At 28.9% G+C, this 144179-nt stretch overlaps 14 protein-coding genes, 1 non-coding gene and 1 pseudogene across 15 annotated transcripts; 2 read left to right on the plus strand and 14 right to left on the minus strand.

The window, feature by feature from the left end:
* Window positions 1–826: 826 nt before the first annotated feature.
* On the minus strand, window positions 827–6702 carry LOC137835766 (dehydrogenase FPY6). Its single transcript, XM_068644421.1, has 13 exons — window positions 6539–6702; window positions 6315–6442; window positions 6081–6221; window positions 5482–5530; window positions 5227–5244; window positions 3117–3232; window positions 2938–3051; window positions 2372–2422; window positions 1907–1995; window positions 1761–1821; window positions 1590–1664; window positions 1398–1508; window positions 827–1182 (listed from the first exon to the last, which is right to left on the minus strand). Exons 1-13 carry the CDS (start codon window positions 6606–6608, stop codon window positions 1054–1056), a joined length of 1152 nt encoding a protein of 383 aa, XP_068500522.1. The 5' UTR covers window positions 6609–6702; the 3' UTR covers window positions 827–1053.
* A 974-nt stretch (window positions 6703–7676) lies between these two features.
* Window positions 7677–14307, minus strand: LOC137835767 (DNA topoisomerase 6 subunit B). Its single transcript, XM_068644422.1, has 19 exons — window positions 13803–14307; window positions 13646–13698; window positions 13444–13541; window positions 13218–13323; window positions 12841–12978; window positions 12589–12640; window positions 12406–12470; window positions 12164–12270; window positions 11987–12089; window positions 11740–11825; window positions 11465–11661; window positions 10769–10884; window positions 10558–10643; window positions 10215–10287; window positions 9568–9659; window positions 9016–9154; window positions 8840–8934; window positions 8563–8737; window positions 7677–8024 (listed from the first exon to the last, which is right to left on the minus strand). The coding sequence occupies exons 1-19, from the start codon at window positions 13891–13893 to the stop codon at window positions 7878–7880; spliced, it is 2019 nt and encodes a 672-aa protein (XP_068500523.1). The 5' UTR covers window positions 13894–14307; the 3' UTR covers window positions 7677–7877.
* A 2648-nt stretch (window positions 14308–16955) lies between these two features.
* LOC137835768 (beta-glucosidase 13-like) lies at window positions 16956–24053 on the minus strand. Its single transcript, XM_068644424.1, has 13 exons — window positions 23856–24053; window positions 22820–22889; window positions 21137–21195; window positions 20945–21020; window positions 20783–20860; window positions 20536–20623; window positions 19221–19476; window positions 18931–19046; window positions 17992–18209; window positions 17868–17899; window positions 17671–17773; window positions 17230–17338; window positions 16956–17127 (listed from the first exon to the last, which is right to left on the minus strand). Exons 1-13 carry the CDS (start codon window positions 24021–24023, stop codon window positions 16956–16958), a joined length of 1545 nt encoding a protein of 514 aa, XP_068500525.1. The 5' UTR covers window positions 24024–24053.
* A 912-nt stretch (window positions 24054–24965) lies between these two features.
* TRNAM-CAU (transfer RNA methionine (anticodon CAU)) lies at window positions 24966–25037 on the plus strand. The gene has a single exon. It is a non-coding gene; the product is annotated as a tRNA-Met (tRNA).
* Window positions 25038–31411: 6374 nt separating this feature from the next.
* Window positions 31412–33881, minus strand: LOC137835769 (endo-1,3;1,4-beta-D-glucanase-like). The gene is made up of 7 exons (XM_068644425.1): window positions 33665–33881; window positions 33252–33273; window positions 32912–33038; window positions 32612–32702; window positions 32400–32489; window positions 32008–32108; window positions 31412–31800 (listed from the first exon to the last, which is right to left on the minus strand). Exons 1-7 carry the CDS (start codon window positions 33810–33812, stop codon window positions 31657–31659), a joined length of 723 nt encoding a protein of 240 aa, XP_068500526.1. The 5' UTR covers window positions 33813–33881; the 3' UTR covers window positions 31412–31656.
* Window positions 33882–41889: 8008 nt separating this feature from the next.
* On the plus strand, window positions 41890–43110 carry LOC137834418 (uncharacterized). Its single transcript, XM_068642474.1, has 4 exons — window positions 41890–42057; window positions 42147–42384; window positions 42487–42645; window positions 42773–43110. Exons 1-4 carry the CDS (start codon window positions 41890–41892, stop codon window positions 43108–43110), a joined length of 903 nt encoding a protein of 300 aa, XP_068498575.1.
* Window positions 43111–45789: 2679 nt separating this feature from the next.
* LOC137835774 (endo-1,3;1,4-beta-D-glucanase-like) lies at window positions 45790–48696 on the minus strand. The gene is made up of 7 exons (XM_068644429.1): window positions 48540–48696; window positions 48307–48328; window positions 47949–48075; window positions 47714–47804; window positions 47513–47602; window positions 47161–47261; window positions 45790–46092 (listed from the first exon to the last, which is right to left on the minus strand). Exons 1-7 carry the CDS (start codon window positions 48685–48687, stop codon window positions 45949–45951), a joined length of 723 nt encoding a protein of 240 aa, XP_068500530.1. The 5' UTR covers window positions 48688–48696; the 3' UTR covers window positions 45790–45948.
* Window positions 48697–51763: 3067 nt separating this feature from the next.
* On the minus strand, window positions 51764–55360 carry LOC137835775 (endo-1,3;1,4-beta-D-glucanase-like). Its single transcript, XM_068644430.1, has 7 exons — window positions 55106–55360; window positions 54666–54687; window positions 54230–54356; window positions 53894–53984; window positions 53696–53785; window positions 53303–53403; window positions 51764–52080 (listed from the first exon to the last, which is right to left on the minus strand). Exons 1-7 carry the CDS (start codon window positions 55248–55250, stop codon window positions 51937–51939), a joined length of 720 nt encoding a protein of 239 aa, XP_068500531.1. The 5' UTR covers window positions 55251–55360; the 3' UTR covers window positions 51764–51936.
* A 3322-nt stretch (window positions 55361–58682) lies between these two features.
* On the minus strand, window positions 58683–61833 carry LOC137835773 (endo-1,3;1,4-beta-D-glucanase-like). The gene is made up of 7 exons (XM_068644428.1): window positions 61621–61833; window positions 60431–60452; window positions 60073–60199; window positions 59871–59961; window positions 59664–59753; window positions 59187–59287; window positions 58683–58952 (listed from the first exon to the last, which is right to left on the minus strand). The coding sequence occupies exons 1-7, from the start codon at window positions 61766–61768 to the stop codon at window positions 58791–58793; spliced, it is 741 nt and encodes a 246-aa protein (XP_068500529.1). The 5' UTR covers window positions 61769–61833; the 3' UTR covers window positions 58683–58790.
* Window positions 61834–63284: 1451 nt separating this feature from the next.
* Window positions 63285–66267, minus strand: LOC137835772 (isoflavonoid 7-O-beta-apiosyl-glucoside beta-glycosidase-like; annotated as a pseudogene).
* Window positions 66268–74012: 7745 nt separating this feature from the next.
* Window positions 74013–83703, minus strand: LOC137835770 (beta-glucosidase 24-like). Its single transcript, XM_068644426.1, has 14 exons — window positions 83507–83703; window positions 76821–77040; window positions 76670–76739; window positions 76501–76559; window positions 76322–76397; window positions 76136–76213; window positions 75950–76037; window positions 75529–75784; window positions 75289–75404; window positions 74943–75154; window positions 74816–74847; window positions 74627–74729; window positions 74396–74507; window positions 74013–74316 (listed from the first exon to the last, which is right to left on the minus strand). The coding sequence occupies exons 2-14, from the start codon at window positions 76989–76991 to the stop codon at window positions 74145–74147; spliced, it is 1545 nt and encodes a 514-aa protein (XP_068500527.1). The 5' UTR covers window positions 76992–77040; window positions 83507–83703; the 3' UTR covers window positions 74013–74144.
* A 7708-nt stretch (window positions 83704–91411) lies between these two features.
* Window positions 91412–94303, minus strand: LOC137835771 (beta-glucosidase 12-like). Its single transcript, XM_068644427.1, has 13 exons — window positions 94139–94303; window positions 93988–94057; window positions 93820–93878; window positions 93641–93716; window positions 93475–93552; window positions 93285–93372; window positions 92832–93087; window positions 92600–92715; window positions 92255–92466; window positions 92128–92159; window positions 91933–92035; window positions 91662–91773; window positions 91412–91583 (listed from the first exon to the last, which is right to left on the minus strand). The coding sequence occupies exons 1-13, from the start codon at window positions 94301–94303 to the stop codon at window positions 91412–91414; spliced, it is 1539 nt and encodes a 512-aa protein (XP_068500528.1).
* A 4139-nt stretch (window positions 94304–98442) lies between these two features.
* Window positions 98443–103737, minus strand: LOC137835777 (cyanogenic beta-glucosidase-like). The gene is made up of 13 exons (XM_068644432.1): window positions 103531–103737; window positions 103379–103448; window positions 103211–103269; window positions 102291–102366; window positions 102115–102192; window positions 101927–102014; window positions 99991–100246; window positions 99749–99864; window positions 99402–99613; window positions 99276–99307; window positions 99082–99184; window positions 98816–98924; window positions 98443–98739 (listed from the first exon to the last, which is right to left on the minus strand). Exons 1-13 carry the CDS (start codon window positions 103693–103695, stop codon window positions 98568–98570), a joined length of 1536 nt encoding a protein of 511 aa, XP_068500533.1. The 5' UTR covers window positions 103696–103737; the 3' UTR covers window positions 98443–98567.
* Window positions 103738–107071: 3334 nt separating this feature from the next.
* Window positions 107072–110524, minus strand: LOC137835778 (beta-glucosidase 12-like). The gene is made up of 13 exons (XM_068644433.1): window positions 110334–110524; window positions 110183–110252; window positions 110019–110077; window positions 109840–109915; window positions 109661–109738; window positions 109461–109548; window positions 108610–108865; window positions 108369–108484; window positions 108022–108233; window positions 107892–107923; window positions 107701–107803; window positions 107445–107553; window positions 107072–107367 (listed from the first exon to the last, which is right to left on the minus strand). Exons 1-13 carry the CDS (start codon window positions 110496–110498, stop codon window positions 107196–107198), a joined length of 1536 nt encoding a protein of 511 aa, XP_068500534.1. The 5' UTR covers window positions 110499–110524; the 3' UTR covers window positions 107072–107195.
* Window positions 110525–119699: 9175 nt separating this feature from the next.
* Window positions 119700–123880, minus strand: LOC137835776 (cyanogenic beta-glucosidase-like). The gene is made up of 14 exons (XM_068644431.1): window positions 123528–123880; window positions 123166–123296; window positions 122485–122554; window positions 122154–122212; window positions 121980–122055; window positions 121794–121880; window positions 121597–121684; window positions 121226–121481; window positions 121028–121143; window positions 120607–120839; window positions 120485–120516; window positions 120277–120379; window positions 120083–120194; window positions 119700–120010 (listed from the first exon to the last, which is right to left on the minus strand). The coding sequence occupies exons 1-14, from the start codon at window positions 123790–123792 to the stop codon at window positions 119824–119826; spliced, it is 1815 nt and encodes a 604-aa protein (XP_068500532.1). The 5' UTR covers window positions 123793–123880; the 3' UTR covers window positions 119700–119823.
* A 5626-nt stretch (window positions 123881–129506) lies between these two features.
* On the minus strand, window positions 129507–134266 carry LOC137835779 (cyanogenic beta-glucosidase-like). Its single transcript, XM_068644434.1, has 14 exons — window positions 133845–134266; window positions 133482–133612; window positions 132296–132365; window positions 132004–132062; window positions 131810–131885; window positions 131622–131708; window positions 131425–131512; window positions 131045–131300; window positions 130798–130913; window positions 130458–130690; window positions 130336–130367; window positions 130138–130240; window positions 129917–130028; window positions 129507–129819 (listed from the first exon to the last, which is right to left on the minus strand). The coding sequence occupies exons 1-14, from the start codon at window positions 134107–134109 to the stop codon at window positions 129633–129635; spliced, it is 1815 nt and encodes a 604-aa protein (XP_068500535.1). The 5' UTR covers window positions 134110–134266; the 3' UTR covers window positions 129507–129632.
* Window positions 134267–144179: the final 9913 nt, after the last annotated feature.

The raw sequence follows: 144179 nt of genomic DNA on the forward strand, positions 1-144179 counted from the left end.
AATCTTTTTATTTTACTTAATTTAGTCTTTTTAATTTTAAGATGAAGATTTTTTCTCTGAAAAAGAAGTTGTTTGAAAAGACAATGATAAGAGACGTTAATCATTATTCCACTACACGTTTGCAAAGTCTTCGGCAATTGCATTCAGTTTTTTTCAGAACCCATCATTATGTTTGGACCTTCATAACAAGCTTTTTTTCATTTTAGAAAATAAGATCAAATTACTCTTTTTCCTCCTTGTAACTTTTTTAAATTAATCATTACAAAAATTTCATAAACTTATTACACACAGTTCTATTAAAAAATTAAATATACTTCATTCTTAAACTTTCACACAAAATTATTTTTCTAATTCAAATTTTTTATTAAATTAGTTTTCTAATTCAAATTTTTTATTAAATTAGTTTTCTAATTCAAATTTTTTATTAAATTAGTTTTCTAATTCAAATTTTAAATTTTGTAATACTTGTAATAAGAAATTAAAACGTATCATGTCTGTTTTTCTATTTTTTAAACATGCAAAACAATTTTTCAATATAAATTAAAATATTAAAATATTTCATCATAAATGTTATAATATAGTTTATGCTTGTAAAAAATTATTTTAATATTTTTTTTACTACAAATATCCAAAAGATCTAAAATTTAAACTAAAAACAAAAATCAATTTCACATTATTAAAAAAAACATTTAATCATAAAAAAACACCTATGTCAATTGTTATAAAACTTGAGCACCAATAAAGTGAAAATATAAGGATTTCAATTTTTATACATTACCGAAGTATATATGAATTAGTTTGGACATACTTGAATAACATTAAATAATTCAAGGTCAATATCAAAAAGTTTATAAATATGATCATTTTACAACACATTATTTAAGCAAATACTAAAACTTCATCCAATGACATTAATCAGGGTGATTATTTAAACACAAGTTTATTCATCTATACTTAACTGCCTTGCCCAGTTCAATGTTCTATAATATTACAGAGTAAAATATCCGGAAACATTGAACTGGGTGGTCGGTGAAAAAGAGTACCCTCATTACCTCAAAACTTTTTCACTTGAACAAGTTCACCTTGCTTGGCTCCAGATTCAAGCATTGCCTCTAACACAGCAACATCTCTTGCACCCTCCACAAAAGAAAGGCGGGGTTCAGGCACAAACTGACTCCCCTTCTGCTAGAAGGAAATAAATTAGAATAGAAAACAGCACCCTGTTCAAGATTGTTCTTTGTATTTTTATCATAATGTGCATTAAGTTGTCAGGATCTTTAGTTCCAGGAATGTTTGGACAAGCAATTGATAAAAAAAAAGTAACATGAACAATCATGGAGAGAATTTGTTTAGGAATTCAAACATAAGAGGGAGGAACCATTTTGTACTCAATTTACCTTGAGGGTGTTTTCAGATACATCATTGATGAAAGCTTTTAATTCCTCAGTTACTCCACCGAATGGAAAGAAGGAGCTTTGGTTTTGTCCATCGGCACCATACAAAGAAACCTACATAGCATCACAAGACATAAAAAACTGATGCCATTTTATTTATGAAAACCAGTAACAGGAACTAAAGTATATATATACCAGGTAACCATGTTCTCCTTGGAAACCGCGCTCCACTTGCAGGGTTCCATTCAAGCCAACAACTCGCCACAAGGTCTACAATATATTAAAAATTATGAGTGAGCATATCTACAGCCTAGCAGCTGTGACACATGTGTGTTTTTGTAAGAAGAATGATCTTTGACCACATGCCTTGGGTGTTCTGGAGGAGACAACCATTACAAACACTCCTGAACATCCATTCTCCAAATGACTAAGGCAAAAAACATTCCAAAATTAATCTTGGATTTCCAGTCATGTATTATTGTAAAAGCTAACTCCGTGAAATAGAGACTTACAAGACAGATGATATATTATCTGGGGGAGGTAAGGTCAAATCTACATGAGATGTCATTGCTGAAACTGAAACCACCTCACACCCAACAAGCTGCCAAAAAAGAAAAGTTTAATAACAATATAGAGAACTCAGGCCTATAAGCCCCTTCTCTAGGATTCCTAACAGAGAAGTTGAAAGGAAACTTCACCAACTTTTAGAATAACAAGCAAGTTTACTATAAGCAGATCAAAATACAGTCTTTCTTAAAAAGGTTAAATCATACCACCAATATCTTTTTCATTGCCCAAGTGTATTTTGGTAGCAGAGCATTAAACACTAATAACAAACTTTTGGTAAGATACCAAAGAGTATCAGTTTGATAAGACTAATAATAAGAGTTTATTGCCACCATAAATTGCATCGGAAACACCAGAAAGACATGAGATAATAAATAAAACAATCAAAATGCGCGTAAGTTAAAGATTACCATTCTTAACCCTGCAATATAATGCACCCCCATATCAACAATGAAACCTCCCTGCCAGAAAAAAAAAAGGAGCAACTTCACATAAGGAACCAAAAATCGACAATTAGTACAATAAAACAGGCACAAACAAACTGTTATGCTAATAACATGAGATGTTATTGAAGATTTTGGATTTGCAATGTTTTAGCTATCAAGTATAGCCACAGAAGGAAATACAGAAAAGGATAATTCTTATTAAAAATGGATTAGATTGTTTAAGTAATTCATAGATTAAGCCATATAAAGAATCCAAACTTGGTTATCCAGTCATGTATTGTAAAGGCAACTCCATGGATTAGAGTTAGGAGAGGAATAAAATTATACCTCATTTTTATTGACTACCAACATAAAGTTCATGATATTAAGATTTCATACATTATTCAATAATTGTATAAGATAGTAGAGTTCTTTTAGTTTATAGGTCGGAATGCTAGTTCATTGAAGTCATCCAAAACATAGGTTGTATGACAAATGCTCTTTTAAATTTAAATATTCAAGAGTGCACAACTTAATTACAAAGCACATACAGTGAATTTGCGCCTCCAATTGCTTGAAAAGTAGGGGTTTGAACTGTTCATTGATCCTTCAATAATAACTTGAACACTCATCATTTTCCCAATGCCACCAATTAGTTTCTTGCACTGCCAAAAAACTTATGTGACTGCACAGTTGGATTAATAGTTCAAGATCTCAAACAAATAAATACCTCTAATAAGCCAGACTCAAATCGGTAATTTTCAGCCACAGACCATATTAATTGACTAGGAGCATCAGCAGAAATAGATCGGTAGCTAGACAATGCAGTTTCCAATTCACTTGTACCTGCATTATTATATCAATGTATAAATGCTATTGCCCTGTTTGATTTTGAAGAGAAATATAGGGTTTCGGAAAGAGAAAAAGAGGGAATGAAAATGGAGAAATAAGTTGAGAAAAGATAAATAGGTAAGTAATAAAATTAAATGTTCTGTTGTTTGATAGAGTAGAAATAGATGAGAAATAGAGAGAAAGCTTTTTTGAAATTGTGTAATTTGATATATTTGACTGGATATAAATGATTTGAATAGTGTAATACTCATTATAATTTATACCCCTCACCACATACAATACAACACGAATCAAACATTTAGGAGTAAAATAGTATTAGTAGTTTTTACTCTCTGTTTTTCATTTTTTGCCCATCCTCTACATTTCTTTCTCATTCTCAACACCAAACTACTAAATTTAGTTCCCCTTCTCTCCATCTTCATCCCAGACAAACACGGCCTAAGAGTTTAAAAAGGAAAGCATCTTAGAATGTTAATTCTACAATACATGACGACAATACGACCAACAAATTGTATAAGACCAACATGATGAGGTAACTGACCATTAGAAAGAGATAGAATATACCATTATACAATGAACACCTCATAAAAGTTATCAATGTGATAGAAGAAAGGGTATTTTTCCAAGTCACTATCAAAGGTATCAGTGGGTCCTAATGGATTTTCAATATACGAGTGAGATGGGAATCATGGCATGGTCTAACTTGTGTACAGCTCGGTATTTCACTCGTGATTGTTACAAATAGATGTTGATTATCTCATCAAGTAAGCAGCCGTATTACTTTCCTGCTTTCTAGTTCTTTTCTACTTTTTCTTTCTTAACTTACTCTTTACTATGAACCTAACCCAACTGCAGGAAGACTTGAACATACTGGATGAAACAATTCTTCTCATTCTTAGTCAATACTTCCTCGTCAGTAAATGATTCAAATATGTTGACTTACGATTTTAATAACAAAAAGAAAATCAAAAGGTAAATGGAACAATTGACATTAGAAATTGTGGATGTCCTCAGGATTTCCTAAATACAGAAGAGTTTCAGTTTGATTTCAATATTACTGCCCGGAAGATTTTAACTTTCAACATGTTTTACCTCCAAAATCTTCTTTGTTACTTTAATACGGTCTCAGAATACAAGGAGGAGGAGCATCCGAAACAATATGTGATGATGTGAAGATGAATAAATTGAGGGCTATTTTTCCTAGAACATGTGGGACAAAGCATTTATGACTTCGTCCACTATTTTTTTTCTCATAGGGAATAAATAAAATTGATTTGCATACACTATAAAGAAAAGAAATAATAATAATAATAACAATATTCTCATAGGGAATAAACAAAATTGATTTGCATTCACTATAAAGAAAAGAAATAATAATAACAATAAAAGAAGATAATGAAAATACCACCTCAAATGTTCATGTACATGGAGATAGAGAAGTGGGTAAAATTAGAATTGAACTTTCAAGAACTACACTGAATTAATATTTTAAAAAACTAAACTGCTTTTGGTAAAAACTAAACTAAACTATGTTGGTAGTTTAGTTTAAAAAACTGAATTGCAAAAAGAGGATTTCAGTGTTGAACTGAACTGTTGGCAGTTTAAGATAAAAAAATAACTGCACGGTTACCAATCTCATTAAAAATAGTAAGATGTCAACCAGATTGTCTTCTATGATTTTGGAAATCTCATTACCCTCTTCATTTTCACTCTCCTTGCTTATATCCACGAAAAGTACTTCTCTCTCTCACAGTTTCTTTCATTTTTACACTTAATTCAATGCCCATAGAATTTAAGTAAGAGTTTAAAGAAAATATCGAGATCATATATAAGAAACAGTTCAGTTAGATTACAAATACAGTTTAGTTTATCAAAATTGTTTTTCAGTTCAGTTAAGCTGATATAAACTATTTTTCCAGTTCAATTCAATTATTATACAATTTAGTGTAGATAGAAGTATACAATTACCATAACAAAACAGTACTTACATGATGCTGCAGGTTTCTCTTTATATCCACCAAATTAGGCATCCAACGGGTACAATATATCCAAACAAACATAAAATTTAGTCAATGGCACAAAAGATATATGTAAAAACAAATTTGTATCAAAGTAAATTTACTAGCATGACGTGAAGTAGCCAGGCAAGATCCTCACCGACGCAATTGATCTGACCCAAATAAGAAAGATAATATCTGGCAAACAAACTTGTACACACACATACATTTTAAAAAAATCATTACCTTGAAGAACATGTTTACCAGCCTTTAGCACCCTCAGTGAAATGTCAACCTGCAACAATTGATTGTCTGTTAAGAAAATGCAAAGAAATTGTAAATTCTGTAGAATTCAAGTACAAAAGTCCTTCCAATTCCAATTAAAGTTGACAGATAAACAATCTGGTTCTTATTAGATTTTATTTTATTTTATTTTATTTTAATACACAACTTCACATCAGCACTATTCGGCTCATTGTGTGGATAATACAATAGATACCTCAAAAACTGATCTAGAATAAGCTTTCAACCACCATATTGAAAAGTAAAGGATGCCCAACTTTTACAAGCTCTAATTGTGTTATCTCTGGACAAAGTCAAACATCAGTTTTTTCCTACATTGGGTTAATTGAGATTGGAAGGCACTTTCTTGGATAACCAAATCCACTTTTTGAAAGCAGGTAGTACATACAATAAATGCAGCAGGTAGACGACAATATGATTGTTATTATTTATAATTTGATTTGATTAGAAGTTAAATGAGAAATCATTACCTGAATTGCTAAGCATAAGTGATTGAGAGTGAGAAAAGATAAATATGATAATAGAGAAGAGAAATAAGAAACCTGATTTTGTACAGCCAAAACGACAGCAACTGCATCTATGGATCCATCTTGGATGATATCTTCAAGACCGCAATCTCCCCACTTACACTCTACTCCCGGAAAGTGCTTACGGGCTACCTCTACGGCCGCCGTAGCAGATTCCTGAACAGAAAAATGAATTGAAAGTAAGAGATGAGATGAATGGAAGAAGAGGGAAAATAAAGTTATGCAATAGTAATGGACGAACGGTGTTACCTGACTGCGGCTCCAAATGGCTTTGAGATGGAAGAGATGAGAGATCTCCGACAGTCTGGGAATGTACTGACTCTTCACAAAGATACCAGCTCCCAGAATAGCGATCTGAGGAACCTTCGTCGCCATAACTACAATACAATACAGTAAAAATACCATACAAATTTCTCATGTATATTGAATGCATTGTAAGGTTTCTACCCATTCTGTTTCTATTCAAATCTCACCTTGCTTCTTCTTTTTCTTCTGCTTTTTCTTCTTCTTTTTCTTTTTCTTTTCACTATTTCTTCTTAGCATCAAGTTTTGAAGCGCATGTTTTCTACTTGTTTGGTTTTTGTAATGAGGTGGTGACTATGTTTCCTTACCAAAAAAACACCACAAAATATTTATTTCCACTCAATCAATTGTTTGATGTTAAGTTTATTTATATATTTTATACTGTAGGTTTTTTTCCAATTAATCTAAAATGTTTTTTTATTAATTATATTTTTTTAAACATTGTCAATTAAACCATTTTTCTTAGTTCAACTTTAGGAGTTGAAGAGCTATTTTTAAGTGATTAAAAATGTTTCATTAATGTCAGAAATATTTTGAAAAAAATAAATTTAATTTACACATTTAATTTTATCAATTAAATTAACTAGTTTTTCTGATAAATTAGTTAATTAATCTTATAAAAGAACATAAGAGTAAAATTTGATATTAAGTTTTATGCATTTTCATTATCATTGTAATGTTTTTTGAGTAACAACCATAACATAATTACTTAAAATAAAGACTTGTGAAATTATAACTTTTTAAGAATAAATAGTTAATAAGTTGACAGTATACGTCTAAATAGAAATTGGCATGTAGTAAATATATTGACTTCCTAAAGTGACATCTTAAAAAGTGATTGAATTTTTTTATGGGTTATAATATAAAACATTTTTTTACTTTAATGCATTAAAAACGTTTACAAATGGGTTTTGCTTCTTTAATGCATTATTAACGTTTACAGATTTGGTTTTTGAAACTTCAAGGCGTCAAGGTTTGTTTAGATTACAATAAAATAACTAAATATTGAAAAGAAATAATGCTAAAATATATAATTATTTTTCTATACTAAAATAAAATTTTGCACCAAAAAAGAGTTATTTGATTGGAATTTTTATACATCTTTAAATAAGTAAGCAGATGTTACTACTTTTATTTATTCAAAACATTAACACATCGAACCAAAGAAAACCAATTTCAGTGACCTTACATTCATTCTAAATGAAGATCAAAGTATGATCCAATAGTTACTGTTGCGGTTCCCGTCAAATAGTGATTTTTCCCACAACTCTATAATCACAATAAACCTTGTTCTTAGTGGGATTTGAGTTGAGTCATCATTCAAATTCTTGCACTATCTCACTATTTCATAACTCACTGCAATATCTTATCAATCTTATTGACATTGACATTTGTTACAATTGAAAATAATAGATACAATAATTGTTATTTCTTGTACCACTATAAATTTAATTTGGAAAAATTATCTTCCCTTTCATATCTTTTCATTATCAAATCAATTTTCTAAACCTACTGAAAGACTCTGAAAACAAAAAATGGAGTCTGTAAGTCGATTATCTTATTTTCAGCATCCAATGATTGTATGTATATTGTTTCTCTGGGTTCCTCGCTCACCCCACTCTGCGTGGCATACTCCAATGCCATTTCATAGTCCACCTACATACAGAAATTATAGACAAAATTTGATCAATAAATCAAAATTCAAGCACCCCTAGCCCGTTCTTTATCTTCTGTTCATTGTATGAACTATGAACTCAGTTCATACAGTCTATTTAGGAGACAGTCCTAGAGGATATTGCCTAAAAGCTTCATTTGATGTGTAAGCTAAAGGTATAGTTGTTTCTCTGAAAGACGAACTCAAAGTAAAGCTAATAAGCAGTTACGAACATAATACAGAATGAAAAGAAAAGTTTCGTGATCGAGAGAAACGATTTCTGTTGGTGCAGAAAAAAGACTAAGGTTTTATGACGCTAATTTCGAAGTTCTTCAAGCTACCCCTTATTTTATCTACAACTAAAACTAAATCTATATTTTAACTTTAAGGTGAACATACTCATATGACAAGAGTTGTACCACTAGATTAATTTACTGCCACTCTGACACTTACATCTATTCAGATTGAGGTATCCCTTTTGTTTATATATAGTTAGAAAACTAAGAAATATTCACACTCACACGCGGCCAGATTGCATACCTGTTCAACATGTTTAGCAAGCTTTTCACACAATGTTTCTTTAGTAATCAAGTTTTCTGAGACTTTTCTCAGTAGTTCGACATCATCATCCCCATAACGAATCTTCTTTGCCGCAGGTAACTGTGTCATTTGTTTCAAAACATTGTATACTGCACCAGAAGCATCGGGGATATACCTGCCAAATGGTAGGAATTATATTTTATTTCAAACTTAAAAAATGCATCATCGGTCAGCTGATTGCGGGAATTAGAGTTGGACAAATAAAACTTTGGCATACCTGCTGAGATTTCGTTTTCTCTCCTGCTGCTCACGGGCCTGTATCTTTTTCACAATCTTGGATTTTAATTGGACACAACACTGCTGAATAGCATACTAGAGATACGAGAAAAATAAAAGCTGTTAGCTTATTTTACATAGCAAAAATTGAACAATTGCAAAATAAAAACTTCAAACCTTGACAGCAGAAGCAATCTCAGTTATGTCATCTCCAATGTATTCTTTCCCAGTTCCTTTGAATGGAATTTTTGTGCTCACAATGCTTACAAAGACACCAATCTTATCTTGTATCTGATTGATTTTGTAACTACTCCAGCTGAAAAAGTATTTAACAGGATTTCATAGGCTATGATTGCCTTGTGACGCCAGAGAATTTAGAAAGCAATTATTGACCCTTATTCTATCACCTCATCATAAAATACTATTTTGAATAAATGATTTTGGCAAGAAAGAAATTATAGCAGGACTGACCTTAAAAAATTATTCACTCCTAATTCCTAACATCATCTATACCCTCGCCTCTTGATAACAAGATTAACCTCTTGATAACAAGATTATATTTTCTTTCCTCTCACTACATTCTTTTTTTTTCTCTTCGTACAAATAACATCATTATACCTTTATTTTCTCTTTCTTTTCTTTCTTTTAATTCTCATGTTGTTCCCTCATCCAAACAAAACAATAATTAGAAAGGCAAAATAAACCATATGTTTTTAAGTGTATACTTACTTTATTCTTTTATGTGCGGTCCTGGTAACAACATCGGCACCTTGCTCAAAAAGTAGAGGAATTCTATTGGCAAATCGAAATATATTCAGACCCTGGAAACAAGTATTATATATTGTCACTGAAACCATTGCCATTTTCTAAGAACATGAAACATTTCTTCATAACTAGCTCCTAACATTGTCGAGTTGATCAAATGGTCGATCAAGAATGACCCAACATCACCTAATTTAAGACCATGGTGGTGGCAATCAGACTATAACACAATAAAGTACAGCAAGAGGTGGGAGTGTGAGGGAAGGCAATAGTGTCACAATCCATCAGAAAGCATAAACAAAAGTTAAATTGGTTTTTTTTTTCTTTATAGAAAAACAATTTATTACAATATAAAGACAAATAAAACAACACAGGATGATCAAGGAGCATTCTAAAACACAAAAACTAGGAAAAAGAACATGAAACAGTATCTCTGAGTCCAATTGTTTTGCATATCTAACAAAAGGTTTATTTTTTATTTGTATATTTTCCATGTTTATTACTGCATTTATAGCATTTTACTCAATCTCCAACTATTGTTTTAAGATAAGACAGTAAATTTACCACATGTATTTCAAACTACTATCAAACATAACTATTGTTGGAAACTTAACTTGCTTGACATTTTTTCCGCCTACACTGACTCCAGCTTCCACAATGAATGGATGACCTTCAAAAACTTGAGCACTGTGCGTCAATTGCAGAAGAAATTAGTAATAAATCACAATGAATAACCAGAAAATTCAACCACAACCAAAACGAAAAGATCCCTCATGAGCCTCTAGCATAATGTCTCGATTTACCCTTTAGAACTTCCAACAAATAGAGTAAAAGGTAAGCTAAAGACTCAAGATGATCCATATCAAGGATAGAAAAATTAGGAGATCACGAAGTTCCAAGAAGTAATAATTTGAGATAAGAGAAACATGTAGTAAAACTTTGATACTGAACAACAACCTGCCTGAATAAGTTGCAACCATGTCCGGGTGCAGCTCTTTTATAATTCCTAATCGAAGATTGTATTCACCAGCAGGGCTAAGACACTGAAAATAGGTAATATGGACACATAAAATGACAAAAATAAGGAATATAATATAATAAATAGTAATGGAAAAATGAATGATGAAATATAAATAAAAGGGGGTCATAATACAGCCTACATACTTACATGACCACTAGGATCATCAAACTTGGCTTGACGAAGCAACTGATGAATGCGTACTAATTGCTGTGAAGTTAGAGACTTCACAGGCGTTTTTGCACTGAAGTCTGGACCCATTTCTCCTGAAAAAGTGAGTAAAGAGTGAAATAGAAAACATGTTGAGCTTCTATAACATATGCACATTGAACCATGTCAAGATAAACTTCCTTAAATCACAGACAAAATAAATTGTCACTAATTTACTATGATGTCAACAACAACCCAGAGAATCTCTTTCTGCACTTCAGTAACAAAAATATACACATAGAATAGAGCCGCAGCAGGCAACTTAACCCCTCACTAATTTAGGAAGGAAAAGGGAATACAAGTAAGGAAAACGACCCTTTAGCATTCCCTTATTTCAATATCAACAAAGAGCCAGACATATCTTCTTTCTACACTTATTGCAGAATAACATTGCTTTTACATCAGGGATAAATGACTATTGTTGTTAAAGTGGAGAACCTTAGCTTACTATAATCTTTCCCTTTGCCTAACTAAATACCAGTTTCACTAATTCTGTTAGATTGATGAATCCAAGTAGTTAACTGGAGTACATAACTACCATAAAAGACGCTCCTTCAAAAGACCTGTGTTAATATCTGCTCAATAAGGATAAAAAAAATACAACAAATTATTAACAAATTTACTGTTTTTCCTCACCTATTAATCTTTCAGCATAAGATTTATTGATATTTACAAATTCATGCTGAAGAAACTGTAAAAGATTCTGCTTTGATGTTTCAGCAATAAGCCGTTTAATTAGCAGTAAATCAACAGAAGATGGATGATGCTTTGTCTCCATAGGAATGGGTGGCATTACATCTGTTCTGCGAGCAAATCTTACAGAGACATTCTTGCTGCCAAAGAGAACAGCTTGTATAAGAAGATTGTGCATAGTTGATTTGGGGAAAGAATCTGAAAAGATATATACATACTCAGGGGCATCTGACACAAATTTAAATAGAAATTGTGCATAAGGGGTGATGACAGCCATTTGTCTCATGTAATGCAATATTTTTGACTGCAAATACAAACAAAGGGGCTCACATTAATGAAACATGACCACAATTATTCTTTCAGTAAAATCACTAAGCATGATAACAGTTTATTGATGGAACTGCTCAATTATATCTAGAGTTTGAAGTGAAATTATTCAAATTTCATCAAACAGGCATTACATACACGGTAAGTTGTCCAGTTCCCCTCTATGACAACTTGAATTTCAGCTCCCCGCCAGTGTTCCTTATTCTCCCGTTTTTCATGTAAATGAACATGGGGTATATTCCTGAAAATTGAAGCATTTGTTTATTTGGAAGGAGTTTAAGTTTTAATTCATAAAAGTACTTAATAAAGTCATACCTATGAATGTCAATATCCAGCCTGCAAAATGAAATATAATTTTGGTTCCTCATTGAAGAAGAGATCTCAATAGGAAGCCCTGTACTCATTTTAGACCATATTAATGCCTGTATCCATTAAAAGCACAGATTAATATGGCCAACCGAAACAAGTATATGATACAACTTCTACTGAAAAGTTGCCAGTTGTAACAAAAACAGATGGAAAGAACATATAAACTAGTGCATGTTGTCAATCAATACCATCTTTGCCCCAAGACCAAACTTTCCCCGTGTTTGTTTCAAGCCATATTTTGTCCCAGATAGAACTGCATGAATGGACAAGCATAAGCAAGTGAGGTTTCTAGTTCCTACAAACAAAATTACTACTGCAATTTTGAAATATCTTGATTCACAGAAAACTAATGCAGCAAGAAATTGACTGACCTCGGCCAAACATATTTGGGATGTCATCATGTGGCATTCCCTTTCCATTATCCTGCAATTAGTAACAATAATGAGACTGAATACAGTTCTCTAACAGGAATGAGATTGATAATGACAGAAAATGAGAAAATTTTCAAACTGGATTTCAAAATCTGACCAAACGGTCCAGCTGACCGGATCAAAATTAACAAATAAAGACAATGCATATCAACACGGTATCACAGTAAGGCCTGAGGCAGAAACCACACGCACCTTGCATGTAACTTTGTAAAATGAAGCCTCACCTCGACCTTTGCCAACCTTTGGGGCGTGAGTTTCTTTCACTTTCTTTCCAAGGGCAGCATTCTTTGCTTGCATTTCTTGAGCACGAGCCTCTTTTGCTAATCGTTTCTGCATGGGAAAGTATTATGTTAAACAGAACCCTATCTAGAGAGCATTTCTCCTATACTCTACTCAATTGCAACTACTTGTTTATATGAATGAAACAAGATGATAATTTCTAATTTGTTACTATGGCAAATTAACAATTTACACTACCCAAGACCCGATCATAGAGTTTAATCCAGGTTACTATATATCAGTACAACAAGACTATAACCAATGTAACAAGATAAAAAAATTAAACTCACCTCACGAGCCTTCTCAGTTTCATAATCGTCATACAATGCCGCATCAACACGTTCACGGTCAACAAGACCAATCATGGAATTAAATTTGCTTTTTCCTATCTCCTCACTGTAACAACCAAGCCACCATGAAAGAAATCAATTACAGATACACTTCAAGAAAAATCGCGTGTTCGCATTAGCTCATTTACTAGTTCATCATGCAACGCAATTGTCCTTGCACCCTTACATAGTAATTTCGACCACCGGAAGCTCCGACATGGATTCCGCCGAGTCAAGTGAGTTCTCCACAAGTTCTCTAACAGTAGTATAAAGAGATTTTCCAGGCTGTAGTTAAATCCACATAATGTCAGAGAAAACACACATACAAAAAGAATATCACAAAATTGCTTGCGTATAACAAATCAAAACCATAATTGCACTACGCATACGTTGTCAAATCCTGCAATGTTCTTGTTTTCTGCGAAGAACTCGGCAGGAGATTCTACAAATTAAACAAAAAAATTATAATCAGTTGAATGATTAAGGCTGTAAAATTAAGCAGAAATTGCAACATGGAGAGAGCGAGTGAGAGAGAGAGAGAGAGACTCTGCTTCAGAAGAGATTCTTTCGGTTTTCGAGGGGTCTTTGACTTGGTTTTCTTAGCTTCAATTGGGCTTTCATCGCTAATTCCATCCATGGAAATTTCACCCTAGAATCTTGAATTGCCGCGGATTTCGATTTCCACGGAGCCGTTGAGTTCAGATTTAGAAGCAGAAGCTGAGAGTGAGAGAGTGAGTGAATTCGTGAACGCAATGAACTTCGATTCAGCTGGCTCCACCCAGTGCTAGGGTTCTAAGCTGAAAAAAACAGAGAATAATTGAATTTGTAGTGCGTGCGATCTGGTGCTGTCGTCCGCATTGCCGATCACGCTGCCATGGCCAGTCGCCAAACACAGTGTCGTGATCAACGGTCAGTATATTTCAATCGCAGAGTCTTTATACTTGGACGGCCAGGATCCATGATAGTGTGTGCAATGTGCATCGTGAATGTAGTTTTGTAAAATTCATCGCTATTTCCCGCCAACCAAAGTCACGCTCTGTTCCCATACATTAAAATTCATTGACTGAAGTTTAATTTTTAAACTAATTATTAGAAAGGGTCATAAACTTACGAACACGACAATTTATTATTACATGGTAGTATAATAATATTTTTGTTCATTATCAATGCATTGTAATTAAATATAAATGTTATTAATATCTGGTTTTAAACGATAAAGAGATTTATTGAATTTGTAGAATAAATATTATGAATGGTACGATGGAGAGGAAGAAGTTTTAATTTAATACATTTCTCTAAAGAAATCATGGTTGTTGATATTTACTTAAAATGCAGAACAATTCTATTATAGTAATTTGGGTTAAATACATTTTTGTAAAGTTAAATTTTGTTTTTAGTTTAAATTTTATATTTTTTCATATTTTGAATGAATTCTTATCAATGTTTTTTTAATTTAAGAAATGAATTTTAAGTGTGAATTAAGATGTTAAAGTATTTAACGTTTACTCCACGTCAACAATCAATCCGTATAAATATTTTAATATCTTAATTTATGATAAAAATTTGTTTCACATATAAGAATAATAAAAATTTATTCAAATAATTTTTAAAGATTTAAAAAAGACGAAAATTAAGTACATAGAAAAAAAAAACATATTTAATCCTAACAATTTATTATTATGAATAATTATTATAAAAATTCCTTTAATGTGTTGAAGGAGAGTAATAAACCATATGTTGTTAACTTAAAAGAGAGTTAAACCAAGCATGCATTTTTCAACACTTCATAAAAGACAATTTGATGGTAATTATGGAGCTTATTATTAAAATGACAATGAAGTGTTGAAAACTAAAGTTTTTAAATTAAAAAAAAAAAGTAGGAACCAAATAAAAACAAAAGAATTAAATATCATCATGGTGTATACTTTTTGAAAAACAAAATAGTTATTTTTCTAATTAATAAAAGGCTAAATTTTTTTTATAAAAGTGAGCATAATTTTTTTTATTAAGGATATTGTTAATTAACTACACAAAATTAGATGTGTATGTGTAAATTATCTCATTCTTTAGTCTAATTGTAACAATACAATTTTTCTACCTTACTTTTAAACTTAAAATCACTATATAAAATTCAAATCTTAAGTTTATTGATATTCTATATTCTTTACAATATAGAGAGGAAACTATATTATTTTTATTGCTTGTTTTTTATATCTTTATATTATAGTTTTCTTAATCAATCAACACTTTAGTTGAATATCTACCCTTTCACTTTACTACTTTGTGACTGAAAATGTAGGACAATTTACTTTCCCAATACTAAAATACACTCCTCTAAAGTGAATGGGACCCGTCCATGGGATAAAGCTGAGTTTGTTTAAATTTAAAATGATGTATTTTTTAGAAAAGTGATTATTAATAAAAAAAATCCTTATATTTAGTTTCAATTATAAAAAAATATTTATTCATTGAATATGTGTTTTTTTTAAAAATAATTTCTTAACTAAATTTTTTCACGTTGGACATCATGCAACTTGACATCTGAGATAGGTTGACACTTCAAGTAACAACAATCATATGTCATCACATGAAAAAAATTATTATTAAAAAAAACACACACACACACAAATATGGAGGACTATGTCAAAACTCATATATTAACAAAAACGATACATAGGTAGACTATACATATTCATAAAGAATTATAAGAACACATTATATGAAAGTCTATTATACCAATGAAATGATTCTCTATGAATAGATCATAAATTAGCCAATTTATCAGCCCACACATTTCCTTTGTGAAAAATATGAATAACTCTAAACTCGATTTTCCCATAATAATTAATACAAGTACTCTATCGATTTCGAAGCATCCAAACTAACATTTGTTATAATTTCTTAACTAACTTGCCTTTTATTTCTTTATTTTTTTTTAAAAAAAATATCTAAAAGGTACAATAAGTTTTGTTGGCTAAAAAAAGTGATTGAAAAAGTAAACAAAACCCATAGAAATATTGATGATTGATTTTAGAATAATATTGTATTTTTTCTATTTTTTTATTGGAATAAATTAGTTGAATTATTAAAATGAATATTTAAATAATATTTTAACCCGTATAAAAAAATAGATTAGAAGTCTCAAAATAAAACATAAAAATAAATAGATCTAACAAAAACCACGACAACAACAAAAAGTTTAACTAGTAAAAATTATTAGACTTCCAAAACTTCGTATAAGTAGATTTTCTATAACACATAAACCTATCGGTTTTTTCAAAACATTGTAATTTTCTATATACATATATATTTTAATTGTAATTTTAAGTCTCTTTTGTAATTGGTAATTAATTATAACTTGCATTCTAATTTTAAAATAATCATTGATCCGAAGGTACTAAATTTGATTCATTAAATAAGATTTCAAATTTAAGTATTATTAATTAAAAAAATATGATTAAAATAAAATATTATATAAAATGTATTATGTTAAAATAGACAAAGTCTATGGATGTTTTATATAAATAATATGGCTAAAAAAATACTACCCACTTTAAAAGAGACAAGTATGTCATGAAACAAAATAATAAAAAGGTTTAAGTTTTTCTTTTAAAAGAAAGTAGAAAGATATATAATTCGTACTTAATTTGTTTAATCTGCTTCATAATACAATTTGAAGGATAAGAAAATATATAATATCTAATATTTTTTTAGAAAATTCCTAAACCATTTTGCAGAGAGCTTTTGATGTCGTTTGAAGTCATTGTTGTAATCCACAAAGTTGATTCCAAATCGTACTGTGTAACCGTTGTTCCATTCAAAGTTGTCCAGCAATGACCATGCAAAATATCCTTTTATATTCACACCATCCCTGGTTATGTCAACAAAATAAAACAAAATAAAACAAAATTAGATTTATAAGTAAAATACTTTTCAAATATTAAAAAGAGAAGAAAGAAGAAGAAACAATTACCTAATTGCTGAATGAAGATAAAAAAGATGTCGATAATGATAATCAATCCTAAACGTATCTAGAAGAGACTCTTCTAGTGATAGTGTTGGATCATTGAACTCATCAATACCTACATATAAAAAGTAGTATAAATAACATGTAATTAAAAGAAAAAAAAATAATCATGATATATTAACAATTTTTTTATACTCACTCTACAACTCTTAATAATATTATTTTAATTATTTAATTATAAATTTATTTTTTATTATATTATTTTTTTAAACTATCACATCAAAATTGTATACCACTTTCTAGGTTCTCAAAGTATAATTTTTCAATAAAAAATGCATGTAGACTTACAAGTTAATGATTAGTCACTATTCTTGATATATATTATGTATAAGCTTATTTTACAACAAGATAATAAATTAAATATATAATATTTGATGTAGTTATTACCATTTTCAGTTATGTAAATTAATGGATTGTTGTACTTTTCTTTGGTGTACAACAATAATTCTCTAATGCCTCGGGGATATACATATAACCAGCTTGAAGCAGCCTACAAATACAATAAATAAAAGTTAATTACATATATAATAAAATAAAATAAATAACATGTATCTATATAATTTGGCATGGTCATGTATACATACCTGTGGACCTATTGGAATCCCATTGCGTTCAGCTACTCCAAAAAAATATATTTTATCAGAATTAATATATATATATATATGAATAAATGTGAATGTAGAAAAATAATAGATAAAAAAATCTTACTTGTAAGGTTGGCACTGGGATCTGTAGCATAATTAGGTTTGACATTGACAAGCTTAGGTGCATTGGCAACATAATTTGAGGTGTAATAGTTTAATCCAATAAAATCAAATGAACCATTGACAAGTTTGATTTCATGTTTGGAGAACTTTGGCAATCGTTTACCAACAAGAGATTGCATGCTTTGTGGATATTTTCCTGATGTTAATGGTCCCATAAACCTATAATAATTGTACAAATGAAAATATTATTCAATTTGAGATTTTTGTTGTTTTTTTTAAACTTACATGTTTCTTCCTTTGTTAATGATTTATGTTTGTAGTACTATTACAAGTATACACTACAGTGCAAAAATAAAAAAATATAAAAAAATATATTCAAATAAAAAATATACTAATTAAGGAGTTATTTTTGTTGCTTAGTGGTATGTTTTTTGGAATTTATATTAAAGGAGTACAATTTTTGCTTTTTTTACTAAAATGAGATTGTTCTTGACAAAATTACGAATATGAGAAAAATATGCCAACGTGACATGCCTTCACGACTTCATTATGAAAAAAATGTGAAATCGTGTCAAGGTAAGGTAACACAACTTTAGTGTACCAGTTTGAACTGAAGTTGTGTCATCTTGACACGACTTCACCTTTACATGTCAAATATTGTGTCACATTGACCTAACTCCTTCACAATGAAGTAGTGCGTCTGACTTCTTCATAGTGAAGTAGTGTCACGTTGTCACGACTTCTCCATATCCATAATTTTCTAAAAAACAACCTCACTTCGATAAAAAAAAGGAAGTAATTGTCTGACTTTCTTAAATGAACTTTGTTTTTCATTAATCATATTATATACTAAATAAGTGATACTATTGTATTATCTACTTTTTACTAATCTACCTTTACTAAGGAATGATGATATTTTTATATAAAGTTATGTACTCACCATCCCAACATGAAATCAAGTGATCGCTCAGAAGCACTTTTATCTGACTTGTTTTCTGACAATGGCTCAAACCAATTGGACACAAGGGTTATGCCTATCACTCCTTTTTGAGATACCTGTGTAAAGGATTTTCTTGGTGTTAATAGAGATAAGTAAAGTGCTTAGATCCTAATGACAATGCTGAAGTAAAATATGAAAATTTAGTGAGATGCTTGTTTTTTTAGTTAGAATTGGAACCTTTCAAATCTTAAAAATGAACCTAATAAGTTATTGTGAGAGTTGTGATGAACCTGATACTTTTTTCTGTAGACTTGAACAGTGACTGCATGAGCAAGAAGAAGGTGATGTGAAACTAAGTAAGGTTCTTTCCCAGAATCACCATGAACACATTTGGGATCTAACCATTTAGAACATCGATTTGGTGGCATTAACCCACTTGCATATCCAAATGTACTATAACTCCATGGCTCATTTAAAGTAATCCAATACTTAACTCTATCTCCAAACTCTTTAAAGCAAAGTTCTGCATAATCTTGAAAGTCATTTCTGACAAATAATCACACGTTATATTGCATGATATACCATATAACATGTTTGTATTGAGAAATAGTGTAAAAATAGTGAAAAAAAATATATTCTATAATATTATATTAGTTAATTGCATAAGAACATTTTGTATCAATTTTGATGTTATTTTCTAAAGTTTACACAAGTATAGGATAGGATAGATGATACGTTACCCAAGATTTAAACTCATAAATTTATTATGTTAATTTTGATTAATTTATAATAGAATATATCATATTTATTCTGAATTTATTTATATCGATTCGGATTATTGAGATTACATTATTAGACAGTTTGTATTTGTAATACTAAATACAAAATTTTATTAATTAAAGAAAACACTTTTACCTTAAGAATGATTTAAATCACATAAACTGAGACATGAAAAATAAATAAAAAAATATATTATTGCACTTTAGTTACATTGTTTTTAATAATAAATTTAACTTATCTTATAAAATCAAGGTTTGTATATAGATAAAAAAAATTAAAATAAGTCAAATATTAATATCTAATGAAACATGTTTATTACAAGTTTTCGAAAAGCTATACTATCTTGCATCCATTAATTGAGGTTCATTGTAAACTAATATTCCTTTAAAATGAATCAGATAGAGTTTATTTAATTAGTTTAATATACTTGGATCAAAACTAATTTGGATATCTTTATAAATGATCTATGATGGTTTATCCTTCTTTTATTTGTTTTATAATTTTATACTATAATTGTATTTAGTATATCAACCCATCACATTTCACATTGTAGACAAATCTAGTTGATTTTAATTATATATATATATATATATATATAAAATCTATTATAGGATATGAGGTATTACAAAATAGAAATTAAACCTTTAAAATACAGAGACCCATGTGATAAATTGATATTTATTCACAAACAAATAGAGGTAAGGAAATTAAAAAAATATTATAATGACTTAGGCAATTAATATATTTTCAAAATAGCACTATCTTAAAAAAAATAGTAAAAACAATAAAAATAATTTGATTAAAAATTAAATTTTGTTGACTTACATAATATAAGGACTGAGGAAACCACCATACTCGTCTTCTAAAGCCTGTGGAAGATCCCAATGAAAGAGGGTGACAAATGGTTTTATACCTGTAATATTAATGTTTAATTAGTTACACATATTAATATATTAATCAATTACATATTATATTCTTCTCATTAATTACTTGAAGAAAAATTAAAATACAAACTTTGATTAAAATAATATTAAGAACACTATATATATATATATATATATGAATTTCTAACCATGAGCCAGTAGTTGGTTGATGAGGTTGTTGTAATATTTAACTCCTTCTTGGTTTATACCTCCACTAAGCTTTCCTTCTATATCATCAAAATTTATGAGAAAATTATGGTTAACACTAAAAATAATTAAGAGATAATAATAATCATCAATGTTTAACTTACTTGGGAGGATTCTTGGCCAAGAAATGGAGAATCTGTATGCATCCAAATTCATATATTTCATGATTTCAACGTCTTCCTAAAAGTTTTAAAAATAGAAAAAGTAATTAAATATAAAAATGTAGCATGAAAACTATATTATAATTTTTCATTCCATTTTATAGTTTTATTATAATATTATATATTGGATTTTACCTTGTAGTGGTGATATTGATCAACTGCAACATCTCCATTACTCCTATCTTGTATCAGATCTGCAGTGATTGCAATTTATAATATATTAATATTATTTATATGATAAAAAATAATAAAATTATTAAATAAATAATATTAGTTTAAATTTATCGGGTTAATTTTTTTTAACTCCTTTCCTAATTTAATTCTAATTAGGATACTAAATAAAATCTAGGTTTAATTACCTTTTTCGTCCTTATATTTATAGTTAATAGTCAATTTGGTACAGTGGTTTTTAAAAAATTCAATTTGGTTCCTAAGTTTTTTAAAATGTATTCAAAATGGTTCTTTCTGTTAAATATCACCAAACGACGTTAAGTGATGCTTATGTGGCAGACACGTGTAAGTTACGTGGATGGTGCTTACATACATTACTTTAGTGAATACTGAATTAGGGTTTAGGTTATTCAAATTGGGGATTTCGAATTTCTGATTTAGGGTTTCTGATACGAGGATTGCTCCCCTGGTTGGATTCTGTGGTGCGCTTCCCTGCTTCGATTCCATTCGGAGGTGTGCACCACAGAATCGAATGAGGGGAGCACACCTCCGAATGGAATCGAAGCAGGGAAGCGCACCACAGAATCCAACCAGGGGAGCAATCCTCGTATCAGAAACCCTAAATCAGAAATTCGAAATCCCTAATTTGAATAACCTAAACCCTAATTCAGTATTCACCAAAGTAATGTAAGCACAATCCACGTAACTTACACGTGTCTGCCACATAAGCACCACTTAACGTCGTTTGGTGATATTTAACAGAAAGGACCATTTTGAATACATTTTAAAAAATTTAGGGCCAAATTGAATTTTTTAAAAACCACTGTACCAAATTGACTATTAACTATAAATATAGGAACGAAAAAGGTAATTAAACCTAAAATCTAATACTAAACCTAATTGAAAAATATAATTGGTTTAGGTTTATAACTTTATTTATTTTATAAATATGTTTACATTTACAATTAAAAATGATTTCTCCATTATTTTAAATTATCTTTATATGATTGATGTGGATTACATTATTTAATTATTCCATGATGAAGATGGAATGAGCCAAATCATAATCCGATACACACAATATTCTAAATTCTTTTATTTTCATCATATGCTAAGTTTTTAATAGTTTTGTTCAAAAGAAAATACCAGTAATTAAAAATAATTTTTAAGATAATTTAATAGGCTGCATATTAGAATATAAAGTTTATATTTAAAATATTTATTTTATACAATTTAATTATTATATAATTTATATATCATAAAGAATATGTGAGTAGAATTAGCACATATTTTTTTCAAAAGTTATTTTTGACTAAAGAAAAAATGAATCAATATGATAATGGTGTTATTTTATTTCAATCTACGATTTATAATTTTTTTTCAACGTTTTTTATTTGATAATAAAAATTAAAAAAAACAAATAATCTCAGAAAATAATCTTATATATGTGGATTTTCATCTATTTTTAATTTAATTAATTATGTGAGATTTTAAAAAACAAAAAATATAAAAAATACACATATTATACTTACCTCACTTAATCCATCAACAAAAATTTATCATTTAAATGATACTATTAAAAATAAAGGAATCGCAATTAAATTAAAATCTTTATAGGAACCAAAAAATAAAAAATAAAAAAAATACCTGGATGTTTATGGGTGAAAGTATCCCATACACTTGTTCCTTTGCCACCTTCCTCTGCCGCACCTTCATACTATATTCATTCATGCATACCAAAACAACTAAATTATTAATAAATTGCTTTCACTGCACGTTTATAGTTTGATTAAAATACTAAATACTTAATAAAAATAATTGAAATATTTCCGTAATTATAGGGAAATTAAATAGAAAAAATCTTTGGCTACTTTTTTTTCATAATTTTTCTCCATTCATGAGTGGTCCAGGGGAATTAATTAACTGTGACGTTCTTTTAATTTAGATATGAGAGATTAACACAATCACAAAAACTATTCTTGTTTCTTCCCTCTTCAAATAATCTCTTTTAAGTTAGAAAAAATGGAAAGTATAAGATAGTTCTAACTTTACTTTTAAAATAGTTTCAAACAAAAAATTTCTCCACTGCAGATTCAAGCGTGAAAGTTATAAAACTATTATATTTGTTGCACACCAATTACAAGTACAATAATTTTTTAAATAGAGATTATAAAAGGAACATAATGATTAAGCTCACTCACTAAACATGGTGTCTAGTAAGCTCAACCCAATTGGTCATGGTTTCATACCTAAGAATCTTCCTCTTGAAACCAGAGAACAATGTTCACCTACGCTTCAACTATGTAAGAACAATGTTCACCTACGTTTCAACTATGTATAATTATTAAGCTCACTCACTAAACATGGTATCTAGTCAGTCCAATCCAATTGGTCTTGACTTCATACCCAACATTATTATTATCAGGTTCATTGTAAGATTTGCATAAGTGAACTCTTACTTGTACATTTGAAAGACTTCAACGTGAAAAAGAAGCTACAAATTAAACCAACAAGATCCGAATACACAGTAGTAATGCAGGGTTCTGCGTTAAAACATGAATTTTGTAACCTAATCCAAAATGTTGTGAGAAAAGGGATTGTTCTAAGCTAGGATCCAAAGATACTTACATTAATTTGATCAAACCTTAAACTATGAGTAGTTTTTTAACCAACGACCGTGTACCTGGTAAGACGCAGAAGCTGTCCCAAAAACGAATCCTGGTGGAAAACTGGTACGATTGAGTGAAGAAACATCGAGAATAGGTGCAACAGGAACAGGTTCAGCAACAGCAAGTGATGCTAATGTCGTCACAATAGCAACAAGCATGAGAAAAAACGCATTGTGTTCCATGTGATGAGAAGAAGATGAATGAAGTGATGATTGTGATTACTGCAGAAATAGGAATTGGTCATAAATAAGTATATAGAATGTGTTCTGCAGGCATGGCCGGGTTTTCAAACATGGTTCTGTTTCTCTTGTCCTTTTCCCCGTCTCCTGGGAAAAACACAAGCAAGAAAAACACCACACTTTCTATTTTTTTTATTACTCTTACACCATGTGTCTGCTTTGCCGTTGAATTAGTATTATACTTTGTAATTTATTTGGATAAATTTTTCTTCCACATATATTTTAATTTTTAAAAAAATATTCTGAGTACTGTAGATAGTATAATGCATTTATTTTTAAAAAAGAGTTTCTATTTTTCCAGATAAGAAGTTTGGGACGAAACATATATAAGTGATTATTAGGAAAAAGAAAGAGGTCAATAACCATTTTTACTTAGTAATTCACAATAATCACATAGACCAAAATAATGTTTTCTTTTTTTTTAAATTATGATTTTGAGTAATTTTTTTTTACAAAAATGGATAAATAATATCCTATTTTCGTAAAAAAAAATTAACCTAAAATTATTTGCAAAAATCCATCAACTGCTTAGAGTAGTCACAATTACTGAAATTTACTTATTATTATTCAGAGTTCTTATACATGATAATTTAATGAAAAAAGAGAGTTTTTTATTAGTATACATTTGGTATTTGCAAAAATAGGTTACTGGAAAATGTAAAAAATAATTAATCAGTGTTTAAAATGATTAAAGAATGAATAATATTTTATATTGAAGGAATATAAGTTTAAATTTTATATATCAAGATAAAAAAAATAAAAAAGATGTGGTAGTTTATTTTTTTCATTTTATTCTTATAACTAAATTGATAGTAGTACAAAAAAAGTTGAAATTTAATAAGTAAACTAGATTATTATAAATGTTTTGCAGTAGATATTCAACGAATCAGAGTGGCGCAGCGGAAGCGTGGTGGGCCCATAACCCACAGGTCCCAGGATCGAAACCTGGCTCTGATAGAAAAGAGAAGGCTTTCCGCTTAAACTTTTTTAATACAATCTGGCTGGGCTGATTTTGGACTCTGATACTATTTGGGTCAAATGTGGGCCTTCATGAAATTATGTATGGCCAGGGGACAGTTTAGGCCCAAAAAATTATTTCCTGTACCATCTTAAACTTACTAACAAAATTTGACTGTTGACTAATTTGAAAACATCTATATAAAGTGGTAGAGTTAATAAAATAATTAGACACGTCAATGGTGGGATAAAATGTTTTACATTATCAAATATATTTAAATTTAATCCAAACAATTTTACAATGAATATTTAGTAAGGTTTAAACATATTATTACATGTAGTCACTAATATTGCAAGATTTACTCGTGAGATGGAGAATCTGAAAAAAAAATATTTGGACTATGTTTAAGTTAAAACTCGGAATGAGGTATGTGAGAGTAATAATTATTGTTCAATATCCGCATTATGTGTACATTTTACTTTAATTGTTGTGAACATTTATAAGATCTTGATGAACATCTAATATAGGATCTAGCTTATGGCATGCTATCGAGTTAACCTCGAAGCTAAGATAGTAGTCCGCAGATAAGTTCTCCATGCACTTCCATACCCTCCCTTTCATCTCTATACTTCTTTTTAATTTCAACAATACTTGAGTATGGTGTGGAGAGTATGGTGTATTCTTTATTTTTAAGTGGTGGTGGTTAGTGATGAACATTAGTGATTAGTGATAAACGTTAGTGATTGAGATAAATTTTGTGATGTTTTTTACTATTGATGATTGTGTTTTTCTTATTTTTTTGTGTATACTTCCATAACAATCGCTTAATTACAAATTTATTCCAAATTATATAATCCGAAAAAAAAATGAAAATAAAAATAAAAATTAAAGAAATGTTATTATAATGATAGTGTTTCCATACATATTAATAACTTATATTTTTCATTTAATAATGTCTTTTAAAAAGAATTGATTTAGAAGTTTCTTTAGTTTGTTTATTTCTCCCTTAAAAGATTAGTTACTCGTATAAAAAAAACTTTCCTTAAATAAAAGAAGTTGGATCTAATATTTTCAATTAGTAAAATACTTACAAAATCTAATAAGTAGGATATATGAAGAAAAACAATAGATATTTTTTTATTTTAATAAAATATTTACAAGATCTTATCTTCATTGATTTTCACATCATAGTGAATTAGAAATGAAGTAAAGAATGAAAAATAATAATTAATATTATTTTGACCGTTGAAGATAATCTTAACAACAAAAATCTTTGCAAAATGTGATAGTACTATTTATTTCCTTAATTTGTGTTCCATTTATTTATTGTGACTGCAGGGTTCTTGCGGGCATTTAATATGTATGCCTAATATATGAACAGTGTATAATAATATATGTATGCTGCAATATTTTTTATTTGAAAAGGTGCTTTGACTGGAACAAATCTACACTGTTATAAGAATTAACGAGAGAGAGAAATTTTGTTTAATTGTTTATACAATTTCTTGCAATTAATTTCTTAAATACCAAATTTAAAATTCAGGTGGACCAGGTCGTAATGAGTTAATTTGTGAAATTGGAGAATTCTGGTGGGACCCACAAAAATATATTTGAGAAATTTGATTACAGTGATTTTGGATGGAACGATGATGTACTTTCACAGGGAATACGAATCTTTAAAAGAGAAAAGGAAATCTAAAAACGGAAAATATATAAAATATTTAAAAAATATAAAATATGAAATATGAAATGAAAAGGTGGTCAATACCTATAAATAAGTGAATAAGAATTCCCTCCCATCCGCTCTCTTCAAAATTTGAAATTGCTCACTTTCAAAAGAAGAAGAAGAAAAAGATAATGCAAGAAACATCGAAAGTAGGAGATTTCATGGAAAAGATTAATATTTCTCCTTCTCAAGTTGCATTCATAGTAGATCAATACCTCTGCGCCAACAACTTATCTCAAACACGAGCCATCTTTCGCATGGAGGCATCCTCCCTCTTTGCCGGTTCGCCAATCAGTCAGGTTTCACTTTTCCTCCATTAACAACTCACAAATCTTCTTCTCATTCTCATTATGAACATTTCTTTAATTCTTTCATTTTTGTTTTCTAGCTATCCAAGACTTCCTTTAATTTGGACAAAATACTCGCTGATTATATATCTTTGAGAAAACAAAAGACAATCTTGGATAAAGAAAGGTGTTTGATCATTCAAGAAAAATATAGAGTTCAGAAATTGATGGAAGACATGCACAATGCCGTCAATACTTACAATGCCTTTCAGAGGCCAATTCCGATAGATGTCCCTGTTAAGGATGTATCCTCTGCAACTTTTCATCAAAACCCTTCTGGTAAAAACTTATTTTCATGTTTATTCGTCATTGAAAAATCAAGAATGATGTTTTTTTGTGTTTAACTCTTATTTGCGAGTAATTTTGGTTTTCTTTTGTTAGGTGTGTGTCCTGCTACCACTCCCTATATACAAAACACAAACCCATGCAATGTACTATCGCAACAGTCTAACAAGAGAAAAAATTGTGAAGCAATAAATGAACCTACAATTGTAAAAAGACCTCGTGGAAGACCACCGGGAAAGAAAAATCAAAATCAATTTCAAGGTATGATTGTTTAGGGTTTATGGTATAATTGTTTCTCTCTATATAGATTGTTATTGTCATGTTATGAATTTAATTTTTTACACTCTTACTTTATCTTTACTCTTAGGTCTAAACACGCTCCCGTTGTCAAGGACTCAATCACAAATTCTCACCAACTCATCAATTTTAGAAACACACCCGAATCAATTCTTTCGCCCTGCTATTACAACATGTAATGAGAAGGTTGTTTCTCATTGTCAAAACAACAGAGTTATGGAAAATTCAACACCAAATGGGGGTGAAAGTTTGGAAAATTGAATACCAAATGAGGTTTCCACCCTTCACAAGGAAACTCAGCATGACGAGTCGCACATAAATCTATCAAGCATTGATCTTGATATGGAGTACTGGTCAAACTTCTTGTTAGAAGACATGAAATGATGTTTCTTTGTGATCATCCACCAACTTCAACTCATTCTTTAGATAATGCATAAAGGTGTTCTTTTTTATGCTGATAAAATCTGACACCAAAGGAGCTGTTGTGGAGAAGACTTGTCATTAGAAATACGTTGTATTATAGCTTCTAATGAATAAAATTTTAGTGTTTTCAATTCCAAATTAAACTCAATGTTTATATTTTTGCTACGTGAATCACTCTCCATGCTCATTCAAGGGACCTACTCTTCGCCTTTCTCTTTTTTTTTTTTACTTTCTTAATCCTAAATTTTAAATTCTAAACTTTTATGTAAAAAGATTAAAAAGCAATAAACACACATATTTCGACAAATAAAGCTTAACCAATAAGGAGTGAATGAATGCTTAGATAACTGAAAACGAAAGTCTTGTCCCTCAATAGCATCAATGAATGCTTCGTCAAGAGTTTATGACTTTTTTAAACATATTACTTCACCACTCTAACAATGCTAAAATAATATATAAAACATGGATATATTATTTGAACACTTAGCATGCATGGAAGAGACATAATAGTTCTCTTATTTTTTTAATTACTTGAAATTAAATAACTTAGATAGATGTTTTAAATTATTTTTATAAATTTATTCTTAAAATAGTTTAATATTTATTAAAAAATATAACAACTAAACTAGTTTCAAATAGAATTAAATTTAAATTTATCATATATAACAATCTTCATTACAATTTTGTGTAAATCAAATGAATGAAAATACAAAATTAAACTAAATTTAAATCAATTGATTCAATTAAATGGATTTGAATTTTAAATTCAATTTTTTAATTAGATATAGAATGAATACGAACAGTAACCACCCTTAATAAATTTGTAAATAAACTTTAAATAGAGCATTTGGAAATTGGCTTCTGTAAAATATTTGTATGGTGAATCTGTGACACCCTTAATTAACAATGGTCCTCATAGAATTTATTTGTTTCATAAATGGAATAAATAGCTCCTCCAACGGGATACAATGATAGAATAAAACATCACATGACAAGATTTTTTACTTCTTAAGATGTTTATCAAAACCAATTTATCATGACATGATGAGCCTTATCTGCATCCTCCACAGCTTTTGGATCATTAGGATCGTAACTCACAGGCCAGAGAAAATGGAAAACAAATTTATTTAGGCTTTATATTAATATATTAATGAGTAAATTTAATTATAAGTTATCAATTATTATTATTTGATATTTTAATTTTTCTAACTCTTTTCATGGATGATATAGGGATCATTAAGAGTTACTTGTCTTATCAACTATTAACAAGACTCATGTGCGGGTTCTGTTCCCTATGCAAGAAATCATTCATAACTACAAGAAAATCATCAAATAGAAACCAATTTTAAATACAAAAAATAATTAGTTGATATAATGATTAAATTAGATATCATTTTAGAGACTAAACAAGTTTTTGGTTTCTAAATTAATTTATATTATTGTTAAATAGTTTCTAAATTGGTATCTAATTAGCTACCAAGATTTTAACTACAAATTATTTAGATTCTAAATTTGGTAACAAAAAACTTGGTAACTAATTAGATACAAATTTAGAAACCATTTTACAATAATAGAAACTAATTTAGACAACCAAAAGTTTTTTTAGTTTCTAAAATGGTCTATAATTTAGTCAGTATAACAACTAATTATTTTTTGTTTCTAAAATTGATTTTTATTTCATGATTTTCTTGTAGTGCACACATATAAAGAATATGATTGATAGGTAAGTAGACTATAAACTTAACTTTGTATGTTACTAATTAAGCATCTACTAACACGGTTTTTTTGTATTAATAAGTTCATGGTCTATATATAACATCCTAAAAGGTCAATCTAATTCAAATTAAATGTTTGTAAATTTTGTCTTTCTCTTTTCATTTTTTATCAATATTAACTTTTATTTTTTTATTGAATTATAGTGTAATAGACAACCAGGAAGTTATGAGTGTGACTATTACATTATGCAATGGACGGTTGTCATGGTAAGACTGTGCCTTAAAAGTGATTGAGATCAGGTAACATGATGGTAAATTATTTTTATAATTCTTTAACATATATGTATTTTAACACTAATTTATGTGAACCTTATTTTATAATGCAGTTCTTCACGGATGAGCAACTAATGTCTTCGACCGCGATAACATATGCAAGACATTCTTGGTCCACATATTTCCTAAATTTTATAACTCTAGGATAGCTAATCAATAGTGTAAGAATTTGATAGATAGATAAGAATATAGGTAAAGATATTATTAGTGTTTGTAATACATTTTTATTAATATATATAATTTGATTTTCTAAATTTATGTATTTGTCTGATGGTAATAGCATTAAACAGAAGCTATGGTAAATAGCCGCCTTCTTAAATTAGATTTATAAGGGCGGCTAAATAAGATTACATGTACATGAAAGAAGACTAAAAAGCCTCCGTTTTACACTGAAAATAGCCGCCCTCTTTAAACTTTTATGCACCAGTGAAATAATTTTGTTGTTGAAATATATAGAACAATTTTTTAAAATTATATTGACCCAATATTCTAGTTGTAAACTAATATTTTCAATATATCATAATTATAAATTAATATATAACTAATATTTTTAATATATCATAATTGTAAATTAATATTTTCAATATATCATAATTGTAAATTTATTTTTCAATATATCATAAGTGTAAACTGATCATTTTAATATACCATAATTGATGACAAATGTAAATTACACTATCGACAAATTTGTGTAGACAAGGTACTATTCATCCAAGAGAAAACCATCACATTACACTTCTCCCACCCTTCAAACAAGGGATCATGGTGCTCAAGCATGTTAATATTGCCATCAACAAATTTTAATTTGTTCTTCGACAAGAGCGATCTTCTCATATTTCTACTCAAAGACAAGTAATTATGCTCATTGAATTGAGGATTAACAAGGACAGCCCGAGGGTTCTCACCGGGATGAAGGTAATAAACAATTGAAGGATTTTCAAAAACATCATTCAAAACGTTAATCTAAAAAACCTTAGACTCGGAAACATTGGTCTCAACAATTGAAGAATCCATGGAAAATCAAGAACGAGAAAGAAAAAAAAAACAGAAACAAGAAAATTAACAGAAAAATAACACAACGAAAGCATAACAGTTTTTTCAATCTGCTATGATACCACAAAGAAAATGATATTCCCTTCCAAGATTATACGAGAAGCAATTTATATTCATAATGAATCAGTAATGAAACTCAGATGAATTAAAAAGTAGATATTACGCTGGGTGTAGTGAAAGATGAAATCTTCATGTGGTAGATGATGACAAACATTCATATCTCATAGCTTTTATTTCAATAATTGTATTTTACAAACAGCACATTTCAATCAATTGTATTTTACATACAGCAGAGGAAAACTTAAATACAAACAAAGGGATCAGAAACTAACCATGGTAACCAAAATAAACCAAGATTAGGTAACCGATAACCGTTAATGAAGAAAAATAATAGAATTACAATACAATGATACAGTCAAACATCACATGACAAGATTTGTCACTTCTTAAGATGTCTATCAAACCAATTTATCATGATTTTATGAGCCTTCCTTGCATCCTTCACAGCTTTTGGATCATTAGGATCGTACCTCACAGTCCAACCATGGGAAACGTTAGCAAATATTTTCACATAGCTATCAATCTGCGCAAATTGGTACACAACAGATATGATCAAACATATTTCACTAAAGTAGTGATCCATACGAACTTACTGTGTATGTGCTTATGGCAATTACCAAAATGATGCCATAAACACAAACCTAATCACAGTATTTAATTACCAAATCATCAACCTAATATAAAATGACAGTACATTACTACAAAAGGGAAAATAAGTTTCATCCTATACCTCAGGTTTAGCATCTAAGACTTGTTTAAATTTCTTTATAAGCTTTGGAGGAGAGAATGAGTCATGCTCAGCTGCAAGTATAGCAATGGGAACTTCAACACCTGAAAAATTAACAAATTAACTGTTTGACTACTAACATCCAATAACTACTTTCTAAGTCTGTATCTTCCTTCAACCATTGAAAAATAGCAAATGAAAGACAGCATCAAAAGAGATTTACCACAAAATACAATGTTGTCATTGTTACAGGTTTTGCTCATCTTTCAAAATCATTAATAATCTTCAAACTTTTTAATCATTGTTGAAGTTTTTGTTTTCCTTAGAAAATACTTTGTGAAGTTGGGAAACCTGAAGATTAAGAAACAATCTAAAATCTTATTGAGAATTCATACCACGGATTTCATCCACAGTGACTGATGATGGATGTAATATCACAGAAGCTTCAACAAGTTTTGTTATCCCAAGCTTAGTAGCGGTCCTTGCTGAGAGAAAGAGAAAACCACATTACATTATTCTGTAGTTTATACTTAAGGTGGTGACCTGAAGTTGCAAAATACACAAACAAGAGGAAATAAAGAACACCAATTTAGTGGAAACCACTTACCACCCCAACAGAAACCAGCAACTCCCACAGCAGATGCACCTTTTCGTTTTAAGGCTTCAATAATAGGTTTTGCAGTTTCAATACCTTTTGTCTGCACATTCAATAGGTAATGTGAGAATACAATTTACAAAATAAAGTCACATTTTTTATTCATCTGACATAATATTTGATTTACAATCAGAAACCCTTTAGGTTACAGAAGCCAAACATCTAAATATTCAAATATTAGTTAGGACCAAACATTGAGTTTTGAAGAACAGAAACAAAAATTTCTTGGTACAATAATAAGTAAGAACTAACCGAGTTATGATCTTTCAACCAAGAATTGAGAGGCCTGCTTGCATTCTCAGCATTGTAGGGTTCCCCATGGAAGAAGTCAGGAACCACCACAAAATACCCATGATTTGCAACCTTGTCTGCAATTTTCCTGTGCAACATAACAAATATTTCAGATTGCTCCTGAATAAAACTTTAAACGAATATATTTTAAAATTCATCAATAACAGTTGAAAGAATTCAAATAGTTTGACCACTTCAAAAATAATTTACCTAAAAAATATTTTTTAATAAGGGAAGACATTACATATAACCTAGCAGAGAATAAGGTAAAGTCAGTAACTTAGGCATTGAAAGTGCATACCTTAAAAGTGGTGGTTCAAATCCTGCAAGACAAATAGTGAAGTTAATTGAAGATATTGGCTAAAGGTGATAACAATGTCAGTGAAACTGATAAGTGGCTCCAAAAACAACAGAAAAGAAACCACAGATATAGACTAAACTACAAAGATTAAAACATAATTACTCGTATTTCTATATTTGTAAACCATTCTAGGAATGAATCACAAGAATAACTATGTGACAGGTTTCAGTACTCTAGAACAAAGAAACAAGAAACAAGACTCAGTTATGTAAATGGTTTCTGTTTGTAACATTTCTCTTTCAATTTGTTGATCACTTAAAATCAGAAGTGAACAAAAAGTTAAAGGTTTGGAACTTGAATAACATTGTATAAGCAAAGAATAAAAATGTTGTAAAAGAAAGAAGAAGGAATACCAAAAATATCAGAAATAAGAACAATGGTTAGGATGGCGAGAGGAGAACCAGAGACATAGGAATTAACACCAGCGATGTTGGTAAGATAGCCAACACCAGTTGAAGCATTGAGAATGGGAGGGTTTGCTAAGCATTCACTTCCCACCATTTTTCTCTCTCTCTTTGCTTCCACTTGACCTTATATGCATGACTGATGCAGGGTTTGAAGAGTCATTAGAAACAGTACATTTGAAAGGACGTGCCACTTGCTTCATCACTGTTCTATAGATAACTGGTGTTGACCACACTAAAACAAAAATTGTTTTTGCCACATGCAATACCATTGAAGTTTAAGCTCCCATTAAATAATATTTTTAATAAGAAATGTTAATTTGCTCAATTTGTGTTCCATTAATATATTAGGGTTCTTGCGGGCATTTCAATTCCACGCTTTGCACCATTGGAATATAATAAACCCAATGTTGACGCCGTGTAAACACTAATATAATAATTCTTTTTTTTTTCTGATCTTTCAGCATTTTTTAAAAATTTAGTAAAATGTGTTTAATTTTAACAATATAAGATGCAATTTGTAAGCATTATACAAATTGTACAGATGCAGCTAATAATGCCTTTAAAAATATTTTTAAAGATAATAAAAAAGTCAACAATGTTTAAATCTTTTTAATTGTGAAGAATTTATGATGGAGTTTTATAAAATAATACATATAATTAATACAAAGTATATAGTATACGAAAACAATGTAAGTTTAGAATAATTAATATGTATGCCTAATATATGAACAATGTATATATCAACACATTTTAGGAATTTTTTAGAGAATGCGTGTTGTTTAATGGATGGCAAATTTATAGTTTTTTTTTAGAATAGATAGGGACTCCTCAACTGCTTATTTATTAGTCATGGTCCAACCATTATTAGCTCAATCTTATTACAATATGATTCAAATAATCATATTTCTAATTGTCAAATAATAATAATAATAATATGTTAATTATTAACTAAGAGTAACCCATAATTAATTTAACATTCTTCCACTTAAATAATATTAGTCAATAATCAAAATATGGCAATTAAAACTAAATTAAATGTTAAACAAAAATATGAAATTTTTTGAATTACCAAATAGTATACGACAAGGATACGTAATTGTCTAAACTAATCTATTTCTTAAAATAGAAATATATAAAAAGTAGCATAATTTAATAGTTGAAAATTTTAATACTACAAATGTCAAAGCATTTGAAAATGCTAATTAAGCAATCTCACAAAATTGATGTTATCTAGAACATGTCTTAAAAAAACATAAAACCTGACTTTCACTAACTCAACGTATCAGAATTCCTAGCCAAACTCATATAAGTTACATGTATCAGAAAATTTTCAACAATTAAGGTCATAATTAGTGGATATGGTAACATCTCCTCAGTGTCAATATGCTCTATCCTAGTGTGAAAAATTTTGAAATTATTTTCTAATAAACTTATATTTAATATCAATGTTTTGAAAGTATCTTGAAAAATGTGATAAACATTAATTATTCATTGTCTTTTTTTTTTATTTATAAGAATTTGTATGTTAGGCATCACTATGCAAATTGACATTTCAGTTAGGTTGATACTTTAAGTAAATACAATCATCTGCCATCGCATGAAAAAAATATTATTAAAAAAATACAAAATATGGGGGACTAAACTAAAATCCATATGTTAACAAAAACGATACATAAGTAAAATATACTTATTCATAAAAAATTCTAAGAATAGACTACATGAAAGCATATTATACTAATGAAATGATTCTCTATGAATAAATCATAAATTAGTCAACTTATCAGCACATGCATTCCCTTCACGAAAAATATGAGTAATCCTAAACCTGATTTTCTCACAATAATTAAGACAAATATTCCATTGATTACGAAGCATCCACGAAACATTAGTCCTAGCAATAAATGTAACACAAACCTGACTCTGATAGGAAAGAGAAGGTTGTCTGCTTAATATTTTTCATTTTCTTTTTTTCCCTGGATAAATCTGGCTAAGCTGATTTTCGACTCTGATACTATTTGGGTCAAATGTGGGCCTTCATGAAATTATGTCAGGCCATGGGACAGTTTAGGCCCAAAAAATTATTTCCTGTACCATCTTAAACTTACTATCAGGCTTCTCTCCAAATGGGGTCATTCCCAATATGTTTTCGTTTCAAGAATTTGATTTGTAACATTAACTTTAGTTTTTATACATTATTAAAGTAAACCAAATTAGACTGTTGATCAATTTGAAAACATTTATATAAAGTGGTAGAGTCAATAAAATAATTAGACACGTCAATGGTTGGACAAAATATTTTACATTGTATATTTAAATTTAATCCAAACAATTTTACAATAAATATTTAGTAAGGTTTAAATATATTATTACATGTAGTCACTAATGTTGCAAGATTTACTCGTGGAGAATTTGCAAAAGATATTTCGATGCTTAAGTTAAATTTCGGTATGGGATATATGAGAATAATAATTATTGTTCAATATCCACATTATGTGTACATTTACTTTAATTGTTGTGAACATTTATAGGATCGTGATGAACATCTAATACTGGACCTAGATTATGACATGTTATCGGGTTAACCTCGGAGTTAATATAATATTCCGTAGACAAGTTCTTCATGCACCTCTGGCCTCTCTTGCGTCTCTACTTCTTTTTAATTTGAACAATACTTGAGTATGGTGGAGAGTGTGGTGTCTTCTTTTTCATTTTTAAGTGTTGGTAATGAACATTAGTGATTAAGATAAGTTTTGTGATATTTTTACTAGTGGTGTTTGTGTTTTCGTTGTTTTTTTTTTTTGTATACCTATGTAACACCCGCTTAATTACAAATTTATTTTAAATTACATAATAAAAAAAAACCAAAATGAAAAATAAAATAAAAACTAAAGAAATATTATTATCATGATAGTGTTTCAAGACATATTAATAACTTATATTTTTCATTTATTCATGTCTTTTAAAAAGAATTGATTTAGAAGTTTATTTAGTTTGTTTATTTCTACTAGTTACTCGTATAAAAAAAACTTTCCTTAAATAAAAGAAGTTGGATCTAATATTTTCAATTAGTAAAATATTTATAAAAATGTTATATTGTCTACGTTGTTTACATATCATAAATGTATATTTGTAAGAATTTAAAAATTAAATGAAAATTAACGGTTTAAATGAAAAAAATAATCAATGTAAAATTAAACTTTGAAACTAATATTAAATAAAACTAAAAGTGTTTCAAGAATTGATAATTAAAAAAATATCTGTGTCAGATAATTTAGTTTACAATATACTTTTTCTCAGTTATTTTTTTAAAGAAGGTTGTTTTGGATGTATGAAGAAAAACAATAGATATTTTATTTATTTATTTTAATAAGTATTTACAAGATCTTATCTTCATTGATTTTCACTTCATAGTGAATTAGAAATGAAGTAAAGAATGAAAAATAATAATTAATATTATTTTGAACTTTGAAGATAATCTTAACAACAAAAATCTTTGAAAAATCTGATAGTACTATTAATTTCCTTAATTTGTGTTCCATTAATATATTGTAACTGAAGGGTTCTTGCGGGCATTTAATATGTATGAACAGTGTATAAGAATTAGCATGGTACAGTATTTTTTATTTGGAAAGGAACAAATCTACACTGTTATAAGAATTAACGAGAGAGATAAATTTTGTTTAATTGTTTATACAGTTTCTAGCAATTAATTTCTTATTTAGCAAATTTAAAATTCATGTGGACCAGCTCGTGTGAAATTGGAGAATTCTGGTGGGGCACACAAAAATATATTTGAGAAATTTGTTTACAGTGGTTTTGGATGGAACGATGATGTACTTTCACAAGGAATAAGAATCTTTAAAAGAGAAAAATAAATCTAAAAAGGGAATAAATAGAAAATATTTAAAAATAAAAATAAATGAAGAGGAATTTTTTCTCTTCCACTTTCTTCAAAGTTTGAAATTGCTCACTTTTAAAAGAAGAAAAAAAGATAATGCAAGAAAAAACGAAAGTAGGAGATTTTATGGAAAAGATTAATATTTCTCCATCTCAAGTTGCATTTATAGTAGATCGCTATCTCTGTGCCAACAACTTTTTCTCAAACACGAGCCATCTTCTGCATGGAGGCATCTTCCCTCTTTGTCTTTGTCGGTTCGCCACTTAGTCAGGTTTCACTTTTTCCCCCATTAACAACTCACAACGCTTCTCATTCTCATTATGAACATTTCTTTCATTCTTTCACTTTGTTTTCTAGCTATCCAAAACTTCCTTTAATTTGGACAAAATACTCGCTGATTATATATCTTTGAGAAGACAAAAGACAATCTTGGATAAAGAAAGGTGTTCGATCATTCAAGAAAACTATAGAGTTCAGAAATTGATGGAGGACATACACAATGCCGTCAATACTTACAATGCCTTTCAGAGGCCAATTCCGATAGATATCCTTATTAGGGATGTATCCTCTGCAACTTTTCATCAAAACCCTTTTGGTAAAAACTTATTTTCTTGTTTAATCGTCATTCAAAAATCAAGAATGATGTTTTTTGTGTTTAACTTTTCTTTACGAGTAATTTTGGTTTTCTTTTGTTAGGTGTGTGTACTGCTACCACCACTGCCTATATACAAAACACAAACCCATGCAATGTACTATCACAACAGTCTAACAAGAGAAAAAAGTGTGAAGCAATAAATGAGCCTACAATTGTAAAAAGACCTCGTGGAAGACCATCGGGAAAGAAAAATCAAAATCAATTCCAATGTATGATTGTTTAAGGTTTATGGTATAATTGTTTCTCTCTATATAAATTGTTATTGTCATGTTATGAATTTAATTTTTACACTCTTACTTTATCCTTACTCAATCACAAATTCGTCCCAACTCATTGAGCCTGTTGTTACAACATGTAATGAGAAGGTTGTTTCTCATTGTCAAAACAACAGAGTTATGGTTGATCCGGAAAAAGAAATTACTTCTAAAGCCAACTTTCACAATTCTCCTATCAATTCAAATACTAACAAACACTATAATGCCTTTCCTATACCTTAAAGTTTTAAAAATTTAACACCAAGTGGGAGTGAAAGTTTGGAAAACTAAATACCAAATGAGGTTTCCGCCCTTCACAAGGAAACTCAGCACGACGAGTTGTACATGAATCTATCAAGCATTGATCTTGATATGGAGTACTGGTCAAACTTCTTATTAGAAGACATGGAAACCTTGAATGATGTTTCTTTGTGATCATCCACCACCTTCAACTCATTCGTAAGATAATGCATAGAGGTGTTTTCTGATGTGTAATAAAATCTGACACCAAGGGACCTCTTGTGTGCAACACTTTTACGTTGTATTGTAGCTTCTAATGAATAAAATTTTAATTTCTCTCCACCAATGTTTAAAATTTAATTATGCAACGCAAACATTTATATGGACGACTATGGTAAATAGCCGCCTTCTTAAATTAGATTTATAACGATAATTATGCTAAATAGAGAGGTTTGAAAGGGCGATTTATAAATGATTATTAGGGAAAAGGAAAAGGTCAATAACCATCTTTACCTAGTAATTCACAAGAATCACAGACATGGCAACATCAACTGTGTTTTTTCATCAAGATAGTGTTTTCTTTTTTTAAATTACGATTTTGAGTAATTTTTGTTACAAAAATGGATAAATAATATTCTATTTTTGTAAAAAAAAATTAAATAAACTGATTTGCAAAACCCCTGCTTAGAGTAATCACAATTACTGAAATTTACTTATTATTCTGACTTCTTATACATGATAATTTAATGAAAAATAGAGAGTTTTTATTAGTATACATTAGGTATTTGCAAAAATATGTTACTTGAAAAATTTAAAAATAATTAATCAGTGTTTAAAATGATAAAGAATGAATAATATTTTAATTTGAAGGAATATAAGTTTAAATTTTATATATGAAATTAAAAAAAAAAGATGTGGTAGTTTATTTTTTTTCATTTTATTCTTATAACTAAATTGATAGTAGTACAAAAAAAGTTGAAATTTAATAAAACAAATAGATTATTATAAATGTTTTGCAGTAGATATTCAACGAATCAGAGTGGCGCAGCGGAAGCGTGGTGGGCCCATAACCCACAGGTCTCAGGATCGAAACCTGGCTCTGATAGAAAAGAGAAGGCTTTCCGTTTATTATTTTTCATTCTCTTTTTTTCCCTCTAATAAATCTTGCTGGGCTGATTTTCGACTCTGATACTGTTTTGGTCAAATGTGGGCCTTCATGAAATTATGTCAGGCCATGGGACAGTTTAGGCCCAAAAAATTGTTAAGACCAATTTGAAAACATCTATATAAAGTGGTAGAGTTAATAAAATAATTAGACACGTCCATGGTTGGATAAAATATTCTACATTGTCAAATATATTTAAATTTATTCCAAACAATTTTACAATAAATATTTAGTAAGGTTTAAACATATTATTACATATAGTCACTAATGTTGCAAGATTTATTCGTGAGGATGGAAAATTTGAAAAAAAATATTCCGATGGTTAAATTAAAACTTGATATGAGATATGTGAGAGTAATAATTATTATTTAATATCCATATTATGTGTACATTTTACTTGAATTGTTGTGAACATTTATAGGATCGTGATGAACATCTATTGAACCTAAATTATGACATGTTATCGGGTTAATCTCGGATACTTCTTTTTAATTTCAACATACTTGAGTATGGTGAAAAGTATGGTGTGGAGAGTGTAGTGTCTTTTTCTTCATTTTTAAGTGGTTGTGGTTGGAGATGAACATTAGTGGTTGATAATGAACGTTAGTGATTGAGATAAATTTTGTGATGTTTTTACTAGTGGTGATTGTGTTTTCGTTATTTTCTTTTTGTGTATACTTCCTTAACACTCACTTAATTACAAATTTATTCGAGATTATATAATCCTAAAAAAAACCAAGATGAAAAATGAAGTAAAAACTAAAGAAATGTTACTATAATGATGGTAATAATGATGGTAATGTTATTATAATGATAGTGTTTCAAGAAATATTAATAACTTATATTTTTCATTTAACCATGTCTTTTAAAACAAATTGATTTAGAAGTTTATTTAGTTTGTTTATTTCTACCTTAAAAGATTAGTTACTCGTATAAAAGAACTTTCCTTAAATAAAAGAAGTTGGATATAATATTTTCAATCAGTAAAATATTTTCTACGTTGTTTACATATCATAATAAATTTATATTTGTGAGAATTTAAAAATTAAATGAAAATTAACGGTTTAAATGAAAAAAAAATAATTAATGCCAAATTAAACTTTGAAACAAATATTTAAATAAAACTTAAAATCTTTCAAGAATTCGATAATTAAAAAAATATCTATTTCAGATAATTTAGTTCACAATATACTTTTTCTCAGTTATTTTTTTAAAGATTTTGGATGTGTGAAGGAAAACAATAGATATTTTTTATTTTAATAAAGTATTTACAAGATCTTATCTCCATTGATTTTCACATCATAGTGAATATTAGAAATGAAGTAAAGAATGAAAAATAAGAATAAATATTATTTTGACCTTTGAAGATAATCTTAACAACAAAAATCTTTGAAAAATCTGATAGTACTATTAATTTCCTTAATTTGTGTTCCATTAATTTATTGTAACTGCAGGGTTCTTGCGGGCATTTAATATAAATGAACAGTGTATAAGAATTAGCATGGTGCAATATTTTTTATTTGAAAAGATGCTTTGACTGGAACAAATCTACACTGTTATAAGAATTAACGAGAGAGAGAAATTTTGTTTAATTGTTTATACAATTTCTTTCAATTAATTTCTTAAATAACAAATTTAAAATTCAGGTGGACCAGGTCGTAATGAGTTAATTTGTGAAATTGGAGAATTCTGGTGGGACCCACAAAAATATATTTGAGAAATTTGTTTACAGTGGTTTTGGATGGAACGATTATGTACTTTCACAAGGAATACGAATCTTTAAAAGAGAAAAGGAAATCTAAAAACGGAAAATATATAAAATATTTAAAAAATATAAAATATGAAATATGAAATGAAAAGGGTGGTCAATACCTATAAATAAGAGAATAAGAATTCCCTCCCATCCACTCTTCAAAATTTGAAATTGCTCACTTTCAAAAGAAGAAGAAGAAAAAGATAATGCAAGAAACATCGAAAGTAGGAGATTTCACGGAAAAGATTAATATTTCTCCATCTCAAGCTGCATTCATAGTAGATCACTATCTCTGTGCTAACAACTTATCTCAAACACGAGCCATTTTTCGCATGGAGGCATCCTCCCTCTTTGCCGGTTCGCCACTCAGTCAGGTTTCACTTTTCATCCATTAACAACTCACAACTCTTCTTCTCATTCTCTTTACGAACATTTCTTTAATTATTTCATCTTTGTTTTATAGCTATCCAATACTTCATTTAATTTGGACAAAATACTCGCTGATTATATATCTTTGAGAAGACAAAAGACAATCTTGGACAAAGAAAGGTGTTCGATCATTCAAGAAAAATATAGAGTTCAGAAATTGATGGAGGACATGCACAATGCCGTCAATACCTACAATGCCTTTCAGAGGCCAATTCCGATAGATGTCCCTGTTACGGATGTATCCTCTGCAACTTTTCATCAAAACCCTTATGGTAAAAACTTATTTTACTGTTTAATCGTCAATTCAAAAATCAAGATTGGTTCTTTTTGTGTTTAACTCTTATTTGCGAGTAATTTTGATTTTCTTTTGTTAGGTGAGTGTACTGCTACCACCGTCTATGTACAAAACACAAATCCACGCAATGTACTATCGCAACAGTCTAACAAGAGAAAAAATTGTGAAACAATAAATGAGCCTACAATTGTAAAAAGATCTCGTGGAAGACCACCGGGGAAGAAAAATCAATTTCGAGGTATGATTTTGTAGGGGTTTAAGGTTTAGGGTTTATGGTATAATTGTTTCTATCTATGTTAAGGATAAAATGTTATTGTCACATTATGTATTTAATTTTTACACTCTTACTTTATCCTTACTCTCAGGTTTAAACACGCTCCCGTTGTCAAGGACTCAATCACAAATTCTCACCAACTCATCAATTTTAAAAACACACCCGAATCAATCTGCTGTTACAACATGTAATGAGAAGGTTGTTTCTCACTGTCAAAACAACAAAGTTATGGTTGATCACGAAAAAGAAATTACTTCTAAAGACAACTCTCCCAATTCTCCTATCAATTCAAATACTAACAAATACTACAATGTCTCTCCTATACCTCAAAGTTTGGAAAATTCAATACCAAATGAGATTTCCACCCTCCCCAAAGAAACTCAGAATGACGAGTCGTACATGAATCTATTGCACAGTAATTTGATTTAGATATGGAAGATTGGTCAAACTTCTTATTAGACGATGCTTTTTCTGATGATGCACCACCTTCAACTCATTTATAAGGTAATGCATACAAGTGATTTTTTTTATGCTGTAATAAAATCTGATACCAAGTACCTGTAATGTGTAACACTTCTCATACGTTGTATTTTACCTTCTAATGAATAAAATTTCAAAACTCTCTTTCTCCACCAATGTTTTCAATTCCAAATTAAACTCAATGCTTATATTTTTTGTACGTGAATCACTCTCCATGCTCATTCATGTAACCAAGAAGCAATAAAGGCACATATTAATTTCGACAAAGATGGAAATAAAATTGAAAAACAATAACAAGATTCATGCAACCACTTATCCACGCCATGTATATTAAAAACAGTATAATATAAGATTATATTATACTTTTCCTTCAAATCTATTTTTCATTTGCGGATAAAGTTTATTGCGAATAATGATTTTTTATTTTCAAAATTTTAAAGTTTTATGGCTCCTTTTTGTAACTTTATCTAAAACACTTTTAAGCTATGTTTCTTGCTTCAAAGCAAACTGTTTCTGAATGTTGGGAATTTTTTTATATAATTCGTAAATAAATAACTATTTTTGTCAAATTTTGAAATGAACTTTAAACGTCGAAAACGTTGGAAAAAAAATGTTTTAACGAAATGTACTCATAACCATGGTCAGTACTTTTAAATAAATGAATTGTTTTAATATAAAACTAATATTAAAAATATGAATTAAAATTAGAATAAAATATTGTTCTAAAATTTTAATAAATACAAAATTATATTTCAAAATAAAAATATCATAAAATAAACTAATATATAAAATATCAAATTTTAAATTAATTAAATTTATTTGATTTAATATTTTAGCACTTCTATTTTAATTATTTATTTCATTGTAATAAAATTGTAAATATTATTATATTAAAAAATAATATTGAAATATAATTGATTAAGTTATACAACTTTATCTAGAACAATATCTAGATGTTGGGCATCTCCCTCCTTAATTTAGTGGGAGACGAGGACCAATGAATATTGGTCATTGATCCATTGAATATATTTAATGATGATCATTCCAAAAGTCTTGAAATTATAACTCTCTCTTGAAAATGGGATGAAACAATTGTGATCAAAACAAACCATTCTTAAATTAAAAACAATATAAAGAATGTGTTTTTTGTTTTTAACTCTTATTTGCGAGTAATTTTGGTTTTCTTTTGTTAGGTGTGTACGACTACCACCGCCTATGTACAGAACACAAACCCATTCATTGTGCGATCACAACCGTCTAATAAGAGAAAAAAATTGTGAAACAATAAATGAGCCTACAATTGTAAAAAGACCTCGCGAAAGACCACAAAGGAAGAAAAATCAATTTTGAGGGATGATTGTTTAGGGTTTAGGGTATAATTGTTTCTGTCTATGTTAAGTATACAATGTTATTGTCATGTTATGAATTTAATTTTTACACTCTTACTTTATCTTTACTCTCAGATTTAAACACGCTCCCGTTGTCAAGGACTCAATCACAAATTCTCACAAACTCATCAATTTAGAAACATACCCCAATCAATTTTTTCAGCCTGCTGTTACAATGTAATGAGAAGGTTGTTTTTCACGGTCAAAATAACAAAGTTATGGTTGTTCTTGGAAAAGAAATTACTTCTAAAGCCAACTTTCACAATTCTCCTATCAATTCAAATACTAACAAACACTACAATGTCTCTCCTATACCTCAAAGTTTGGAAAATTCAATACCAAATGAGGGTGAAAGTTTGGAAAATTCAATACCAAATGAAATTTCTACTCTTCACAAGGAAACTCAGCACAACGAATCACACATGAATCTATCAAACATTGATTTTGATATGGAGTATTGGTCAAACTTCTTATTAGAAGATACAGAAATCTTGAATGATGTTTAAGGTAATGTATAGAGGTGTTTTTTTGATGCTATAAGGAACCTGTTGGGGAGAACACTTCTCATTAGAAATATTGTATCTTCTAATGAATAAAATTTTAAATCTCTCTCTCCGCCAATGTTTTCAATTCCAAATTAAACTCAATGATTATATTTTTGCTACGTGAATCACTCTACATGCTCATTCAAGAACCACTTTTCGTCTTTTTTTTTTTTCTCTTAATTCTAAACCTTAAACTTTAAACTTTTATGTAACAACACAAAAAAAAAATAAAATTAAAGAAGCTTAACCATAAGGAGTGAAAGGAGCGTAGCAGTGATCAGATAACTGAAAACGAAAGTCTTGTCCCTCAATAGCATCAATGAATGCTTAGTCAAGAGTTTATGATTTTCTGAAACATATTACTTCACCACTGTAACAATGCTAAAATAATATATAAAACATGGATATATTATTTGAACACTTAGCATGCATGGAAGAGACATAATAGTTCTCTTATTTTTTTTATCAAGAAAAAGACATAATGATTCTCTTACGACAGTTTAAGTGATAGTCATAAAACATTTATTTTTTTAATTACTTGAAATTAAATAGCTTAGATAGATGTTTTAATCTTAAAATATTTTAATATTTAGTAAATAGATTTGAATTTTAAATTTAATTTTTTAATTATATTAAAAATGAATATGAACCGTAACCACCCTTAGTGAATTTGGAAATAAGCTTTAAACAGGGCATTTGTAAAATTGGGTTCTGTGAAATATTTGTATGGTGAATCTGTGACACCCTTAACAATGGTCGTGATACAATTTATTTGTTTCATAAATACAACATCGAACAAATTGCTCCTCCAACAGGGAACAATGATAGAATGAAACATTACATGACAAGATTTGTCAGTTCTTAAGATGTTTATCAAACCAATTTATGACGAGTTCATGAGCCTTGTCTGCAGCCTCCACAGCTTTTGGATCATTAGGATCGTACCTCACAGTCCACCCGTGTGAAACGTTAGCAAATATTTCAACATAACTATCAATCTGCAGAGATATTTCATAGAATATGTCCATTAATGTCCATAAGAAAATAAACTAATTTCACAAATAAAATAAGTGTTTTGATATGTTGAAAATTCTGCATCAGATAATTTAAGAGAGATATTTTTTTCTCAAATAGAATAGTTTTGACCAAATATCTCAATTGTAAATTGATATTTTCAATATATCATAATGGTAAACTCATAACTGATAGTTGATGTTTTCAATATAAAGTATTAAATTAAAAAAGTAATATATTTATTACACTACAAGAAAATCATGAAATAGAAACCAATTTTTAGAGACAAAAAATAATTAGTTGTTATAGTGACTAAATTAGAGATCATTCTAGATACTAACAAAATTTTGTTTTTAAATTAATTTATATTATTGATAAATGTTTTTAAATTGGTGTTTAATTAACAACCAAAGTTTTTGTTACCAAATTTAGAATCTAAATAATTGGTAGCAAAACTCTTAGTTGTTAATTGGACACCAATTTAGAAATCATTTAATAATAATAGAAACTAAAAACCAAATTTTTTTTAATCTCTAATTTAGTCACTATAGCAACTAATTAATTTTGGTTTCTAAAAATTGATTTCTATTTCATGATTTTCTTGTAGTGATAGCATCTCATTCTATTTAAATTTTTAATTTTTACATAAAATAAAATATTTTTTTTAAATGATTACATATTGGATGTATATTAGATTGTCACTATATATATCATTTTCAATTAAATTAACATTTTCCTAACTAAAAAAAGTTAATTATTTGTCAATACTGATTTGTCCCCATCACTTGTCCTTTATTATGAGGAGCTTTTATACCTGTTTTTCTACAGCTCCAACTAATATATATCACATGTGACATCTTTGGTAGGAATTGCAGACAAGTAGTGAACCATAAAATTTTACAAATTTACTCTGTATATGTTCTTATGTTATGGCAATTACCACAAAATGATGCCATAAAAACAAACCTAATCACAGTATATATTAGCAAATCATCAGGCTAATATAAAATGACAGTACATTACTACAAAAGGGAAAATAAGTTTCATCCTACCTCAGGTTTAGCCTTTAAAACTTCTTTAAACTCATTTAAAAGCTTTGGAGGAGCGATTGAGTCTTTCTCAGCTCCAAGTATAGCAATGGGAACTTCAACACCTGAAAAAAATATCAAATTAAGTGTTTCACTACTAACATAACATCCAATAACTGCTTCTTAAATTTCTATCTCTATTCAACCATTGAAAAATGGTCAATGAAAGACAGCATCATAAATACAATGTTGACATTGTTACAGGTTTTGCTCATCTTTCAAAATCATTAATAATCTTCAAACTTTTTAAACATTGTTGAAGTTTTTCTTTTCCTTGGAAATAGAAACAATCTAAAATCTTAATGAGAATTCATACCTCGGATGTCATCCACATCGATAAATGATGGATGCAATAGCACAGAAGCTTCAACAAGTTTGTCTTTCCCAAGCATAGTAACAGTCTTTGCTGAGAAAAAGAGAAAAACACATTACATTATTCTGCAGTTTATACTTAAGGTGTTGCAAAATTCACATACAAGAGGAAATAAAGAACACCAATTTAGTGGAAGCCACTTACCACCCCAACAGAAACCAGCAAATCCCACAGCAGATGCACCTTTTTGTTTCAAGGCTTCAATAATAGGTTTTGCAGTTTCAATACCTTTTGCCTGCACATTCAATAGGTAATGTGAGAATCAGACAAAATGTACTACCATTTACAAACAAAAATGAGTTTTGAAGAACAGAAAAAAAAAATCTTGCTAAATCAATGATGATGATAAACAAGCAATTGTCACTAAGTAAGAACTAACTGGCTGATGATCTTTAAACCAAGAATCGAAAGGCCTGCTCTTGTTCAAATCATTGTAGGGTTCCCCATGGAAGAAGTCAGGAACCACCGCAAAATACCCATGATTTGCAACCTTGTCTGCAACTTTCCTGTGCAACATAACAAATATTCAGATTGCTCTTCAATAAAACTTTAAACTGCACTCAGTATAAGTTAAGAAAGGATCACAGAAAATATATTTTAAAATTCATCAATAACAGTTGAAACAATTCAAATAGTTTGACCACTTCAAAAATAATTTTCTAGTAAGGGAAGACATTACATATAGCCTAACAGAGAATAAGGTAAAGTCAGTAACTTAGGCATTGAAAGTAACATACCTTAAAAGTGGTGGTTCAAATCCTGCAAGTCAAATATTGAAGTTAATTGAAGATATTGGCTAAAGGTGAAAACAATGTCAGTGAAACTCCAAAAACAACAGAAAAGAAAGCACAGATATAGACTAAACTGAATTAATTGAAGACTAAGTGAACAAAAAGTTCAACTATTGGAACTTGAATAAGATTTTATAAGCAAAGAATAAAAATGCTGTAAAAGAAAGAAGAAGGAATACCATAAATATCAGAAACAAGAACAATGGCAAGCAGGGCGAGAGGAGAACCAGAGACATAGGAATTAACACCAGCTATATTGGTGACATAGCCAACAGTAGCAGCTGAAGCATTGAAAATGGGAGGGTTTAATAAGCAGTCAATTCCCATTTTTCTCTCTTTCTCTTCTTGATGTTGTGCTAAGAGTCCTACTCCATTTGACCTTTATATGCATGACTGATGCAGGGTTTGACTCATGCCACTTGTTTCATCACTATTCTGTAACTGGTGTTGACCATACAAAAAACAAAAAATGTGTTTGCCTGATGTAATATTAATTAATATATTACGTTATGTTATATTATAATATAAATTAATATATTATGTTATGTTATATTACATTATAATATAATATAAATTAATATATTACTTTTTTATATTATAATATAAATTAATATAAAATTTATATATAATAACTTGAATTTGTATATATGTGTTATGTTTATAATATTTTAATATGTAATGCTTTTAATATGGTTTTTTTAGTGTTGAAAATTAAAATTAAAAATAATATAAATTAATTATTTTAAAATATTGATTAAAGTAAATTTAATCCGTAATAAAAAATTAATTTGATAAAATCCTAAATTTGAAATACTAAAAATAAATCAAAATTTTTAATAAAAAATTTAGAATAAAGAATGTTAACCACAAACTTCAATGGTCATAGAAAACAGAAAACATAAAAATTGTATAAAAGTCTACATTATACTATTTTCGAGATTGAAAATTTGTTCTATTGTAACATTTATTTCATTAAGAATATTTATTTGACTTGTTTGGAAGTGGTTCATCCATTTCATTATCTATCTGATTAGTTATTAATCTTTCTGATTCCTTATCGCGCATGTAGGAATCCAGAATAAAATTCGGTCTCACTTAAGCAATCGCGCATGTAGGGATCCAAAATAAAATTCGATCTCACGTAGACCAATAATCTTAATTTCAAATTGAGATAAATTCAACTTTCGTAAGTCTTCAAAATATAGTGGATACTATAGATAGAGTCTTATATATAAATTAAACTTATTTTATTTTCTCTTATTTTTATTTTAAATATAAAAAAACATATATTGGAAGTATTATATATTAAAATATTATAAACATATTATATATATATATACAAATTTAAGTTATTATACATATATGTTTTAATTTTATATATTAATTTATATTATAATATAAAAAATGTAATATATTAATTTATATTATAGTATAATATAAATTAATATATTAATTAATATGTATAAGAAAACAAGAAAAGAGAAACCACAATTACTAATGAAATCGTCTTTCACAAATACGATTTTAGTTTTTTTTTCTAACTTTATATATTAAAATATATTATACTATTAAAAACGTATATACAGAAATTTTTAATATACCATAATTGATAACTTATATTTTTAATATATCATAATTATGAACTGATATTTTTAATACAATAATTATAAATTAATATTTTAAATACATTATAATTCTAATTTAATATTTTTAATATATAATAATTGTAAACTGATGATGTAAACTGATGATTTTTGTAATTGGTAATTTTAATATAATATGGCTGAAAAAATAATTTTCACTTTAAAAGAGACAAATATAACATAAATAATCAAAAGATTGAAGTTTAGAAAGATATTTAATTTGTAATTAATTTGTTTAATGTGTTTCATAATACTATTGAGGGACAAGAAGCCATATAAAATCTAATATTATTTTAGAAAATTTCTAAATCATTTTGCAAAGAGGTTTTGATATCGTTGGAAGTCATTGTTCTAATCTACAAAGTTGATTCCAAAATCACATAGTGTAACCATTGTTCCATTCAAATTTGACAAATAATGTAAAATATTCTTTTATATTCACACCATCCCTTGTAATGTCAATAAAATAAAATAAAATTAGGTTTATAAGTAAAATATTTTTCAAATATTAAAAAGAAAAGAAAGAAGAAGCAATTACTTAATTGCTGCATGAAGATAAAATATATGTCGATAATGATAATCTATTCTAAACTTATCTAGAAGAGACTATTTTAGTCACTACAAGGAAAAACATGAAATAGAAACCAATTTCTTCCTCTCGAAATTTGTTTTTTGTTTTGCTTCAAAAAGCAACTTGAATTTTTGCATATTTAGCCCATTCACAAAAGTATATGCTTCATTTAGATAATTTAAGGGTGATTCTCCCTGCACCCAATCAAACCTGACCTACACCCAATTGCGTTTGTGAAAGTACCCTTAATGAAAATGAAATTAGGTTAATTGTTTTGTGCACCCAATCACACACCCTTCCTCTCTGCCATTCTCGCTCCCAATCACACACCCAACACCGTGATTCGCATTCTCGCACCCAACACCGTGGTTCGCATTCTCGCACCTTCGTTTGCATTTCTCCGACAGCGGAGGCTTGAACAAAGATGAACCCAGGAGCTTGAAGGTCGTCCACTGTTATGCGAAGGTTTGAGCATCATCTGCGACAGTGAACGAAGGCACCAGAGAAGGCATCGGAGAAGACAAAGTGTGCGTGTGCGTTGCGTTGCGGACATTTTTAGGCAGAAATCATTTTGTGACTTCTGGATATTATTGTGCGGAATCAAGTTGTGTGTTGCGGATATGTTGATCCAGAAGTGTTTAAATCACTTCCGGATGTTTGTAGGCGGAAGGTAGTAGTCGTGGACTGCGATGGTTTCATTCGGAAGGGTGTGAATGGATTCTGGATATTTGTGTGCGGAATATAGTTGTGCGCATTTTCATATCTGGAGTAAAATATCTACTTCCGGACGCCTGCATTTGGAATGCGAAAACCAGGCTTTCAGATGATGATATCTGAGCACAACCCCAGTAAAACCTCCTCTTCTGCATCTCAAAGCATCATTCAAAGAAAATCAAGTTCCTTCTGCAGCTCACCATACACTATTTTTCAAAGTGAAGAAGAGAAGGGCACAATGAAATTTCTAAAAATTTGTCAGGTGCCAATCATAATTGATCGGGTACAGAAAGTAATTACCATGATTTAATCTAAAAATACAAAATTAGTAATAATAATAATTAACACCTAAATAAACCTAATTATATAAATATTAATTAAAACAATAAATTTATTTATTTATTTATTGTTATAACTCAATAATTTACCATTAAAACTATTAAATATGAATAAATATATACTTACAAAATCACAATCAAGCCAAAATATCTCAGCTGAATCATCATAAAACATTTCTTTTTTAAAAATTGACTTCTGTCACACCCTAAACAGTTGTCCTCATACAATTTATTTGTTTCATGAATAGAACATAAGTAGCTCTTCCAACCGACACAATAATACAAATCAAACATCAGATGACAAGATTTGTCATTTCTTAAGATGTTTATCAAACCAATTTATCATGATTTTATGAGCCTTCCCTGCAGCCTTCACAGCTTTTGGATCATTAGGATCGTATCTCACAGTCCAACCATGTGAAACGTTAGCAAATATTTTCACATAGCTATCAATCTGCACAAATTGATACACAACTCATAAGTGCACAGATATTTCACAAAATATCTCCATAAGAAAATAAACTAATATGTTACTCAAATATTTCTTATTTATTTATTATTTTTTTTATAAAAAATATCTATACAAAAATAAACTAATTTTGATTGGTTGATAATTACAATAAATTTTTTTTTTTCCTCAATGTTTTCGGTATATCACATCTATAAACTGATATCAGAGTTATGTTATATGTTTTTAATACTGATGTTTTCAACACACAATATTAACACTACAAGAAAATCATCAAATATCAAAATTGAATAGTTAATATTTTCAATATATTATGTTTTCAATATATCAGAGTTGAATAGTTACGTTTTCAAATACTGATGTTTTCAACACTCAGTACTAAATTAACATCTTCCTAACCCAAAATTGTTAATTAATTGTCAATACTGATTTGTCCCCACCATTTGTCCTTTGGAATTAATATTAATGCATCAATTTCAACTTGTATCCACTTATTATGAGGAGCTTTTATATTAAGGGCTTGTTTGTTTTTATGGATGTACTTTTTACAAAAGAGGAAATAGTGATTAAGTATGAGGAAGTATATTCACATGAGCATTGAAACTTATTTACAAACTTAATATTTATTAATTAAAAAAATTATTTATAAAAAATTTCATTTTCAAAGAATGATAAGAAACTCATGTTTAAAAATAAAATAAAATTATTCATCTGTATTGAAAATAGTTTAGAAAATTTTAATTAACTCAAATTTACATAAAAAATTTTCATATTTCATTATTCAAATATTTTGAAAGACAAGGATAAATTTGCAACCTTACATTTTACACTTTTAAAAAGAAATCAAAATTTTCTCACAACCATTCCATCACTGATAAACTTCTATAAACTTTCTTTAGACATCCACTCTAACATACCCCAATCCAAACAACCTTACTTTATTCACATTTTCTTCTCACATCCTCACACATCTAGTCCCGTAAATCCTCACACATTCACTTTCCAATCCAAAGACAGCTAAGGCACATGTGACATATTTGGTAGGAATTATAAGTAGTGATGCACACAAATTTACTGTGTATTATGGCAATTACCAAAGTGATGCCATAAACAGAAACCTTATCACAGTATTTAATTAGCAAATCATCAAGCTAATATACAATGACAGTACATAACTACAAAAGGGAAAATAAGTTTAATCCTATACCTCAGGTTTAGCATCTAAGACTTGTTTAAATTGCTTTAAAAGTTTTGGAGGAGAGAGTGAGTCATGCTCAGCTCCAAGTATAGCAATGGGAACTTCAACACCTGAAAAAATATCAAATTAACTGTTTCACTACTAACATTCAATAACTGCTTCTTAAGTCTGTATCTTCCTTCAACCATTGAAAAATAGTCAATGAAAGGCAGCACCAAAAGAGATTTACCAGAAAATACAATGTTGTCATTGTTACAGGTTTTGCTCATCTTTCAAAATCATTAATAATCTTGAAACTTTTCAATCATTGTTGAAGTTTTTGTTTTCCTTTAGAAAATACTTTCTCAAGTTGGGAAACCTGTAGATTAAGAAACAATCTAAAATCTTATTGAGAATTCATACCACGGATGTCATCCACAGTAATATATGATGGATGTAATAGCACAGAAGCTTGAACAAGTTTGGCTTTCCCAAGCTTAGTAACAGTCCTTGCTGAGAGAAAGAGAAAAACACATTACATTCTGTAGTTCATACTTAAGGTGTTGCAAAATTCACATACAAGAGGAAATAAAGAACACCAATTTAGTGGAAGGCACTTACCACCCCAACAGAAACCAGCAACTCCCACAGCAGATGCACCTTTTCGTTTTAAGGCTTCAATAATAGGTTTTGCAGTTTCTATACCTTTTGCCTGCACATTCAATAGGTAATGTGAGAATCAGACAAAATGTGTTACAATTTACAAAATAAAGTGTAATTTTTTATTCATCTGACATAATATTTGATTTACAAATCAGAAACCCTTTAGGTTACAGAAGCCAAACATCTAAATATTCAAATATTAATGAGGACCTAACATTGAGTTCTGAAGAACAGAAACAAAAAAAAAAACAATGATAATGATAAACAAGCAATTATCTCTAAGTAAGAACTAACTGGGTCATGATCTTTCAACCAAGGATCAAAAGGCCTGCTCGCATTCTCTTTATTGTAGGGTTCCCCATGGAAGAAGTCAGGAACCACCACAAAATACCCATGATTTGCAACCTTGTCTGCAATTTTCCTGTGCAACTTAACAATATTCAGATTTCTCCTGAATAAAACTTTAAACTGAACTCGAGTATAAGTTAATTAAAAAAGGATCGTAGAAAATATATTTTAAAATTCATCAATAACAGTTGAAACAATTCAAATAGTGTGACCACTTCAAAAACAATTCAAAGTATTGTTTGTAATCTAATTTACTCAAGCTATAATGTACATTAATTTACCCAAACAATATTGGTTAATAAGGGAAGACTTGCATATAGCCTAACAGAGAATAAGCAAAGAGATGCAAAACTCAGTAACTTAGGCATTGAAAGTAACATACCTTAAAAGTGGTGGTTTAAATCCTGCACGACAAATTTAGCATGTGAAGTTAATTGAAGATATTGGCTAAAGATGATATAACTGTTGATAGAGGCAAACAAAATAGCTACACCAAACAAGGAATTAACAGTGTCAGTGAAACTGTTAAGTGACTCCAAAAACAACAGAAAGAAACCCCAGATATAGACTAAACTACAAAGATTAAAGCATCATTCCTCTCATTTCTATATTTGTAAACCATTCAAGGAATGAATCACTGGAATAACTATGTGACAGGTTTCAGTATTCTAGGACAAGAAACAAGACTCAATTATGTAAATGGTTTCTGTTTCTAACATCTCTTTTTCAATTTGTTGAACAAAAAGTTCAACGATATTGGAACTTCAATAATATTTTTTAAGCAAAGAATAAAAAGGTTGTAAGAGAAAGAAGAAGGAATACCATAAACATCAGAAATAAGAACAATGGCAAGGATGGCAAGAGGAGAACCAGTGACATAGGAATTAACACCAGCGATGTTGGTAACATAGCCAACACCAGTTGAAGCATTGAGAATGGGAGGGTTTGATAAGCAGTCAATTCCCATTTTTCTCTTTCTTTCTCTTGATGCTGTTCTTAGATTCCTACTCCATTGACCTTTATATGCATAACTGATGCAGGGTTTGAAGGGTCATTACAAACATGTACATTTGAAAGGAAGTGGCACTTGCTTCATCACTCTTCTATAGATAACTGGTGTTGACCACACAAAAAACAAAAAATGTGTTTGCCACATGCAATATACCATTTAAGCCGCCATTAAATAATACTATTATTAATAGTATCTGTCAACCATAGACATAATCAAGTATTATTTGAAGTGTTTTCTGTTCATCAATTATAAAAGTTTCTTAAATATTTGATGTGATTCCTTAATATTTTGTTGTGACTGTGACATTATTTATAAGAAATGTTATTTGTTTTAAGACATATTTAGAAGTTTCTTTAGTTTGTTTATTTCTACCTTAAAAGATTCGTTACTCGTATAAAAAAAATTCCTTGAATAAAAGAAGTTGGATCTAGTATTTTCAATGATGCTTTTCTTTAAGATTTGATTTTTCTATATTAAGGACCTCATTAAGAATCATTACTCGTGTTCTGAGAAAATAACAATAATTGTTTTATTTTAGTAAAATATTTATAAAAATGTTCTTTTTTCTTCGTTGTTTACTTATCACAATAAATGTACATTTGTAAAGATTTAAAATTTTAATGAAAATTAATGGTTTAAATGAAAAAAAAATTGATGTAAAATTAAACTCTGAAACTAATATTTAAATAAAACTATTTTTTTTTCAAAAATTCGATAACGAAAAAAAAATATATATTTCGATAACTTAGTTCTCAGTATACTTTTTCTCAGTTATTTTCTTAAAGAAGGTTGGATGTATTAAGAAAAAAATAGATATTTTTATTTTATTTTAATAAAGTATTTACAAGATCTTATCTTCATTGATTTTCACATCATAGTGAATTAAAATTAGTAAGAATGAAAAATAATAATTATATTATTTTGAACTTTGAAAATAATCTTAACAACAAAAATCTTTAAAAAAATCTGATAGTACTATTAATTTCCTTAATTTGTGGTCCATTAATATATTGTAACTGCAGGGTTCTTGCCGGCATTTCAGTTCCATGCTTTGCACCATTGGAATATAATAAACCCAATGTTGACTGGTACATCACGCGACCATATAATTTAGCATTATTTTTTTTTATCGATAAATAATTAAAATATTTTAAAAAATACTTTAGAGATATTTCCATTTTTATAAAAAAAAATGAAAGAACTATTGAGTCACTGTTCAAAAAATACTACGTTTCTTAGATTTTTTTTCCAATATATCTGTGCAAACAATAATAATTCCTTTTTTTTATCTTCTAGCATTCTTTTAAATTTTAGTAAAATGTGTTTTAACTTTAACAATATAAGATGCATTGTTGGAGTTTAATATTTCAAACAGGAGCTAAAATAGGATGAATGTAGAGTAGTTTGACTCGTGTGGTCTAAGTGTTACAAGTGGTTGAGATTGTAAAAACTTTAAGATGAGTGGTATCAAGGAAAGTGTAAATCAGATTTGAGATGACGTGTGGATAGCAGTTGTCGAAAAATTGTGATCACATATAAATAAGAGGATTTTCAGAGGAGGCAGCATATATCACATTGAAATTTTCACTATGGCTAAAATGAAGACTTGGTCTTGGATTACGTCTAAAGCGCGCGGTGTAAGTTTTTCATACTTAGATTGGTGTCTTAAACATTTGTTTTGTATGAGGTCAGTTAAAGTTCATAGGAAATAAGTTTTTGTTTAGAGGTTAGAAGATTAAATTCTCATACTTGTATAAAAGTTAAGATATCCCTGAAATACCTCTTATTTATTCATTTGTTTTTCGCTTAAAAAAAATCTTCTAAATAAAGGATAATTAAGGTTTGTAACAAATGGTATTAGGTGAATTTTTTTTCTCTTGAATGATTTTCGTGTTTGACTTAAAAATGAATGATATCAAATTGTGATTCAATATACAAATCGTACAGAAGCAGCTAATAATGCCTTTAAAAATATCGTTAACGATAATAAAAAAGTTCAATAGTTTAAATCTTTTTAATTATGAAGAATTTATGATGGATTTTTTTAAAATAATACTTATAAATAAAAAGTATATAATATACGTAAACAATGTGATTTAGAATAATTGTTAATATGTATGGCTAATATCTATGAACAATGTATATAATATGACGGTTTTCTACACACATTTTATGAATTTTTTTAGAGAAGACGTGTTGTTTAATGGATGACAAATTTATAGTTTTTTTTAGAATAGATAGGGACTCCTCAACTGCCTATTTATTAGTCATGGTCCAACCATTATTAGCTCAATCTTATTACAATACGATTCAATGTTAAACTAAATTAAATAAACAATAATATGAAATTTTGAATCACCAAAGAATATACTATATATATTATAATAACTAATAATATTTCTTATAATAAAAAAAATATAATATAAAAAGTAGCATAATTTAATAGTTGAAAAATTTAATACTACAAAGGTGGATGTCAAAGAATTATTATTACAAACAAAAATAGGAGAAAACGTGCTACATCTGAATATTTAAATAATAATTTTAGTAATAATTTTTTTTAAAATAAACTATATTTAAAAAACTATGACTTAAAATAATAAAAATATGATCTGAGTATTTTAAATCATATTTAATTAAATTTACATTTAATATATGTAACCGTTATTAAGACATTGTTATTTTAATCATTTTTTAAATCGTGGATATTTTAAATCACTTTTAATTAATTCATTTATAAAATAAATAAAAAAATGTTTTTGGATTCTAAATATAGAATACATTTTGCTTTATTATTATAATAATAATAATAATACTAATAATAATCGTGATAATAATAATAATTTTATGGGACTTAAATTCAGTTCTATCTAGTAATGCAACATTTAAGAAATTGTTGTTTTTGAGTAATGTCCCTCGAAAAAATGTCTTCTCATGAGCTCATGCTATCATTTTGAAATATTCCTTTCACCTTATTATGAGTATGAGTATGCATATATGTCTTTACCCCTTTATTTATCCACTAAAATAATCAACTTTATGTTCCGAAGATGAAAATTTTGTCCATATTAACAAGGAGTAACTAGAATATAATTAAAAAATGGTAACAAAATGAACAAAAGAATGATAAAAAAACCCATAAAGAATAAAACTGGCATAAGAAAAATAACCTGCCAAAGTTTAATCTTTATTAACATTTGAATGGGGATAGCATTCTATCTGATCAACAAAAGGTCGTTGTTAACCTATATTGATTTTGCTGATAAACAAAAATTGAGTTTGAGAATATTCATTTAGTTATTGTTTAACAAATATACACCTTGTTAGGTAAATTGGTTTTTGTCAAATTTTAGGTGGAAAAAGGAAAATTTTTGGTAGTTCATAATCTGTCACACTCTTAACATATATTCTGATAATTTATTATTTTTTTTCACCAAACATGGAATTAGTAACATTGTCCATCCTCCAAGCATGACACAGTGATACAATAAAAAATCAGAAAACAAGATTTCTCACTTTCTTAAGATGTTTATGAAACCATTTTATCATGATTTTGTGAGCCTTCCCTGCAGCCTTTGCAGCCTTTGGATTTTTAGGATCGTATCTCAAAGCCCAACCATGTGAGACGTTAGGAAATACTTTTACATAACTATCAATCTGCACAAAACAAAAGTTGGTGCACAAGTTATAAACTACACGAGAGATTAGACAAAATGTGCCCGTCAATGACCATAAAAAGATACTTTGGAAAGCTAAGAATCGTTAACTTAATTGCCAAATTCATTTGGCCTGACTCAAATTTTACTTGTTCAATGTAAAAGCTAGCCAAGTTTGTCTAACTAGAAAAAGACAACAATGAATTGCAACAAAAGAAGATAACATTCATGATACCTCAGGTTTAGCTTTCAGGACTTGCTTAAATTGTTTTAAAAGTGTTGGAGGAGAGAGTGAGTCATGCTGAGCTCCAAGAATAGCAATTGGAACATTAACACCTGAAAAGATCAATAATTAATTGTTCAAAAATACAAAATCTCAATCACTGCTTTAAGATTTGTATCTTTACTCAACCATTACAAAATATAAACAGCAAGAAAGGAGATTCACAAAAAAAAAAAATGCAAACACTTATCTCAGACATTACAAGTTTTTACCATCTTACAAATAAAAATAACATTAATGATTCTGAATTAACGTTTTAATCATTCACAAAGTGGGGTGCGAGAGTTGGGAGAAGGAGTTTCCTGGTCTTGCATCAAAACATGTTTAGTTGAAGTAAAACTTTTCTTTAAGAAGGTACTACTTGATGTTGGGAACGGTATACAGAGATTATGCAAATTAAGAAAAATCTAAGATATTGAGAATTCATACCACGGATGTCATCCACAGTTATATATGATGGATGTAACAGCACAGAAGCTTGGACAAGTTTAGCTTTTCCAAGGTTGGTAACGATCTTAGCTGAGAGCAAGAGAAAAAAACACAGTACATTGTGAATTATTCCAAAGGTGACCAGAAATTGAAAAATTACACACAGAAGAGGAAATAAAGAACACCAATTCAGTGAAAGTCACTCACCGCCCCAACAAAAACCAGCAACTCCAACAGCAGAAACACCTTTTCTTTTTAAGGCTTCAATAATAGGTTTTGCTTCTTCAAAATCTTTTCCCTACAAATATAATAATATGCAATGTAAGCATCTCACAAAATGAAGTAACAATTTGCATACATGTGAATCCTCTGTCAAAATCAGAACAAGCAAGTATAATTAAGAATTAACCGGTTCATGATCTTTTAACCAAACAGCGGTTGGCCTTGTCAAATTCTTAGGATCATAAGGGTCATCATGCAAGAAGTCAGGAACCAGGACATAATACCCAGTAGCTGCAACCTTGTCTGCAATTTTCCTTCACAATACATAACAGATAATATTGATCATCAAAGAACACATTACATTAAATGCTTGCATGATTCGTCATTTGGAAGTGAAAAAGAAAAATGAAATATAGCATGCGTTACGAAATCACTCTGAACTCTGTACTACTCGAAATATAAATGTACTTAACAGGGTACAGAGTGAGAGAGAATAAACAGATACAACAAAATTTAGTAAATTAGATGTAGAAAGTAAACCATACCTTAAAAGTGGAGCTTTAAATCCTGCATAATAAATTGAGCATGTCAAGTTTTGTTTCAAGAGAGGGAAAGGCGCAAGAAAAGAGAAGTTAAGGCAAAAACAAAAGAATAAACATAAATATTAAACATAAAAAATAATATTATTTTTATTTGAAAATGAAAAGAAATACACGATTTTTTTATGTAATTAATTACACATAGCAAATTAATCAATCATATATATAAATATTATATTATATTTATATATAGTTTACAGTTTTGATGAATAATTATATTTATACATAAAATTAACTAATTTAAATTGTAATATCAAGTAAGCTAATTTATTTTAATATCTTATTATTTTAAAATATCACCTTTTTATATATTAAAATGTTATAATAATTTTTTATTTTAAAATTAATTTTCAAAAAGTTTTCTTTTTAAATAAATTATTTTAAAAACATATTTTATAAATTATTTTTGAATATATTAATATGCAACTAAATTTATTTAATTCTAGTGTCAAAGATTGATTTAGAGTGATTTAATAGGAAAATGAATGTAAAGATTGATTTAGAGTGATTTAAAAAGGAAAATGAATGTATATAAAGTGAGTTAGTTTAATTTAATGGAAAAAAATAGTGAATTTAAGTAGAATATTTATTGATGTGAATGACTAATTTGACTGAATTAATGAATTTGTTTTATACGAATGATTAATTTGATTGAATTAATGAATGTCTTTGTGAGTTTTTTTTTATTTTTTTATGTAAAGTCAATTGTTATGGAAATATTTTTTTCGAAAAAATAATTAAGAAAATAAAAATAAATTGTTTCTTACAAATAATTATTAATACAAAAATATTATTTATTTATCGACAATAATAATTTATAAAGAACATAAAAAACCTCAAATAAAAAAAGGGGACAAAATAGTCATTTATGCAATATACCCAAAAATCCTTTACTTTCTCTCCATCCTATCCATAACTTCGCTCAATTCCAGTAATCTACTGAAATCACCTATTCGGAAAATCCAAAATCATCACAAACACAGTGAAATGCTTCTTCGTAAACAGTAAATTAAGCATACGAAAGAGATCGTTAGTGACGGCAAAACCAGAAAGAAAGAAAGCAGATATAGATGGAACTGAATTATTCAGACACAGAAAGAGTGAAATGAATTGAAGAGAGAAAGTTAGTTGAATACCATAAACATCAGAAACAAGAAGAATGGCGAAGATGGCGAGAGGAGAACCGGTGACGTAGGAGTTAACACCACCGATGTTGATAACATGGCCGAAACCGCTTGAAGCGTTGAGGATAGGAGCGTTTGAATAACACTCGCCTCCTACCATTTCTCTCTCTCTCTTTTTCTCCTTCTCTTCTGTTATGCTATTCCCAATACTTGTATTTATAGTTACCACCTTTCTCTTTGGCCCTTCTCCACGTTTTCTATAAGCCCTTCATCAAATCAAATTAAAATTCAAATTGGCCTCTCAAAGGAAAAGTGTAGTCAATTATGACTTTTTTTTTAAAATTAAAATAAATTATCCCTTTTTTAATATTATATTTTTCCATAAAGTTGAAAAATAATTTTTCTCTTTATTACCACTTTAAATAAATAATATTTAATCTTAATCACGTTTTTGTCTGTGTCCATATATGGTAGTGTGTATTATTGAGAGGATCACAAGGGCGATATTACTCATGTACCCTTATGAAAAGTTAATACTTATGTGTGGAATTTGTGTGGGCCAACCATTCAACCCATACTAAACATATATTATTTTAAAAAAAGGCAAATTCTCCCACCATCATACCTTCATCTTGCACTCATAACTCATAAAGTCGGTTTTAATCTTCCTAATTTTTTCTAAATATTATCTTATATTTTTTAAAGTCGATTTTAACATTTTTAAAAATTTTAAATAATCTTAGATGAAGTATAAACTTATTTTTTAAAATAATTTTAGCTCCTTTCCAACTGCAATACTTTCATTATTCTATGTGCACAACGTTTAAGATAGCATTTTTATTGTTGATAAAGAGAGAGAACAATTTTATCATTTAAACATGAGAGCGTTGTGAGAATATTCGTTATACTTAACGTGTGTGAAATTTTTATTTTTTTTAGGTTTGTACTTCATTTTTGTACTTTGCTTATTTTTTTTCTTTTGGATTGTTTAATATGAATTTAAACTAGGGAACAAGGAGAGCGTGCATTTGGGAGTTGAAAATTTACATTATAAATTAAGTAAAAGTTAAAATTCAATATACATTACAATCATTATTCATGTTAGTTATTGAGAAGAGATTATTAACATTAGAAAATATCTCGAAAAAGAAGACATCACACTCTCTACCATAATCAGAAGAATATTGTTAGAAAAAAGATATAAAGTTACATGAAGAAGATATAGAGGAAGAATTTGCTAAAAACAAATAATAAAATGTAATAAGTAACAAAAGACATTAGTTTTTATGTCGTATAAGTATATATTAAATATGAGACTAAGATAATAATATGTAGTTTGTGTGTTATAATATAAAAAAAAAAAACTATATAGTTTGAGAAAAATCATGCAATATAATTTCTTGACTTTAATAAAAAAATTATGCGGTTTTCTATTTTACCTTTTTTATTTGTATATTAAAGTAAATGCATGTATTTAATCTAATTAAAAATTAGGTGAAAAATAAGAGTATAAAAAATTAAAATGTAACCAATGCTATTTTACCACAGGAAATAGGAAATATTAAATAAGCATTAAATCAATAAAAAAATAATAAACACATATTGAAGATTATTAAATAAGTTCCATTACATCAAAGATACTTTCTAACATCTAATAATAATCATAATGTGTTATAGGGAAAATGATGCTAGACTCCCATAAGTCTAATTCTTTCGAAGAAAAGCTTTGAACCATTTTGCATATTGTTTGGCATGTTGCTTCAAACCATTTTTGTAATCCACAAAGTTTAGTCCAAACCGTACATTATAACCATCTTTCCATTCAAAATTGTCCAACAACGACCATGCAAAATATCCATTTACTCGTACGGCATCCCTTATAAAGTCAACAAAATAAATTTATATTAGATTTAAAAAGCAAATAAATATTAATATGTGAAAAATAATGCATTACCTGATTGCTGAGAGTAGATAATAAAGATGACGATAATGATAGTCAATTCTATAAGTATCTTGAAGCATTTCTTTTACAGATAATGTTGGATCAACGCTAATATCACCCATGCCTATAAATAAAAAGTAATATACATTAATATGTTAGAAGACAAATTACAAATAAAGGTACAAACTTGACATTACAATTCTATATTTTGAAGACAATAAAAATGAAACTTGGTATAATTACCATTTTCTGTTATGTAGATCAAAGGATTGTTGTACTTTGTACTTGTATAAAGCAATAATTTTCTAATTCCTTTGGGGTAGATAAATAACCAACTTGGACCAAACTGCAAGTGTAATCACAAGTTAGTTATAGAAAAACAAATAACTAATAACGACATGTATATATAGTTTGACATGACCACATATATACCTGTGGACCAATAGGAATCCCATCACGAACAGTTGGCCAATGGAAACAAGCAAAATGTGATTTTCACAAATTCAACATTTATAACTTAAATAATTGATAAATAAGAGGTTTCCTTACTTAATGCATGGACATTAGAATCTGTAGTATAACTTGGTTTGTTGGATTTGGATGTATTGGTAGCATAGTTAGTGGTGTAATAGTTTAGGCCAAGAAAATCCATTGAACCAGCAAGAAGTTTTACTTCTCTTTTAGAGAACTTTGGCAATCGTTTACCAACTAGGGAACGCATGGTCTTTGGATACTTTCCTGATGTCAATGGTTCCATGTACCTATAATTATTTTACATATAAAAATATCAAATTTGAGAACAATTGCATACAAAAGACATAAAACAACTGCATATATTCTCTTCAATAATGCGTGTTGTCATGACGATATTCTCATATAAATTTAATTACTTACCATCCAAATGAGAAGTCAAGTGATCGTTCAGAAGCTTCTTATCTGCTTGGCTATTTGAATATGGTTCAACCCAATTAGAATTAAGTGTTATGCCAATTATTCCTTTCTGAGTATTCTGCATAAAGTGTTTTTGAATGTTAAATAAGCAAAAGAGTTATACTATAGTACTTGAACTTTCACAACAATGTGGAAATCTAATAAAATGTGAAGATTTAAAAGTCTCTCATGAAGGCTAAAAAACCTTAAACTTTTTCTTGTACACATTTACGGCAGCTGCATGAGCAAGTAGTTGATAATGTGACACTATATAAGGTTCTGTTCCTGAGTCACCACCAAGACAAGTTGAATCTAGCCATTTAGAGCATCGACCTGGTGCAAAACTCCCAACTGCATAACCAGTACTACTGTAGGTCAATGGCTCGTTTAGAGTAATCCAATGTTTTACTCGGTCTCCAAAGTATTTGAAACAAACTTCTGCGTAGTTTCGAAAATCACCTCTGAAAATCAAGAAGCAACAAAAATCATAAATTTAAATTGATAATTAGTAAAAAATTTAGTATATTAAAAATAATTATATCCCTTAATGCATCTATTGAAGTGTATAATCTTATATATCTTTCGAGAGTCTTTATCCATAGAAAATTGAACAAACTATTTAAAAAATCGTTTTGTAGCACAATAACAAATCTTCCTTTACCATATTTTGAATAGAAAATAAATTTTATATAACTTACACAACGCGACGACTTAAAAAACCTCCGTATTCATCTTCCAGAGCTCGGGAAAGATCCCAATGAAAAAGTGTGACATATGGTGTTAGATCTGCAATATTAATATTTCACACATAACTATTGTTATTGTCACTTCCTATAAAATATAAACTTTAATTAAGAAAAAACAAGAGAGTAAAGCATGAATGTTGACCGTTAGCTAGCAAATTATTGATGAGGTTGTTGTAATATTTGATTCCTTCTGGGTTTATGCCTCCACTAAGCTTTCCATCTATATATGAACAAGTTTTTTTTTTTTTTTTTTTATAAAAAAAGAAGATTGAAATAGGTAAAGTGAAATATCCAATTACAATTATTACAAAAAAAATCTCACTTGGTAGGACTCTTGACCAAGAGATGGAGAATCTGTATGCATCCAGATTCATATTTTTCATTATCTGAATATCTTCCTGTTATGTAAATTGAAAACAACATCCAAAAAATAATTAATTACATTGAAGGAGATAAATAATTTGTTTCTTCATTGATCATCACTAGAAATTTGGACTTTACCTTGTAGCGATGATATTGGTCAACTGCTACATCTCCATTACTCCCATTATTTATCCTATCTGCAAGTTATCACACATTTATAATCATACTATTGTGAACTATTTTTATGTTTAGAAAGTATAACACAATTTATATGATATTATGAGAGATTGAAACACAAAAAACAAAACCTGGATATTTGTGGGTGTATGCATCCCATATACTTGGTTTTCTTCCACCTTCATTTGCTGCACCTTCGTACTATTCGTACAAGTGATGAAGAAACATAAGAAAATGGTGAAATGTGAAGGGTTTTGCGATGAGAATAAGAAAAGCATTTACCTGGTAAGCAGCAGATGCAGTACCGAAAACGAAGTCTTTGGGAAAACTGTTTCGATTGAGAGAAAGAACTTCGACAACAGATGACTGTTGTTGTGCAACACTAATTGATGAAAATGTGGTAATGAGAGAGAAGAACACCAAAAGAATAAATCCATCACGTGTCATCTTCATGATGTACACACCAAACCCGTTGAGAGAGATTGATGATGAAAGATCCACCTTTAAGAATTCTTGAATGTAGATCAATATTAGATGAAAAAATTGAATGAATGCTTAGACAAGAGATTAATGTGTATTTATAACCTTTGTATGTCATGATATAAAGATTTAGATAAAAAAAAGATATTTAGTTGTAACTATATATATTATTTTTGATATTTTATTTATATATATTTAGATATTAGATAAGTATAATTTTGTTAACAATTATAATCATATCTTTGGAAGTTTTTTTAACATTGAATGAATACTTAAATAAGAATTTAATGTGTATTTATAAACTTTTTAAGTCCCGAAATAACAAAAAGATATTTAGTTGTAACTGAATATTGTTTTTCATATTTTATTTATATATATTCAGATATTAGATAAGTATCATTTTATTATTAACTATATTGAATTATAATCATATCTTGAAAACATTAAATTTTGTAGTAAGCAACTATTATAAATGTTCTTAATTTTAAATAAAACAATTCAAGGGTAATGTATGTAAAATACAAAGAAATTGCCAGTATTTCTATATATGATATATATTGATGGAATTAATGAGGTTTTTCGTGTCTGTGTTTTTTTTTTCGGTTTTATTTTATACGGGTTTGAAGCTTTTAATTGAATTCATTCTTTTACGATAAAAAAACACAAATAATAGTGGTTTGTGTTTTTTAACTAAATAATTTATTATTTTTCAGACAATATTATTTTAAATATGAAATAAATTATATTGAAAAATATCTATACTGTGTGTTCAAGTTTTTCGATTGAATGGAATTAGCCACAAATATCATATTAATAATGATGATAAATTAATCATAATTTCCAAAAAAATATATAATAATTAACAAATTTAGAATGAAATAGTTGACATCTTTTGAGATTTTACTTTTGTTTTGTAAGTATTTAATGTTCTTTTAAGAAGAAAGATATTTAGAGATTCGATAATTTTAATGATCTTTTTTTAAATTGATGATTTTTGTCTCATGTGTGCAAACTTGTATATAAGTCTAACTATTATTCATTTTTATTTTTTTAACTAATTAATAAAAATTCTTGAAATCATCTTTCTCTTATTGATTAACTCAACATATGTAATTCAATTTTTCCACACAAATTAATATTTTATAGTTTCTTTATTACTATTTTAGAAATTAAATCACAAACTAATGATTCTTCTAAAAAAACCACGCATGAATAATATTTATTTTGTAAATTGTAAATTAAAATAAATAATTTTTAAATAAATTTAACATGTTATAATGGGTCACGAGTTAATCATAATATAAAAATTTATATGATTATTAAGATATTTTAAAAAAAAATAATTGAAATTCTTAAGAGATTTTTGTTTTTTTTTTGTGTGTGAATATTTAAAGTTTTTTTTTTAAAATAATACATTGTAAAATAAATATTTTAATTTGACTATTATTATAAATCTTTATCCTATCTTAAAATAAAAACATTTCTCACTCTCACGTTTTGAAATTTAAATTATGGAATCACATTAGCATAAACTCTATTTCTTTGTTTGTATATTAATATCTCATTATAATAAAAAAAATAAGTTTTAAATGTTATCAAATTATATTAAACATGTATTATAATTATTATTTTTAATTGTAGATAGACTCAATCAATGATTTACAATCTGGCCGTTAAATCATTGTCTTAACTATTATATTAAAATTTATTAAGAATTTTATTTTAATAAAAATATATAAATAAGTTTCAAACCAATATCACAATCTTACCAGAGATGAAACATCTCTATGTCCCATCATGTAACTTTTATTATTATTATTATTATTATTATTATTATTATATTATTATTATTATTATTATATTATGTTTAATATTTGATTATTATGTAAAATTGTTTGTAAACTAAATATAATTAAATATTTTTATTTATTATTTTATCAAATTCATATATTTACAATTATAAATTTAGATTTTATTTACGGTCTATTTTTTTAATATATTTTGTCATGCTATGTTTCCTTTTTTATTTATAATAAATAGTAAATTATTAGTTATACTTAAGTTTATACCAATTCATTAGTATATCTTAGATGCTTTGGATTGTAATACGTTTTTATTATTTGTTACGAATGTACAAAACTTGAAGAAACTACTGAGTTAATAAAACTAGTAGTTGACCTGTTAGTGAGAAGTAATTAACTTTAAATAATAATTATTGTAAAACTGTTCCTACAAAACTTGGAATTTTCTAAAAATTGGACATAATTTTTATGATCAAGGTGAATCAACTTAAATTTTATTTTATTTTTTTGAGAAAAATATCGTCATCATAATTTATTATGGAAAATTACAGAAAAAAACAAATAAATATAAATATATGAAGAAAAAAATTGAAAGTTTTTTATTTGGGTCAAGGATTAACCTTGTTCCAACGTTTCCTTTGATAATGAAAATCTGGGTCCACTTAGTTTTAAAAAAGCAAAAACAAAAGAATAAACATAAATATTAAAAATAAAAAAATAATATTATTTTTATTTGAAAATGCAAAGAAATACAACGATTTTTTTTATATAATCAATTACACATAGCAAATTAATAATCATATATATAAATATTATATTATATTTATATATAGTTTACAGTTTTGATGAATAATTATATTTATATATAAAATTAACTAATTTAAATTGTAATATCAAGTAAACTAATTTATTTTAATATCTTATTATTTTAAAATATCACCTTTTTATATATTAAATATTATAATAATTTTTATTTAAAATTAATTTTCAAATTTTTTTGTTTTTAATTAAATTATTTTAAAAACATATTTTATAAATTATTTTTTGAATATATTAATATACAACTAAATTTAAGATTACTCGCAACTAATTATTTCTAAATACGGTAACGGTTATTTGAACATATTTTGGAACATATGATTTTAAAAAGGCTCGTAGAGTTTACATTAGTGTCATTTTATATATTTTTTTTAGTTTTGTTTGTTATGTATATAGGTTATGTAGTATAAATATATGTTAAATATGAGACTAAGATAATAATATGTAGTTTGTGTGTTATAATATACTTAAAAACTATATAGTTTGAGTTTCATTTAGAAAAATCATGCAATATAATTTCTTGACTTTAATAAAAAACATTATGTGGTTTTATATTTAACCTTTTTTATTTGTATATTAAAGTAAATGCATGTATTTAATCTAATTAAAAAGCAGGCTTGTCATGGTAGTATGTGGTGTCTCTGTGGTGACTTTAATGCTGTGAGAAATCGTAGTGAAAGGAAAAGCATAAGGGATAGGGCGGTTCAGTCAAGGGAGATTGAAGGCTTTAACAACTTCATTGATTCGAATGCTCTTCTTGATCTGCCTGTTGTTGGGAAAATTTTCACCTGGTTCAAAGCAGATGGGTCTGCAAAGAGTAGACTAGACAGAGTGTTAGTCTCGGATGAGTGGTTGGAAGTGTGGCCTATGAGCAAACAATATGTCCAAAAGAGGGAAGTCTCGGATCACTGTGCTATTGTGGTGAAGGCAGTGGATAAGGATTGGGGGCCCAAGCCCTTCCGCTCCATAGATGCGTGGTTTATGGAGAAGGGGTTTAGTAAGATGGTTGAGGATAAGTGGGTGTCTTATGTGACACAAGGGAGTGCGCTCCAGAAGATGAAGGTGAAGCTGAAATGCTTAAAGGGGGATCTGAAAATTTGGAATAGGGATGTGTATGGAAATCTGCATAAAACAAAGGAAGGAATTCTGAAGGAGATAGAGGTCTTGGACTGTAAAGATTGTGTTGAAGACCTTACGGATCCCGACAAGCTGAGGAGGTATGATCTGGTAGGTAAATTAATGCTTACTGATAAGAAGATTGATTCCCTTATCTGTCAAAAAGCTAGAGCATGCTGGTTCAAGAATGGAGACTCGTGCACTAAGTTCTACAACTCGTCCCTGAGATGGAGAAGGCTCAGGAATGAAGTCAAGGGGGTGGAGGTTGGGGGTCAATGGTGTGAGGAACCAAGTACGGTGCGTTTTGAAGCGAAGAGGCTTTTTGAGAATAGATTTAAAGCCACATGAGACTTTGGAGTTAGACTTGACGGGGTGGAGTTTGAGAAGATTACCTCTGATGATAATAAGGGCTTGATTGCTGACTTCACTGTGGAAGAGATAAGGGAGGCGGTTTGGCATTGTGAGGGATCGAAGAGTCCAGGACCAGATGGGTTCAATCTGAACTTTGTAAAGAAATGCTGGGAGTTCATAAAAGAAGACGTTGTGGAGGCGATGGCTCTTTTTCATAAGACAAGAGTGATCCCTAAGGGGTGTAATGCCTCATTTGTAGCTCTTGTTCCCAAAGTGAGGGACCCAACCAGTCTTGAGCAGTATAGACCTATTTCCCTTGTAGGTGCTATGTATAAAATCATTTCAAAGGTGCTAGCAGGAAGGCTGAAGAAAGTGCTCCCAGGCGTTATTGATGAGTGCCAATCGGCTTTTCTCAAGGATAGAGGGATTCTCGATAGTGTTATGATGGCTAATGAGATGCTAGAGGATTTAAGGAGGGGAAAGAAGTCAGGGTTGTGCCTAAAGGTAGACTTCGAGAAAGCTTATGACTCTGTCAGATGCGAGTTCCTCTTTTATATGATGAATAGATTGGGGTTTCATGGGAAGTGGATTAAGTGGATCCAAGGTTGCCTTGAGAGTGCAACTATTTCTGTGCTTGTGAATGGGAGCCCCACAGAGGAATTCAAGCCGACCAGGGGGCTTAGACAGGGGGATCCCCTAGCCCCATTCTTGTTTATTGTGGTTGCTGAAGGTCTTGCTGGGTTAGTTAGGAAAGCGCAGAAGGTTAACCTCCTCTCTGGCTTAAGAATCGGTAGGAATGAGGTTGAGTTGGGTGTGCTCCAGTTCGCTGATGATACCCTGTTCTTATGTCAGGATATATTTTCAAATGTGGTGACCCTAAAGGCCATTCTCAGGGGATTTGAGCTAGCTTCTGGACTGAAGATTAACTTCCATAAGTCAAAGCTAGCAGGTATAAATGTTCAAAGAGGGAACATGGTCTGCTATATAAAGACGCTAAATTGCGATCAGATGGGTGTACCCTTTAGCTATTTGGGTCTTGAGGTGGGGGGTAACCCGAGGAAGAAAAAGTTTTGGGACCCTGTCATGAACAAACTGAAATCCAGGCTTAGTGTGTGGAAAGGGAGGTTCCTGTCGTTGGCGGGTAGATTATGCTTAGTCAAATCTGTCTTGTCTGCCCTACCGCTATATTACCTGTCTCTCTATAAAGCACCGGAGGAGGTGTGCAAGGGCATAACAAGCATCCAAAGGAGGTTTTTGTGGGGATGGGGCAAGGAGAGGAGGCCGATCTCTTGGATCAGCTGGAAGGACCTATGTAAGAAGAGAGAGGAAGGTGGGTTGGGGATCAGAGACATCAGAAAGTTCAATTTCGCCTTGCTAGTAAAGTGGAAGTGGCGGTGTATATCAGAAGAGCGAGGGAGGTGGAAGGAGATGTTGGACTCCAAGTATGGACTGGGAAATAATAGCGTTCAGCTTCGGGAGAAATACAAATCATGGTGGTGGAGAGACTTGGTGAAGGTATGTAAGGAAGGGCGAGGAGAAGGGTGGTTCCAAGATCATGTTGAGTGGAAATTAGGGGGGGCGACAAAATCAGGTTCTGGGAGGACGTGTGGGTTGGGAACTCGAATCTCAAAACCCTCTTCCCAAGGTTATTCTCTATCTCTATGAGCCAAGGCCAGAAGGTGGAGGAGGTTGGAGTGTGGGTAGGTTCGACATGGCAGTGGTCTTTAAGTTGGAGAAGAGCAAGGTTTGAATGGGAAACACAGTTGGAATTTGATCTTCGCTTATATATTGCTAATGCTTGTGTTGTAAAGGACGTGAACGATGTCCAGGTGTGGAGGTGCGAAGAGTCCGGGTGCTACACAGTAAGGTCGGCTTATGAGTGCTTAGCGGACTCTGAAAGGGGCCCCCAAGTAGAGGTGTTCAAGCTTTTGTGGAAGGTCAAGATGTTCCCCAATGTGCTGACCACGGCTTGGAGGGTGCTTAGGGGCAGAATTCTGACACGAGTGGCGTTGAGTAGGAGAGGCGTCCAGTTAACCTCTGAGTTATGCGTGCTGTGTGGAACTGTTGATGAATCGTATCAGCATCTCTTTATTGAATGCGAACAGGCTTGGAAAGTATGGACAATGTGCTTCAAATGGATTGGAGTTGATTTTGTGCAACATAATGACATTGTGGCCCACTTAGAGAGCTTCCATTTGTTCCAAGCAAACCATAAGCAAAACTTAGTATGGAAAGGGATGTGGGCAGCTGTTGTGTGGTGTTTGTGGGAACATAGAAATGCTATCCTCTTTAACCAAGGTGTAGTAGATGTAGAAGAAGTGTTATATAAGGCCCAACTAAGGTCGTGGCTGTGGTTGAAGCACAAAGGGGATAGGTTTTCGTTCTCCCTTACAGATTGGATGTTAAATCCAAACCCCTGCTTGTCCAGCTATAAGTAGGTTGTAGTAGTCAAGCTAAGTGGGGTTTTGGGTGGCCAGTCTGATTTTCTTGGGGTGGTAGGTGTAAGGTGGTGCTGGAAGATGCCCCTACGAAGAGCTTGGGCTGATGATGTGGGGTGGGACCAAAGTAGAAGGAGTTCTGAATAGCTGCAATATAACAAAACTCTGCCTGGGCAACGTCATCTATGTCCACTATGTGGATGGGGCCCCATCTGACGGAAGGTGTCCTGCTGCTAGGTGGTGGAAGGTCAAGATCGCAAACGGCGCTTAAGGCCTAGACTGGCTTGATGGAGCAGTCCTGGTACTTTGGTATAAAGCTGTGACTTTTGGTACCTTGAATCCCTGTACGCAAGTTTTGGAGATCGTCGGTCGATGAAACGGCGATCTCCATGCATGCGTAATCGGTGGTCGTCGAAGGTATGCAAAGGTCAACATGATCGTCGGTCGATGAAGCGGCGTTGTCAACATGATCGCCGATCGATGAAACGGCGTTCCCTATATGTGTGTAGTCGGTGGTCGTCGAAGTTATACAAGGTCAACATGATCGTCGGTCGATGAAACGACGATCTCCATGCATGCGTAGTCGATGGTCGTCGAAGTTAAGGTCGCCGATCGATGGAATGACGATCTCCATGCGTGCGTAGTCGGTGGTCGTCGAAAGTTATGCAAAGGTCAACATGATCGTCGGTCGATGAAACGGCGATCTCCATGCGTGCGTAGTCGGTGGTCGCCGAAGGTATGCAAAGATCAACATGATCGCTAGTTGATGAAGCGGCGTTCACCATAGGTCAACATGAACGCGATCAATGAAGCGGCGTTCTCCATATGTGTGTAGTCGGTGGTCGCCGAAGTAATGCAAAGGTCAACAAGATCGCCGATCGAGGTAGCGGCGTTCTCCATTTGTGTGTAGTCGCGTGGCGAGGTGAATGTAGGTGGCTCGGTCCTGGGAGTTTCGGTAAAGTTGAGTGTTGCTTTGAGGTAACCTGTTGGTTATATTTTTGGGTATGGTTTTCTCACTTTAAGGTTATTCTGCTCCAACCATAAAGGAGAGCTTCTTTTGTGGATGATATAGGAAGTCCACTTCTGGTTACTGTATATGGGTTGGGATACCCCTGAAGTATCCCTTTAATTTTATTTATTCATTGCTGATAAAAAAAAAAGAGTATAAATAATTAAATGAAATTAATATTATTTTACTACACTTAAAACGAGAAAGAGAAAATATTAAATAAGCATTAAATTGATAAAAAAATAATAAACACATACTTTATTAAAGATCATTAAATAAGTTCAATTACATTAAAGAGACTTTCTAACATCTAATAATAATCATAATGTGTTATAGGGAAAATGATGCTAGACTCTCACAAGTCTAATTCTTTAGCAGAAAAGCTTTGAACCATTTTGCAGATTGTTTGGCATGTCGCTTCAAACCATTTTTGTAGTCCACAAAGTTTAGTCCAAACCGTACATTATAACCATCTTTCCATTCAAAATTATCCAACAATGACCATGCAAAATATCCCTTTACTCGTACGCCATCCCTTATAAAGTCAAAAAAATAAATTTGTATTAGATTTAAAAAGCAAATAAATATTAATATGTTAAAAAATAATGCATTACCTTATTGCTGAGAGTAGATAATAAAGATGACGATAATGATAATCAATTCTATAAGTATCTTGAAGCATTTCTTTTACGGATAATGTTGGATCAACGCTAATATCACCCATGCCTATAAATAAAAAGTAATATACATTAATATGTTAGAAGACAAATTACAAATAAAGGTACAAACTTGACATTAAAATTCTATATTTTGAAGATAATAAAAAAGAAACTTGGTGTAATTACCATTTTCTGTTATGTAGATCAAAGGATTGTTGTACTTTGTACTGGTATAAAGCAATAATTTTCTAATTCCTTTGGGATAGACAAATAACCAACTTGGACCAAACTGTAAGTGTAATTACAAGTTAGTTATAGAAAAACCAATAACTAATAACGACATGTATCTATAGTTTGACATGACCAAATATATACCTGTGGACCAATAGGAATCCCGTTGCGAACAACTGGCCAATGGAAACATAAGAAAAATGTGAGTTCCACAAATTTAACATTTATAACTTAAATAATTAAATAATTTATAGATAAAAGGTTTCCTCACTTAATGCATGGACATTAGAATCTGTAGTATAACTTGGTTTGTTGGATTTGGATGCATTGGTAGCATAGTTAGTGGTGTAATAGTTTAGTCCAAGAAAATCCATAGAACCAGCAAGAAGTTTTGCTTCTTTTTTAGAGAACTTTGGCAATCGTTTACCAACTAGGGAGCACATGCTATCTGGATATTTTCCTGATGTCAATGGTTCCATGTACCTATAATTATTTTACATATAAAAATATCAAAATTGAGAATGATTGCATAAAAAAGACATAAAAACAACTGCATATATTCTCTTCAATAATGCGTGTTGTCATGACAATATTCTCATATAAATATAAATACTTACCATCCAAACGAGAAGTCAAGTGCACGTTCGGAAGCTTCCTTATCTGTTTGACTATTTGAATATGGTTCAACCCAATTAGAATTAAGTGTTATGCCAATTATTCCTTTCTGAGTATTCTGCATAAAGTGTTTTGAATATTAAATAAGCAAAAGAGTTATACTATAGTACTTGAACTTTCACAACAATGTGGAAATCTAATAAAATGTGAAGACTTAAAAGTTCTCATGTATGATAAAAAACCTTAAACTTTTTCTTGTACACATCTACCGCAGCTGCATGAGCAAGTAGTTGATAATGTGAAACTATATAAGGTTCTGTTCCTGAGTCACCACCAAGACAAGTTGAATCTAGCCATTTAGAGCATCGACCTGGTGCAAAACTCCCACTTGCATAACCAGTACTACTATAGGTCAATGGCTCATTTAGAGTAATCCAATGTTTCACTCTGTCTCCAAAGTATTTGAAACAAACTTCTGCGTAGTTTCGAAAATCACCTCTAAAAATCAAGAATCAACAAATTATTAGTTGGGTGATGTCATGTGTTGATCTAATTTAATTGGGCATCTCATGCTATTTTAAAAAGATAAGAATTATGTATAACATATATTTGTAATTATATTACTACTGATTTTGAATAGAAAATAAATTTTGTATAACTTACACAACTTGACGACTTAAGAAACCTCCATATTCTTCTTCCAATGCTTGGGGAAGATCCCAGTGAAAAAGTGTGACATATGGTGTTAGACCTGCAATGTTAATATTTCACACATAACTATTGTTATTGTCACTTACTTTATTATAAGATGTAAACTTTAATTAAAAAAGAAAACAAGAGAATATTGACCGTTGGCTAGCAAATTATTAATGAGGTTGTTGTAATATCTGATTCCTTCTGGATTTATGCCTCCACTACGCTTTCCATCTATATATGAACAAGTGTTTTTAAAAAAAATTCAAATAGTTATATATAGCGAAAGATCCAACTAGAATTATTACAAAACCAATAATTGTTCATAAACTTTTATCTCACTTGGTAGGACTCTAGACCAAGAGATGGAGAATCTGTATGCATCCAGATTCATATTCTTCATTATCTGAATATCTTCCTGTTATGTAAATTGAAAACAACATCCAAAAAATAATTAGATACATTGAGGGAGAGAGATAATTGTTTTCTTCATTGATCATCACTAAGAATTTGGACTTTACCTTGTAGCGATGATATTGGTCAACTGCTACATCTCCATTACTTCCATTGTTTATCCTATCTGCAAGTTATTACACATATATAATCAGACTATTGTGAACTATTTTTAAGTTTAGAAAGTATAAGATAATTTATATGATATTTGAGATATTGAAACACAGAAAACAAAACCTGGATATTTGTGGGTGTATGCATCCCATATACTTGGTTTTCTTCCACCTTCGTTTGCCGCACCTTCGTACTATTCGTACATGTGATGAAGAAACATAAGAAAATGGTAAAATGTGAAGGATTTTGCATTGAGAATAAGAAAAGCATTTACCTGGTATGCAGCAGATGCAGTACCGAAAACGAAGTCTTTGGGAAAATTGTTTCGATTGAGAGAAAGAACTTCGACAACAGATGATTGTTGTTGTGCAACACTAATGGATGAAAATGTGGTAATGAGAGTGAAGAACACCAAGAGAATAAATCCATCACGTGTCATCTTCATGATGTACACACCAAGCCCGTTGAGAGAGATTGATGATGAAAGATCCACCCTTTAGAATTTTTGAATGTAGATCAGTAATAATGAGAAAATTGAATGAATGCTTAGATGAGAGATTAATGTGTATTTATAAACTTTTTAACTCATAAGATAAAGATTGAGATAAGCAAAAGATATTTGGTTGTAACTATATATATTGTTTTTTTGGTATTTCATTGTTTTTTTAGTTGTAATTCTTGCTTAAGAAAAGATGGTAGTTTTTAGTGGTTTTTTTTTTATATCCAGCTGTCTTTATCATTTTTTGGGAGGTTGACCTCTTATTTATGATTTGTTGTTAAATATCTTTCTATATAGGGAGATTAAAGAATCTTTAAAAAAATGTCTCTATTATCAAAATTTAAGATTAACTATTAATTTGGTTTATAACAAGAAGTTATATAATAGAAATTTCTATTATAATAGAAATCGACTTATCATGTGCAATTGTTATTTTACAATAATTTCATATGTATAATGTTTTAATTGTTGTATAAGCAATATTGTAATAACCAATAAAAATATAATAAAATTTAGGGCGTATGTTGACAAATGTTGATATATACATATGAATAGATATTATTTTGAATTAGGAACTATATAAAATGTGTACTTAAAGATAAAAAAAAATATTTCTTCTTACATATGTTAATATAATCTACTAACTAAAAATATCATCAGAAGTTGTTATCTTATCAAATAAAAAAAATTCTAAAATAAATTAAATAACATTTAATAAATGATGATAATATTTTATTTTATCATCAAGTTACCACTAATTTTTTTTTTCTCCAATACTAATTATTTTAGAACTCCTAAATTACTTACTAATACAAAGAATAATACCTAACTAACTATCTATATATAGGAATCTACTATCAAACTTAAGCCTTCCTAAGTCAAAATAAAATAGTAACATAATTTTGTTTGAAGTTCTTTTTAACTAACTTTAAAAATAAAAAACTCCAAAAAATCCTTCATTTATTTTATTCAAATTAAATAAATTATTATGCAAAATATAAAAGATGTTGGAATTTAAATATTGTAAAACTACAATAAAATTACTAAATAGAAACTAATTTTAGAGACAAAATAGTTAGTCATTATATTGACCTAAATTAGATATTATTGATATTATTGACAAAGACTAAAAAGATTATTGATATCTAAATTAATTTTTATACATGTATCAATCACATCATATTGTCATCATAGAACACATAGAACAAGTTGTAATTGAATTATTTTTAACAAAGATATAAGAATCTTCAATCATAAGTGAAACTATCTAATTTACCACACTTGATACATTTTAAAAGACTTGTATTAAGCATATTTAACCTAAGTCTAACACTTAACTCATCATAAATATCAGTAGTAACAACCAATTTCATTTTTTTTTTTAAGGGTGATGTTTACTTGGATTTGTTTTATAATACTACAAAAAAAAATTGTTATTACCAACTGATTTGAATTTGTAGATAAATTAAGACTTACATACAAATTTTACGTACGAATTACTATTTGTAGGTAAAATCGATTTAACTATGAATATTTTCGTGTGTAACGATGAAGTAGTGTGACAACAATAATTTTTAGATAAATTTCATACTTAATTTTGACATGTTGAGATGACATAACTTTTAAAGGATATTATTAGTAGACAATGATAATTGGACAAGTAGGTAAATAAAGTTATGCGTTATTTATTGATCTTACATATAGAATATAGATTATAGTAATATTAATATTAATAAAAATTAGCAATACCAATAATATTAATAATACTAATCTTATTATTATTATTATTAATACACGATAATAATAATAATATTAATATTATCATCAATATTGTTAACAATATTATTAATTATTGTCAATAATATTAAAAGTAATATTAATATTAATAATGTTATTAATAATAATATGAATAATATTAATTATACTTAATAATATTAATTATACTTAATAATATTAATAATAATTAATACTATTAATAATAATATTGATAATTTTATTAATAATATTATTAATAATATTAATATTTCATATTATTATTATTATTACTACTAATATTAATATTATTAATTTTACTAATATTGTTATTGATTACTATTAACAATAATAATATTATTAATATTATTAATATCACTATTATCATTATTATAATATTAATATTGTCATTATTATTAATATTTTTATTATTATTAATATTGTCATTATTATTGATATTTTTATTATCATTAATATTGTCATTATTATTAATATTTTTATTATTTTTAATATTGTCATTAATAATAATGTTATTATTATTATTAATACATGATGATAATAATAATATTAATATTATGATCAATATTGTTAACAATATATTAATGCTAATATTATTATTAATATTGTGAATACTATTATTATTATTGTCATTATTATACTAGTTGAGTGTTTCTTCAAATTTTTTCACTCATACTATAAGTCATTACTTGTGTGATACTCCCTATTGCCTGAGTGTCTATATTCTCTTCTTGAACAATAGTAAACAATATATGTAATGACTTATTACTTGGTGTCGTTTAAGTATAGGTCACTCTAGTAGTGTCAGATAGGTGGTTGAATAGACTATGAAAGTTTGTGGAAAGCAAGAAGTCTTATCATTCAATGTTAATTTTGTAACGGAGTAAAAAAAATTAAAAGCAGAGCCACGACCCCCTTCCCCCACAGAGTGCCCTCCATTTTCTTTTTCTTTCTCACCATATTCTCTTCTCTTTCTCTCTCTCTTAATTTTTTTCTCTCAATCTTCATCTATTTTAGAATCTGATCGATCACATTGTAGTTGGCAAGTTATGGAACATTTTTACCCGATCAGATTTTCAAACAAAGTAAGTTCATTTTTCTCTAAAGTTCATTTGTTCTCTATTTTTCCTTAGGATTTAGTCATCAATCTTGGTGGGATCAGTTGAGAAGTTTAATCCTCTCAATTTATTATACTATATACTGCATTTTTGTTCTGTTTGGATAACTTGCATTAGGCCTATAAATCTTGAAGCTTATCCAGACAGTGGGGAATAAAATTCTAGAAATTGTTTGAAAAGCAAACAAACAATTGAGGTAAGGGAAGCTAAATTTAATTTTTAATAAAACCCTAGACTAGAAGATCTGGATGTGGAAGGGACGTGGTCCCAATATTCAATTTCTCTTGCAGGGATGTTGTGTGTTTATATATTGGGTTGTTTGTTTATATATTATTTAAATTGGTGGAAATATTAGGTTTTGATGATTTAGTATTAAAGAGTTATTTTTTTATGTCAAATAGACTTTTGAATGTTGTGGATCACTTTTTAAATGATACTGTATGATGAAAATCGTATGAAATTGATGTCATACATTTGAGATAATGTATGAATTGTTATTTGATGGTACATTAAGTATGAAAAGTCTATGTTTAACGGAGATCCTCTGGTTTATTTAGAATTATGAATAAATTAACAATTGAAATTGGACTTAACATCATGAAAATTTGGTTGGACAATTTTTCTTCCTCTATTTTTAATTGTTTTAGTGATAAAGTTTATGTTTATGTCATATTTGTTTTCTGGTGAATCTTAGGCTTCATTTGTTGACAAAACTCTTTTTTTCCTATACACATACTACATTATTCTTCCCTTTCTCACCTTTGTATCTTGATGTTTGACAAGACAATGATTTCAAAAAATACATTATTGTTTTTAGTAAATTTGGAGACACTTACGATTTTTTTAGTAATGGTAAGTACATAAAGAATTTATATGAATGAGACTGTTAGTGTGTGGTGTAGTGTAAAGAGTAGATCCAATATGATGAATTTTTGTACTTGATCCTTTACCTACTTTAACAACCCCATGTCCAATATATGCAATTTATATGGAAAAAGTATTGAAGTGATTGGTGAGATGGTGTGCAACACCAGAGAACCTGTCACAGTTGACAGTGTGCTAAGAAGAGATGGTTCTCCAACATCACTCGTTGAGAAGAAAAGCTCAAAAGCGTTATCATTAATAATGTTGGTAGAATCAATATCATACATTTGCCAACAATCAATAACAGTGTGTTCCGTTTTGTCACATATTGGCAATGGATCTCGAAAGGTGATGATGCAAGCGTCCATGAAGAACGATTAAAAGTTTTGTTTCTAGAAGGTCCTTTAAAGAATCTAGAATTGCAAAATGAAGCACAACTTCCTCTGTGAGTAGGACTAGAATGACGATATCCACCCTAAGAATTATGATTATGCTAATATTCAGATCATGATTGGTTTTATGTTGACTTAGAAACAAGATCAACCTAAAGGATAGACAACTAAGACAGATGATGTTTGTCAAAATGCTCCTCTTAGACTAGTAAAAGTGCTTCAATATTTTCAATGGTGTAATGATCCACATGAGAGGTAACAAAAGTTACGAAGTTGTGATATTCTTTTAGTAAGCTATCGAGAATGACATCAATATGATCATCAGACATTATTAGAACACCAATAAGAACGAGATTGTCAACAATCTTCTTGATACCAAGAAGATATGTGGTGATTGATCTGTTTTTCTTTGGATTTCCTAGTTATAATTTAAGTTTATTTATTTAGGATTGAGTAGCATAATAGGTCTTTAGTTTGTTCCAAATTTGAAAAAAACTTACAAAGACCCACCATCTTTATTAAAATCGATCTTATCATAGACACTAATAATCACACAACAAGTAGATGATCTAATTGTTGATGATTAAGAAAAACTTGATCAATAATTATAAGATGTTGTTGTGAAGAATCTTTCAAGAACTATGAAAGATTCAAGCGATGAACCGTAGCAATGACTTGTTGCTAAGGAAGTTATCATCGTCCAGTATAGCCCCACACCGTCTAACACACACAAGGTATATATAAAAGCATGTAGACGTACAAACTACACATGCAAGAGACCCTTTACCTAACAAAATTATTAAAATTAAAAGCTTGTCTGATTCGTCATTAGGATGTGAAAAAGAAAAATTAAATATAGAATGCGTTACGGCTCACTCTTAACTTGTCGCGATCTCAAATTATAGATGTACTTAGTACAGTACAGAGGGAGAAAGAATAAACAGATTGAACAAAATTTAGTAAATTAGACATACAAAGTGAATCATTACAAAATTTAGTAAATTAGACATACAAAGTAAATCATACCTTTAAAAGTGCTGTTTTAAATCTTGCAAAATAAATTGACTGTGTCAAATGTTGTTTCAAGAGATGGAAAGACGCAAAAAAAGAGAAGGAAACCCAACAAACAAAAGAATAAACATAAATATTAAAATAAAAAAAATAATATCAATTTCTATTTGAAAATACAAATAAATACAACGAAAATTTGTATATAATTAATTACAAATAGTAAAGTAATCACTTATATATATATATATAATATCTATAATATAATCAATTATAATATATTATAAATATTATATTTACATAAATATACAGTTATACAGGTTTGATTAATAATTATATTTATAAATAAATAATTAAAAATAATAAATAAATAAAATTAATTAATTTCAATTTTAATATCAAGTAAAATAATTTATTTTAATATATTATTGTTTTAAAACATCCCTTTTTATATGTTAAATATTATAATATGTTTTATTTAAAATTTAGCTTTAATTTTAATTAACTTTAAAAAAATAACTTTTTATATTAAATTATTTAAAAAGTATTTTATAAAATATTTTTTAAATATATTAATATACAATTAAGTTTATTCTATTAAAGCAATTAAATATTCATCATTCATTCTTTGTTCGTCTAAGTAACCTTATTTTCTTTTCTTTTTTTCTTTTCATAAGTTTTCATCCATACTTGTTTAAGGTTTCTTTTTCTTACTTTCTCCATCTTCGTATAAAAGTGGTTTGAAAAAAGTGAGGCAATTTAATTTAATGGAAAAATACTAAAATTGAGTAGAAAATTTATTGATGGAGATGACTAATTTGATTAAGTTAATGAAAGTTTCTGTGAGTTAATCTTTTTTTATGTAAAGTCAAAATTGTTCTGGAAAACATAAATATTTTAAAAAAAATAATTAAGAAAACGAAAATAAATTATTTCTTAAAAATAATTATTAGTACAAAAATATTATTTATTACTCGACAATAATAATTTAAAAGAATATAAAAAACCTCAAATAAATAAAGGGGACAAAATGGTCATTTACGCAAGATATCAACAGATCCTTTACTTTCTCTCCGTCCTATTCATAACTTCTCTCAATTCCAGTAATCTACTGAAATCACCTATTCGGAAAAACCCTAAATCCTCACAAATACAGTGAAATGCTTCTTCGTAAACAGTAAATTTAGCATACCAAAGAGATTGCTAGTGACAGGAAAAGCAGAAAGAAAGAAAGCAGATATAGATGGAACTGAATCATTCAGACACAGAAAGAGTGGAATGAATTGAAGAGAAAAAGTTAGTTGAATACCATAAACATCAGAAACAAGAAGAATGGCGAAGATGGCGAGAGGAGAACCAGTGACGTAGGAGTTAACACCACCGATGTTCATAACATGAACAACCACGCTTGAAGCATTGAGGATAAGGAGCCTTTGAATAGCATTCGCCTCCTACCATTTCTCTCTCCTTTTCTCCTTCTTTTCTGTTATGCTATTCCCAATACTCCATTCTGTTGATTTTGGCTTAATCCCAAGTCCCACATCGGTGGGTTCATTGTTTGGGAAGGAGGTTTGAGGGTTATAAATTAAACTCTTCTCCTTCACTGTTATATATCCCAATTTGTAATATCTTCTCTCATAGTAATAAAAGTGAGCTGTTTTTGCTGTGCTCGGAGATTAGGCTAAACAGGCCGAACTCCGTTAACAATTTTCGGGTGTGTTCTTTCCTCTTTATCTCTTTTATTATTCCGCTTTATTTATTCAATATTATTTGTCGGGTAGCTCTGTTAGAGTTTTGTTTTAGTGGGAAAATTACCCGTTTTTCCCAACAAGTGGTATCAGAGCCGAAGGTTCGCCCTTGGGTTGTTTGAAATTATTTGTAATATTGAATATTATATTTTGAGTTTGTAATGGCAAATCAAGAAGAAGAAGCCAAGGATGTATCCAGAGTGTCGGGCTCCTCTTCATCATGGTTGAGGTTCCCGGTGTCCACCTTGAAATTGGCGGTGGAAATATTTGATGGCACTGGACATTTTGGCATGTGGCAAGGAGAGGTCTTGGACTCTCTTTTTCAGCAGGGTCTTGATATTGCTATTGAAGGAGAGAAACCAAAAGAGGTAGAGGAGAAAGATTGGAGCATCATCAACCGGTTGGCATGCGGAACTATTCGATCCTGCCTGTCCAGAGAGCAGAAGTACGCTGTAAAAAACGAGACTTCTGCACACAAACTGTGGAAGGCATTGGAGGACAAGTTTCTGAAGAAGAGTGGTCAGAACAAGCTCCTGATGAAGAAAAGGTTGTTCCGATTTGACTACCAACAAGGTACTACTATGAATGCACACATCACTATGTTTAATCAATTAGTAGCAGACCTGTTGAATTTAGATGTGAAGTTTGAGGATGAGGATTTGGCTTTGATGTTGTTATCATCTCTTCCTGATGAATTTGAACATTTGGAGACTACGCTCCTTCACGGGAAGGAGAATGTGTCGTTAGATGCTGTTTGTTCTGCTTTATATAGTCATGAATTAAGAAAGCAGGATAAGATGAGAACCAAATCAACGACATCAGAAGAAGCATTGGTGGCAAGAGGTCGTCAGCAAAGCCAAACAAAGGAGAGAAGAGGGATGTCTAAGTCTAAAGGTCGAGTCGTTGCCAAAGATGAGTGTGCTTTCTGTCATGAGAAAGGACACTGGAAGAAAGACTGTCCAAAACTGCAGAAGAAAGGGAAGACTCCACAAGATGCAAATGTTGTAGAATGCAAAAGTGACGTGGAATCAGATATCTCTTTAATTGTCTCGCTTTCAGCATCATCGTATCCAGATGAGTGGATATTGGATTCAGGTTGTACTTATCATATGTGTCCCATTCGGGAATGGTTCTTTGATTTTCAAGAACTCGATGGCGGGGTTGTTTACATGGGTAATGATAATCCATGTAAGACAGTCGGGATAGGTTCAATCAAGCTGCGGAATCATGATGGATCCACCAGAATTTTGCGGGATGTACGGTACGTGCCAAAGTTGAAGAAGAATCTCATCTCATTGGGGGCTTTAGAATCTAAAGGCCTAGTTGTGACGATGCGAGATGGAATTCTTAAAGCAACTTCAGGAGCACTGGTGATGTTGAAAGGCGTGATGAAGAACAATTTGTATTACTATCAAGGTAGTACAGTGGTGGGGACAGTAGCGGCAGCAACTTCTAGCTCTAAGAAGGATGCTGAGGCAACGAAGTTGTGGCATATGAGGTTGGGACATGCTGGAGAGAAATCCTTGCAAATTCTTACCAAGCAAGGATTGTTGAAAGGTACGAAGGCTTGCAAACTTGAATTTTGTGAGCATTGTGTTCTGGGAAAGCAACGAAGAGTGAAGTTTGGCACTGCAATTCACAATACCAAGGGTATTCTGGATTATGTGCATTCAGATGTGTGGGGACCTGCCAAGACTCCGTCAATCGGAGGTAGGCATTATTTTGTCACTTTTGTTGATGATTTTTCCAGGAGAGTTTGGGTGTTTACTATGAAGAACAAAAATGATGTGCTTGGAATTTTCCTTAAGTGGAAAGCTCAAGTTGAAAACCAGACAGGAAGGAAGATTAAGGTTCTCCGAACAGATAATGGAGGAGAATACAAGAGTGATCCGTTCCTGAAGGTATGCCAAGATTGTGGCATAGTTCGGCACTTCACTGTTAGAAAAACACCACAGCAGAATGGGGTTTCTGAGCGTATGAACAAGACACTTGTGGAGAAAGTTCGTTGTATGTTGTCTAATGCTGAGTTAGGCAGAGAGTTTTGGGCTGAGGCTGTGACATACGCTCAACATCTCGTCAATCGTTTGCCATCATCTGCTATAGATGGCAAAACCCCGTTAGAGGTATGGTCTGGAAAACCTGCAACTGATTATGATTCTTTGCATGTTTTTGGTTCTATTGCATATTATCATGTGATTGAATCAAAGTTGGATCCACGGGCAAAGAAGGCTCTTTTCATGGGCTTTAGTCCTGGAGTGAAGGGATACCGTTTGTGGTGTCTAGAGGCAAAGAAGACGATTATCAGCAGGGATGTTACCTTTGATGAATCTGCCATGTTAAAGAAGGTAAATCCAGAAGGAGCTGATAGTACTCCACAACAGGTGGAGTGTGTTCGGAAGCAGGTGGAGTTTGAGCCGACAGTGGTGATCCCAACACGAAATACCACAAGTGACTCTCCTATGGCAGAAGAAGAGTCAGATGAGGAAGAGGTTCCTACCCAAGAATCTCAACAACAATCAGCGCCAATTGCAGTTAGAAGACAAAGACGAGATATTCAGAAGCCTGCTCGTTTCATGGATATGGTTGCCTATGCACTTCCAGTTGTTGATGACATTCCATCCACTTACCCAAAAGCCATTCTGAGTTCAGAAAGTGGTAATTGGGCGGGTGCGATGGAAGAGGAGATGCAGTCTTTGAAGAAGAACAAGACGTGGAAGTTGGCACAATTACCAAAAGGTAAGAAGGCAATTGGGTGCAAATGGGTATTTGCAAAGAAAGAAGAATTTTCTAATAAAGAAGATGTTTGCTACAAGGCAAGGTGGTTACAAGGGCCAAGTTTGAATATTGTTTAGACTTGGTTAATATTTTGCACATTTGAAGTTGGCGCCCGGAGGCGCAAATTTGAAGCACTGTAAAGTTTGTTTTTTGTTATGTTGTGAGAAGATTTGTTTTAGGTGGGACTTGAAATTAAGCCAAGGTGGAGATTTGTTGATTTTGGCTTAATCCCAAGTCCCACATCGGTGGGTTCATTGTTTGGGAAGGAGGTTTGAGGGTTATAAATTAAACTCTTCTCCTTCACTGTTATATATCCCAATTTGTAATATCTTCTCTCATAGTAATAAAAGTGAGCTGTTTTTGCTGTGCTCGGAGATTAGGCTAAACAGGCCGAACTCCGTTAACAATTTTCGGGTGTGTTCTTTCCTCTTTATCTCTTTTATTATTCCGCTTTATTTATTCAATATTATTTGTCGGGTAGCTCTGTTAGAGTTTTGTTTTAGTGGGAAAATTACCCGTTTTTCCCAACACATTCTACCCTTATATTTATAGGGAACGGATCCTCTCTTACCACCTTTCTCTGTGGCCCTTTTCAACGTCTTTTTTATAAGCCCGTTCATCAAATGAAACTAACGGTCTAAAATTAAAATTGGCCTCTCAAAGGAAAAAGTATATTCAACTTATGAATTTTTTAAAAATTAAAATAAACTATCCCTTTTTTTAATATTATATATTTCCATAAAGTTGAAAAAAATAGCTTTTCTCTTAACTACTACTTTGAAGAAATAAATAAATGTATTTAACTCTTAAAATCCAGTGTCTCCACATTTTTCTCTATTTCACACAAAATGGAGTGCAAGGGATGATTAAAAGTGGAGGTTTGTTGATAAAAAAAAATAAAAATGGAGGTTATTTTATTTTTTATGTGAGATTTGATATGGAAATGTGTTAGAATATGTTTTTTTTGTTGTCTTCAAATAAGAAAGTAAGAGAAATCATATAAAAACTGTACATTTAATTTAAAATTAAAAATTAATTTTATTTTTTAAGTAATTCATATAAAATGACAAAATACTTCATTATATTAATAAAATAAGATATATTAAATAAGAATATAATCGGAAAAATTTGTGTAAAAAAAATGATTTTAAGGGAAATTCCTTTATATATAAGTATAGATAACAAGTCAACTTTCAACTTATTTCTTCCTACTTAAATATATAATAACTTATAATTTTTTTTCATTTTTAATATATTTTCATTATGTTTTATTATATGTTAAAAACATTCATTCTTCTCTTTTTTTAATCCTCACTTTTCATTTCCTCGTCCCAACAAAAGAGTTAAATGTGGTAATTTAATTCAACCGAACTATATATGTGAATCTCCCCATAAAACTTAGGTGTTTCAAACTTTTTACTATCTTCTTTTTTTAGTATTTTAGTTAAACTTGAGTTTATACCAATTCATTAGTATATCTTAGAGGTTTTGGATTGTAATACGTGTTTACTATTTGTTACGAATGTACAAAACTTGACGAATCAACTCAAATTTTCTTTTTATATTTCTATGTTTTACTCTCTTGAGGAAAATTGTTTTTTTTTTCAAAGAAGATTTTTTAAATATAAAAAAATATTTTAAAACACAATTCGAATTTTAAATATTTTAATACTAATATCAATTTTCAGAAAACTACAAGTAAAATTTAGTCATTCATTCGGCATTAAATAATACTTACCAATAAATGAATTTATTTTATTTATTATTCATTTTACTTCTCCAAATAGATATTTTAGAAGAAATCAATCAATATCTCTTACAATTATTTGAATTGTTTTGGAGTAGATGAAATTACATCTTCGGATTCTGTTTCGATGTCACTGTTAGTGTCATAAATAGATTAATGATTTCTTAAACTTGTAATGAATGTGGCTTTTATTTAAAAATGGAAAAATGATCAGAGTTGGTTGATTTTTTATAAGAAGGAAAAAGTGACTAAAATATGATATACTCAGCTTTTTGTATATTTATTATAAAGGTTTGGTATATATAGAAATTTATTTTCCTCATAAAGAAACAGGAAAAGGACTAAGAGTTGGTAGTTATGTTTATTTTGTATTATATAGAAGTTGGGGCAACCCAATTATTTCTTTTTAATATATTTGTTATTGTTGTAAAAAAAATTATACATACAATTAAAAAACTTTGAAAAGATATAATTTTTTATTTAAATGTTTATTTTGAATTTTCAAGGTCTACGTGGACAGATTTAAAATAGAATTTGGTTCAGTAATTTATTAAAAAAATATTTATAAATAAGATAAATTTCAACAAAAGAAGATTTTAAAATTTTAATCCGTGAATAACCTAATTTTTGAATTTAAATAATTTTGTGAGAATTTTTTAAGTTCTTTATTAATTTTTATTCTTATATTTAAATTTCTAATTTAAATAACGAATCTTCTTCAACTCATATATATTCTTTTAATTGGGACGTCAATTAAGATAAATTTTATTTATCTCCAATCCCTTATGTACTTTTTTTTATCCTTAGGTGAAAATTATCGGAAAGGATCCTTTACGAGATTAGTTATATCATCACCTATTATATTATTATTTTTTAAATATTATATATTTTTTTGAAAACAATTATAAGTTCTCTTGAGAAAAAAATGAAATGCAGTTATAAACTACAATTATTTTACACAAGTTAATTAGAAACTAGATGAGTGAAGTTTTAAGAATTAATTTAGTAATAGACTAATTTTAATTAATAAAAAATTGCTTATTTTTTTCTTAAAGAGTATTTTATGAAAAAGTTTGTTGAAACATTCTCCTAGTTAAAAACAAATATCAAAAGCAACGTACACTGCACACATTCAAAATATGTTCCTAAATTGTAACAGCGTTGAAAAAATAAACGTCCCCCACGGTGTCATTTTTTTTTCTTTTTTTTTTCTCTCTTCATCTTTTCAACTTTTTTTTCTTTTTTAATTTTTAATTTTTTCTTCCAATTTTGATCTATTTTAGAATCTGATGGAACTCTGTTGTAGTTGAAAAGTTAATGAACATTTCTACCGGATCAGAGTTTCAAACGGAGTAAATTCATTTTTACACTAAAGATTTGTTATTCTCTATTTTTCACAATGTTTTAGTCATCAGTCTTATTGAGGTCAGTTAAGAAAAGTGTTCTCTCAACTTATTCTACTATATACTGAATTTTTGTTCTGTTTGGATAACTTTAACTTACATTATCCAAACTGAGAGAATAAAATTTTAGAAGTTGCTTAGAAAGCAAACAATTAAGGTAAGGAAAGCTAAATTTATTTTTTAATAGCATTCTAGGCTAGAAGATCTACATGTGAAGGGGAAGTTGTCCCAATATTCAATTTCTCTTGTAGGAAAGTTGTGTGTTTATATATTGTGTTGTTATATATTATTTAAATTTGTAGAAATATTAGATTTTGATGATTTAGTATTTAAGTGTTATTTTTTTTTATGTCAAATAGACTTTTGAATGTTGTGGATCACATTTTGAATGATATTGTATGATGAAAATGGTATGAAATTGAATTCATACCTTTGGGATAATGTATGGATTGATGTTTGTTGTGTATTAAGTATTGATGTCTGTGTGGTAACACCGTGATGAGATGCACAACTGAGGTTGTATTGAACTTACCTTGATCCTTTCTCTTGAATTCGCTGATAATCTTTGGATCAGGTGTTAGTATCTGGTAGGACTTACTTAATACGGGTCTTCCGGAAGACGTTGTTAATTTAATATTCTGGATGTGTAGATCCATGTGAGATCTATGTGATTGTTTTATGTTGGAATTTGAAGAAGATTGAATAACTGAGAAATTGATCATGTAATTTGGTTTTCTCCTTTGATTTAATTGTGTATATTATAAAATTTTATTTCACTAGCTTACCCTTACTTTTCTTTTTGTGTTTGAACTGTGATGAATGTACTACGTACACGAAAATATAATCATACAAGTGTCGGAGGGTCCGGAGAAATTTAGAGTGTTGATTTGAAACTTATATTGTAAATATTTGTATTTCTATAAGCTCTGATAATCTATTAGGAATGTTTTGAAAAACTCTAAGCTTGTATAAAAATATGTAAAACTTGTATTGTAATAGTTAGATGTGTTTTTGGGATGATACATAAATTGCTGATAAAAAAATGTTCCTACGTGAATGGTGCACCAAGGATAAAGTATGAAAAGTTAAAATTATTAATGCTTAATTATTGAGAATAAGATAATAATATACCAAGACCTATATTGCTTGAGTTTCATTTAGAAAAATCATGCAATAAAAAACTTTAATAAAATATTAATGCGGTTTTATATTTTAACTTTTTTTTTATTTGTATATTAAAATAAATGCATGTATTTAATCTAATTAAAAATTTACCTGTATATTAAAGTAAATGCATGTATTTAATCTAATGAAAAATTAGGTGAAAAATAAGAGTATAAATAATAAAATAGTAACTAATATTGTTTTACCACACTTAAAATATGGAAAGAGGAAATATTAAATAAGATTCATAAATTAAAGAAAAAATAACAAACATAAACTTTATTGAAGATTATAAATAGGTTACATTACATAAAAGAGACTTTATAAAGTCTAATAATAGTGTGTTATAGGGAATATGATGCTAGAATCCTTCAAGTCTAATTTTTCTGAAGAAAAGCTTTGAACCATTTTGCAGATTGTTTGGCATGTCGCTTCAAACCATTTTTATAATCAACAAAATTTAGTCCAAATCGCACATTATAACCATCTTTCCATTCAAAATTGTCCAACAATGACCATGCAAAATATCCCTTTACTCGGACGCCATCCCTTATAAAGTCAACAAAGCAAATTTATATTAGATTTTAAAAGAAAATAAATATTAATATGTGAAAAATAATGCATTACCTAATTGCTGAGAGTAGATAATAAAGATGACGGTAATAATAGTCAATTCTATAAGTATCTTGAAGCATTTCTTCTACGGATAATGTTAGATCGGTACTAATATCACCCATGCCTATAAATAAAAGAGTAATATATTAATATGTTAGAAGAAAAAAATCCAAATAAAGGTACAAACTTTATATTAAAATTCTATATTTTGAATAATTTTGTTTAAATATCCAACTTTAAAATGTCTTTTGAAGATAATAAAAATAAAACTTGGAATAATTACCATTTTCTGTTATGTAGATCAAAGGATTGTTGTACTTTGTATTGGTATAAAGCAATAATTTTCTTAATCCTTTGGGGTAGATAAATAACCAACTTGGACCGAACTGCAAGTATAATTACAAATAGAATTATAGAAAAAACAAATAAATGAGATAAAAACATGTATCTAAAATTTGACATGACCAAAAATATATACCTGTGGACCAATAGGAATCCCGTTGCGAACAGCTGGCCAATGGAAACAAAAGAAAAATGTGATTTTCAAAAATTCAACATTTATAACTTAAATAATAAAATAATTGATAGTTAAAAGGTTTCCTCACTTAATGCATGGACATTAGAATCTGTAGTATAACTTGGTTTGTTGGATTTGGATGCATTGGTAGCATAGTTAGTGGTGTAATAGTTTAGTCCAAGAAAATCCATTGAACCAGCAAGAAGTTTTGCTTCTTTTTTAGAGAACTTTGGCAATCGTTTACCAACTAGTGTACGCATGCTCTTTGGATACTTTCCTGATGTCAATGGTTCCATGTACCTATAATTATTATTACATATGAAAATATCAAATTTCAAAACAGTTGAAAATAAAAGATAAAAACAATTGCATATATTCTCTTCAATAATGAGTGTTCTCATGATAATATTCTCATGTAGATTTAAGTACATACCATCCAAATGCGAAGTCAAGTGATCGTTCAGAAGCTTCTTCATCCTCTTGGCTATTTGAATATGGTTCGAACCAATTAGAATTAAGTGTTATGCCAATTATTCCTTTTTGTGTATTCTGCATAAAATGTTAAATAAGCAAAAGAGTTATAATAGAGTACTTGAATCCTCACAACAATGTGGAAATCCAATAAAACATGAAGATTTAAAAGTTCTCATGAAGGCTAAAAAAACCTTAAACTTTTTCTTGTAGACATCTACGGCAGCTGCATGAGCAAGTAATTGGTAATGTGAAACTATATAAGGTTCTGTTCCTGAGTCACCACCAAGACAAGTTGAATCTAGCCATTTAGAGCATCGACCTGGTGCAAAACTCCCAACTGCATAACCAGTACTACTGTAGGTCAATGGCTCATTTAGAGTAATCAAATGTTTCACTCTGTCTCCAAAGTATTTGAAACAAACTTCTGCGTAATCTCGAAAGTCACCTCTAAAAATCAAGAAGCAACAAAAATCGTAATTTTAAATTGATAATTAGTACAAAATTTATTATATTAAAAAGAATTATGTCCCTTAATGGAACTATTGAAGCGTATCATCTTATATATCTTTCAAGAGTCTTTATACATAAAAAGAATTGTGTCCCTTAATACAACTATTGAATTGTATACATCTTATATAACTTACACAATGCGACGACTTAAGAAGCCTCCGTATTCATCTTCCAAAGCTTGGGGAAGATCCCAGTGAAAAAGTGTGACATATGGTGTTAGACCTGCAACATTAATATTTCACACAAAACTATTGTTGTTGTCACTTACTATAAAATGTAAATTTAATTCAGAAAAATACAAGAGAGTAAAGAATGAATGTTAACCGTTGGCTAGCAAATTATCGATGAGGTTGTTGTAATATTTGATTCCTTTTGGGTTTATGCCTCCACTAAGCTTTCCATCTATATATGAACAAGTTTTTTTATTAAAAAAAAGATTGAAATAGGTAACGTGAAATATCAAATTACAATTATTACAAAAAAATCTCACTTGGTAGGACTCTTGACCAAGAGATGGAGAATCTGTATGCATCCAGATTCATATTTTTCATTATCTGAATATCTTCCTGTTATGTAAATTGAAAACAACATCCAAAAAATAATTAATTACATTGAAGGGGAGAAATAATTTGTTTCTTCATTGATCATCACTAGGAATTTGGACTTTACCTTGTAGCGATGATATTGGTCAACTGCTACATCTCCATTACTTCCATTGTTTATCCTATCTGCAAGTTATTACACATTTATAATCAGACTATTGTGAACTATTTTTAAGTTTAGAAAGTATAACACAATTTATATGATATTATGAGAGATTGAAACACAGAACAAAACCTGGATATTTGTCGGTGTATGCATCCCATATACTTGGTTTTCTTCCACCTTCGTTTGCCGCACCTTCATACTATTCATACAAGTGATGAAGAAACATAAGAAAATGGTGAAATGTGAAGGGTTTTGCAATGGGAATAAGAAAAATGTTTACCTGGTAAGCCGCAGATGCAGTTCCAAAAATGAAGCCTTTGGGAAAACTGCTTCGATTGAGAGAAAGAACTTCGACAACAGATGAGTGTTGTTGTGCAACACTAATTGATGAGAATGTGGTTATTAGAGCCAAGAACACCAAGAGAATAAACTCGCCACGTGCCATCTTCAAGATATACACACCAAACTTGTTGAGAGAGATTAACGATGAAAAATTCACTCTTTAGAATTTTTTAATGTATATCACTAATAATGAGAAAATTGAATGAATGCTTAGATGAGAGATTAATGTGTATTTATAAACTTTTTAACTAAGCAAATGAGATAAGCAAAAGATATTTAGTTGTAACTATATCTGCTGTATATTGTTTTTTTTTGGTATGTTTCATTGTTTTGTTTTTGTTTGTAACTCATGCTTAAAATAAGATGGTAGTTTTTTTTGGTTTTTTTTTTTTACGCGTTTGTCTTTATCTTTTTATTGTTTTTTTGGTGTAAATCATGCTTAAGATAAGATGTTAGTTATTTTTTTGTTGTTTTTTTTACGCATTTGTCCTTATTTTGTTTTCGGAGGCTGATATCTTGTTTATGATTTGTTGTTAAATATCTTTCTATAAGAATTGTGACACAGTTTTCGCTATTATAATTTATTTATTAATGATAAAAATTATATATATATTATTTTTTATATTTTATTTATATTTATATTCAGATATTAGATAAGTATTATTTTTTAAAATTATATCTTGTTTATTAGATATATGTGAGTTATTCAATTAATATATACATATTTTGATAATAATATTTATTTATAATAATATCTTTGAATTTTTTACAAGTAGGAGAGTAAAACTTTGATTATTATTTCACTACAAGAAAATCATGAAATAGAAACCAATTTTTAGAAACCAAAATAATTAGTTGCAATAGTAACTAAATTAGAAACCATATTAGAAACTAAATAAAAAATTGGTTTCTAAATTAGTATATTATTGTTAAATAGTTTCTAAATTGGTATCTAATTAGCAACCAAGGTTTTAACTACCAATTATTTAGTTTCTAAAAACTATTTAAAAATAATAAAAATTATTTAACAATAATAGATACCAATTTAGAAACTGTAAGAACGTTCGAAAAAAAGAAAAGAAAAAAAAGAATAAAGGTGCATAGAAGCCCCTTCTTCCCCACCACAGTTTTGTATTTCTTCTTTCTCTCTCTCTCCATATTCTCTTCTCTCCCTCTCTCATAATTTCTCTCTCAATCTTCATCTATTTTAGAATCTGATCATACCACGCTGTAGCAGAGGAGTTAAGGAACATTTCTACCCGATCAGATTTTCAAACAGAGTAAGTTCATTTTTCTCTATTTTTTCTTAGGATTTAGTCATCAATCTTGGTGTGGTCAGTTGAGAAGTTTAATCCTCTCAACTTATTCTATTATATACTGAATTTTTCTTCTGTTTGGATAATTTGCATTAGACCCGTAAATCTTGAAGCTTATCCAAACGATGGGGAATAAAATTCTAAAAGTTGCTTGGAAAGCAAGCAATTGAGGTAAGGGAAGCTAAATTTAATTTTTAATAGCATCCTAGGATGGAAAATCTGAATGCGGAAGGGACGTGGTCCCAATATTCAATTTTTCTTGCAGGGATGTTGTGTGTTTATATATTGGGTTGTTTGTTTATATATTATTTAAATTTGTAAAAATATTATATTTTGATGGTTTAATATTTAAGTGTTGTTTTTTTATGTTAATTACGCTTTTGAATATTGTGGATCACTTTTTGAATGATATTGTATGACGGAATGGTATGGAATTGAATTCATACATTTGGGATAATGTATGGACTGATGTTTGCTGTGTATTAAGTATTGATGCCTATGTGGTAATAGAGATCTTCGAGCTTCACTGATGATCTAAGTCACATAAACTAAGATATCAGGTGGTGAGAAGCTGATGAGGGAGTTCATGCACACCGTGACATATGAGATGCACGGCTTGGGTTGTATTGAACTTACCCTGATCCTTTCTGTTGGATTCGCTGGTAATCTTTGGATCAGGTGTTAGTCTCTTGTAGGACTTACTTAATACGAGTCTTCCGAAAGACGTTGTTTGTTGAATATTATGGATGTGTAGATCCATGTGAGATCTATGTGATTATTTATTGTTGAGATTTGAAGAAATTTGAATAATTTGAGAAATTGATCATGTAATTTGGTTTTCTCTTTTGATTTAATTGTGTATATTATAAAATTCTATTTTCACTAGCTTACCCTTGCTTTTCTTGTTGTGTTTTGAACTGCGATGACTGTACTATGTACACGAGCAGATGACCATACAGGTGCAGGAGAGCCTTAGAGGTTTCAGAGTCTTATTTTGAGTTGTGGATATGTAAATATTTGTATTTCTATAAATCCTAATCATGTATTAAGAATGTTTTTGAAAAACTCCAAGTTTGTACAGAAACTGGTAGAACTTTTATTGTAATAGTTATATGTAAATTATGGGATGTTACAGAAACAATTTAATAATAATAGAAACTAATTTAGAAACCAATTTTTTATTTAGTTTCTAAAATGGTCTCTAATTTAGTTACTATTGCAAGTAATTATTTTGGTCTCTAAAAAGTAGTTTATATTTCATGATGATTTTCTTGTAGTGTTTAGAAAATCTTCTGGTCGAATTTAAAATTTAAGGTGTTACATTTGATTGATAAAAAATTATTATCAAAATTGATTTTCGTTTTAATTTGTAAATTGATGTATCATTTAAAGTTATTTTTAGGAGATTAAAGAATATTTAAAAAAATGTCTCTATTATCAAAAGATGAAGTAAATTGGTTTTTACCAAGAATTTATATATAATAGAAATTTATATTATACTTGAAATCGACTTGGCATGTGTAATTGTTAAGAGAATTTAAGATTTTACAATAATTTTATATGTATAATATTTAATATTTGTATAAACAATATTGTAATAACCAATAAAAATGTAATAGCATTTAGGGTCACAGTTGACAAAATGTTGATATATACAGATAAATAGATACTATTTTGAATTAGGAATTGTATAAAATGTGTACTTAAAGAAATAAAAATATTTCTTCTTATATATGTTAATATATAAGAAGATAATCAAGTTCAAGTTGAAGATAATCAACTAACTAATAATATCATCAGAAGTTGTTATCTTATTGAATAAAATAAATTCTAAAATATATTAAATAACATTTAAAATGTGATGATAATCTTTTATTTTATCATCAAGTTACAACCTAATTTTTTTCTCAACTACTAAAACTCCTAAATTACGTACAAATACAAAGAATAAAACTTAACTAACTATCTATATAGGAATCTCTCTATCAAACTTAAGCATTCCTAAGGAAAAAAATAGTAAAAGGAAAATTTAGAAGTCTTTTTAACTAACTTTGAAAATAAAAAACACCCAAGAAAAACCTTAATTTGTTTTATTCTAGTTATATAAATTATTATGCAAAATATAAATGATTTTATTTTAAAAAAATCATCTTTAAGTTGTCACTTTTAATTATGATTAAAATAACTATTAAAGTTGTCAGTTTGCAACGGAAGTTGTGTGAAATTTGTATTAACATTTTAGATTTTGTAAGAAAATTTGCAACCAATTTTTAAATAATTATTTTAAGAAAACAAAAAATGTAGCAATGGGAATTGTGACCACATTTTCGGTTGTAACAGTTAACTTGCGAGAATCACTAAATAATAACGATTCTAAAATTGATCGCTAATTAAATCAATGATAAAGTTTTTAGTGATGGACTTTTCATTTGGTTATTAATCAATATAGCTATCGAAATAATTTGAATAGTGACCAATTTTTGGAGTTGTTAAAAACTATGTACTTTGGGGTGTTACATTGTTTGAGTGTTTTTTGAAAAAATTATGTTGTGATGTCTAAGTGGTTGAGATAGTATTAAGATCAGTTTGATAATTTGATGTATTGTTCATTTTGAAACTTATAATTTCTTTACAACTTTATCCTTAAAAATTGGTGGGCAAAGGTTGAAATATGTATTTAAATTGTCATTAACATTGATTCTTGAACTATATAAGACTATATTAGACATACTAAAACACTATGTAATAAATCTTTCTTAGATTTTAGTAAGATGATATGCGATTTCTTGTTTAACCTTTTTTATTTCTATATTAAAATAAATGCATATATATGTAATTTAATTAAAATATAGGTGAAAAATGACAGTATAAACAATAAAATTGTAATTAATATTCATTTATCATGCGTAAAGAGAAGAAAAGGAAAAACATTAAATAAACTTCATTGAATTAATAAAAAAAACAAACAAATCCACACACTTTATTGAATATTATTAAATAAGTTGCATTACATTAAATAGACTTTATAAAGTCTAATAGTAGATCTCAATTCTAATATTTTTGAAGAAAAGTTTTGAACCATTTTGCAGATTGTTTGGCATGTCGCTGCAAACCATGTTTATAATCTACATAATTTAGTCCAAATCGCACATTATAACCATCTTTCCATTCAAAATTGTCCAACAATGACCATGCAAAATATCCCTTTACTCGTACGCCATCCCTTATCAAGTAATAAAAAAAACTATGTTAGATTTTTAAAAAATATAAATAGTAGTATGTGAAAAATAATGTATTACCTTATTGCTGAGAGTAGATAATAAAGATGACGATAAAAATAATCAATTCTATAAGTATCTTGAAGCATTTCTTTAACAGATAGTGTTGGATCATTGAAATCACCCATTCCTACATATAAAAGTAACATACATTAATATATTAGAAGAAAAAACTATATATAGATACAAAATTATATTAAAAAAACTCTATATATTTGATAATTTGGTTTTAGTATTTACTTGAATATACATTTAAAGATAATAAAAATGAAATTTGATATAATTACCATTTTCTGTTATGTAGATCAAAGGACTATTGTATTTTTTATTGATATAAAGCAATAGTTGTCTAATTCCTTTGGGGTAGATATATAACCAATCTGCACCATACTGCATGTAAAAATTACAAAATAAGTTATAGAAAAATAAATAAAATAATAAGGATATATGTATCTACAATTTGACATGACCAAATACATACCCGTGGACCTATGAAAACCCCATTGCGAGCAGCTGGCCAACAAAACAAAAGCAAAATGTGATTTTCACAAATTCAACATTTATAATTTAAATAATCAAATAATTCATAGATAAAAGGTTTTCTCACGTAATTGATGGACATTGGCATCTGTGGTATAACTTGGTTTGTTGTTTTTGGATGTATTGGCAGCATAGTAAGAGGTGTAATAATTTAGTCCAAGAAAATCAAATGAACCAGCAAGAAGTTTTGATTCTTCATTAGAGAACTTTGGCAATCGTTTACCAACTAAGGAACACATGCTCGATGGATACTTTCCTGATATCAATGGTTCCATGTACCTATAATTATTATTACGTGTGAAAATATCAAATTTAAGAGTGGTTGAAAACAAAAGACAAAAAAACAACTACATATATTCTTTTCAATAATGTGTGTTCTTATTACGGTGTTCTCGTGTATATTTAAGCACGTACCATCCAAACATGAAGTCAAGTGCTCGTTCAGAAGCATCTTTATCTGCTTGGCTATTTGAATATGGTTCAAACCAATGAGTAATAAGTGTTATGCCAATGATTCCTTTCTGAGAATTCTGCATAAAGTGTTATGGATGTTAAATAAGTAAAAGAGTTATACTAGAGTACTTGAACCCTCACAATAATGTGAAAATCTAATAAAATGTGGAAGAATTAAAACTTCTCATGAAAGCTAAAAAAACCTTAAACTTTTTTTTGTACACATCAACCGCAACTGCATGAGCAAGTAGTAGATAATGTGTAGCTACGTAAGGTTCTGTTCCTGAGTCACCACCAAGACAAGTTGAATCTATCCATTTAGAGCATCGACCTGGTACAAAACTTCCAACTGCATAACCATTATTACTATAGGACCATGGCTCATTTAGAGTAATCCAATATTTCACCCGGTCTCCAAAATTTTCAAAACAAACTTCGGCGTAGTCCTGAAAATCACCTCTGGAAATCAAGAATACAACAAAATCATTATTTTAAATTGATAATTAGTAAAAAAAAATAGCATATTAAAAAGAATTATCTCCTTTTGATGCATAATGTATCATCTTATATATCATTATTTGTATCCATGAAGTTGAACTATTTAAAAAATTGTTTTGTAGCATAATAGCAAGTGTTCCTTAACCATATTTTGAAATTTCACATAACTATGATAAAGCTTTGTACATGATTCAAACTTTCTTAACATTCTGGCTCTTATTTTGTTGATTTCTTATGAAATTGAATCAATATTTATTTGTTTTACATTAAAAGAATTCGGTATAAGTGAAACTTTTCGTTGATAATTAATAATATTCTTATTTATTATTAATGTTATTATTATTATTGTAATTGTTATAATGTCATTAATATTAATTTATTTGTTTATAATTACGGTTATTATTATTATTAATAATAATGTTATTATTATTACCTTAATGTTATTATTATAATTATAATAATATGAAAGATGAAATTTTTATCGAAAGATATTTTTGTATTCTTTTACTGACAGATGTTATCAACAAATATTCACATATATTATCAACATATTGTTTCACAAGAAAATCATGAAATAGAAACTAATTTTTAGAGACCAAAATAATTAGTTACAATAGAAACTAAAATAGAAACAATTTTAGAAACTAAAAAAAATTAGTTTTTAAATTAGTTTCAATTATTTCTTATTATTGTTAAATAGTTTTTAAATTGGTATCTAATTAGCAACTAAAGTTAAAACTACTAATTATTTAATTTTTAAATTTGATAAAAAAATCTTGGTTACTAATTAGATACCAATTTAGAAACTATTTAACAATAATAGAAAATAATAGAAACTAATTTAAAAACCAAATTTTTTTTTAGTTTCTAAAATGATCTCTAATTTAATTACTATTGCAACTAATTATTTTGGTTTCTACAAATTGATTTTTATTTCATGATTTTTTTTAAGTGTTTCGCGTTTTACTGACTGATAAATTCTATCAATGTCCATCGATAAATACAAATGGATATTGATTTGCACTAAAAAAAAATTAGTTTTACTATATCCTTTGGTAATTACTGTCGACAAAATCCAGCAATAATTTCATCCGTCTGTAAAATACGTTGATAATAAAAGTATTATCAGTACACCAATTTGTCGATATTTTCATCGATAATTTTTTTTTAGTGATTTAGTCAATAATATGATTTTAAATATTACTTCATTTCTTATAATTACACATATTAGTCTAATTTTGTTTTTTATGCCATTTTAACAAAAAAATATATATAATGTGAACTTAAGAAAATATCTAATTTATCATTCTGAGGATGTGTTTCACCGGTGGGTTGATGTAATTGGGGATTCTGTATCTTGTCGTGATATGTGATCTTGGGTAATGTTGTGTAAGGTCTAGTAGATCTTTAGCTAGTTGGTGCAAGAATTTTTTTTTTTTTTATGTAAGGGTTAGGATACCCTGAAGTACCTCATTTTATTTTATTTATTTTTTGTTGATAAAAAAAATCTAATTTATCATGTCATGTGTTTATCTAACTTAGTTGTCTCATATCATCTTAAAAAATTAATACCTATTTATAACATATATTTGTAATTATGTTATTACTAATTTTGAATAGTAAATATGTTTGGCATCTTACACAATGCGAGGACTTAGGAAACCTCTATATTCTTCTTCCAAAGCTTGGGGAAGATCCCAATGAAAAAGTGTGACATATGGTTGTAGACCTGCAACATTAAAATTTTATACATAATTATTGTCACTTGTGTTAAAATTTATTTTGAAATGTAAACTTTCATTAAGAAAAAAAAAGATTAAAATATTGACCATTGGCAAGCAAATTATTAATGAGGTTGTTGTAATAATTGATTCCTTCATGGTTTATCCCTCCACTCCGCTTTCCATCTATTCATAATTTAAACAAAAAAATTAAAATCATTAACATGAATGATCCAACTACGATAATTACTAAATTAATCATTGTTCATCAACTTTTATCTCACTTGGTAGGATTCTAGACCAAGAGATGGAGAATCTGTATGCATCCAAATTCATATTTTTCATAATCTGAACATCTTCCTATTATATAAATTGAAAACAACATTAAAAAAAATAATTAATTACATTGATGGAGATAGATATTCGTTTCATCATTTAACATAGGATTTTTGATCATGATGGGGTTATTTTTTTTGTTTTATACCAAAATGGCGTTTGTTTAAAAAAATTTACAAATTTAGACACGTCGTGCCAATTCGGCACGACTTCATATGCACAAATCGTCTCAATTAGACACAACTTCTGCCCTGTCATACTGAAGTCGTGTCAACTTGGCACGACTTTTGTCTTGTCATACTGAAGTCGTGCCAACTTGGCATGACTTCTGTCCTGTCATACTGAAGTCGTGTCAAACTTGACACGACTTCTGCCACGTCATACATTTTTTTATCTATGTATTTATTCATTCATAACACTCTTTGAACATTCATTTTCTTTATCTATGTATTTATTCATTCAATTCAAACATGATCCATACACCATTATCCAACTTTTTGTTTCTTAAAACTAACACTCTTAGAAAATTATGTATCAAATTAATTTTTAGCATTACATAACTTACTACCCAATATATAAACAATAAAATTAAAAAAAAACAAAATTATGACGTGACAGAAGTCGTGCCAAGTTGGCACGACTACAGTATGACATGACAGAAGTTGTGTCAAGTTGGCACGACTTCAGTATGACATGACATAGTCGTGTCTAATTAGGACGATTTGTGCATATGAAGTCGTGCCGAATTCCATAAATTTGTAATTTTTTTTAAACAACCCCATTTTGGTAAAAAGCAAAAAAAAATAACCCCATAATAATCAAAAACCCCTTTAACATATGTTGTTATCACTAAGAATTTGGAGTTTACCTTATAGCGATGATATTGGTCAACTGCTACATCTCCATTACTTCTATCGTTTATCCTCTCTGCAAGTTTTTACACATTACAATCATATATTATGAACTATTTTAAAGTTTAAAAAGTATAACATAGTTTATATTATATTATGAGAGATTGAAACCCAACAAACAAAACCTGGATGCTTATGGGTGTATTCATCCCATACACTTGGTTTTCTTCCACCTTCATTTGCCGCACCTTCATACTATACGTACATATGTGATGAAGAAACATAAGAAAATGGTGAAATATGAAGGGTTTTGCGAAGAGAATAAGAAAATATTTACCTGGTAAGCCGCAGATGCAGTTCCAAAGACAAAACCTGTGGGAAAACTGCTACGATTAAGAGAAACAACTTCAACAACAGATGATTGTTGTTGTGCAAAACTAATCGATGAAAATGTGGTAAAGAGAACGAAGAACACCAAGAAAAGAAACCCGTTATTTGCCATCTTCAGTGATGAATACTGTTTCTGCTTAATGCATGATGTTAGGTCTAAGCGTCCCTTTTTTATAGTGCTAAAAAACTTTATGTACTACAATAATTATATATCATAATAATGTTTTAACAGACAGTGGCGAATGGGAGTGGATAAGAATGAGGTATCTTTTTATTTTTTGATTTTGTCTTTGTCCATTGTATGATTGAAGATATATGTAAAAAAAATTATATTAAATCAAATTTCTTCTTTAATTTAAATATTTACTATAATTTATTTTGATTTTATTTAATTTTCAATAGATAATATTTAATTTAGCTCAATTTATAAAAAAATTATTCAAAGTTTATCATCTAAAAGACTCTCATATTTAAAAAATTATTAATGTCTAGATATTATTTTTAAAAATATAAAAAAAAACACAAGTTAAATAAAAATAAATAAATAAAATCATACTACAATAATGATTTCTGTTGAAAAAAAGTATGAAAACACTGAAATCTTTATAAATGCAATAATTTCTTTTTATAATTAGTCTCGTCATTTCGTTGCGAGAAATCGAGATACTATAAATGAGATAGGTAAATAAAAGGAAATTAAGTGCGACACTCTGTCTGATAAGACACAATGGCAAATTCTCAATACAAAATTATAATTTTTTTGTCATTTTCTGAAGAAAAAAAAATGTCCCTTAGTTAATTTTATAGAAAAAAATGCTTTGACACCATTATTCTGATTTGGCATTCTTTTAACAACTGTAAATAATAACAATATACCGTTTTTTTTACAGTATTAACAAACAATAAATCGTTTGACTATACATTGGATTGGTGTGATTTGAGCTACTACAAGAAAATTAAAAAATAAAAATTAATTTTTAATGATAAAAAATAATTAGTTATTAATGATTAAATTAAAAACAATTTTAAAAACTAAAAAATTTTAGTTTCTAAATTAGTTTTTATTATTGTTTAATGATTTCTAAATTGTTATCTAATTAGCAACAAAGTTTTTTGCTATCAAATTTAGAAATTATTTAATTTGTAGTTAAAACCTTGGTTGCTAATTAGATATCAATTTAGAAATCATTTAACAATAATAAAAACTAATTTAAAATTTTTTTTTTTTCTAAAATGGTTTCTAATTTAGTTACTATAGCAATTAATTATTTTTTGTCTCTATAATTGGTTTCTATTTCATGTTTTTCTTGGAGTGAAATGATATAGAGAAAGAGTCCAATAAGAAGATATTTAAACATAGAGAAAGTGAATGAAAAATAAAGATAAACAAATAAATTTTAAAAAATAATTTAATTGATATGATAAAATAGATAATATTATAAATTTATATATTTTAAAATTATTAAAATTGAATTATCATTAACTTAAAAATATTTAAATAAGTACAACTCATTTCAAATTAAACTTTTGTCTAGTTATAAATTGGGTATTAACATATTCGATTATTTGATATAAATTTGAGTTGAAATAGATTTTAAATAAAAATAAAGAATGATTATTATAAAATCTTAATAAAAGGTTATCATTGCAAGAAAAAACATGAAATTGAAACTAATTTTAGAGACAAAAAATAATTAGTTGTTATAGTAACTAAATTAGATATCATTTTAGAAACTAAAAAAAAATTAGTTTCTAAATTAGTTTATATTATTGTTAAATAGTTTCTAAATTAGTATCTAATTAGTTAACAAGGTTTTAACTACTAATTATTTAGTTTCTAAATTTAATAGTAAAAATATTGGTGGCTAATTAGATACCAATTTAGAAATCATTTAACAATAATAAAAATTAATTTAGAAACCAAAAATTTTTTAGTCTATAATATAGTTTCTAATTTAATCACTATAGCAACTAATTATTTTTTATCTCTAAAAATTGGTTTTTATTTCATGATTTTCTTGTAGACTATGTTTTAGAATAAAAAAATATTTTCACATAATTTAAATTATTTTTTATTTTTTATTTAATATATTTTAATTACTAATTGTATTACAATGTAAGAATATATATATATATATATATATAGTGTGTGTTATGTGAATCAATATTAATCATAATTACTAGCTCAGTTTGGTTAAATTCTTATTGATAAAAAATGAAATGATTTAATTGAAATATTAAGATGTTCCAACTGTTATATAAAAAGTGATATTTAAAGTAAATATATATTGTTTGTGGTCTTCCTTTGTATGAGTAGCAACATGTGACCTGCTATCTCATATCACTGCTACCTCCATCTCCCAAAGATAAAAACACACACCTCCATCTACTCCTATTATGTCATTCCATTCCCCTCTCTACTCCTCAACTAAGTGTGTTTAGATCGAGTATCGAGTTGTATATCTCATATAGAAAAAAAAAATAAAAAAAATGATATATTTTATTAATAAAAAATTGTTGTTCACCTACATTATCACTGTAAGAAAAATATGATATAGAAATCAATTTTAGAAACAAAAATAATTAGTTATTATAGTAACTAAATTAGAGATCATTTTAAAAACTAAAAAAAAAATTGTTTCTAAATTAGTTTCTATTATTGTTAAGACATTCTTTTGAATTTTATATTGTAAATATTTGTATTTGTATAAGTCTTAATTATGTATTAACAATCTCTTAAAAAACTCTAAATTTGCATAGAAATATGTAGAATCTGTTTGGTAATAGTTAGATATATTTTTAGGTGTTACAAGTTAATAAGTTAATAGTTAATTCATCCTTTTGTTTTATTTATACTTGTTTCTATGTTGAATTGAATAGTTAATTCAACTTTTTTTTTTTGTATTTTATAATCTGCACTATGATTATATTTCAATATTAGAACATATGATTCTACTAAAGCTACAAAAAGGCTTGTAGACTTACATTACGTCATTTTATATTATTTTCCTTTTATTTTATTTTTTTATCAGTATTAAATAATTAATAAATATAAATCATTTTAGGGATGATCTAACCTTTATACAAACTATATAAATTGGATTTTCTCTTCCTCTTTCCTTAAAGAAACACTTAGTTACGTCATTTTATATTATTTTCCTTTTTGTTATGTATATAGTTGGTTATGTAATATAAATATTAATTAAATATGAGCATAAGATAATAATATGTAGTTTGTGTGTTTTATTATACCAAAAACTATATACTTTTTGGGTGTTAGATTGTTTTAGTTTCGTTTAGAAAAAGCATGTAATAATTTTTTTCACTTTAATAAAATATTTATGCGATTTTCTGTTTTACCTTTTTCACTTCTACATTAAAATAAATGCATGTATATAATCAATTTAAAAATTGGTGAAAAATAAGAGTATAACATCATACTTAAAAAAGGAAAGAGGAAATAATAAATAAGCTTCAATAAATTAATTAAAAAAATAACAAACACACACTTTATTGAATATTATTAAATAAGTTGTGTTACATCAAACAAACTTTATAAAGTCTAATACAAGAGTGTGTGGTAGACGATATGAAGCTAGTATCCCTTTAAGTCTAACGCTTTTTAAGGAAAGCTTTGAACCATTTTGCAGATTGTTTGGCATGTCGCTGCAAACCATGATTATAATCCACATAATTTAGTCCAAATCGCACACTATAACCATCTTTCCATTCAAAATTGTCCAACAATGACCATGCAAAATATCCCTTTACTCGTACGCCATCCCTTATAAAGTCAGAAAATAAAATTATGTTAGACTTTTAAAAAATATAAATATTAATATGTGAAAAATAATGTATTACCTCATTGCTGAGAGTAAATAATAAAGATGACGATAAAAATAATCAATTCTATAAGTATCTTGAAGCATTTCATTAACGGATAGTGTTGGATCATTGAAATCACCCATTCCTACAAATAAAAGTAACATGTTAGAGGAAAAAGTTATATATAGATACAAAATTATATTAAAAAATTCTATATTTTTAATAATTTAGTTTTAGTATTTACTTAAAAATATATTTTGAAGATAATAAAAATGAATTTTGAAATAATTACCATTTTCTGTTATGTAGATGAAAGGACTATTATACGTGATTTTGGTATAAAGCAATAGTTCTCTAATTCCTTTGGGGTAGATATATAACCAATCTGCACCATACTGCATGTACAATTACAAATTAATTTATAGAAAAATCAATAAAATAATAAGGATATATATGTACAATTTGACATGATCAAATACATACTCGTGGACCAATGGAAACCCCATTGCGAGCAGCTGGCCAACAAAACAAAAGCAAAATGTGATTATCACAAATTCAACATTTATAACTTAATTAAGTAATTAAATAATTAATATATAAAAGGTTTTCTCACTTAATTGTTTAACATTTGCATCTGTAGTATAACTTGGTTTGTAGTTTTGGGATGCATTGGCAGCATAGTAAGTGGTGTAATAGTTTAGTCCAAGAAAATCAAATGAACCAGCAAGAAGTTTCGATTCTTCATTAGAGAACTTTGGCAATCGTTTACCGACTAGAGAAATCATGCTCTGTGGATACTTTCCTGATCTCAATGGTTCCATGTACCTATAATTATTATTACATGTGAAAATATCAATTTTTAGAGTGGTTGAAAATAAAAGACATAAAATCAACTACATATATTCTTTTCAATAATGTGTGTTCTCATGATGTTCTTCTCATGTAGATTTAAGCACTTACCATCCAAACATGAAGTCAAGTGCTCGTTTAGAAGCATCTTTATCTGCTTGGCTATTTGAAAATGGTTCAAACCAATGAGAAATAAGTGTTATGCCAATGATTCCTTTCTGAGTATTCTGCATAAAGTGTTCTAGATGTTAAATAATTAAAAGAGTTATACTAGAGTACTTGAACCCTCAAATAATGTCAAAATCTAATAAAATGTGGAAGAATTAAAATTTCTCATGAAAGCTAAAAACACCTTAAACTTTTTCTTGTACACATCAACAGCGGCTGCATGAGAAAGTAGTAGATTATGTGTAACTATGTAAGGTTCTGTTCCCGAGTCACCACCAAGACAAGTTGAATCTACCCATTTAGAGCATCGACCTGGCACAAAACTCCCAACTGCATAACCATTATTACTGTAGGACCATGGCTCATTCAGAGTAATCCAATGTTTCACCCTGTCTCCAAATTTTTCGAAACAAACTTCTGCATAATCTCGAAAATCACCTCTGAAAATCAAGAATACAACAAAATCATTATTTTAAATTGATAATTAGTAAAAAAAAATAGCATATTAAAAAGAATTATCTTCCTTAATATGTATCTACTAAAGTGTATCATCTTATATCATTCAAGAGTTTTGTATATAGGAAATTCAACTATTTAAAAAATTGTTTTATAGCATAAAAGCAAATCTTCCTTTACCATATTTTGATATTCCACATAACTTTGATAAAGCATTGTGCATGGTTCAAACTCTCTTAACATTCTCACGTTTATTTGGTTGATTTCCTATAAAATTGAATCAATATTTATTTATTTTACATCAAAAGAATTTAGTCAATAATATAATTTTAAGTAAACTTCATTTCTTTTAAGTACACGTGTTTATCTAATTTTGTTTTCTTTTCATTTTAACATAAAAAAAAATACTAATGCCAACTTAAGAAAATATCTAATAATTTAGTTGAACCATATCATGTATTTATCTAATTTAGTTGTCTCATGTAATGTCATCTTAAAAAATTAATAACTATGTATGGCATATATTTGTAATTATGTTACTACTTATTTTGAATAGAAAATGTATATTTGGTATCTTACGCAACGCGAGGACTTAGGAAACCTTTGTATTCTTCTTCCAAAACTTGAGGAAGATCCCAGTGAAAAAGTGTGACATATGGTTGTAGACCTGCAAGATTAAAATTATATATATATATATATATATATATATATATTTATGGTCACTTACTTGAAAATTTATTTTGAAATGTAAAGAAAAAATAAGAGATTAAAATGGCGACCGTTGGCAAGCAAATTATCGATGAGGTTGTTGTAATAGTTGATTCCTTCTTGGTTTATACCTCCACTTCGTTTTCCATCTATTCATAATTTTAAAAAAGATTGAAATAATTAGCATGAAAGATCCAACTACAATAACCACACAAAAAAAACAATAGTTATTCATCAACTTTTATCGTACTTGGTAGGATTCTAGACCATGAGATGGAAAACCTATATGCATCAAGATTCATATCCTTCATTATCTGAATATCATCCTGTTATATAAATGGAAAACAATAAAAAAATTACATTAAAGGAGAGAGATAAGTGATTTTTTGATTGAATCTATGTTTTTATCACTGAGAATTCTGAGTTTACCTTGTAGCGATTATATTGATCAACAGCTACATCTCCATTACTTCTATTGTTTATCCTCTCTGCAAGTTAATAAACATTATAATGAGACTATTGTCAACTACTTTTAAGTTAAAAAGTGTATACGAATATGATATTATGAGAGATTGAAACACAACAAACAAAACCTGGATGTTTGTGGGTGTATTCATCCCACACACTCGGTTTTCTTCCACCTTCGTTTGCTGCACCTTCGTACTATACGTACATATGATAAAGAAACATAAGAAAATGGAGAAATGTGAAGGATTTTACAAGGAGAATAAGAAAAAAATTTACTTGATAAGACGCAGATGCAGTTCCAAAAACAAAACTTGTGGGAAAACTGCTACGATTGAGAGAATGAACTTCAACAACAGATGACTCTTGTTGTGCAACACTAATCAATGAAAATGTGTTAACAAGAGCCAAGAACACCAAGAGCATAAACCCTTTACGTGCCATATTCAGTGATGAATACTGTTTCTGCTTAATGCATAATGTTTCCCTAAGCGTCCCCTTTTATAGTGCTCAAAAACTCTTAGTTCCTGCTATAAATGTATATCATAATAATTGTTTTAAAGTGGTGGATGAGAGTAGATAAGAATGAGGTATTTTGAATAAAATAATGTTTACAATAAAATTATTTATCAGTGTTCTATATCTACATGTGCATCTTCTTCTAATTGTCTTTATTCTATTGCCATTCTTGTTAGTTTTTCTCTTTTAAGTTATACTATATTCTTCTTCCTCGTAATTACATGGATGAGTGTTTATGCATAATGGATTCACAAAATTAATCTATTTATATTAAATAAAAACTTCTACTTCGATTTAAACATTTAATATAACTAATTTCAATTTTTATTTTAGCTTTCAACTAAAACAAAAATCAATTTAACCGAGAAAAAAATATTTAAAATTTTTCGTCTAAGAAATCTAATTACATTTTTAAGAAACACCTGAATATTATCTTTAAAAATGTAAAAAACACGAATTTATAATTATAGAATTTAATTTATAAATTTAAATTAAAAACTGAAATGACTAAATATGTAGAAAAAATTATTTGATATAAACACGTAAAGAAAAGAAAAATAAAGTGTATGCATACGTAAAAATGTTACTTTAGGAGAGAGAGTGAACGGATACTTCTTTTCACGCGTATAGATACTGACTTTAAAAAATACTTGAAAGCATTACCTACACAAAGACTAGATCTAGCTAAAATTAAATAAATCACTTTTATTTTAAAAAAATAATAAACTAAAATTATACACGTGAAGATAATTTTTTAAAAAAAATATTAAAAAAAATCGAAGTCTAATAACAACTTCATAATAAAATATTAGACGATTTTTATTATAAAAGTTACTATATAAAATTTGAATTTATTGTATTCAACTGTAATATGTGACTTTTAATTAATTTTTTTTATACTTTTTACTTTAACATAGGATTTTGGTAAATTTCACACTTTAATTAATATATTATATATTTTTTAAAATAAAAAGTATTTTTTTATAACTCAATATGTTATTTAAGTGTAAAGACTTCAAATACTATTTCATATCAACATATTTCCAAAATCTTTTACGCGACCCAAAAACCATGAAATATTTCCAAATCTTAAATTTATAATTTTTTTACACTGTAGAGATTTTGAATCAATAATAACATTTCATATTATACCAGTGTAAAATTTACCATATTAGTTAAGTTAAATTTAAATATCACTTTCTAAAAAATCATTTAAAATCTATTTAAATCAAAATTTATTGAGTTTATGGGTCAATAAAAATATTTTTTGGAAAAAAATACTTACAAACTTTCATAAAGTTTTTCAAAATTATCCAAGTAACCAAGTTCATAAATTTTGAAAATAGTGACACTCTGTTTCTGTTTCTTTACAAGAGTCAAAAAGTCATTTTTGTTTCTTTAATTGTGACACTCTGTCTAGACAAGGAGAGAACAGTCTTCTCCAGTCACGGGCAAGCCCACTGTATCCTTCCAACAAAAATTTATTACAGCTTCTTCTTCTTCTTCATTTTCCTTTATTCTCACTTTATTTTATACAGCGTTAACAATATTAAAATATTTAACCAATAATAAAGTAGTGAATGTATAATAAAAAAAATAAAAAATAATAAAGTGGTGACTTATACTATTCAGTTTTCAAAATAATATTTCGACAATAATATTCATCGTAATTATACCTCTTTATTCATACCATAATTTCCAGTCTTCTATTCTTAAGATTAATTTATCTTTTTCACTTTTTAATAAATTTTAATTTATTTCTTCCTATTTTATCCTCAAACTATTTATCCTTTCTATTAAAAGGAGCAGGAATATAGCTACTCTCACGTCTATGTATATGCATTTCTTTTTTTTTTTGTCATTATCATCACTATTATGTAAAATTATTATATCTTGGTGTGAATTGGCTAAACCCATGCGAGTGATTAATCATTCTTCTAAGTGTTCCATTTTTACAAATTTTGTTTTCTACGAAAGAATGTCAATTATGAATAAATTACAAAATACACACATACACATATATTGATAATTACTTGTTTGTGGTGTAGATAAATGTGTAAATCTTTTGTGTTGATATGTTCATTCAGCAATAAGGGCTCATGTATATTATGTTATCTTTAATATATAATGTTCAATTCAGGTTGAGTCAGGCATCTGTTTCGGTTAATGATGTTTGGGGGGCAATTTGGGTTGGAATTGTGAGTGAAATTTGGAAGCATAGGAACTCGGTCGTCTTTAATGGAGGAGTGGCAGATGTGTTAGAAGTTTTTGCCTCAGCACAAGTAAAGGTGTGGTCTTGGATTGCTGCAAAGTCCCGCGAAGTTTATTTTTCCTATCCCTGTTGGGTTCTGGATCCTTTGGCTTGTATACGGCTGATTCGGTAAAACTAGTTAGTGCTTGGTTTGGTTGGTCTTTTGACCAGCAGTTTTGGGTGTCGAGTTAGGAGTTAAATTGTATGTGTGTTTGTAAAAGGGTTTGACCACCCCTAAAGTGGTTCTCATTTATTGATTTTTTTATTGCTGATAAAAAAAATAAAAAAAAAAAATATATATATATATATATATATATAATAACAAATAGTGTAAATAGAATATTCACAATTCACATATACACTTATCTTTATGTGTCATACATAAATAAAATGAACAATACTTGATTTTTTAAATAACAAAATATTTTTATAAACAACGTTTTTTGTAAAATTTTCATCTTCTTCTTCAAGGTGTCCTTCTTTAATAAGAATTTTTGTTGAAGTTTAAGAAACACCTCTTGATAATGCAACATATAATTTGACCATGAGTACATATAATTTGCCTTGAGGTGTGCTCTTGGTGGCAGTACGATCGACAAATGAACTCCTTAACGATGTAGTGTTGGGAGTAGCCGAAGTGATGTTCATTATCAGAAGCATTCGTGAGAATCATGGGATCATAACCTTCACCTGTATAGAAGAAGAAAAACTCAACCACTAAAGAAGAGATGGAGAAGAATGGAATTTGAAGGAAAATATTTGATTGAATAAGTGAGAAGAGGAGTCACTCAAAACATTTTGAATTATGTTTATAATTACTCCATAATTCATAATTCATAATTCAAAATTCAAAAATTTAGTTTTTAAAAATAAAGAATTCATGATAAATATTTCCTCTCATATATTTTTAAAATAATAAAATAAAACATAAGTATATGAATATAATTATAATAAAATAAAATTATAGTTAAGAGGAAAATCCTTTTATATAGGAATATATATTGCATCTATTAAAAAATAATATTTTAATAATATTCTTTAAAAAAATAAGAAATCTATAATTTTTTAAATTGATATAATATATAAAAAAAATGAGGGAATCTCATCCCATCCATCCAGGTTGAACATCGTGTCATGCAATCCAAGCACATGTAAATTAGGTTTGGACTGTCATCATACATTTGCCATTTTAAACGTGTCACTTCACTTCAAATATAAACAATTAAATTTTAAAATAAAAAAGAAGATTCTTCTATTTTTATAATTTTTAATATATGTAGCAAAATATAATATAGAAAAATTAAAACTGTATTATTACAGCTTTTAATTTTTAAGTCAACTTCCCTTTTGCAAATTTTTGGCTCGATAATTCTGGAACTTGGTTGCAAAAGAAAAATATGAAATAAGAAAAATCACATTCATTCTAATAAATCTTCCTTGTTGAGACCTCTCCTCAAAAGAACCAAAATGGGAAATAAGCAAAATCGTATTTTAGATTTTATTTTAAATTAAGTCAAAATAACTAATAAACGTAACATTTGCTGATTTTCCTTTAATTATCTACTTTTTTTTCCATTTCTTTTATTTTTATTGTCCAGTAAAATTGGGTATTCACAAATAACAAGTAGGAGGGGAATTAAAATTAGAGAAAGTTTTCCTTTTTTTTGTGAAAAAGTGGACTTTTTAAGATAAATATAACTCTTGATATGATGAATTTAGAAATAAATCTATACCTATATATAAAAGAAAATTTTTATTATAATCATTTTTTTATTTACAAAAAAAAATTTCAATTCTACCCTTATTTAATATATCTTATTTTATTAATATAATGGAGTATTTTATCGTTTCATATGAATTACTTAAAAAAATAAAATTATTTTTAAATTAATATTAATGATCAATTTTTATATGACTCACACTATTCCCTTAATTCCTTATTTTAAGACAACAACAAAAAGAAAGAAATAACATACTTTCACACATTTCTACACCAAATTTCACATAAAATAAAATAAAATAGCATTTATTTGCAATCACTCTCTGCACTCCATTTTTTTGTTTTTCAAACTCATCCAAAATTATTTCTATATGTATGTTACATTTATATCATCGTGAAAATGAAAAATATGAATACAGAAACGCAACCGTAACTGTATTTCCATTAGTATATATAATGAAAGATAAAAGTTATAATATAATTATATAAAAATTAGAATTCTCAATATATCATTATACTAACAAAATAATTTCCTCTTACCTCCTTTTACAGCAACAAGTTGCATCTCTTTTTAATCTTGAATATTTTAGTACTGTTTGGTGGTATGTGTATAAATGGAAAGGGTCTAAAAGACCCTGCATCACAGCTCAGAAATCTCATTGGTTCAAATATTTCAATAAAGTATCAACATTTTCCAGTAGAAATGAACAGCATGTGTTGTGGCATTACATGATCCCTCTCCACCCATGTTACCACTGCATGGCTTTTTCAGAAATAAAAAAAGAGAGTTTTGTCTTTTCTGTATCAGATTCAAACCTAAAATTTAAAGTAAGTTTTTACCATATTATGGGAGTAGGATTATATTTTAACATCCTTTCTCCATTTTTATATTTACATTACAAATTTTATTATTATTATTTTAATAACATTTAATTATAAATATATCTTTTATTTTATATCGTTACAAAGTGGACTTTAAGTTTAACTCAATCTCATGCTTATGAAGTTGAAATTTACATCCACTTATATACAATGAAAAGACTCTGATCTTTAGTCGATATCGGATCATCAATATATATTTTTATTATTAAAATAATCAAATCAAGAATGGTGTATAACTTTTTGAATGTCAAAATATGATGCTAAAATATAGTAATTCGATCGAAGTTGTATATTTCTAATAAAATAAATACAGTGAGACATTGAGAACTGACAACATGGGATTGAACATGGTATTGAACAGTGTCTAATTTTTTAATATTTAATCTTTTATATATGTCTATTGGAATCACTAGTGAAAGAAAAATAAAAAAATTGTAGGAACACTTAAATCACATCCCCGTATATAATTATTGAAGAGAACTGGTAGTTAGACATTTTTTAAGATTTATACTTTCTTCACTTACAACCATTTTTTATTAATAATCTAATTAAATAACTTAAATTAATATCTTATTATTATTTAGGATTTTTAAATGGTTGTAATGGAGAAATGCAGGGTGTTAAAATAGTTTTATCCACAATAGTGAAGCTTGAAAATAAGATTGTTGTACCACTGGTTTTGGTACGTGTACTGTTCATTGTGTTATTTAGGTAAATTTTAAAAAAAAATTTATTAGTAAAGAGTAAATAAAATAAAATGAGGCAATTTAAGAATGTTTTAACTCTTAGAGATACTTCAAGATGTCTCAATCCTTATATAAAAAATGGTTAACGCCAACATATCATGCTAACTTGCTCAGTACCTAACCAACAAACAATCTCCAGTCTCTACATACCTCCAAATCAAATTTCAAAAGAAATGAAAGAATCTGCTACTACGTTATTAGGATCCTTACCACCAATCTTTAATCTAAACAATATACACAAAACAACTACCAAATGTCTACAAACATAATTACAAAACACAAATACAAATCAAAAACCCTCACCCACAACCAAACCCACAAGACCAAGCCAAAATAAGCCCGCTCACATCAAAACCTACAGGAACTTTACCTGCTGCAACTTAATAGTTAATTAAATACTAATTTAAAAAATATTTATCAATAATTAAAAATATTTTAAATATCAATAGTTTTTAAAATTTTAAAAGTAATATCTAATTTAATTAATATAATAACTAATTATTTTTTTAAAATTAATTTTTTTTAATAGATTATTTTTAAGTAAAATCTCTTTATATATTTTACTTTAATACAAGGATTCAAATAAATATTTATTAATCTTTCATATATTTTTAAGATAAAAATATTTATTTTAATTTTAGAGTTCGTTATCTTAAAAATTTGAAATATTATATTATATTAGTATATTCCAAAAAAGGAAATTTACAGGGGTCCAAATAATTTCAGTTCAAAAATGGAGATAGGAGATTGAGGTGTGATCCTCAATAATGAGGGAAAGACATTTTTAAAAATGTGAAAGTCTATGGAGAAGAAGAAGAGGACAATATTTGGACAATCATGCACAATTAAAATATTTAATCATGCTCAGTTCCTTCAAAAAAATATTTAATCATGCACAATTTCTTTTTCTATATTTTTTTAAAACAAAATTTTTATTTATCAAAACTTCATAAACTCAATAAAATATTATAAAAAATCAATTAAAAAGATTTAACTTATGCAGAGGTAAAATAAAAGAATTTAAAAAAAAAACTAAAAAAATCGTATAAAGCTTCAACTTCTTTTTCTCATTTATTGTCACTTTATTTTATACTGCATTAACAGTTTTTTTTATCAGAAAAAATAAACAGTGTTAAACTCGTGTACCAATACATTAAAAAGAAATCAATATTACCTCTTTATTCATATGATAATTTATACTCCTCTATATTTAAAATTAATTTATCTTTTCACTTTTTAATAAATGTTTATTTATTTCATCCTATTGTATCCTCAAACTATTTATCCTTCCTATTAAAATATTGCATATATTAAACTATTTATCCTTCATGATTAAAAATTTTGTAGATATTATTACATAAAATTTCTAAAATAGAATAGATATCTTATTCAAATAAACAATATTATTATATTTATATTAACACAAACAATTTCACGTATGCTTAATCAACTGAATTATTACTGCTTTAGCATTATATTATTTTTCCTTTATATAAAGTCTCAACCAGTGTGTAAAATAATTAGGAATATATAAATAAACTTTTTTTTTAGGATTGGAAGGAAAGGAGAAAGATTAATTGGGTAAGCTGGATAATTTATGCCAACAAAAATAGGAGGGTGCGTCAGAAATAAAATATATAATAAAAGTGTTTAATAAAATCAGTGAAGAATGGGGTCACAAATAAATAAAAGATATAAAACTGTTTAATAAAATCAGTGAAGAATGAGGTCGAGAAATAAGGGTTAATGAAAAGATAGCTTAAATGAAAATATTAGAAAATATTATACATCTAGGTGGTAGAAAGATTTAAATGAAAAGTTTGGTGAATTAAGTTTTAGGAAAAATTATGGATAGGTGAAGCCCCATTTAACTAGTAGAATTTGTGATGGTATTAGCACATTAATCACATTGTATAACTTTTTTATCAGTAATATAAAAAAAATTAAGGAGTAATTAAACCTTTATATAAAATCGTATAAAAATAAACAACACTTCTTCTATAAATTTATTATTAACTTTCTACTAAGACAAATACTAGAAAAAAAAATACTGGCCAACAAAGATCGAAAAACAAGTTCAGGAACAGACTAACACTTCATCCCAATCTTCTAAAAAATTCTTAAAATTTCAAAATCTCTTTATCAAATTCATACAAGTCAAAGGATCAATGCACCAATCTGAATAGAAAAAAACAAGCAAAGACACTTTTAGAGGTAACCCAAAACCATACCATTAGTTGGTTGGACCAATGTGAAAATTTCAGAATAATCCGTCACTCCACCTTTAAAAATGAGTTTATTCTTATGTCTCAAAATCTCACCAATAACTACAATCCAAACACTTCCCCAAACAATGACAACATTGAAAATTTTGAAATGCAAAAAGTGTGGAATGGGATCGTGGTGATCAACTGACACCAACTCTAACCAAGCATAACACTGGTTTCAAACTAGCCAAGCAGTTCTACAAACAAAAAATAAATGTCTTGTTGTCTCCACTTCCACCCCGCAAAAACAACAAACCTAACCCCAGAGGAAGTTTCTCTGTAGTTTCACAATCTCCTTCAGCACCAAAGTAGGAACTTTATACAGAGAAAGTAAAACAATGGTATAAATGAAAGAACCGACTTAATCAGACAAATTCTCCCAGTCAGCGAGAGGAATCTACATTTCCATCTACCCAATCTACTCCTGATTTTTTTTCTAACACACCTTCCCATAACTCCCCTTTCTTGGGACACCCCCTACCAACAACTCCCTTTTCTTGGAACACACCAATTACTTTGTTTTATTTATGTAAACTATTATTTGCAAAAAAAACATAGTAAATAAAAAATATTAGTCAGAATTGTTTAACATGAACACTAATCATGCACACATAACGTTATTATTGTGATGTATCACAAATGGAGAACAGTTTGTGTGTGGAGGTGCAGGGCAAGTGCTGGAACCGTAAATCTGGTGTGGTTTGTGGCTTCTGGTTTTTCTTTTATGTATTAATTATAGTCTGTAGTTACTATGATGGTTAGATTTTCGGAAGGGTGTTAGGATTGCATTTTTTCACTCTGCTTTGTGTCTGTTTTGTTATAGCATCAATGCTGTTTTTCAGTCCATGGTGCTTATAATTTTTGGGTATAACTGTGGTAGGATTACAAGAAAATTGTTTAACATGATATAATTTATAAAAATAAATAATAAATATATGAAATCTAGAAAAAAAAATAAAAGAAGTAAGAATCTTTAAGTAAGAAGATAGAAATGATATTTTTTTTTAAACTATACATTTAAATCATTTTATTCATAGTTATTTGGTCGAAGTCTTTGAGCATTTTACACATGTATTTTTTATTTAGAAAATGGCTAGCAAGTGCTATTTATAATATAAAGAATGAATGAAAAGTTATCATGCTTATAACCATTTCTCCAATTAGTTCCTTTCGATTATTATTTCATCAATCATCACATTTAAATTTCTCTAGAATTAATTTTCTCTTAAATAGTTGAAAAAAAGAACAACTAGGCAGTAATTTGTTAAAAGCTATTTCATTAATAAAAAGTTCAATAACACACTTTATTGAAATTGATTAAATAGGAAACATTGCATGCATTACGGAGTCTTCATAGTCTTGCAATATGCGTGTTACAATGCTATTATCCTTGGAGTTTCAATGGTCTTTCAAGAAATTTCCTGAACCATTTTGCTGAGAGTTTGTCATATCGCTTCAAACCATCGTCTCTGTCCACATAGTTTAGTCCAAATCTTGATGTATAACCAGTATTCCATTCAAAATTGTCCAATAGTGACCATGCAAAATATCCTTTTACATTCACTTTCTCACTAGTCAACCAAAGAAATTTAAATTAGACATAAAATTAATTTTTAAAATATATGTAAAAAATAAATCATTACCTCATTGCTGAAAGTAGATAATAGAGATGACGATAGTGATAATCGATCCTAAAAATATCCATACGAGCTTCTTCAAGAGTCTTTGTTTCATCATTCACGTCATTTGATCTACCTATAAATCAATACACATCAATATGATATAAAAGAAAAATTACATATATAAAGATAATAAAAATTGTTTTTTTTAGAATTACCATTTTCGGTTATGTAAATCAAAGGATCTTCGTACTTTTCTTTGAGATAGAGCAAAATATTTTTAAATCCTTTGGGATAAACATATAACCATTGAGATGCGGTCTGCAATATAATTAGGAAGTTATATAAAACCAAATAAAATAATAATAATAATAATAATAATAATAAATGATCTGAACTTAAAATTTGACATTGTTTTATACATACCGGTATACCTATCGGAACACCATTGCGTTGAGCTAGCCAATGAAAACAAAAGCAAAATGTGATATATTAACAAATTCAACATATAAATAATTGAAATAATTAATAAATAGAGGTTTTCTCACTTAAATAATTGACATTGGAATCTGTAAGATAACTAGGTTGGAGTTTTGATTCAGGTTTAGGATCTTCTCTGGGTATATCAGCAGCATAGTTAGCAGTGTAATAGTTTAATCCAATAAAATCATATGACTTAGCAAGAAGTGTTGTTTCATCTGCAGTGAATTCTGGCAATCGTTTTCCAACTAAGGTACGCATGCTCTCTGGATATCTTCCTGTTGTCAATGGTTGCATGTACCTATATTATCATTGTTTTTTTTATTAGCAAAAATATTGAATAACAGAAACTATTTAAGGGTGGTTCAACCTTATACAACCTATATTATTATCATTGTTACAAATCAGAATATCAAATTTCAGTTTTCTTCTCTTCTTCTAACTATGTTTACTCTTTTCATTAGTTCAATAAATTTGTTAATCACTTACCATCCCAGCGTGAAATCAATTGCTCGTTGAGCAGCATTTATATCTGCTGGAGAATCTGAATATGGCTCAAACCACGTAGAAATAAGTGTTATGCCTATCTTTCTGTCATCACTTGTCTGCATAAAGTGTTTTAAACTTTAAATTAAGTAAAAAAAAACCTACACCAAAGTTCTTGAGTCCTCGTAACAACTAAAGAACCTGATAAATTTTCTTGTACAGTTCTACAGCAGCTGCATGAGCAAGTAATAGATTATGTGTGACTATATAAGGTTCTGTTCCTGAATCACCACCGAGACAACTTGAATCTTGCCAATCAGAACATCGACCAGGTGCAAAATCCCCAACTGCATAACCTTCTCTACTATAAGTGTATGGCTCATTCAAAGTAATCCAATTTTTCACCTTATCTCCAAAGTATTTGAAACAAATATTTGCATAATCTCGATAATCATCTCTGAAAATTAAAAATACAAACAAAATCATTTCTTAAACTGACAATTTAAATAAAAATTTAGGAGATTAAAAAAACATGAGGAATTCGTATAGAAAATAAGATTGGTATAACTTACACAATGCGATGAGATAAGAAACCTCCATACTCTTCTTGTAAAGCTTGAGGAGTATCCCAATGAAAGAGTGTGACATATGGTTCTATATCTGCAACGTCAATATTTTTAAAACATTATTATTGTCATTTACTTCAAAAATATTTTAAAAATTTATTTTTAATTAAGAAAAAACAATATAGTAAAGCATGGATATTTACTCTGGGCTATTAATTCATCGATGAGGTCCATGTAGTGTTGGATTCCTTCTTGGTTTACACCCTCCTCGTTTATACCCACATGTCCATCTATATATATCAATAATTTTTTTACAAAGATTAAAATCATGGCAAACCTAACTATAATAAATAATACAAACACTAATTTTTTATCAACTTTTATCTCACTTGGCACGATTCTAGACCATGACATGGAGAATCTATATGCATCCAGATTCATATGCTTCATTATCTGAACATCTTCCTGTTGTATAAATAGAAAACGAAATCGAAAATATTTAATTAATTATTTCGAATGAGAAAGATAATTAGCTTTTCATTAATCAAGATTTTGAACTTTACCACGTAACGATGATATTCATCAACTGCTACATCCCCATTGCTTCTATCGTTTATCTTCTCTGCAAGTTAGGACACATTTATAATCAAACTATTATCTGGTGTTTTTCTTGAGTTTCAAATATATAAGATAATTTCTAAAAACCTCAGAAACAAGTATTTTTCTAAAGTATAAGAAATAATTTATAATTGTTTTATTTCAATGAGAATTTTGTTATTTCTTTTAGTTTTTCTTAGTTCTTCACGTTCTTTTATACTCGAGTAAAATTAGATATTCACAACCAACAAGTAAAATAGAAATAAAACAAAAACAGAGAAATAGAAAAAAAAAAACCTGGATATTTATGGGTGAAGTTATCCCATACACTTGGTTTTCTTCCATAATCAAATGCTGCTCCTTCGAACTGTTGGTACATATTATAAGCATAACAAAATCATGTGAGTTCAGGTTGAAATCTCAAAGTTTAACTTCTCTTAAGGATAAGAAAAGTGATGTGATGTTTTATTTATATATTTAGAAACATTTGCTTTGTGTGTGATAAGTAGAATAAACTGCAATAAAAGCATATAATGTATATGTTTTACTCAGTTAATCTTATTATGGACAACTTGTAGATGGTGTTAGTTAGCGAGATATGGAGGCACAAGAATAATTGTTTAGTTAAAGGTGGAGTGGTTATCATACTGAAATTTTCTCTCTGACATATATTAAGGTTTGGTCATAGATCTCATCAAAGATACCTTAATTTCTCATTATCGGATTGTTGTCCTGACCCCTTGGTATGTACGCATTCAGTTTAGTTTTATGTAAAATGTTGATTCTTGGATTTCTTTTATTATTGTTTGAGATGGGATAGAGAGTAGGAGATCTTTTGGTTGATATGTAGACGGAAAGGTTCTTTGAGAAAATTTATTTTGTTGTATAAGGGTTGGAACACACCTGAAGTGGTCTCATTTAATTTCATTGCTATTTGCTGATAAAAAAAAATAATATGTTTTACTCGGTATTACGTACCTGGTAAGCAGCAGATGCTGTCCCGAAAATGAAGTCATCTGGAAAACTGCTTCGATTGAGTGAAAGAGCATCCTCAAGCGATGCAGGATATTCACTATTATTTGGTGGTGATGTGGTAACTGCTACAGGACCTAAGAGAAGAAACTCGTTACATGATGCATGTTTATAAGACTCTGGTTCTGCTTAATGCAGTAGTGACACAGTGCAAAATAGGGTGTAAAACACTATTTCATGTTTGATTTATGATCTGCGTCCAAACTGAATGTACTTGAACAACAACAACAAGAATTTGAAGCCATTCACACGTAAAAAGAAACATGAAAATAATCGATTGCTTGAAGAAATGATGAAGGGTAAAATACCAGCTTTCTCGAGAGAGAGTTGTGCAGCAGCAGCATTAGCAGGTGAGACCTTGGCGACGGCGGCAGCACCACCGACGAAAGCAGTTCCGAGGGCTAATCTGCGAGAGAGAAGGCTGAGGGTGGTGGCGTCACCGTCTTGGACATCCTCCTTTTGTGCCATGCAAAGAATGTGGTTTCGTTGGGTGGTCCCCACATCCCTCTGTGGCAAAACTCTAACAGGAGTGGTTAGGGCACGGAGCTGCAAGAAACCTTGTGTGTAGGCCATTTCTCCTCAAAATTCAAAATGTTCACACTCTTTGCCCTCGCAATCACCCACTATATATAGAGTCTGTCACATGCAACGGAATCCTCTTTAGCTATTAAAACTTGTCTTGCATTGGAGATAAAACTCTATCATGTTCGAGTCTCCACATGTTCTCATCATTTAGGTTTTCAAAATCCAATTTAGATCAAATATAATTTAATAAAATGATATAATTTAATAAAATGGATTGGATTTAAAAATTCATATTATTTTAACTATATCAAATTTATTTGGATTTTTTAAAATTCATTTAAAATAGATTAAATTTATATTGAATCCACTTTGTTAATATATAAGATTAAATTCATCTTGATTTGGACACGGACTCAATTGGCTCGATCTGGGTTTAGGCCGACTCGACATAGATCCGGATCGACTCAGTTAAATCTAGACCCGAAACGCGTTGGTTAGACTGAGACCCTAACAGACTCGGCTGGACCTGGATCCGAGCCGACTACACTCGACTTAGTATACGGTCGGCTTAGCTCGACCTGGACCCGAACTGACTTGACTCGATATGAGCTCGGACCGACTCAACTCCACATTAGCCCAAGAGCGGACTATGCTCAACTTGGGCTTGAGCAGTCTCGGCTCCACCTGGGCCCGTGACGACTCAGATCGACATGGACCCAAACCGACTTGTGCCCAAGTGGACTCGACTTTAATATGAATTAGATTGGATTTTTTTATCGATCTTAATTTAGTGGGTACTCTACAAGAAAATCATGAAATAAAAACCAATTTTAGAGAACAAAAATAATTAGTTGTTATAACGACTAAATTAGAAACCATTTTAGTGACTAAAAGAAATTTTGGTTTCTAAATTAGTTTTTATTATTTTTGGTAGTTAAAACCTTGGTAGCTAATTAGACTTTAATTTATAAATTATTTAGCTGTAATAGAAATTAATTTAAAAATAAAATAAAAAAATAGTTTTTAAAATAGTCTTTAATTTATTTATTATAACAATTAATTATTTTATATTTTTAAAATTAATTTCTATTTGATGATGTTACCTTGTATTAATATGTCTTTTAGGAACACGATTTCAATATGAACAACTTCCATTTTTTATTTATTTCGGAGTAGAATCTCTTATATACATGTTCAAGTCTACACACATATCTCAAAGTTTAGGTTTTCGCATCGTTCACGTGGCTATTCTTCAAAATATTACGAATACGAATAAAATAAGTGTTTTAGGTGCACGAGTTCATTATGATCTATTTTGATAAGTTTTAATTTTTTATTACGAAGTGATAAGGGTGATGATTATAAAATAGAAATCATTTTTATTAAGACAGTTTTAATTTTTCTGAAATAGAAGTCTTCATATATGACAACTTTCATAGTGTATGTGAAGATTTCCTTTTTTTTTTTAATGGAAGTCTCTATGCATGTAATTTATTTTCTTTTTATATATAATTTTTATTTGTTATGTAAACTTAAACTTAAAAACAGAGAAGTGATAAATCTTTCCATAATAACGTCTTTCTTTTCTTACTAGTCTCAAAGCCAAACAAGAACATCTAAATTTCACATGGAAGTTAAAAGTTATATTTAACGGAAATAAATTAAAATTTTGAATTGAAGGGTATGATAAAATTTTGAATTTAAGTATTTTAGTTTATCTTAGGGATAGATTTAATATATTATCCGTAAGTTGGTTCGTTTCAAGATATGCACCGACAGATTTTAGTATGTATTTATGGTTGATTCTCTGTTTATTTTTTGTCCTTTTTAACGAAGCCAAACCCACCAAACTATTCCATCCAGAATATGTCCGTAATGGCCAAACTGCCCCTAACTCAACCAACTACTTTATAAATTTTATTCAAAATAAAAACTACTTTAAATACTAATAACTATTTTTTGTCTCTAAAATATTCTTTAATTTAGTCAAAATAGTATCTAATTATTTTTTGTCTTTAAAATTAATTTTTATTTAATGATTTTCTTGTAGTTGTGATAATGGTAATCCTGTCCACTCTTTTATCTAGTAACAAGTATATCTCATCCTTAAGAAATGTCATTTTCTGGAAACTAGTGTTCAATAAGTTTAGGGAAGATGAACTTCAATCTCTATTTTTCCAATTGAAACAACAAACTCTTTGACTTATTTTCTTATTAATCATTGTCATCATAACAACTCTCAACCAACTTGTATGATTTTGTTTTATATTTAGTAAATCTTTTACTTAATTATTCAAATGTTCCTTGTGCATTCGAGACCCGAGGAACAAATTATTATTTTTGACAACGTGGTACACTTGTCGTAAAAAAGTCATCAACTACCCACGCTTAAATGACGATTTGTCACTTTTGTGTCTACTTTTGGTCGACTCTAATATTTACTTTTTTTGTAGTGTAAGGTACGACGAGTGAAGAGCTAAAAAGTAAAGAAATAATAGTAAAGAATTTAGATGGTGGAAGGATATCAAAGCAAGCTACAAAATTAAGAATCCAAATGGGTGTAATGATAACATTTCTTGGGTAGTAGGAAATGGGAAAAACATAAAATTTTGAAAAGATAGATGGTTAGGGAATACGACACTCAAAGAAAAAATACCAAGAATACTTCTAAATGCAATAGAAAAATCTATAACGGTAGTTAAAACAGGATTTTGGGAGAATGACATTTGGATTTTGCATATTACTTGGAAGAGAGAGTAATTTGAATGGAAAAAATCGATCATCAATAAAATGATGGACGACTTAATGGGGGTTCACATAATTGTAAACATAGTAGAAAATGGATATCCTGTGTGTAAACAGTTTTTTTATTGTGACTTTATTTTATACTGCATTAACAGTTTTTTTATCAGAAAAAATAAACAGTGTTAAACTCGTGTACCAATACATTAAAAAGAAATCAATATTACCTCTTTATTCATATGATAATTTATACTCCTCTATATTTAAAATTAATTTATCTTTTCACTTTTTAATAAATGTTGATTTATTTCATCCTATTGTATCCTCAAACTATTTATTCTTCATATTAAAATATTGCATATATTAAAAAAACAAGAATATTTTAATCAAATTGTTTTAAAAAATAAATAACCTATCATTTTTTAAATTGATATAATATATAAAAAAAGGTGTGGATCTCATCCAATCCAAGCTCATGGGACAGGGCTAGACATCGTACATTTGCCATTTTAAATGTGCCACCTCACTTAAAAATTAAATAATTGTTTTTAAAATAAAAGTAATAATTTTATTATTTTTAGAATTTGTGAGATATTATTTTTTAAATAAAAACTTTCATGTTATATCACTATACAACTTGTTGATTTTCCTTTAATTTTCTACTTTTTACATTTTTTTTATTATCCGAGTAAAATTGGATATTCAAAAGTAACAAGTAAAGGGAATTCCAATGAGAGAAAGTTTTTCGTTTTGTGAGAAAAACATGGACTTTTTTTAATATGAAATAGCGAGACAGACACATAATTACTTAACCATGAATAACAAAAAATATATTTTTAATTCATGATTAAAAATTTTGTAGATATTATTACATAAAATTTCTAAAATAGAATAGATATCTTATTCAAATAAACAATATTATTATATTTATATTAACACAAACAATTTCACGTACGCTTAATCAACTCAATTATTACTGCTTTAGCATTATATTATTTTTCCTTTATATAAAGTCTCAACCAGTGTGTAAAATAATTAGGAATATATAAATAAACTTTTTTTTAGGATTGGAAGGAAAGGAGAAAGATTAATTGGGTAAGCTGGATAATTTATGCCAACAAAAATAAGAGGGTGCGTCAGAAATAAAAGATATAAAATTGTTTAATAAAATCAGTGAAGAATGGGGTCACAAATAAATAAAAGATATAAAACTGTTTAATAAAATCAGTGAAGAATGAGGTCGAGAAATAAGGGTTAATGAAAAGATAGCTTAAATGAAAATATTAGAAAATATTATACATCTAGGTGGTAGAAAGATTTAAATGAAAAGTTTGTTGAATTAAGTTTTAGGAAAAATTATGGGTTTAAACACATGTTTCCTACGGTATACAAGAATTCAATAATTAGCAATGAATCACACATGTGAACTAATGTGAAAATTTTAGAATAATCAGTCATTCCACATTTAATAATGAACTTATTCTTATATCTCCAAATCTCACCAGAAATCCAAACACGTTTTCAAACAACAACGTTGACGTGAGTGACAATATTGGAAATTTTGAAATGCAAAAAAGTGTGGAATAGAGTCGTGGTGATCAAGTGACATCAACTCTAACCAAGCATAATACTGGTTCCAAACTAGTCAAGCAGTTCTACAAACAAAAAATAAATGTCTTGTTGTCTCCACTTCCACCCCGCAAAGACAACATAAATTGCTAACAACTGCAACCTCACATCTTTCCAAATTATCCTTAGACGCAATCGAATTTACCAGCACCCTCCAAGCTGTGAATTAAGTTGGGGACATGACCTTAATCATCCACAAGAATTCAAACAAAGACGAGTTTTCCCCTCAAAAGAACCCCTTAAAAATACTATAAGCTGATTTTATCGAGTACCCACCAATCTTGTCGTTCTTCCAAACCCAACTATCAACGATTTCCGATACTAGATTTGTTCCTTGCACCACCTTAAGAAGTTTACCTTCCAATACCTTCTCCCATTCTAATAGACCCCTTCTCTAAGCAAACTTCCATTCCCAACTACAATTAAGCCACTCCCCAAAAGAACCTAAATTCACATCTTTATTGATACACAAGGAGAACAACCTCGAAAATTTACTCTTCAAATCTATATTACCTACCTAGATATCTTCACAGAATTTAACTTTCTTCCCGTTTCTAACACCCCACTTAAGGCGGTTCTCGAAGTTCATACCTCACTCCTCCAACCCCCAAACCTCCTTCAGATCCTTCTGATGGGAAAAAACGAACGCAGAAGCAACACACTCAATCACGAATCAACTACAGAAAAATAAACGACACAAGATTTAACATGGTTCGGTCGCCAACTGCAACCTACATCCACACGGGTAACTATTACGTTTTCATTATGTCCTGTCGCACACCAATTACAAGTAAAATGATTTCTTTAAATAGAGATTATAAAAGGGACACAATGATTAAGCCCACTCACTAAACATGTGTCTAGTCAGCCCAACCCAATTGGTCATGGCTTCATACCTAACAATCTTCCACTTGAAGTCACGGAACAATGTTCACCTGCACTTCAACTGTGTATAATGATTGAGCTCACTCACTAAACATGGTGTCTAGTCAGCCCAACCCAATTGGTCTTGACTTCATACCCAACACTTTCCACCAGAGAGACTTCTTGTGATATTTCCTCTGATCTTTCAGGCTTCTCCATCCTCCATACTCAGACTCAATAATCTCTTTCCACAAACCACGATTGTCAGAACTCAAGCGTCATATCCATTTTCCCAACAAGGCCACATTGAATAACCTACCTAAGATCCAAGATACCAAGTCCACCAACTTTTCTTGACTCACAAACCTTTTTCTAAGAAACCTAAACGATCTTTCTCCCTTTCAAACCCTAACCCCAGAGGAAGTTTCTCTGTAGTTTCACAATCTCCTTCAACACAAAAGTAGGAACTTTATACAGAGAAAGTAAAACAATGATATAAATGAAAGAACCGTGCAAAGAGGCAGTAATTTGTTAAAAGCTATTTCATTAATAAAAAGTTCAATAACACACTTTATTGAAATTGATTATAAATAGGAAACATTGCATTACAGAGTCTCTTCATAGTCTTGCAACATATGCGTGTTACAATGCTATTATCCTTGGAGTTCTAATGGTCTTTCAAGAAATTTCTTGAACCATTTTGCTGAGAGTTTGTCATATCGCTTCAAATCATCGTTTCTGTCCACATAATTTAGTCCAAATCTTACTGTATAACCATTCTTCCATTCAAAATTGTCCAATAGTGACCATGCAAAATATCCTTTTACATTTACTCCCTCACTAGTTAACCAAAGAAATTCAAATTAGACTTAAAATTAATTTTTAAAATATGCAAAAAAAAATTAATTTTTAAAATATGCAAAAAGTAAATCATTACCTCATTGCTGAAAGCAGATAATAGAGATGACGATAGTAATAATCGATCCTAAAAATATCCATACGAGCTTCTTCAGGGGTCTTTGTTTCATCATTCACGTCATTTCCTCTACCTATAAATTAAAAGCAATGCACATCAATATGATATAAAAGAAAAACTACATGTAAAATTACATATACTTTATATTTCAAAGATAATAAAATTTGTTTTTTTAGAATTACCATTTTCGGTTATGTAAATCAAAGGATCTTCGTACTTTTCTTTGAGATAGAGCAAAACATTTTTAAATCCTTTGGGATAAACATATAACCAATCAGATGCAGTCTGCAATATAAATAGGAAGTTACATAAAACCAAATAAAATAATAATAATAATAATAATAATCTGAACTTAAAATTTGACATTGTTTTATACATACCGGTGCACCTATCGGAACACCATTGCGTTGAGCTAGCCAATGAAAACAAAAGCAAAATGTGATATATTAACAAATTCAACATATAAATAATTGAAATAATTAATAAATAGAGGTTTTCTCACTTAGAAAATTGACATTGGAATCCGTAAGATAACTAGGTTGGATTTTGGATTCAGGTCTAGGTTCATCTCTGGGTCGATCAGCAACATAGTTAGCAGTGTAATAGTTTAATCCAATAAAATCATATGACTTAGTAAGAAGTGCTGCTTCATCTGCAGTGAATTCTGGCAATCGTTTTCCAACTAAGGTACGCATGCTTTCTGGATATCTTCCTGTTGTCAATGGTTCCATGAACCTATTATCATTGTTACAAATCAGAATATCAGATTTTAGTTTTGTTGTGTTCTTCTAACTATGTATACTCTTTTCTTTTCAGTAGTTCAATATTTGTTAATCACTTACCATCCCAGCATGAAATCAAATGCTCGTTGAGCAGCATTTATATCTGCTGGAGCATCTGAATATGGCTCAAACCACGTAGAAAGAAGTGTTATGCCTATCTTTCTGTCAGGACTTGTCTGCATAAAGGGTTTTAAACTTCAAATTAAGTAAAAAGAAAACTACACCAAAGTTCTTGAGTCCTCGTAACAACGTAGAAATCTAATAAAACATGAAGATTTAAAATTTTTGGTAAAGACTAAAGAATAACCTGATAATTTCTCTTGTACACATCTACAGCAGCTGCATGAGCAAGTAATAGATTATGTGTGACTATATAAGGTTCTGTTCCTGAATCACCACCGAGACAACTTGAATCTTGCCAATCAGAACATCGACCAGGTGCAAAATCTCCAACTGCATAACCTTCTCTACTATAAATGTATGGCTCATTCAAAGTAATCCAATTTTTCACCTTCCTTCCGAAGTATTTGAAACAAATATTTGCATAGTCTCGATAATCATCTCTGAAAATTAAGAATATATATATACAAACAAAATCATTTCTTAAATTGACAATTTAAATAAAAATTTAGGTGAATAAAAAAAACATGAGGAATTCGTATAGAAAATAAGATTGGTATAACTTACACAATGCGATGAGATAAGAAACCTCCATACTCTTCTTGTAAAGCTTGAGGAGTATCCCAGTGAAAGAGTGTGACATATGGTTCTATATCTGCAACATCAATATTTTTAAAACATTATTATTGTCATTTACTTCAAAAATATTTTAAAAAATTATTTTTAATTAAGAAAAAACAGGAAAGGAAAGCATGGATATTTACTCTTGGCTATTAATTCATCGATGAGGTCCGTGTAGTATTGGAGTCCTTCTCTGTTTACACCCTCCTCGTTTATACCCACATGTCCAGCTATATATATCAATAATTTTTTAGAAATATTAAAATCATTCACAAACCTAGCTACAATAAATAATGCAAACACTAATTTTTTTTATCAACTTTTATCTCACTTGGCACGATTCTAGACCATGACATGGAGAATCTATATGCATCCAGATTCATATGCTTCATTATCTGAACATCTTCCTGTTGTATAAATAGAAAACAAAATCGAAAATATTTAATCAATTATTTCGAATGAGAAAGATAATTAGCTTTTCATTGATCCTATGGTATCATCATTAATCAAGATTTTGAACTTTACCACGTAACGATGATATTCATCAACTGCTACATCTCCATTGCTTCGATCGTTTATCTTCTCTGCAAGTTAGGACACATTTATAATCAAACTATTATCCGGTGTTTTTCTTGAGTTTCAAATATATAAGATAATTTCTAAAAACCTTATAAACAAATATTTTTCTAAAGTATATAAGAAATAATTTATAATTGTTTAATTCAATGAGAATTTTGTTATTTCTTTTAGATTTTCTTATTTCTTCACGTTCTCTTTTACTCGAAAAAAATTAGATAGAAAAAGAGAGTGAGAAAACCTGGATATTTATGGGTGAAGTTGTCCCATACACTTGCTTTTCTTCCATAATCAAATGCCGCTCCTTCGAACTGTTGGTACATATTATGACCATAACAAAATCATCTGACTTCAGGTTGAAATCTCAAAGTTTAAATTCTCTTGAGGATAAGAAAAGTGATGTGATGTTTTAGGGTTTTTACCATGATGGAGTTATTTTTTTTTGTTTTTATCAAAATGGAGTCTGTTTTAAAAAAATTATAAATTTAGACAAGTCATGTCAATTTGGCACAACTTCATATGCACAAATCGTCCCAATTTGACATGACTATGTCATGTCATAATGAAGTCATGCCAACTTGGCACGACTTCTGTCCTGTCATACTGGCACGACTTCTGCCACGTCATCATTTTTTTTAAAATTTTATTGTTTATATATTGGGTAGTAAGTTATGTAATGTTAAAAATTAATTTGATACATAATTTTCTAAGAGTGTTAGTTTTAAGAAACAAAAAATTGAATAATCGTGTATCACAATTATTCATTTTTTATTTTGAAGTAATAACTTTTTTTATCACAATTAAAATAATACATTTTTTAAACCTGTTTATTTTTTAAAATGTCATTTATATTAAAAAGGTATGAGTACTGTAATTATTTTGAAATAATTAAATAATTTAAAAATAATTATATAAATTTTAAATAAGTCAAATAATATAAATAATTTGTAATTATTTTGAAATAATTAAATAATTTAAAAATAATTATATATCCAATTTTTTGTTTCTTAAAACTAACACTCTTAGAAAATTATGTATCAAATTAATTTTTAACATTACATAACTTACTACCCAATATATAAACAATAAAATTTAAAAATAAATAAATAAAATTATGACGTGGCAGAAGTCGTGCCAAGTTGTCACAACTTCATACATGAAGTCGTGTCAAGTTGGCAAGACTTTAGTATGACATGGAAGAGTGGTGTCAAATTGGAACTATTTGTGCATATGAAGTCTTGCCAAATTAGCACGACTTGCCTAAATTTGTAAATTTTTTAAATAAATCACATTTTTGGTAAAAAAATAATAATAATCCATGATGGTAGAAAACCCGATTTTTTATTTATATATTTAGAAACATTTGCTTTGTGTGTGATAAGTAGAATAAACTGTAATAAAAGCATATAATGTATATGTTTTAGTACCTGGTAAGCAGCAGACGCTGTCCCGAAAATGAAGTCATCTGGAAAACTGCTTCGATTGAGTGAAAGAGCATCCTCAAGCGATGCAGGATATTCACTGTTATTTGGTGGTGATGTGGTAACTGCTACAGGAGCTAAGAGAATAAACTCGTTACATGATGCCATGTTTATGACACTCTGCTTCTGCTTAATGCAGTAGTGACACAGTGCAAAATAGGGTGTAAAACACTATTTCATGTTTGATTTATGATCTGCGTCCAAACTGAATGTACTTGAACAACAACAACAAGAATTTGAAGCCATTCACACGTAAAAAGAAACATGAAAATAATCGATTGCTTGAAGAAATGATGAAGGGTAAAATACCAGCTTTCTCGAGAGAGAGTTGTGCAGCAGCAGCATCAGCAGGTGAGACCTTGGCAGCAGCAGCGGCACCACCGACGAAAGCAGTTCCGAGGGCCAATCTGCGAGAGAGAAGGCTGAGGGTGGTGGCGTCACCGTCTTGGACATCCTCCTTTTGTGCCATGCAAAGAATGTGGTTTCGTTGGGTGGTCCCCACATCCCTCTGTGGCAAAACTCTAACAGGAGTGGTTAGGGCACGGAGCTGCAAGAAACCTTGTGTGTAGGCCATTTCTCCTCAAAATTCAAAATGTTCACACTCTTTGCCCTCTCGATCACCCACTATATATAGAGTCTGTCACATGCAACTGAATCCTCTATAGCTATTAAAACTTGTCTTGCAATGGATAGAAAACTCTATTATGTTCAAGTCTCCACATGTTCTCATCATTTAGGTTTTCAAGATCCAATTTAGATTTAATAAAATGGATTGGAAATCCATATTTATTTTAACAAGATATAATTTATTTGAATTTTTTAAAAATTATTTAAAATAGATTAAATTTAGATTGAATTCACTTTGTTAATAAGATTAAATTCATCTTATTTGTACACGGGCTCAATTGGTTCGATTTGGGTTTAGACCGACTTAGCTAGACCTAGACCTGTAACGCATTAGTTAGACCGAGACCCTGACTGATTCGGCTTGACCTGGACCCTAGTTGACTACACTCGACCTAGTATCAAGTCGGCTTAGCTCGACCTGGACCCGAGCTGACTTGCTCGATATGAGCTCGAACCGACTCAACTCGACATTAGCCCAAGAGTGGACTATGCTCAACCTGGGCTCGAGCAGTCTCGTCTCCACCTGGGTTCGTGACGACTCAGATCGACATGGACCCAAACCGACTTGTGCCCAAGTGGAATTGACTTGACATGTGCTCGGACTGACCCGACTCGACATGGGCCCAATTCAACTAGGCTCAACATGGGCTCGTGCCAACTCCACTTGACATGGGCCCATACCAACTCACTTGATCTGGGCCCGGGTCGACTCAGCTCGACCTCAGCCAAGACCGACTGGTTTCGACATGTGGCTGGGCCAACTCGACTCGACCTTTACCTTGGTTGACTTGGCTCTGCTTGGACGTGGGCCCGGGCCGAGTTGACCTGGGTCTGGACTGAGTTGACCCGGCTCAGCCTGACTCGGCTCGACCTAGGTCTGGGTCGACTTGGCTCGAAGTGGGCCTAGGCCAACTTAACTCAAAATGCGCCCAAGCTTACTCTGCTTGATATGGGCCCGGACCAACTCGACTCTTTATGGGCCTGGACCAACTCGACTCTTTATGGGCCTGAACTGACTCGGCTCAGTGTAGACTCAGTCCGAATCAGCTCAACCTGGTCTCGGGATGACTTGGCTCAACATAAGCTCTGATCGAACTTGGTTGACTCGGCTATACCTAGACTTGGACCGATTCAGCGATCTATACAACTCGACCTGAACCCAAATTGATTGGGTTCAACTTGAGTTTGACTGAACTAAGTCAAAATTCAACTCAAAATATATTTTAAATAATTTAAAAATGTATTCAATCTATATTTAATCTATATCTAATTAAATTAATTAGATTTAAAAAAATAAATTATATAAATTTAAATTTAAGATAAATTTATTTAAATCGATTAAAAAGTAATATGAATTGAATTTTACAATTTGATTTTTTTTTCATCTTAATTTAGTGGGTATATTCCAGTTACGTAAATGGATTAATATGTCTTTTAGGTGCACGATGTCAATATGAAGAACTTCCATTTTTTATTTATTTCAGAGTGGACTCTCTTATATACATGTTTAAGTCTACACACAGATCTCAAAGTTTAGGTTTTCGCATCGTTCACGTGGCTATTCTTCAAAATATTACGAATACGAATAAAGTCTTTTAGGTGCACGAGTTCATTTATGATCCATTTTGATAAGTTTTAATTTCTTATTACGAAGTGATAAGGGTGATGATTATAAAATAGAAATCGTTTTTATTAAGACAGTTTTAATTTTTTTTAAATAGAAGTCTTCATATATGACAACTTTCATTTAAGTGAAGTCTGTATGTGAAGATTTCCTCTCTTTTTTAATGGGAGTCTCTATGCATGTAATTGATTTTCTTTTTATATATAATTAGTAATTTTTATTTGTTATGTAAACTTAAACGTAAAAACAGAGAAGTGATAAATCTTTCCATAATAACGTCTTTCTTTTCTTACTAGTCTCAAAGCCAAACAAGAACATCTAAATTTATATGGAAGTTAAAAGTTATATTTAACGGAAATAAATTAAAATTTTGAATTGAAGGATATGATAAAATCATTTAGAAAGTTTATCCCTTAAATCCGATTTCTTTATTTTAAAAATTCAGTTACGATTCTTATTAAGTATTTTAGTTTATCTTACGGATAGAATTAATATATTATCCGTAAGTTGGTTCGTTTCCAGATATGATTTTAGTATGCATTTATATTTATGATATGATTTTTATTTAATGATTTTTTTTAGTGTTGGTAATGGTACTTCTATCCACTCCTTTATCTAGTAACAAGTATATCTCATCCTTAAAAAATGTTATTTTTTGGAAACTAGTGTTCAATAAGTTTTGGAAAGACGAATTTCAATCCTTATTTTTTCAATTGAAACAACAAACTTTTTGACTTGTTTTCTTATTAATCATTGTCATCATAATAACTCTCAACCAACTTTTATGATTTTGTTTTATATTTAGTAAATCTTTTACTTAATTATTCAAATGTTCCTTGTGAGTTCGATATCCGTCCTAAGGGACAAATTATTATTTTTTATAACACTTTGCACTTGTTGTAGAAAAGTCATCAACTACCCACACTTAAATGACGATCTGTCACTTTTGTGTCCACTTTTAGTTGACTCTAATATTTACTTTTCTTGTAGTGTAAGTACGACAAGTGAAGAGTTATGAAGTAAAGAAATAATAGTAAAGAATCTAGATGGTGAAAGGATATCAAAGCAAGCTACAAAATTAGGAACAGAGATGGGTGTAATGATAACATTTTTTGGGTAGTGGGAAATGGGGAAAACATAAAATTTTGGAAAGATAGATGGTTAGGGAATACAATGCTCAAAGAAAAAATACAAAGAGTATTTGGAAATGCAAAAGAAAAAATACAAAGAGTATTTGGAAATGCAATAGAAAAATCTATAACAGTGGTTGAAGCAGGATTTTGGGAGAATGACATTTGGATTTTGCATATTGCTTGGAGGAGAGAGTGGTTTGAGTGGGAAAAATTGGTCATCAATAAAATGATGGACGACTTAATGGGAGTTATCATAGTTGTAAACATAGTAGAAAATGGATATGGAAATTAAGTAAAAATCAACAATATATTCTGTCTAAACTGCATATGAGGCAATACATTAAGGGGAAAATAGGGTCAGAGAAAGGGATGATATCTATTTAAAGTTATGGAGTGTTAAGGCACTACCTAATGCAAAAAAAACTTTGTTTGGTGTGTATTGAGAGGTAAGGTAGCCACTAAAGACAATTTTAGAAGAAAGGAAATTATCCAAGTTGACAGGTCCTACCATGTGTGTAAAAATCATGTTGAAACTATTAATCATATGTTTTTTTAATGCAAAAGTGCAAGATAGGTATGAGATAAATGTGATACTTAGGTGGGAATAACAAATGTGATACATAATCAACCCATAGAACATTTTAAACAATTTTGTATTGCACAACTTAATACTAAAGGAAATTTGATTTGGAAATGAGTGTGGTAGCCATAATATGGAATTTGTGAAAACAAAGAAATATTTTCCACAATGAAAAAACAGATGCAAAAGAGATTTTTACCATATCATAACTTATGGTGTGGGCCTTGATAAAAAAAAAACATATTCTTACTGGATTTTGATTATGTTTGGTCACTAAATCGGTCATTATTTTAATTAGTGACCAATTTTGATAATTTAGTGACTGATTTTTTGGTCATTATTTATAATTTTTCTTGTAGTGTAGGTTATGTGAAGATCCAGAGATGGGTATAATTGAGTTAGGCTAGACTTTTGATCTAACATATACATAGATAGAGAATAGTACTATATGTAGGAAACATGTTACAAAACAGAAATTTAACATAAAATACAAATAGGGCAACCACAGAAAATAAATTTTATGCTGAAATTTTATTTTTATTAACAAAGAATAAATAAAATTAATAGAAACATTTAAAGTATGACATTTATGTCTTTCAGACAACCAATCTTATTGACTATTGACTTTTTTTTTTAAATGATACATACACATACATAATATTTTTTTTTAACATAGTTGAGATATCTATAAGATTTTATTTTATTTTTTTATCGGCCAGATATCTATAAGATATCCCACATTGATAAAATAAATTGTTAATAATAGAGAAGTATAGAAGAAAAAAAGGAACAAGAAAGGAAATGGGTTTAGAACATGGACTTCACAATGAATACTCTAAAGTCATGGCTATAATAAAAGCAAATCGTGCATGAATCCAGATTCTTATATATCTATAATTAAGTGCATACACAATTAAATCATAATCCAATAAAGATAATATTTTTTTTCCTTCTTAAAACTTGTGCTAAACGTGTAGATGGCGTCTAACGCGGCGTCTCGGGAGTATAGATATTAAATTATTCTTATGTAGATTCCATAAATTTAAATGAGTAATCTAATCATAGTAAATATAACTCTGCTCTTGTTGAAGATTCTTTTAGTCAAATGAAATTTTGTTTTTTCAAGAATATGAAGTTATAAAATATACTTCTCTCACATTTAGTTTATCTCTTAAGTGTGTTATTTTAAATTATATCTTTCGAAAATTAGTTTCTAACCAGACTTTCTCTCTCTACAAAAATATTTGTTTAAAAAAGTAAAATTTTGGCTTTCTTAAATTAAAGTAAAATAAAAATTCCTATGAAAGTATCATGTTTCTGGAATTAAAAAAACACTATTCTCCTCTTCCTTTCAAAAATGTAATGTATATAGTTTTAGTTTTGGTCCTATTAAGTGTGTGATAGATATCGATTAAGAATTGTTATAAAATAAAAAATATTTATAAATCAATTTGATCCTGATTTTAGAATTAGTATTTTTTAAATTGATTTTTATTCTGAAATTAAGTTTATTTAAATGAGGACTCCTAAGCGATATGAGATTATATTGGTTGTTTTCACAGACGAAGTTAATGTTCCAACTTCAAGTCTATTGAGATAGCATCGCTAGGGTCAATTACTGCATCATAGGTATTGTCTACTTTGAAACTCGGAGTTCTATCACGTTTTTGTCCTTAAAAAAGTATCTCCGTGAATTAAGGAAAAAATAAATATATAAACTGTTATTAACTTCAACTCCTAAAAGATGTAAGAGTATATTGGACGTACTAGGACAATTATAAATCTAAAATTTAAAAACAAAATAAGATAACATAAATATATTTAATAGATATCAAACTCTATTAAATATAATAGATGATGGCATAAAAATATTGATTTTAATATAAAACATTTTTATATGAAACCCAAATATTATTTTTTAAAATAAATATTAATTAAAAATATGTAAAATATGTTTTGATAAAATAGATCTTCCCTATATGTTTGACGTAAATCAATTTTACAATTAAAATTATTAGCATCTTTTTCAGCAAAATTATTAGCACCCTAAAGATAAAAAAGCAAACATTAATGTGCGCACATATATATATATATATATATATATTATTCAAGTACTTTATTTAGTACATAATATCATGTATTACATTTCTTTAATCAAAATGTGAGAATAAAAAAAAGATAATTTTTTTTTTAGTTTTTTTTTGTAAATTAGGCTTTAAACAGAACAAAATTAATTGTCCGAGACGTGATCAGGACTTATGTGTATTGCGCAAGCCTCCTAAGATACAACGAGAACTTTCCAAAAATTTGTGAGGATCGGAACTAGCAAATTACTTTTAAAACAATAAAATTCAAAGAAACCCATAAAAGTATTTATAATAAAATAAAATAATAAATGAAGAGAGAAAAAGAAAAAAGGTAAAAAGGTGATAGGAAGAAGATGGTGCACGGTGGTGGGTTTGAAGAAGATGAAGAAGGTGAGTAAGAGAGATGTGTATTCTGAAGCAAAGGAATGCGGTATTTATAGATGGAGAAACCCAAAACTGTCGCATTTTCAAACCCTAATTGAGCCATGATCGTCGGAGATGGGAGAAGACCCATGGGAATGGAGGAGCCAACCACCCACATCTCTTGGAACGTTTTCAAGAGATTCCCCAAGACTAGATAGGATGTTTGTAATTTCACTACAAGAAAATCATGAAATAGAAACCAATTTTTAGAAACAAAAAATAATTAGTTGCTATAGTGACTAAATTAGAGATTATTTTAGAGACTAAAAAAAAATTGGTTTCTAAATTAGTTTCTATTATTGTTAAATAGTTTTTAAATTAATATCCAATTAGCAACCAAAATTTTTGCTACCAAATTTAGAATCTAAATAATTAGTAGTTAAAACCTTGGTAGCTAATTAGATACTAATTTAAAAATCAAATTATTTTTAGTCTCTAAAATAGTCTCTAAATTTAGTCACTATAGCAACTAATCATTTTTTACTTCTAAAAAGTGGTTTCTATTTCATGATTGTCTTGTAGTGTTTTCATAGGAGATTGTTCAAAATAAGTATATATGGAAAGGTTATGACAATAGTGGTAGTGCTTATTGTATAGAGATTGTTTCTTCCTACTTCTTCATAGTTTTTTTTACACTTCATACTTCTTAAAATACCAAAAATACTCTTTATTATATTAATGTTTTTCATATCGAAATGGGTGATAAAAAAAATTCAGATTATAGAATCTGAAAAAATATTTTATTTTGGATTATGCAATTTAAAATGTATTTTTGAAGATTTTGTAATCCGTAATATATTTTTGTAAAGAAAAAAAAATTAATTGTAGATTTCAAAAGGTATTTCCAGATTTAGAAAAAAAAATACATTTTAAATTATAAAATATGTATTTTTAAGGACAAAATGGTTTTTTTCCTGAACTATGAGATGCCCACAAAAGCCATGGGTGCAGAAAAAAAAAACCTTGTGTAGATTGCATTGCTTGCAGGATTGGGTGTGTGTGAGGATGATGAATGCAAAGTGGGCTTGGGTTTGGACTTACTCCAGCTACTACTGAGAAAGCAAAATCCTAAGCTAAATACTTCCTACACCCAATCATTTTTAACCTCCACCCAACATATTTTTTAATTTTCAAAAATGCCCTTTATTCCAGAAATAAAAATCCGAAATTGAAAATAATATATTCCAGAAAAATAAATCCGGAAGTCATTATTGAGTTTCGGAAATAAAAATCCAGAAACAAAAATTAAAATTCTATTTCGGATAAAAAAAATCCAGAATTGAAAATAATACATTTCGGAAAAAAAAATCTGGAAAAGAGATTATTGTGTTTCGGAAATGAAAATCTGGAAACAAAAATGAAAAACCCATTCTGGATAAAAAAATCCGTAATATAAAATTTCATTACAGAAAAAAAATCCAGAACACATATTTCAGAAATTTTTTTAAGGACAGTTTCGTCTTTTCTGCTGGATTCGGGTGCAGTGATATGGTGCAGGAAGCAATTGCCAAATCCTAAATCTCATTTGAGATGCACCAAAAGCAAAATTACATATACGGATACGTACATGCCAAGTGAAGGAGAGTAATGCATCAACTATTTTGTATTTTAGGAGTGGGGTGTGAAACAGAAATTGTGTTTTGTTGTGAAGGGTTCTTATTATTTGGAGACATTTTTTTTTATATTTTTGCATAAGGATTCAAGCATTCCTTAAATACTTCTTTTATTTTATTTATTTTCTATCGATAAATAAAAATAAATTATAATAATTATAAAAACAATAATTATTCATCAACTCTTAGTTCACTCGGTAGGATTCTAGATCAAGAAATAGAGAATCTATATGTATCGACATTCATATCCTTCATTATCTTAATATCTTCCTGTTATAAATGAAAAAACAAATTCAAAAATATAATTGATTTCTTCATTAATCCTATGTTATCATCATCAAGAATTCGAATTAATCCTATGTTCTCATCATCAAGAATTCGAATTGTACCTTGTAGCGAAGATATTGGTCAACTGAAACATCTCCATTACTTCTATCCAATATCTTTTCTGCATAATACACATTTGTAACTAGACTATTAAGAGTTGCTACAAAACAAGAGGCATAAATCTGAACCTAAAGAGCTAGGCCAATACTTGCATTACAAACAGCTGCTAGACATAGAAACTCCAAAGTCTTGGCTCCACATGTATATTTGCATCATTTATGCACCAAAACTGCAGCTTTTCTGCATCAATAATTGAGTCTTTGTTTACTTCTCATTATAAGCTTGTACCTATTCAGAGTTTGATTTGATAATGGTGATTTCAAAAGGTGAGAATCCTCATAGAACCTAGAGCAACAAACAAGCTTGTCCTGCACCAAAAACAGCAGCATCTGGCACCAATCTGCATAATTAATCATAACTGGTGCCCAAGGTTTCTCAACCTTCCTTCATCTTCCAATCATCAAGGCCTACACTGTGACTCACCACACAGTTCTGCAGCAATGAATATTCAGCTTCATCAAACACCAACTAGTTGCTCCATCATTTTCCTTGGCCTAAATCAGCTCTACAGCAACCCAACCTCAGAGAATTCTGCTCCATTAAGTTGAATTTGTAGCAGCTTATTCTGTTGTTCCTCCTCTAAGGCTATTTCTCATCCCTTCTTAATTAATTGATATTTACAACTACGAATTGAGAGGGAAAGAAAATGAAAAAAAAACTGGATATTTGTGACTGTATGCCTCCCATATACTTGTGTTCCTCTTCCACCTTCTTTTGCAGCATATGCTTTTCCACCATCACATGCTTAATTGTTGCATAATTCTGCAGAATGACAATACAGTGTGTTGGTTTAGGATTCTCGTATGCTTGTGTAATTCTTAAGAAGGTTGAGCCTATTATATCTGTCACTCTTATTGATTTTGTTTTGTCACAGGTAGTAAGATTCATTTGAAATTTGTGAAAGGATTGGAACATTTCTAAAATATATTTTATAATTTATTTATTTTTCTGATAAAAAAACCTTCTTTTGTAACACCTTCATGCTACACGTACATATCATGAATATATATAACAAAATCATGTCATTTTTAGGTTGAAATCTCAATTGTCACATAAGAAGCTTATTGACAATAAATAAATAAATAAATCTTTCCTTTGAGTAATAAGAAAAATGTTATTTTTTTATCAACAAAAAATAAATAAAGTAAAATTAAATATTTTATGGTGTCACAATCTTTATAACGGAATTGGCCAAAAGGTTAATCTATTTAACACCTAATCAATAAAGATTTCATCAATAAACCAAACATCAACATCACAAACATATGAAAGAAAAAAGGAGAAGGCACAACAACACACAAAACATATAATGACTAAATTAGATATCATTTCTTTTGGTTTCTAAATTAGTTTATATAATTATTAAATGGTTTCTAAATTGGTATCTAATTAGCTATCAAGATTTTTGTTACCAAATTTAGAATCTAAATAATTGGTAGTTAAAACATTAATAGCTAACTAAATACCAATTTAAAAACTATTTAAAAATAATATAAACTAATTTAAAAACCAAAATTTCTTTTATTCTTTAAAATGGTTTCTTACTGGGAATTGTTTTTATTTTTCTTCCACAAATCAAGACCTTCAAATAATATAAACATGTTTGACACTCACTTTTGAAGAGTATTCACTCCTATCCAAATTAGCCTTAAACCCCTACAAAACCCCTACAAAGGAATCAAATGAATGCATCTAAATACAACTATATATCAATCAATAAATTCAATCTAAATATAACTTGTTGTGTTCTAGATTTTAAAATGTGTAATAAGCAAATACGATATTTTCGTTTCCAATTATTTAGCTCTGAATATTTTTGTAAATTTTCCAATTCTAGATCCATTGATAAAAATAGCACGCATCCATATCCCTTAGTTTTTCCTTTTTACCCTTAGGAGATTTTCATCTTTGCCAATGAACAAATATTCAACTTTAAATTAATTATGTTACTGCCATGTGTTAAATAATCAATTCCATATTTTTTTTCATTTAAAAAGAAGTTTTAGTCATTCTGTTGAAATAATAGATTTAATTATGTATACGAGTTTTTTTTATCACTTTATATAATTTGATATTTGAACTTTAATTTTTAAAATTAATATATTAGTTT

The sequence above is a fragment of the Phaseolus vulgaris genome, chromosome 5, assembly GCF_000499845.2.
Source record: "Phaseolus vulgaris cultivar G19833 chromosome 5, P. vulgaris v2.0, whole genome shotgun sequence".
Taxonomy (NCBI): Eukaryota; Viridiplantae; Streptophyta; class Magnoliopsida; order Fabales; family Fabaceae; genus Phaseolus; species Phaseolus vulgaris.

What these genes read in the sequence shown, in the direction of transcription:
- LOC137835778 (XM_068644433.1), bottom strand. Translation starts at nt 110,498, where the DNA reads ATGGCACGTAAAGGGTTTATGCTCTTGGTGTTCTTGGCTCTTGTTAAC. An exon ending in TTCCTAAGTCCTCGCGTTGC is followed by an intron (nt 108,866 to 109,460) that starts GTAAGATACCAA and finishes CTTGATTTTCAG; the next exon opens with AGGTGATTTTCGAGATTATG. An exon ending in TATTTACTCTCAGCAATGAG is followed by an intron (nt 107,368 to 107,444) that starts GTAATACATTAT and finishes TGACTTTATAAG; the next exon opens with GGATGGCGTACGAGTAAAGG.
- LOC137835767 (XM_068644422.1), bottom strand. Translation starts at nt 13,893, where the DNA reads ATGGATGGAATTAGCGATGAAAGCCCAATTGAAGCTAAGAAAACCAAG. An exon ending in GGAACTGGACAACTTACCGT is followed by an intron (nt 11,826 to 11,986) that starts GTATGTAATGCC and finishes TTGTATTTGCAG; the next exon opens with TCAAAAATATTGCATTACAT. An exon ending in TTGCTAAACATGTTGAACAG is followed by an intron (nt 8,025 to 8,562) that starts GTATGCAATCTG and finishes TTCTGTATGTAG; the next exon opens with GTGGACTATGAAATGGCATT.
- LOC137835775 (XM_068644430.1), bottom strand. Translation starts at nt 55,250, where the DNA reads ATGGGAATTGACTGCTTATCAAACCCTCCCATTCTCAATGCTTCAACT. An exon ending in TGCTGGTTTCTGTTGGGGTG is followed by an intron (nt 53,786 to 53,893) that starts GTAAGTGCCTTC and finishes TCTTTCTCTCAG; the next exon opens with CAAGGACTGTTACTAAGCTT. An exon ending in TACTGTGGATGACATCCGTG is followed by an intron (nt 53,404 to 53,695) that starts GTATGAATTCTC and finishes ATATTTTTTCAG; the next exon opens with GTGTTGAAGTTCCCATTGCT.
- LOC137835766 (XM_068644421.1), bottom strand. Translation starts at nt 6,608, where the DNA reads ATGCTAAGAAGAAATAGTGAAAAGAAAAAGAAAAAGAAGAAGAAAAAG. An exon ending in TTGAGTCTGGCTTATTAGAG is followed by an intron (nt 3,052 to 3,116) that starts GTATTTATTTGT and finishes GTTTTTTGGCAG; the next exon opens with TGCAAGAAACTAATTGGTGG. An exon ending in ATATTGCAGGGTTAAGAATG is followed by an intron (nt 1,996 to 2,371) that starts GTAATCTTTAAC and finishes CTTTTTTGGCAG; the next exon opens with CTTGTTGGGTGTGAGGTGGT.
- LOC137835777 (XM_068644432.1), bottom strand. Translation starts at nt 103,695, where the DNA reads ATGGCAAATAACGGGTTTCTTTTCTTGGTGTTCTTCGTTCTCTTTACC. An exon ending in CTGCATCTGCGGCTTACCAG is followed by an intron (nt 103,449 to 103,530) that starts GTAAATATTTTC and finishes ATGTACGTATAG; the next exon opens with TATGAAGGTGCGGCAAATGA. An exon ending in TTCCTAAGTCCTCGCATTGT is followed by an intron (nt 100,247 to 101,926) that starts GTAAGATGCCAA and finishes CTTGATTTCCAG; the next exon opens with AGGTGATTTTCAGGACTACG.
- LOC137835771 (XM_068644427.1), bottom strand. Translation starts at nt 94,303, where the DNA reads ATGGCACGTGGCGAGTTTATTCTCTTGGTGTTCTTGGCTCTAATAACC. An exon ending in TTGGTCAAGAGTCCTACCAA is followed by an intron (nt 93,553 to 93,640) that starts GTGAGATTTTTT and finishes GTTCATATATAG; the next exon opens with ATGGAAAGCTTAGTGGAGGC. An exon ending in GATCTACATAACAGAAAATG is followed by an intron (nt 91,774 to 91,932) that starts GTAATTATTCCA and finishes TTTTATTTATAG; the next exon opens with GCATGGGTGATATTAGTACC.
- LOC137835779 (XM_068644434.1), bottom strand. Translation starts at nt 134,109, where the DNA reads ATGGCCTACACACAAGGTTTCTTGCAGCTCCGTGCCCTAACCACTCCT. An exon ending in ATGAATATCATCGTTACGTG is followed by an intron (nt 131,886 to 132,003) that starts GTAAAGTTCAAA and finishes TTTATACAACAG; the next exon opens with GAAGATGTTCAGATAATGAA. An exon ending in TTCTTATCTCATCGCATTGT is followed by an intron (nt 131,301 to 131,424) that starts GTAAGTTATACC and finishes CTTAATTTTCAG; the next exon opens with AGATGATTATCGAGACTATG.
- LOC137835773 (XM_068644428.1), bottom strand. Translation starts at nt 61,768, where the DNA reads ATGGTAGGAGGCGAGTGTTATTCAAACGCTCCTATCCTCAACGCTTCA. An exon ending in TTTAAAGCTCCACTTTTAAG is followed by an intron (nt 60,200 to 60,430) that starts GTATGGTTTACT and finishes TGTATTGTGAAG; the next exon opens with GAAAATTGCAGACAAGGTTG. An exon ending in GGTTAAAAGATCATGAACCG is followed by an intron (nt 59,962 to 60,072) that starts GTTAATTCTTAA and finishes TTATATTTGTAG; the next exon opens with GGAAAAGATTTTGAAGAAGC.
- LOC137835769 (XM_068644425.1), bottom strand. Translation starts at nt 33,812, where the DNA reads ATGGTGGGAAGTGAATGCTTAGCAAACCCTCCCATTCTCAATGCTTCA. An exon ending in TTTGAACCACCACTTTTAAG is followed by an intron (nt 33,039 to 33,251) that starts GTATGCACTTTC and finishes TATGTTGCACAG; the next exon opens with GAAAATTGCAGACAAGGTTG. An exon ending in TCTTAGATGCTAAACCTGAG is followed by an intron (nt 31,801 to 32,007) that starts GTATAGGATGAA and finishes CAATTTGCGCAG; the next exon opens with ATTGATAGCTATGTGAAAAT.
- LOC137834418 (XM_068642474.1), top strand. Translation starts at nt 41,890, where the DNA reads ATGCAAGAAACATCGAAAGTAGGAGATTTCACGGAAAAGATTAATATT. An exon ending in CCGGTTCGCCACTCAGTCAG is followed by an intron (nt 42,058 to 42,146) that starts GTTTCACTTTTC and finishes TTTGTTTTATAG; the next exon opens with CTATCCAATACTTCATTTAA. An exon ending in TTTTCATCAAAACCCTTATG is followed by an intron (nt 42,385 to 42,486) that starts GTAAAAACTTAT and finishes TTCTTTTGTTAG; the next exon opens with GTGAGTGTACTGCTACCACC.
- LOC137835774 (XM_068644429.1), bottom strand. Translation starts at nt 48,687, where the DNA reads ATGGGAATTGACTGCTTATTAAACCCTCCCATTTTCAATGCTTCAGCT. An exon ending in GGTTTAAAGATCATCAGCCA is followed by an intron (nt 47,805 to 47,948) that starts GTTAGTTCTTAC and finishes TTGAATGTGCAG; the next exon opens with GCAAAAGGTATTGAAACTGC. An exon ending in TGCTGGTTTCTGTTGGGGTG is followed by an intron (nt 47,603 to 47,713) that starts GTAAGTGGCTTC and finishes TCTTTTTCTCAG; the next exon opens with CAAAGACTGTTACTATGCTT.
- LOC137835770 (XM_068644426.1), bottom strand. Translation starts at nt 76,991, where the DNA reads ATGAAGATGACACGTGATGGATTTATTCTCTTGGTGTTCTTCACTCTC. An exon ending in ATACACCCACAAATATCCAG is followed by an intron (nt 76,560 to 76,669) that starts GTTTTGTTTTCT and finishes AATAACTTGCAG; the next exon opens with ATAGGATAAACAATGGAAGT. An exon ending in TGTACAAGAAAAAGTTTAAG is followed by an intron (nt 75,405 to 75,528) that starts GTTTTTTATCAT and finishes CACTTTATGCAG; the next exon opens with AATACTCAGAAAGGAATAAT.
- LOC137835776 (XM_068644431.1), bottom strand. Translation starts at nt 123,792, where the DNA reads ATGGCCTACACACAAGGTTTCTTGCAGCTCCGTGCCCTAACCACTCCT. An exon ending in ACTCTCTCTCGAGAAAGCTG is followed by an intron (nt 123,297 to 123,527) that starts GTATTTTACCCT and finishes TTCTTCTCTTAG; the next exon opens with GTCCTGTAGCAGTTACCACA. An exon ending in GATTTACATAACCGAAAATG is followed by an intron (nt 120,195 to 120,276) that starts GTAATTCTAAAA and finishes ATTGATTTATAG; the next exon opens with GTAGATCAAATGACGTGAAT.
- LOC137835768 (XM_068644424.1), bottom strand. Translation starts at nt 24,023, where the DNA reads ATGGAACACAATGCGTTTTTTCTCATGCTTGTTGCTATTGTGACGACA. An exon ending in CAGCTTCTGCGTCTTACCAG is followed by an intron (nt 22,890 to 23,855) that starts GTACACGGTCGT and finishes GAATGAATATAG; the next exon opens with TATGAAGGTGCGGCAGAGGA. An exon ending in TCCCAGTGCCAACCTTACAA is followed by an intron (nt 17,900 to 17,991) that starts GTAAGATTTTTT and finishes TTTTTGGAGTAG; the next exon opens with CTGAACGCAATGGGATTCCA.